At 44.4% G+C, this 144,179-nt stretch overlaps 2 long non-coding RNA genes across 2 annotated transcripts; both read right to left on the reverse strand.

Moving 5' to 3' along the window:
- Positions 1-8,800: 8,800 nt before the first annotated feature.
- On the reverse strand, positions 8,801-59,866 carry LOC146811078 (uncharacterized). Its single transcript, XR_014965775.1, has 3 exons — positions 59,764-59,866; positions 52,723-52,797; positions 8,801-10,545 (listed from the first exon to the last, which is right to left on the reverse strand). It is a non-coding gene; the product is annotated as an uncharacterized LOC146811078 (long non-coding RNA).
- A 782-nt stretch (positions 59,867-60,648) lies between these two features.
- Positions 60,649-85,077, reverse strand: LOC146811079 (uncharacterized). Its single transcript, XR_014965777.1, has 4 exons — positions 84,971-85,077; positions 84,305-84,381; positions 84,115-84,212; positions 60,649-60,758 (listed from the first exon to the last, which is right to left on the reverse strand). It is a non-coding gene; the product is annotated as an uncharacterized LOC146811079 (long non-coding RNA).
- Positions 85,078-144,179: the final 59,102 nt, after the last annotated feature.

The raw sequence follows: 144,179 nt of genomic DNA on the forward strand, positions 1-144,179 counted from the left end.
CATCCTACTCGACGAACTCAAGTTCCATCTTGACAACCCCAGTGACCTGCATCTGGAGTCTGGAGTGGGATGCGGAGGAGCTGTGGAGTCAATGATCTGTGGCGGTAGACATTGAGGTGCAGGGATCGCCCGTATCTGGTAGTGAACTCTGGCAGGTCGCATGGAGATACGTTCCTGACCTGTGTGAGGAGACCTCCTTGCGCCCCTTGGAGCTGTGAAGGGTAGAGGCGCTCCTGCGCACCAACATAGGGAAGTCTGCATTAAATACTACGATCCACCACTACACTGGAGTGCACGGAGGGGATTACAAATGGTGGGTGGCGCCTCTCTGCATCACAGGCCTTATGATGTTGCGCTGGCTGGATGTTGTGGAGGGTGAGGCTCCTGAGCTGCGTCAAACTTGTGTGGCGGGAACACTCCAACTTCACGCCTAATGGGGCCCTATTGCATCAACTGCATCGGGAGGTTTACCAGTGGACTTGTCGGCGACTGTTGTACCCAGGCTTGTGAAATCCCACCTGGCTGAGGCTCCTGCTGACTGATGCACAGATTTGGAGAGAGTGCAGCGGATTGCGCCATGGTGTCAATGTCGAGGTAAGGAGATGGTGGGACGCTTAGACGATGAGGCCCGGGGGTTGAGTCGCACAGGCCTAGCACCTGTAGATGGCACACCCCCAGTGGCAGCTCATCCGCTATGGTGGAAGAGCATTGCCCCACTGCTTTCAAGCAGTGCAAGAAGAGGAAAGACCTTCACATGATGATAACTTCGGGATGTAATCGTGCTATGTTTCCTTTGCGGGCGGGAGGGTGGGTAGGGCTGCTCCACTCACGGAGCAGGGCAGTAGCGGAGTGGCAGGCCCATTCAAGTGTGCAATGACTGTTTGGTGGCCCCACTCAGGCCACCCAGAGCAGTCATGCGCACTGTCCTGTTCGCAATGCAGGCTGCATTACAGCCTGCATGAAGAACATGCCCATCCCTCCAGGTTTGATGTACCCAGGGTGTGCGTTCCCACGCGACAAGGCCTCATTGGAGTGGCACAGTGAAATCCCTCAGATATCACTGTGATAATTGTAGGGTGGCACTGCAGTGCCACAAGTATAGGCTGGCCCCATGCATTGCTGGAGGTTCGTCATGCTTGTGACACAACTGCAGCAATGCGTGACTTTAGCGCAGACAGATAAATCAGAATTCCAGAAGTATCTGTCATTACTTGCACCATGGACAGAAGGGCGTAGTCAAAAATGTTGCAACGCTGTCTTGTTGCAGCGCTGCAACACTTTTCATGACTGAGGCCCAGGATTGCGCACTATCCCTATTGGTGGTGCGCATTCATGCCTGTAGTGTTGTCGCAGGGCAGTGCTGCAACTTCGCTTGCATCACTGTCCAGCACCAAAACGTGCTGGAAAGAGGCCCCAAGTGTTATCTCAATTTTTAAGACCAGCCATATTCTGGTCTTAAAAAACTGCCTCAAGCTGCGGTTAGAGGCAGTTTTTTTGGTCCTCTAAACTTCAGGAATCCCCTTGTAAATATCGCGAAGTGGGGTTAGCGGCTGTTTTTGCACAGGAACGTCTCCCTTGCATGTCATTATCTCTAACAGAAGTGGCGATCTTCAGAACGGACATTTTCGCCAGAAAACTGCCGCTAACCGAGGTTAGCAGCAGCGTGTACATATGGCAATAAAAATATCGCAGCTAAACTGTCGGAAAAGTACCTCTAAGGCGGCGTTAGCCCCTTGTACATCCGCTCCTCTGTTTTGTAGTCGCCCCCACCAGCCTCCTACCCACTCCACCACTTGCTCCCCCAATATTCCTGTTTGACACTTATTTTTTGCTCCCTTTTTCCAGAAGTGCCATTTACTGCTGGGGTGGGTTGCTTCATTGTTTAGAAAAACTCGTTTTTCCTCCAGTAAAAGTTTTCTTTTTTTCATTTACGCCTCCAAGTGGGGGCATCAGTCATGTTGGAACAGTAAATAAATAAAATAGCACTCTTGTCATCTTTATGCATGCATGTGTGGTGATGCATGTGTGTGCATACTTCATCACAATATGGACGTATAGATAATGACTCAGTCGCCAGCAGCATCATGTTGTGTACACATGCGTGTGTGTTCACGTCATCGTGCTTTTGTTTTTAATACAGATGATGCACTGCATTGGCAAAAGATTTTCTTTTAGCTGAGGCAACGTAGCATCAGCAAACAACAATGAAAAAATCAATAGGTAAAATGTAATGACCAAGTTCAATGAGGCAGAACTATCAGATGCACAGATTCTGGAAGAAATGGGCATCAATACTGGTAAACATTCAACAACTGACTTTAAGAACCAGTCAAAATTCTGCCCATCACTACACCCAGGCAACCGTGTAGACACCTTCCATGATCTAGTAGTGGCAGAACTAGACATGGTGGATAACATCAAACACGTCAACAAAAAGGAAAACCTGTCTACAATGGAACGCAAAGCCTTACAATCATTGAAGGACAACATCATGATTGAGATAAAGCCAGCAGACAAGGGCTGAAACATCGTCATTCTGGACAAACAAAATTACATTGAAGAGGCGATGCGCCAATTGAATAAAACAGAACATTATCAAGTATTAAAAAAGAATACCATCAATGACCTGACAATCGAACTGAGTAACAAAATAAAACACTGGTGTGAAATGGGACTACTCAGTGAGGAAGAAGGGAAGCTTCTCACTGATGACAGCCCATTGATACCAACCATATACTTCCTCCCAAAGGTGCACAAGACCCTAAACAAGCCTTCAGGCCGTCCCATAATATCTAGCTGTGGAGCACTATATGAAAATGTGGCATCATATGTGGACCATTTCATTGCGCCAATCGTGCCAACGTTGAATTCCTACATCAAGGATACAGGGGATTTCCTGCAAATATTGATGGAAACCAACTGGCAGCAAGACTACCTACTCGTGACAATTGATGTAGTCTCCCTGTACACCTCAATCAGTCATGATATTGGAATGAAAGCCGTCACCTAATTCCGCAAACAAAGGCCAATAGGAGAACTACTGCATACCACAATGTTATTAGAAATGATGATGCTTTGCCTGAACAACAACATCTTCTTGTTTAATAAAAAACTGTATTCGCAATGCTGCGGAACTGCTAAGGGCGTTTCCTTCTCTCCAAGTTATGCAAACCTCATGATGGGGTGGTGGGAGACGAACATAGCTTGGAGAGAAGAGAACGACCAACACACAGCTAGAGTCGCACTCTGGCTTTGCTTTTTAGATGATTTGTTCCTTCTATGGAGAGGAACAGAAGCAGAGTTCCTACAATACCTAGCGATTCTCAACAACAATGAAGTGGGTCTAAAATTCACGCACAAAATCAACTCGAAGGAAATAGATTTTTTGGACACAAAAATGTACATTAAAACATACAAAATTCATACAACTGTGTATAGAAAGAGTACTGCTATGAATAGTGTGCTTCATGGCTCAAGCTTCCATCCCCAATCTCTCAAGAAAAGTATACCGCATGGGGAATATATAAGAATGAAGAGAAACTGTTCTGAACCCAAGGAAATGGAAGCCAAATTTGCATAAACGAAACAACGCTTCCTGAACAGAGGATACAAATAGAATGGCATCCAGCGGGGTGAAGAAAAAGCAAGAGGACTAACTAGGGAACAGACACTAATAGACAGAAACAGAAGGAACAACAAGTTGGGAACACAATCACAGAATGGCATGCCATGACTCATACTTACGTACAGCAAGGAGAGCTTTAAGATACAAAAGATCCTAAACAAGTATTGGAATGTCCTGGAGAAAGATGTGGACATCGGGACTAAGATAGGAGAGCGCCCGTTAATATCTTACAGAAAGGCACCCTCCTTTTAAGATACACTTGTCAATAGTCACTTTGAGCAGAAGAAACCAGGAACATGGTTGCAAAGAGGACAAAGAGGCTTGGGGAAGTGTGCTAGCTGTAAGGCTTGTAAGATTGGAAGAAATCTGAAGTCAATCAAGGACCCACGAGGGAAAGTGTTCAATATCAACGAGTCAATCACGTGTGACTCGCTGTATGTGGTATACTTGATTGAATGTTTCTGTGGTAAGAGGTACATAGGGAGTACCATATGGTCACTTAAAAAGCGAATATTGGAGCACATCAGGGCAATACAAAATCATGATCCAACATATGCGATTGCCAAACATTTGGGTACACATAATGGCAAAACCTGGATGGACATAGGTCTGGTTAGTATACCACTACATGAGAGAGGTGGGAATAGAACATTGAAGCTGAGACGTCTTGAATCGAAACTAATAATCAGGTTCAAAATCAAGACCCCACAGGGTCTTAATAGGGATGAAGCGATGTACATCCATCTATGAGAGACTGAATAATAACTTTGTGATCAGGAGGCACGCTTGGTTACGATGAACTGCTCAAATGGGGCACCCATATAGATGTAATAATTCTGTGAATATATTTGAGGCCTGAAATCGGAAAGATCAGTATTGTATCATGGATTCGAATGACTTGAGTAACAGTAGTAATGAAAAAAGGTTTTGGGTGATGGTGGGGTGTGGATAGCCATGATATGCCTGAGAGTAGTACATTGAAGTACAAAGAGGGTATGATGACAAGTGGGTACTTAGCCCAATATAATCAAATAGGACACTAAGTCGAGACTTTCCGCAATTAAACATAGAATAATGTTTTCTAAGCATTCTGCAACACAGCAGAAAACATGGAAGAGCTGTCTGTCTGAATAACGTGAATATAACATGACAGGTGTTAACATACTGAATGTGGACACCCACGTGACAATAGGAAGCTTGAGAAGGATGCGAACAGATAAAATGTACAAAAATGCGACAATTCATAGTCAACTGTCATCAAGAGCCATAATATTGTCTCAATAACTACTGGAGTTATGAATGGGATCACCAAAATCCATCACTTGTATGATTTTCAATGACTGTATAATTGAATTTTATTTGAAAACTACGAGTCCCACAATGCCTCCTAATGGGCAGCGTGGAGATCAAGTATAAATAGTGAAAAGAAACATAGGACTATGTTTACTGCCGTGATCAAGACCACGATGGTCGAAACGCGTAGGGAAAGAGGAGAGAGATGGTATGAATAAAGAACTGAAACATTCAAGGAGAGTGCCACTTATTTTTTCAAATTCATGGGAATATTATTGCAAAAGCCAGTTCTGTTTTCGCCATGTGCACCAGCTGGATTGTGTGCCCCCCGCTGAGGACTGTTTGTTGGTTTATATATATATATATGTATATATATATATATATATATATATATATATATTACCTACTGGCGGTCGCCAGTAGGTAGTTATAGTTAGGACCCTGTTTCCATAGGAAAACCGCAACATTCTATTTTGAATAACTTTGGTGCCGGTCGACGAATCCTCGCGAAATTTTCAAAACTAATGGGGCGCTATGCTCCGCTCCTACCCTGAAAGTCTCGGGGGGATTCGTCAAGTGGGGGCTGAGATAAAAGGGGGGTCCCAAAACACGTTTTTCCCATGCATTTTTCCATAGGACCTTTAGACACAGCTACAGCCCGAACGGCTGAACAGACTTCCTTGAAATTTGGCAGAGAGGTAGTCTACAGGTCAAGGAAGTGCCTTTTGTAGGTTTGGTGTAAATCTGTTCAGTAGATTCTGAGAAAATAGCCTTTAAATCAATATATATATCTGAGCCAGCTTACGGTGCGCTTACGGTAAGCTTACCGTACGCGTACGGTGACGTGCGCGAGCGCGATTCTGATTGGCTGTTAGATCTTAGTAAACATTCGAATCGTTCGAAACCAGGAAGCGGCGGCCGCCATTTTCTCTCTCGCACTCTTAAGCGGAGAGGAAAAACAAAGGCAAAAAACATGTAAAGGGACTGGTTAGACAGCTCCTTAACCCCCAAACTTGATTAATGGGTCCCCACAGTTCCCCCAAGGGCAAAAATTCTCTTTTTTTTTTTTTACGAAAATTTGCCGATTACGCTTACCGTACGCGTACGGTAAAAAAAATAAAAAAATTATCCCCACTCTCTCCACCCCGTGTGCAAATGGTGCCTGCATGGCACCATTTTTGCATGGCACATCATATATGTAGAAAATGTAAAAGCTTACATTTCACAGCGAAGCGCATAATATGTCCTGCATGTGTGCACGGTGCGCGAAGCGCATTGTGCGTACATGGCCCATCCACGGCACTAACTGCGTAAAGTGGGCGCGCGGTGCGTGAAGCGCACCGCGTGCTCACTGTGCGCGAACGGTGCGTGAAGCGCACCGTGCGCGAACGGAACGAACTGCGTTAAGTGGGCGCCACCCCGTGTGCAAATGGTGCCCCGTAGGGCACCAATTGTGCATGGCATATATGATTATTGTAGAAAATGTAAAAGCTTACCTTTCACAGCGAAGCGCATAATATGTCCTCCATGTGCGCACGGTGCGCGAAGCGCATCGTGCGTACATGGCCCATCCACGGCACTAACTGCGTAAAGTGGGCGCGCGGTGCGCGAAGCGCACCGCGTGACCACTGTGCGCGCACGGTGCGCGAAGCGCACCGTGCGCGCACGGAACGAACTGCGTTAAGTGGGCGCGCACGCCACGAATGGCGTAAAGTAACTTAGCATTTAAAAAACCGTACAAATTCACTGAAAAAACCATAGGTTTCACACACGTTATAGTTAGGAATTAGCATTTAAAAAACCTTGCAAATTCACTGAAAAAACCATAGGTTTCACACATGTTATAGTTAGCTGGACATTTCACTCGTAAAAAACCAATGAAATTCCCCCGTTATAGTTAGTGCAGGCAACTATAACTCACGCAACCGCAATCCTCTGCTGATGACATATGTGTCTTTATGAAAAAAAAATATTTGTAATATATGTATAGCTAAAATTTAATGGAAGAAGACATGGGCAAATAAGTGTCTAAATACAGTATTAGCATCAGCAGAGGATTGCGGTTGCGTGAGTTATAGTTGCCTGCACTAACTATAACGGGGGAATTTCATTGGTTTTTTACGAGTGAAATGTCCAGCTAACTATAACATGTGTGAAACCTATGGTTTTTTCAGTGAATTTGCAAGGTTTTTTAAATGCTAATTCCTAACTATAACGTGTGTGAAACCTATGGTTTTTTCAGTGATATATATATATATATATATATATATATATCATATGAGGGGTCAACCCGTCCCCCCTCTCCATTTAGGATCTTTAAACCTTCGTTGAGGTGAATGCATCGTTGATGTATTGGGGCGCAATCTGAAGTCACTCTGACAAGTGGATTCTTTCTTGGCCTCTCCTGGTCCATGGTACTGGGTTTAATTACAACGAGTGTGCAATGCAAAATCACCTGGAGGCAGCTCCATTTGGCCCTGTCCACCTTAGCGGTATGCAAAGGTCTTCCCGCCTTTTGCGGTATGATGGACAGCATTCCAGAAGGCCCCACAGCGCTTCTTCTCACAGATTTCAATGACACATCCCTGATGTTGAAGAATATGAGGACATCTCCACCAAACAAAGAAGCGCTTACTTCATATAGTTAAGAGGAAGGACCTTTTTTGGTGGAGATTTACCTCTTTGTAGTTTCGCTGTATTCTCTATAGGAGAATTCATGTTATCACAGATTTCTGAAAGAAGATGTAGAGGCACAATTACATTGCCAAACACATAAGGTCACTGGAGACATTTCCTCGTGGCCCTTTACGGAGCTGTAATGTAGAATCTGCACTAGACATTTACCCAATGAGGTAGCACTTACTAATTAACTAGTAGAAAGTAATCCAATTGGGTAGACATTTTGTGCAAAACTGTTGACTCTTGATGGATAAAGCAGCAGGCGAGGTTCTGTTCTGGCCCAGTCACACACACAGATACTGACACACCCACATAGACACTCACACCTACTCACACACCCATTCAGCCACTCTCAAATCCATTCACAGAGCCACACAGTCACTCACACCCCCATTCAGTCATTCACACACCCACAAAACCACTCACACACCTACTCACAGACTCATACAGCCATTCAACGCCCACTCACTGACCCATACAGCCACTCACACCCACAAAACTACTCACACTGCCACTCACATACCTATACAGCCACTCAAACACCCACTTATAGATCCATACAGACACTCACACACCAATACAGCCCATCACACACCCACTCAAAAGACCCATACAGCCACTCACAAACCCACACAAACCCTCACACAGCTATTCATGCACCCACTCACAGACCCATAAATCTACTTACATATACCAACTCATAAATCCACTCACACACCCACTCATACATCCTCAAAATTACTCACACATCCACTCATACACCCATACAGGCACACACACACCCACTCAAAGACTCATACACCGCCCACACACCCAGTCACCACCCCATACAGCTACTCACACACTCACTCACAGATCCACAAAACCACTTGCACACCCACTCACACGTTCATACAGCCACTTACACACTCACAAAGCCACTCACACACCAACCCACAGACCCATACAGCCACTCACACACTGACTCACTAAGCTATATAGCTACTCACACACACACTCTCAAAGGTTACAGTTAGGAAATAAAACAAAAAAAAGTTCTAAATGCACTAAAAAAGGTTAAAGGGACGTTATAGTTAGAAAAACCATTAAAAAGCCATAGAAATTCATTGAAAAAAGGAACATTAACAGGGACGTTATAGTTAGGTACTAGAATTAAAAAACCCTTGAAATTCAATGGGAAAAACCAAAGGCTACTGGGATGTTATAGATAGGCTCAGATTTTATATACACAAAATAACAGAAATTCAGCAGTTATAGATACCGGAGCTGACCGTGACATATGCCCACACAATGCACTACTTATGACCTCACAAATAACATAATTCATGATATGGTCAGTGACATCACTCATGACATCTCAAATGATTTAAAACAAATAAATAAAAGCAACATGTCTTTGAGTTCTTTCGACATATCAGGAATTGATAATGTAGCCTGGTCATATTGATGGCCCATGAGGAGTTGGTGGAATTCAAGGACTCCGCACTACAAATGTAATGCGGAGTTCCAGCAAAATTCTGCCATCTGGCATGTGGTGGATTATTTTTCTGTTGGCGTATGCAAGACCTGCTTTGGTGCAAGCTGGCGAGCGTGACAAGATTTGCTAGTAAACAAACACAAGACTTGCTGGCCACTAATGTAGCTCCTGGTCGCCACTGAGTCTTCCGGCATCATTTTCATGACCCTGGCAAGTGTGATCAGCTGTGGCTACATCTTGATCAGATTCTCTACTCGAGAAGCAGCTAAATCTACTTGAAAAGATGTTTTTGAGTTAATATTCTACTCCTGGTTCTTTTTTAGTGTGAGAAGCATTTCTTTTGTACTTTTTATTTCAGCAAGAAGGAAGTGTCCTAGGGACTCCAACTTCCTCTACCTGTCCAGCAGGCTCCTCCCAGAGCTTTTTCCATCTCCTGGTCACTTTTCATTTGAATTTCATGGAGGAAGGATCACTCTCCTTGTCTGCTGCATATATACCATTGGATGTAAAGACAATGTTTTTGTGACATGAAAAGTTGAAAAACGTTTTTTATAAGGATGTTATTTGAACTTAGAGCCTCATTGATGAGGTTTTGCCAAAGGGCAGCATTGCAGAACTTCCTGCAGCGCTGCCCTGCAGCAAAAGAAAAAGTCTGGAATGCACTATATCTATCAGATACCACGTCATCCTGTCCTTTCCCCTGCGCCCGCTCAAAATGGGCTGTCGTGTGCCAATGCAGGCACCTGTGCACCATGGTCAAGGGTGCCTGCTTTGCAGGGATGATTATTTTTGTGCAAGAATGGAATCCTTCCTGCACAAAAACAATCACAAGAGACTTTTTCTTCTTTCTATGTGTGCTGCAGAGTGCAGCACACTAGAAAAAAGAAAAGCAAGGAGAAATAAAGAGATTTCTCCTCGTTGTGCCTCCCTTATGCCTCCCCAGGGGAGGCGTAAGATTTTGGCACTGCCTCAGACTTATAATTTCTCATAAATCTGGGGCAGTGTCAAAAACCCATGGATGTTGTTGGGAATGCCCCCAGCAACACCCATTGCACAAATGTGTAATGCAGAAAGGGAACAATACTTACAAGACAGCATTAAGCCCAAAAAAGTGGCTTAGTGCATCCTTGTAAATATGGAGCAGGCCCCTGCGCCATGGAACGTCACAAAAAGTGACATTCTGGCGGTGCAAGGGTTACTCCCTTGATGCTGATGTTGGGTTCTCAACTGTCCATGAAGCTGGGGATAGGCCACTGCAAGTATGTGGGCCATTAGGGTGGTCAGGGTGCAGCACACATGCTTCCCATATTGGGAGGACTGCCTGAGCTGGACTTCAGATTACTTTTTTGGTCCAACATCTTAGGTCCTCAAATCTGTTCCAGCAATGGATGCTGCACCTTTTGTAGAACCCCAGGGTCTGCACCTCCTTGGCGATGGCCTTCCAGATTGCTTTCTTCTGATTGACGTTGACCTGTACGTATACAGAAAAAGAAAGAAAAAATCATTTTGTGACTTTTTGTTTGTTTTGTATTGATGTAACAGAATGTTGAGGGATCACTCCCAAGCATTAGCATAAAGTTCCAACTGCATTTTTAAGAGTTATTTTTCATATTAATGAAACAGTATTGTAGGTACCTGTGGAGTACCCTTATACCTTACCTTGTCATTATCGCACCAATCCAGGTCACTGACATCATCTAGGTTAGGGGGCTACAACATTTTCTGTAGTAAGACCAACTTCTGATCAGTGAAAATCATAGAGAACTACTGAAGGCTAAACAACTTGTGCATTGTTACCAGTCACCTCCATGCCCAGCTTTATTTACTGTGAGGCTAATGCCCATAGAGCCATATACTACGGCTTGAACAACATACTTTGAGTAAGGGCACTATGAAAGGGCTAAGCGCTTAGTAAGAGCGCTGTCTTTGGGGGATGTATGAACATGTGTTTGTATGAATAGGACATATTTGTACAGGTGATTGAGAGCCTGTGTCATATGTTCTTGCAGCACAGGATATACCTTTAGCTATATGTGGCACCATTACATGAATAACACAAACATACAATTTTACTTTGTTAAATGTGAGAAATTGAAGGTGCAGAAAATATTCTGTCAAAAAGTTCATAACATGGAAAAGATTTCTGCACTTTAAATGTATCTCTTTTTACCAAACGTCTGCATTTTTCCTGTCATCCTTCTTGAAAATTGTCTACTGGCCACTGGGAGCAAGGGGCCTGCAGTTTGTAAATGCAACACTTAGAATTGGGAGAAACTTGAAATGAATTGGTAACTTATTTATAAAGGCAACTTTCCATTTCTAATTTATCCCATTTCAAAGCATTCAGAAGCATCATTTTGTTTACAGATCCAATATTGAGTTGACCAGGACTTTTGTTTCAGAGTAACATACCACAGTGCTTCAGTTGTTCACCTCTGTGGCCCAGCCCCAGGCTGCGGCATGATTCTGACTGTTCATTGCCGATTATCAGGCCCTGCTATCTGCAGCCTGATGAAAATAATGTAAAATGAACTCAGCCTTCACTTAAATGTTAAAGGTAAATATGAACTTATGTTATTTTAAAAATTAACTTCACGGCTGTGAGTGATTTGTGGGATAATACAAATATTAATGTTATTTGTATTAAAAAAAAAATACATATATATATGTATGTTAAACTGAATTGAAAATATAATGTGTTTTCTAAATTAAAATGTTAATTTTGTAGATTTTACATGAAATAATCAAATTTACACACACACACACACATATATATATTGACGAATCTTCGCGAAATTCTCAAAAATAATGACCAGCTCAGGGCAGCTCCTGTCTTGAAAGTTTCGGGGTGATTCGTCAAGCGGGGGCCGAGAAAAAAGGGATGTCCCAAAACGTGTTTTCCTCATGTTAATTTCCATAGGAATTTTGGAACAGGCTGCAGCCCGAACTGCTGAATGGAATTACACCAAATTGGCAAAAAGGTAGCTCTTGGTTCAGAAAACACTCTTTTTTTAAATGGTGTAAATCCGTTCAGTAGTTAAAGAGAAATTAAAAAAATAAAAATATCGATATCTGAGCACCGAGTAGTATTCGCAAATCCTCCTGAGCACAAGCTTAATTCTGATTGGCTGACAACACTCCAAATCAGAATGTGTTGGCAGCCATCTTGTGACTAAGCCTGGGCAAAGCACTACGCTACGCTCGCGTAGTTTGCGAAGTTCGTGCTACTTCGCACTACGCGAATTGCACGTAGCACAGTGCGAACACGCGTAGCGTAGTGTTGCGTAGTGCTGCAGTCATTTTTTGCTTGCTCGCGGTCCTCAACGTCAAGTTGGCGACTGCGAGCAAGCAGAATGACATCCCGGCGAGACTTTTTCCTTGTTCGCGATCAGCAACATCAAGTTGGCGATCGCGAGCATGGAAAATAAACCTCCCGGCGAGATTCCCAACGCGAGGAGGTCAGGTTTCTCATTGCGAGTGGTCGCGTATGCTCGCGATGAGAAACTACCAGTTCGCTTTGAGAAAGCTGCTGCTCGAGTAAAAATCTACTCGAGCAGCAGAAAACTACAGCTCGCACTGTACAAGATGCCATTTTCTATGATTGCACAGTGCCGGTTGCTTGTCCGCACTGTGCAATCATTGAAAACGACTTCTGGCACAGTGCGAACAAGGTACTACGCAGTTCGCAAAGTGCTACACGTAGCTCGCGTAGTGCGAACTGCATTTTGCGTAGCTTTGCGAAGTAGCACTTCGCGAACTACGCCCAGGGTTACTTGTGACTCGGTAACCGACTCACAAGAAAACTGTAGAAAAAGGGGCAGGGTAGATACACCCTGACCCCCTAGGCCTGCTCAGGTGGTCCCACAAGGACCCCAGGGCCAAAAAAAGCATTTATAAAAAATAATTTCAGCCGAATTTGCGCTGGGTGCGTGAATCAGGCCAAAATTATTTTTAAAAAACGAAGCGCAGGAGACCGTTTCAAGCCCCCGGGTGGGCCAGGTCCTAGGGGAAATTCTTAATTATGATGTAGGGGCCCCCACTGCCCCGGGGACCACCACCTCACTGGGGCTTTGTTTATCATAAACGGGGGGCACGTGGCCCCCCTGCAGCCTCTGGGACCACCACCTCCCCGGGGCTTTTTGTTAAAAAATGCATGGGGAAATCCTGCCACCCCACACTTCCCCGGGGTCTGCCATCTCCTCGGGGCTTAAATTAATCTACATAAGTGTGGGGGGGCTCCTGCCCCTCCCCACACTGCCCCGGGGACCACCACCTCCCCGGGGCAATTTTAAATACAGGGCGGGGGTTCTCAGGACTAAAGTAGACTTCATCCCCTCAGCAGCAGTGCGCCAGGATGCGCATTTGCAGAGTGGTGCATACAGGGGGCGTGGCCTCTGACCACTCTCAGCAATTCAGCTGTGTGGGGCTTACTGGAGATTCCTGGTGGGCTAGTTGGCCCGCAGGGACCCTCAAGATTCAAGGGGACTTAATCCCCAACCCAGAACGCACCAGGAGGTGCATTTGCAGAGTTGTGGAGAAAGGGGGTGTGGCCTACTACCACCTCTCAGCAATCCCACTGTATGGGGCTTACTGGAGGTAACAGGTAGGCTAGTTGGCCCCTAAGGACCCCCAGCAGCAAAGGGGACTTTAATCCCCATCCAAGAGCGCGCCAGGGAGCGCGTTTGCAGAGTGGTGGGAAAAGGGGGCGTGGCCTGCTATGAGAACTTAGCAGTGCTGCTGTGTGGGACTTACTGCAGTGCAGGTAATAGGAGGGGTAGTTGGCCCCCAAGGCTGTCCGTGGGGGCCACCTACCCCTCCTTTTACCGCCACTAAGTCCAACACAGTTGGATTGCTAAGAGGTCTTCGGAGGCCACACCTCCCCTTTCTCCACCACTCTGTAAATGTGCCTTCTGGCACAGTACTGGGGATGAAGTCCACTTTACTACTTAGGGACTTTGGGGGCCAAGAAGCCCTCCTGGTACCTCCGGTAAGTCCTACACAGCGGAATTCCTGAGTGCTGGTTGGAGGCCCAGCCTCCTTTCTCCGCCACTCTGCAAACATGACTACCAGTGAAAGAAGTATTTGTAATTTAATAGGTCTCTCCTTGGCAAGAGTTAGAGCTATTGCCGTTGGAAATGTAAACGTTTTTTACTAATGTTTTTTGGAGTGGAGTGGATGTACGTTGTGTGTAGCGGAATTATGTGGTATGTTGAGCAGTGAAATTATGTGGATAGAGAGTATGTGGTATTTGGTGCTTATGAATTATGTAGAGTGGGATTATGTGTTATGGAGAGCAATTATGTGGTATGGTAGTCTGTGTTGTGGAGTGATACCTCAGGTTTAGTATTCCACATTTCCATAGAAGCTAAACTATGAACTCACTGAGAAAAAAAGAAGGAATCACGGAGGAGCACTTTTGGACCTAGTCAGAGGTATAAGCTGGGCCACTGGAATTATGCGACTGTTTGGCTGCACCAACTTTCGCACAATTATACATTTTTCGCATTAGCCACATAATCCATCATGTGCTGCCTAATCTGCAGATTTGAACAGAAAAAGCATTGTTTCTAGCTCAAACGGCTTAAAACGCTACTAAAAATGCAGCGACAAGTGTTACAGCGTGGTGGAAGGTCCTTTGTAAACCTAGACTGTCCACCTGTTACTTATTGCTAAATGTGGGTGTTAAATTGGTACTAATGGTGTGTAGGCTACTCTTGCTTCTTTCTGTGCCTCTGTTGCCCCTTTCTGCATGTCTGTTGCTTCTTTCTGCACCTCTTTTGCCTCTTTCTGCACCTCTGTTGCCTCTTTCTGCACCTCACTTGTTTCTTTGTGCATCCCTCATGCCTCTTTCTGCAACTCTCTTGCCTCTTTCTGCACCCCTCCAGCCTCTTTCTGCACCTCTGTTCCTTCTTTTTGCTCTTCTTTTGTTTCATTCTGCACTTCTCTTGTCTCTTTCTCCACCCATCTTCCCTCTTTCTGCACCTCTGTTGCTTCTTTGTGCACCTCTCTTGCTTCTTTGTGCATCCCTCGTGCCTCTTTCTGCACCCCTCTTCCCTCTTTCTGTACCTCTCTTGCTTCTTTCTGCACCTCTGTTGCTTCTTTCTGCTTTTATTTTGTTTATTTCTGCGCTTCTCTTGCTTCTTTCTGTGCTCTTCTCGCCACTTTCTCCACACCTGTTCCCCCTTTTTGCATCTCTGTTGCTTCTTTCTACACTTCTGTAGCCTCTTCTTGCACCCCTCATCTATCTTTCTAGACCTCTGTTGCTTCTTGCTGCACTTATTTTGTTTAATTTTGCAACTGCAGAACCCAGGGTCAGTCAGAGTCAGTTACCACCGGTACCAGTCAGGAAAAAGTTGGGAGCGCCCAAGGCACAGGATGACTTTGCAACAATGCCTCTTTCTGTACCTCTGTTGCTTCTTTCAGCAATTCCTTTGCCTCTTTCTGCACTTCTTTTCCTTCATTCTGCACCCTCCTGCCTCTTTCTGTACCTCTCTTGCATCTTTTTTGCCCCCTGTTGGTTCTTTCTGCATCTCACTTGCGTTTTTCGGGACTTCTCTTCTTTGTATCCCTCTGTTGCTTCTTTTAGGAAGTCTCTTGCCTCTTTCTGCACGTCTCTTCCTTCTTTCTGCACCACTCTTGCCTCTTTCTAAACCTCTCTTGCCTCTTTGTGCACCTCTCCTACGTTTTTTTGCACTCCTCTTGCCTGTTTTTGCACCCTGTTGGTTCATTTTGCACTAATCTTGCTTCTTTCTGTACCCCCTTGCCTCTTTCTGTACCCCTCTTTTCTCTTTCTGTACCTCTCTTACTTCTTTCTGCACCCATGTTTCTTCTTTCTGTACCATTCCTGCCTGTTTCTGCACCTCTCTTGCCTCTTTCTGTACCTATGTTGGTCCTTTCTGCACTTCTCTTGCTCTTTCTGCACCCTTTGTGCTTCTTTCAGCACCTCTGTTGCTTCTTTCTGTACTTCTCTTCCTTCTTCCTGCACCCCTCCTGCCTCTTTCTGTACCCCTCTTGCCTCTTTGTGCACCTCTTCTATCTTTTTCTGTACCGCTCTTGCTTCTTTTTGCACCTCTGTTGGTTCTTTCTGCATTGCTCTTGCTTCTTTCTGCACCTCATTTGCCTCTTTCCGCACTTCTCGTGCTTCTTTCTATTCTTCTGTTGCTTCTTTCAGCAATTATTTTGCCTCTTTCTGCACTTCTCTTCCTTCTTTCTGTACCCCTCCTGCCTCTTTCTGTTCATCTCTTGCCTCTTTGTGCAGTTCTCCTACCTTTTTCTGCACTCCTCTATTCTCTTTCAGCACCTCTGTTGCTTCTTTCTGCCCTTCTCTTCCTTCTTTCTGTACCCCTCATGCCTCTTTTTGTACCTCTCTTGCCTCTTTGTGCACCTCTTCTACCTATTTCTGTACCACTCTTGTTTCTTTTTGCACCTCTGTTGGTATTTTCTGCACTGCTCTTGCTTCTTTCTGCACCTCACTTGCCTCTTTCTGCACTGCTCTTGCTTCTTTCTAAACCTCGGTTGCTTCTTTTAGCAATTCCCTTGCCTATTTCTGCATGTCTCTTCCTTCTTCCTGCAGCACTCTTGCCTCTTTTGATACCTCTCTTGCCTCTTTGTGCACTTCTCCTAAGTCTTTCTGCACTCCTCTTGCCTGTTTTTGCACCCTGTTGGTTCATTCTGCACTGCTCTTGCTATTTCTGTAGCCCATTGCCTCTTTCTGCACCCATTGTTTCTCTTTCTGCAACTCTCTTGCCTCTTTCTGTACCCCTGTTCCCTCTTTCTGTACCATTCCTGCCTGTTTCTACACCTCTCTTGCCTCTTTCTGTACCTCTGTCGGTCTCTTCTGCACTTCTCTTCCTTCTTTCTGCACCCCTGCTGCCTCTTTCTGAACTTCTCTTGTCTCTTTCTTCACCTTTGTTGCTTCTTTCTGCACTTCTCTTGCTTCTTTCTTCACCCCTCTGCCCTCTTTCTGCACCTCTGTTGCTTCTCTCTGTACTTCTCTTGCTTCTTTCTGCAGCTCTCTTGCTTCTTTCTGCACCTCTCTTGCCTCTTTCTGCACACACAGGGCTACTTTTAAACTAACATCAGGCTCAGCAGTGCACATATGCAAGTGCAGAAAAGGGCTGCTGGCCTCTAAACTGCCATGTCCTATTATATGCTAGGGACTTAGAGGTAGTTTTAATCCCCTTGCCCTATTATGTACTAGAATCTTACAGGGGAGGTCATGCCAATCACAGTGGTTCCCCAACCCATAGTGTACCCTAGTGTATGTAGGTGTTGTCACTCTTTCTAAGTGTCTTTCAGCATAGCACTGGCTCCGGACCTAGTTAGGCATAGCCCAGGGCCAGTCAGAGTCACTTACCACGAGTACCAGTCAGCAAAATGTTGGAGGGTGCCCAAGGCACAGGATGACTTTGCAACAAGCCCTCTTTCTGTACCTCTGTTGCTTCTTTTAACAATTTGTTTGCCTCTTTTTGCACTTCGTTTCCTTCATTTTGTACCCCTCTTGCCTCTTTCTGTACCTCTCTTGCCTCTTTGTGCACCTATCTAACCTTCTGCACCCCTCTTGTCTTTTTTTGCACGTTTGTCGGTTTGTTCTGCACTGCTCTTGCTTCATTTTGTACCTTACTTGCCTTTTTCTGCAATTCTCTTGCTTGTTTCTACACCTCTGTTGCTTCTTTTAGCAATTCTCTTGCCTCTTTCTGCATGTCTCTTCCTTCTTTCTGCACCACTCCTGCCTCTTTCTGTACCTCTCTTGCCTCTTTGTGCACCTCTCCTTCCTCTTTCTGTAATCCTCTTGCCTGTTTTTACACCCTGTTGGTTAATTCTGCACTGCTCTTGCTTCTTAATATACCCCCTTGCTTCTTTCTGCATCCCTCTTTTCTCTTTCTGTACCCCTCTTGCCTCTTTCCGTACCTCTGTTCCCTCTTTCTGTACCATTCCTGCCGGTTTCTGTACCTCTCATGCCTCTTTCTGTACCTCTGTTGGTCCTTTCTGCACTTCTCTTGCTCTTTCTGCACCCTTTGTGCCTCTTTCAGCACCTCTGTTGCTTCTTTCTGCACTTCTCTTCCTTCTTTCTGCACCCCTCCTGCCTCTTTCTGTACCTCTCTTCCCTCTTTTTGCACCTCTTCTATCTTTCTCTGTACCGCTCTTGCTTCTTTTTGCACCTCTGTTGGTTCTTTCTGCACTTCTCTTGCTTCTTTCTACACCTCTGGTGCTTCTTTCTGCACTTCTCTTCCTTCTTTCTGCACCCCTTCTGTCTCTTTCTGTACCTCTCTTGCCTCTTTGTGCACCTCTTCTATCTTTTTCTGCACTTCTCTTGCTTATTTCTTCACCTCTGTTGCTTCTTTCAGCAATTCTTTTGCCTCTTTCTGCACATCTCTTCCTTCTTTCTGCACCCCTGCTGCCTCTTTCTCAACTTCTCTTGTCTCTTTCTTCACCTTTGTTGCTTCTTTCTGCACTTCTCTTGCTTCTTTCTGCACCCCTCTGCCCTCTTTCTGCACCTCCGTTGCTTCTCTCTGTATTTCTCTTGCTTCTTTCTGCAGCTCTCTTGCTTCTTTCTGCACCTCTCTTGCCTCTTTCTGCACACCCAGGGCTACTTTTAAACTAACATCAGACTCAGCAGTGCACATATGCAAGTGCAGAAAAGGGCTGCTGCCCTCTAAACTGCCATGTCCTATTATATGCTAGGGACTTAGAGGTAGTCTTAATCCCCTTGCCCTATTATGTACTAAAATTGTACAGGGGAGGTCATGCCAATCACAGTAGTCCCCCAACCCATAGTGTACCCTAGTGTATGTAGGTGTTGTCACTGTTTCTAAGTGTCTTTCAGCATAGCACTAGCTCCGGGCCTGGTTAGGCATAGCCCAGGGCCAGTCAGAGTCAGTTACCACGAGTACCAGTCAGCAAAATGTTGGAGGGTGCCCAAGGCACAGCATGACTTTGCAACATGCCCTCTTTCTGTACCTCTGTTGCTTCTTTTATCAGTTTTTCTGCCTCTTTTTGCACTTTTATTCCTTCATTCTGTACCCCTCTTGCCTCTTTCTGTACCTCTCTTGCCTCTTTGTGCACCTATCCATCCTTCTTCTGCACCCCTCTTGCCTTTTTTGCACCTCTGTTGGTTCTTTCTGCACTGCTCTTGCTTCATTTTGTACCTTACTTGCCTTTTTCTGCAATTCTCTTGCTTCTTTCTATACCTCTGTTGCTTCTTTTAGCAATTCTCTTGCCTCTTTCAGCATGTCTCTTCCTTCTTTCTGCACCACTCCTGCCTCTTTCTGTACCTCCCTTGCCACTTTGTGCACCTCTCCTTCCTCTTTCTCCAATCCGTTTGCCTGTTTTTACACCCTGTTGGTTCATTCTGCACTGCTCTTGCTTCTTATTATACCCCCTTGCTTCTTTCTGCATCCCTCTTTTCTCTTTCTGTACCTCTCTTGCCTCTTTCTGTACCTCTGTTCCCTCTTTCTGTACCATTCCTGCCTGTTTCTGCACCTCTCTTGCCTCTTTCTGTACCTCTGTTGGTCCTTTCTGCACTTCTCTTGCTCTTTCTGCACCCTTTGTGCCTCTCTCAGCACCTCTGTTGCTTCTTTCAGAACTTCTCTTCCTTCTTTCTGCACCCCTCCTGCCTCTTTCTGTACCTCTCTTCCCTGTTTCTGTACCACTTGTGGGACACCCCCGCGCCGCACGGCCACCAGCTGCTGTGTGTGCCCCCTCGCCTTGCCCTCTGCCTCGCTGCCTGCCTCGCTGCCGGCTGACGCCGCTGGCGTCTGTTTTTGCTTGTTTTGTCTAGCATTTGTGCTTGTTTGAACTGCATTTTCCTCCCGTGTTAGCAGCCTTTGTCTGACTTTTGTGCCTGTTTTTTTTCTAGTCAGTTTCTGCATTTTCCTCCCGTGTTAGCAGCTTTTGTCTGACTTTTGTGCTTGTTTTGTCTAGCATTTGTGCTTGTTTGAACTGCATTTTCCTCCCGTGTTAGCAGCTTTTGTCTGACTTTTGTGCCTGTATTTTTTTTCTAGTCAGTTTCAGCCCTTTGCGTTCTCCTGCCTGTCTGCCCGCCTACCTCGCCGCCCTCCGCCTTCCCTCCCCGCTCCCCGCTTCCCGCCACCACCGCTGACCACGCCCCTTTTTCCTTTCTGTTCCCTCCCCGCTCCCGCCTCCCAGCTGCCCCGCCCACCCGCGCACTTCGCCTTATATGGCGACCGTGCGAACGCGCAGCGGTCACGCGCAGCGGGCGCGCCGATTGTGCGCCGAAGGCGCGCCAAAGGTAAGCCCGTCTGCGCCCGTCCGCGACCGGACCGCGCCCAGCGCCAGGACCCCTGGCCAACGAAGATCCCGACCGACCCACCTGACGTACTCCGCCGCCACCCTCACCGCACTCAACACCGGCCGACTCCCAGAATGCCATCAAGCCACTCCACGACGTACCCACGGACCTTTCAGCTGCCACGCCTGCAAGTTCACCTGCATCCGGACCAGCCTCGCACCAGCACCCACCAAGTCGAACACCAGCAGCACCCACCTCAAGTGCATCCTGCTCAACACCCGCTCCGTCCACAGACACGCCATCGAACTCTGGAACCTTCTAGACGCCACAGCCCCTGACGTCGCCTTCCTCACGGAGACCTGGATGAACGCCTCTTCAGCTCCCGACATCGCCATCGCTATCCCAGAGGGCTACAAGGTCGTCCGGAGGGACCGAAACGCCAACCAGATGGGAGGAGGCATCGCCATCATCCACAGGAACACCATCCGTCTCACGACCAGCACCGACAACACCCTGACCAGCGCCGAACACCTGCATTTCCAGATCCACACCAACCCGAACACCACCCTCAGAGGCACCCTGATCTACCGACCCCCTGGACCACGCACACAATTCAGCGAGGACATCGCCGACTTCGTCAGCCCGCATGCCCTCCCCTCCGCCGACTACATCCTCCTGGGAGACCTCAACTTCCATCTGGAGAACAACAACGACCGCAACACCAGCACCCTGCTCGACAACCTCGTCAACCTGGGACTCAAGCAACTGGTGTCCACCCCCACCCACCTCGCCGGACACACACTCGACGCAGTCTTCTCATCCAGCACAGACACAGACTTCAGCCACGCCACAGAGCTTCAATGGACGGACCACAGCTGCGTCCACTTCACCTTCAAGAGAACGACGACCCACCAACACCAGCAACAGGCAGCCCGCAGAAGCTGGAACAAGATCACAGCAGACCAGCTCGACACCTCCCTGAACCAGCACCCTCCTGCCAGCTCAGCGAACCCCAGCCAAGCCGCCGACAACCTCACGAAGTGGATCAGCAACTGCGCGGATGAACTCGCCCCACTGAGGACCCCGCCTAGCAGACCCGGCAGCAAGAAGGCCCCATGGTTCACCGACGAACTCAAGAGCTCCAAGAAGAACTGCCGAGCCCTCGAGAAAGTCTGGAGAAGGGAACCGACACCAGACAACAGGACCTCCTTCAAACTTGCCACCCGGAAACACCACCAGCTGATCCGCGCCGCCAAGAAAACAGCATTCAAAGACCGGTTGGACAACAACGCACACAACTGCAAGGAACTCTTCAACATCGTGAAAGAGCTTTCCAACCCCAGCGCAGGAAACAACGACATCACCCCATCGCAAGACCTCTGCAACTCCCTCGCTTCATACTTCCACAACAAGATCGCGGACATACATAACAGCTTCAACAACCAACCAACGCACACCATGACCGAACAACCACCCCCCACCACCACCCTCCACGCCTGGACCCCGATCAGCACCGAAGACACCATCCGCACGATGAACTCCATCCACTCCGGATCACCGACCGACCCCTGCCCTCACCACGTCTTCAACAAGGCCGACGCTGTCATCGCACCCCACCTGCGAGACATCATCAACACTTCCTTCGACACCACCATCTTCCCTGAGAGCTGGAAGCACGCCGAACTCAGCGCCTGTACTGCTCGATTTTCCCGGCCTTCTTGTGTTGTAGAGCGATTAATATGACTTCAGTCTCTTTCCATCCAAGTCTAAGGATTAGAGTAGTGAATAGAGCCTATTTATTAGACACTTTGACACGATCCTGTGCTCCTCCCCATAGATCAGGGCTTACATACATAGCATAGGGGATAGATTCGTTAGTATTAAGGATAACCTGCCCTATAGTGAGGGTATTTCATGGAGCCGTGCTGAATCCAGGCCTGGTAGGCCTTAAACGGGAGAGACTCCATCTTTCTTTCCGCTCCGGCAGCTTGGAAAGTTTCTAGGTCGAGGGTGATGTTTTAGTTATGAGGTGTTGTTCGCTTGGAGAGAACCGGTTCAGGCCGGCCCTTATCGAAGGATTGTATTTTTCTTCATGCCGAAGACACTACATCAGGCCGGCCGGCTGGGAACGTGTCCTTGGTACGGGGAGGTACAAGAATTTGGTGGGCGGCAGGTTACGGGCTGGAATTTTCCATGAGAAAATGCACCTCTATATTAGTGAAAGTCTGAGGCAGATACTGGCACTTGCTTCTAGTCCATAGGCGGCACCTGGCCGTTAGCAGAAAAGCTACTACTTATTTCAGGGAAGACAGATGATGAACTTGAATCTAAAGAGGAGAGAGTAGCCGATGAGGAAGAGGTTCCAGTGACTCGGAGAGGGAGAAGGGAGTAGATCCGCGACTGCGGAGGTGTGACTTCCAGGCAAAGCCGAGGCACAGACGAGAAGGGAACCTAGATGACCATTGAGCACAGGCTACATACGACTAAGGTGATGTCGACCCCTTTTTATTGAAGTGTATAACTTAACCTTTTACTTTCCTTGCAGGTTGTATATATGATGTATTCTGTGAGTGTGCATGTAGCAATTAAATAAAGTATTTAGCTTGTTGTGAGTCAGCATGTGTTGTGTATCCTTGTATAGGAGGATAGCCTATTCTTCTAGTCAGATTCAACTTGACATGAACAGATGTTAATCCTGATCAGGTAAGTGGTAACTGAATGAGGGAGAAAAGAGCCCCTCGAACTAAAGAACAGGTTGTGCTCAACTAATAGTCTTTGTGTGATCTGATACATGGTAACCCTGATTCCCCTGTCGTGTATTACGGTAATAATAGGATGAGCTCGTGCTAAGGCTGCCGTCTGGGTAGGAAGTCCTGGGTCTGTCTGAGACCGCGAGGCTGAGGCTGCCGTCTGGGTAGGAAGTCCTGGGTCTGTTTGAGACCGCGAGGCTGAGGCTGCCGTCTGGGTAGGAAGTCCTGGGTCTGTCTGAGACCGCGAGGCTGAGGCTGCCGTCTGGGTAGGAAGTCCTGGGTCTGTCTGAGACCGCGAGGCTGAGGCTGCCGTCTGGGTAGGAAGTCCTGGGTCTGTCTGAGACCGCGAGGCTGAGGCTGCCGTCTGGGTAGGAAGTCCTGGGTCTGTCTGAGACCGCGAGGCTGAGGCTGCCGTCTGGGTAGGAAGTCCTGGGTCTGTCTGAGACCGCGAGGCTGAGGCTGCCGTCTGGGTAGGAAGTCCTGGGTCTGTCTGAGACCGCGAGGCTGAGGCTGCCGTCTGGGTAGGAAGTCCTGGGTCTGTCTGAGACCGCGAGGCTGAGGCTGCCGTCTGGGTAGGAAGTCCTGGGTCTGTTTGAGATCGCGAGGCTGTGAGGTCTTGATATATATATATATATATATAATAGGAATTCCCTGTCCCTAGGTGGTACATATATATGTGGTTATTTAGGTGTAAAAAGGCCCTAGGGAGGGGGTAACGTTCTGGTTTGGGTTAGAAAGGCTCTGTTGAGCGGGTTCCACCTGATCCGAAAACCCAAGCAGAACATTTGGCGTCACGAACTGTTTACGAAACCTGTGTGCGTTTTGTTTGTCTTATGTTTGCTTTCGGTGTGTGCGTGGTTTTCTTTGCATTCTCTTTTATATATTTGCGTGTATAGTTTTTTTTTCCCTCTCTCTCTTTCTCTCTTCCTTTCTTTTCTCTGCGTTTCTTTTTCTTTCTTTTTTCGCGATGTTTTCTAAGAAATCTAAATCTACTCTTAAATTGTCCGTTGATATTCCCGGATGGGATTCAACGCCTTATGGAGCTTTAGCCCGTGAGTGGGCTGACTCTACTGGTCTGAGTGAAAATTGGAACTCTTCTTTGGAGTCGGCGGAACCGGCTGACGTGATTACTTGTTTGCAGACGGCACCTGTATTGAAGGGTGAGGAGGTTCCCGCTTTGGGGCGCAGAGGTTGGGTTATTCTGTCTGCGTATCGGATTCTGCATGAGAGATTGTTGAAATTACAGATCTCTCTTAAGGATGTGGAGGCACACTTTGTTGAGATTCAGAATTCTAATACTCTACTGCGATGTCAAAATAAGTTGCTTTCTGACAAACTTGACACTTACCAAACGGTTGCCGAAAGGGCGGCTGTGCGGATTGCTCGTTATAAGTACAAGAACAGGCGTGGTCGAGTTTCGACGCGTAAGGTGCGTCTGGTCGTGGCGAAAGCTGGACTAGATTGGAATCCTGATGAATGGGATGGTAATATCTGGGACTCGAGTACCTCTTGTTCCTCGGGTGAGGAGTCTGTTGCGCACGAGTTTTCTCGTTCCCGTCATGAATGTAAGTCTGCTTCTCGCACCTCTGATGGTGCACCCCGTGATTATGCTCGTTCTTCGGGCGGGATCGATGCTTCTTACACTGATTGTCCCTCTACTAGTACTGCTCGGGCTCCTTGTGATGCTCGTCCCGTGGTCTCTGCGCATCCGGTTTTTCGTCGGAAGTTGCAGCAATCTCCTAATGCTCCGCAGGGTGTTTCTTTGGACTGTTTAGAAGATTTTACTCAACAAGAAATTAGTGATATTTTGCAGCGCTTTCGGCAGCGGACTGGTGAGGCCTTGCTCACATGGATGGTGCGCCTTTATGAACTGGGCGCTGCCGGTATTATGCTGGATACTGGCGACTGTTTGAAATTTTGTTCTTTGAGTTTGGATTCTACTGTGCAAGATCATTTTCGTAACTATAATGGTGGTGGTCAAATTTCTTTGCTCCAATTGGCAACTGAGGGTTGTAATTTGAAGTATCCTACTGAATCTGACTGGCCTGTCAATGACAAGCCGTGGTATACCTTGCGTGATGCTGCGCAACGTCTTAAGGAGGAAGTGATGAAAACGGCTATTTTTCTGGGCACTGCTGACAGGTTGCTTGATGGGATGTTGACTTCTTCTGTGCGGAATCGTATAATTCGCTCTTCTCCTGTCGCCTACAAGCAGGTCATGATGACTTTGTTGATTAACCAGACTGGTAATGTGCTATCTACGGTGTTGGAATCGGTGCGCCAACTCGGTGAGTTGGGTGAGTGGTTTAAACCTGAACGTCAGTCCCGGTCTGACACTCGTACTCCTGGTGAATATAAATTTACTAGACGTGATATCTTTACTGGTCTTTTGGCTGATGGTGTACGTCGGGAGGACATTGATGGTGAGACTACTGCTCATTTGTGGGAGTTGTTTCGCAAACGGGGCTTGGATCGGAAGGAGGGTGCCCGGCGTGTTCGAACGACTGAGTGTGATCGTGGTTGTTCTGATGGTAGCGGTGATGATGATCGCCGTGGGCGCTCTGCTCGTCGTGATGATCGGTATCCTGTACGTGATCTGTCCCCCCGTCGAGAGCGGGACAGGGAGAGAGAGGGGGAAAAGGAAAGGGGGAGAAATGATCATGCTTACAGCAGGCGTAGAGATGATAGGGATCAATCTCCTGAGTTGAGGAGGAGAGAGAATCGTCACAGCTTGGTTGATCGTAACCCACGGTATAATACTGAAGACTTGAATCCGTTCCGTACGGGGAATGGATATGAACAGGAGGTACCGATACCTAAGAAACGTGAGAGTCTTTATCCTGATTTGTCCTGGTACACAGAATGCAGTAAGAATGACTAGGAAATAGGTCAAGCTCCGGTACACAGATGGGCTCATAGAGATAATAGACCCTATGTAGATATTGATATTTATTGGAGACATCGTAATATCCAAAGGGCCCGAGCATTAGTTGATACAGGAGCGGAGGCCACTCTTATTCATGGAAAATCAAAGAAGTTTACAGGGCAGCCTTTTACTATTACCGGATTAGGAGGAAAAGAAACCCCTGCAGTTCAAACTTTGCTTGAAATGAGAATAGGTAGAATCCCTAGAAAGGAATATTCTGTATTAGTGGTGCCACTCTTAGAATTCATAATTGGAATTGATATTTTGAAGGGAATGACGTTGCATCTTGATGATGGGTGTTACCAATTTGGAACGACGCATTATATCTCGTCCAGACCTATACGGGTTGGTCGTTTAAGGATGCCCCCCATACAAGTTCCCCAGGCGACCAAAGTGGTTTGTCAGAAGCAGTATCGTATTCCGGGTGGTCATGAAGAGATTAGTACCACCATTCAGGAGTTGGTTGATGCAGGTGTTATAACTCCAGTTACTTCTGCTTGGAATAATCCTGTTTGGCCGGTGCGTAAGAGTGATAATTCTTGGTGCATGACTGTTGATTATCGAGAATTGAACAAACACACGCCCTCTTTGACTGTTGCAGTACCGGATGTTATTACCCTGATTGAAAGAATCCAAACACATCCAGGTACATGGTATGCGTCCATCGATATTGCTAATGCTTTCTTTTCTATTCCAATTGCCCCTGAGTGTCAGGAACAGTTCAGTTTTACGTGGAACGGGCGTCAGATGACGTTTAGAAGTCTTCCTCAGGGCTATGTGCATAGTCCTACGATTTGTCACCGGCTGGTGGCAGAACATTTGGCTGAGGTACCAGTTCATCCCAAAATTCAGATATGTCATTATATTGATGATGTTTTGATCCAAGGCGAAACACAAGAGGATGTTCAGACACAATTAGATAGAGTCATTGAGTGTCTGCGTGAGAAAGGTTGGGAGATCAATCCGGATAAATTACAAGGTCCGTCCCAAGCTGTAAAATTTTTAGGTATTAATTGGCATGAGGGACTCCGCGAGGTGATCCCTCAAGTTAAACAGAAGATTCTTGATTTTTCGGTTCCGAGGAATAGGAAGGAAGCCCAGAGCTTCATTGGCTTATTTGGTTTTTGGCGCCAGCATATTCCTCATTTGAGTCAAATATTGGCCCCTTTGTACCGAATTACACGTAAAAAGAATGCATTTGAATGGGATAAGCAACAGCAAGATGCATTTAGTCTGGCGAAAGAGGCAATTCAACATGCTATGGATCTATGGCCTGTACGTGATGGTGATGTGGATTTGAATGTGTCTGTGCAAGGCCCTTATGCCAATTGGAGTTTGTGGCAGAAACAAGGCAGGAGTAAGGTACCGTTAGGTTTTTGGACCAAAAAGCTACCTGATGCTGGTGAGCGTTATACACCCTTTGAGAAACAGCTACTTGCTTGTTATTGGGCTTTGGTGGATACCGAGCAATTGACTTTGGGACATGATATATTCTTGCGTCCTGAAATTCCTATTATGCAGTGGGTTCTGAGTTCACCGAAAACTCATCGAATTGGGCATGCTCAAGAGGCGAGCGTGATTAAATGGAAATGGTACATACAAGACAGGGCACGTGTGGGCCCGAAAGGAGTTGCGTCTTTACATGAGCAAGTGGCGCAAGCACCGTCGACTGAGACTGAGAGTGAGTGTTCCGTACCTTTAGAACAGGAGTCTCCTGTTAAGTGGGGTAGACCTTTTGATGATTTGTCCGCTGAGGACAGAAACCATGTTTGGTTCACAGATGGGTCGGCGAAGTTTATTGGGACGACACGGCACTGGAAGGCGGTGTCTTATAATCCGGTCACACAGAAACTGTTGAGCACAACTGGTGAAGGGAAGAGTAGCCAATTTGCCGAGCTTTACGCTGTTTACCAAGTTTTGAAACAAGAATTACCTGGTACATGTCATATTTTTACCGATTCTTGGTCAACTGCCAATGGACTGGCTGTTTGGTTGCCAACTTGGCATTCCCATAATTGGAAGTTACATTCCAAAGAATTGTGGGGAAAAGAGTTATGGCAAGAGATTTGGGAGATGCTCCCACAGAGTACTGTTACAATCTTCCATGTGGATGCTCACACTCCAATAGACTCCCTTGACAAATTTTTTCATAACATTGCAGATGAAAAATCTAAAATTGCTGAGGCAGTGGTGGACAGACAAGATCCTGATATTGCGGGATTGGCGAAATGGGCACACCAGAAGGCAGGACACTTTGGAGAGAAGGCCACTAGCAGGTGGGCTGCTGATAGAGGAATTTATATTCCCCTGGATCTAATCAAAAATGTTATTTTACATTGTCCCGTCTGTCAACATATCAGACAGCGTAAGGTACCCCAAATTGTTAGAGGCCATTTACATCGCGGGAAATTGCCCGCTCAAATTTGGCAGATTGATTACATCGGACCCCTTCCCATGAGTAGGAATTGTCAATATGTTTGCACAATTGTCGATACATATAGTGGCTTGCTGGTAGCTCTTCCATGTAAGCAAGCTACCCAATTGAATACCATAAAAACATTAGAATTAATTATGATGTATTATGGTGTGCCATTCCAAATTCAATCTGATAATGCATCCCATTTTCGTGGAAGATTGGTACAAGAATTCTGTGTGGAAAATAATATTGAATGGATATTTCATATACCCTACTACCCGCAGGCCTCGGGCCTGGTGGAGAGATTGAATGGCCTGTTAAAAGACCAATTACGAAAGTTAACAGATGACAAGTATAAAAACTGGCGAGACTTTTTACCACAAGCACTATTGATTCTGAATAATCGTCCTTTTTTAAATGCTGAATCTCCACTTATGCGTTTGTTTCCCCCAAATGTTGAGACTATGCCTAATGTAATCAGTGAAACTGTGATGTATTGGGAAATTACTCCCGGAGCTCTGACTCCATGCAGAGCTACCCCAGGGTCGGCAGGTTTAGACTTGCACGCCATGGATGACACCGTTCTGGAGAGTAAGAATCGGGTCATCATTGCTACTGGTGTTGGTATTCATATACCACCTGGGAATTTTGGATTGATCGCCCCTAGATCGGGGCTGGCTGTAAAAGGCATCCAGGTACTTGGAGGTGTCATCGACAGTGACTATCAGGGAGAGATTAAGGTACTTCTGCTAAATAGCAGTGAGATTGACTTACTGATACACCGCACTGACCGAGTGGCTCAATTACTCATTATGCCTGTTTTCAGTGGCGAGATATTGAAAGGCACTGCCCCAACTTTGCTAACTGTACGTGGCCAGAAAGGCTTTGGCTCTACGGATAACCCTGGGGCCAGGGTTTGGGTGCAATCGCCTAAGAATCCCCCTGAACAAGCAGAGGTTATTGCCACCGGTCAGGACAATACCATTTTGGTTATGAGGCCAGGGAAAGATAGCTGGGAAGCTGTCCCAGCTGATAAATGTTATTTACGAGAATGATTAATGCCTGTATTTGGTTCTTTTTCAGATCATTCTTTGGATTGTTGCTGCAGGATGTGTCGGAACTGGACTCCTTTTGGATTGGTTCGGCGAGAGAGAAGGGATCCCGTCAACCCGGGATGAACTGAGAACCCGAGTGTTGCGTTCCTTCAATGCGTGGGATTCGTCATCGAACTTTTGGACATTACTGGCCGAGAGAGTGACTGATGCCCCTCACTTCTGCTTGACACCGATGAGATCTGTGCATGACATTCTAGCGACTTGTCTAGTTGCTGTCCCCGCCTCACTGGAGACTTTAATTAGTATCTTTAACGTTTCGAAGGCTCGTCCGAATATTATTCTGGGTGATTTTGCTACCCATGTATATTGTCCTTTGTGCACTGAACTGCCGAATGAGCAACTCCCCATCCAGTCCCAAATAATTACGTATAATATCACACGAGGTGACCTATGCTTCTTTCTTACATGTAATCCTAATGCAATTTCTGAATGCCTACGCCTCAAGTTAAGAGGCGCCACTTCATTCACAACTCACGAACGGACTTTGTGTTTTCAGAGGACACCGACCACATGTGTCTCAGTCCAGAACAATATGACTTGCAATAGTTTGGTAGTTACTCCCAGTCACTATCGTGCGATGTTGCTACCTGCCGGATGGCTTTTCTCATGTGGTAACACTTCCTGGCCATATGTCCCTGCAAACATTTCCGGAGGCCCGTGTGCCATTACCAGACTGAGTTTGCTGATGTTCTCATCACATCCAAATGCCAACTCTCGTGTGCTTCGAGATACTATGATGTTACAGGAGGATTGTGACTCATCTTTGCATTTATATTCCAAGTCTGAATATCTTAGCCTAGCTGTTTCAATTATTGGTGTTCCTGCTTTGGCGATTTATAATGCCAAATCTATTGGGAAAATGGCTTGCTGGATGGTGAAATCTATTAATCATACTTCTACAGTCTTGTCTGACTTGCTATTGGACGCCCAGGGTGAACGTAGGGCCATTTTGCAAAATAGAGCAGCCATTGATTATCTTTTGCTTAAACATGGAAATGGTTGCTCGGACTTTGAAGGCCTCTGCTGTTTTAACCCCTTCGGTGCTCATGACGGAATGGTTCCGTCATGACCCACGGTTGAGCTGTGCTCATGACGGAACCATTCCGTCATGACCACACCCGCGCAAGATTCCGCCAGCACACTGGCGGAATCTGAGCAGCATCGAAGGGGTTAACTTATCTGATCATACACAATCCATTTGTGCACACCTAGATAAGTTGCATGACTTAACGGATGAAGTTAGAAAACACATTGATCAGGGCTGGTTTGACTGGCTCTTTAATTGGTTACCGGACGTGCATATGTTACGCCACACATTAGGTGGCATTTTGATTGCTATCGCTGTTTTGATTTCTATCTGTTGCTTTATTCAGTGTATCCCTTCACTGCTTCACTTCTGTACACTCGGTACTAGACATAGATCAGTTAGTTTTGTTTCATATTATTCTTCCACCGATGTTAGTTCTGTTTAATGGATGTATAATAGACTGAAGTCAAGGGTGAAATGTACTGCTCGATTTTCCCGGCCTTCTTGTGTTGTAGAGCGATTAATATGACTTCAGTCTCTTTCCATCCAAGTCTAAGGATTAGAGTAGTGAATAGAGCCTATTTATTAGACACTTTGACACGATCCTGTGCTCCTCCCCATAGATCAGGGCTTACATACATAGCCTAGGGGATAGATTCGTTAGTATTAAGGATAACCTGCCCTATAGTGAGGGTATTTCATGGAGCCGTGCTGAATCCAGGCCTGGTAGGCCTTAAACGGGAGAGACTCCATCTTTCTTTCCGCTCCGGCAGCTTGGAAAGTTTCTAGGTCGAGGGTGATGTTTTAGTTATGAGGTGTTGTTCGCTTGGAGAGAACCGGTTCAGGCCGGCCCTTATCGAAGGATTGTATTTTTCTTCATGCCGAAGACACTACATCAGGCCGGCCGGCTGGGAACGTGTCCTTGGTACGGGGAGGTACAAGAATTTGGTGGGCGGCAGGTTACGGGCTGGAATTTTCCATGAGAAAATGCACCTCTATATTAGTGAAAGTCTGAGGCAGATACTGGCACTTGCTTCTAGTCCATAGGCGGCACCTGGCCGTTAGCAGAAAAGCTACTACTTATTTCAGGGAAGACAGATGATGAACTTGAATCTAAAGAGGAGAGAGTAGCCGATGAGGAAGAGGTTCCAGTGACTCGGAGAGGGAGAAGGGAGTAGATCCGCGACTGCGGAGGTGTGACTTCCAGGCAAAGCCGAGGCACAGACGAGAAGGGAACCTAGATGACCATTGAGCACAGGCTACATACGACTAAGGTGATGTCGACCCCTTTTTATTGAAGTGTACAACTTAACCTTTTACTTTCCTTGCAGGTTGTATATATGATGTATTCTGTGAGTGTGCATGTAGCAATTAAATAAAGTATTTAGCTTGTTGTGAGTCAGCATGTGTTGTGTATCCTTGTATAGGAGGATAGCCTATTCTTCTAGTCAGATTCAACTTGACATGAACAGATGTTAATCCTGATCAGGTAAGTGGTAACTGAATGAGGGAGAAAAGAGCCCCTCGAACTAAAGAACAGGTTGTGCTCAACTAATAGTCTTTGTGTGATCTGATACATGGTAACCCTGATTCCCCTGTCGTGTATTACGGTAATAATAGGATGAGCTCGTGCTAAGGCTGCCGTCTGGGTAGGAAGTCCTGGGTCTGTCTGAGACCGCGAGGCTGAGGCTGCCGTCTGGGTAGGAAGTCCTGGGTCTGTTTGAGACCGCGAGGCTGAGGCTGCCGTCTGGGTAGGAAGTCCTGGGTCTGTCTGAGACCGCGAGGCTGAGGCTGCCGTCTGGGTAGGAAGTCCTGGGTCTGTCTGAGACCGCGAGGCTGAGGCTGCCGTCTGGGTAGGAAGTCCTGGGTCTGTCTGAGACCGCGAGGCTGAGGCTGCCGTCTGGGTAGGAAGTCCTGGGTCTGTCTGAGACCGCGAGGCTGAGGCTGCCGTCTGGGTAGGAAGTCCTGGGTCTGTCTGAGACCGCGAGGCTGAGGCTGCCGTCTGGGTAGGAAGTCCTGGGTCTGTCTGAGACCGCGAGGCTGAGGCTGCCGTCTGGGTAGGAAGTCCTGGGTCTGTCTGAGACCGCGAGGCTGAGGCTGCCGTCTGGGTAGGAAGTCCTGGGTCTGTTTGAGATCGCGAGGCTGTGAGGTCTTGATATATATATATATATATATAATAGGAATTCCCTGTCCCTAGGTGGTACATATATATGTGGTTATTTAGGTGTAAAAAGGCCCTAGGGAGGGGGTAACGTTCTGGTTTGGGTTAGAAAGGCTCTGTTGAGCGGGTTCCACCTGATCCGAAAACCCAAGCAGAACAGCGCCCTACTAAAGAAACCTACAGCGGACCCCACCGACCTCAAGAATTACCGCCCCATCTCGCTCCTCCCGTTTCCAGCCAAAGTCATCGAGAAGACCGTCAACAAGCAGATGGCCGCCTTCCTCGAGACAAACGGATCCCTCGACCCCTCACAGTCCGGCTTCCGAGCCAATCACAGCACCGAGACCGCCCTCATCGCCGCCACCGATGACATCCGAGCCCTGATGGACAATGGAGAAACAGCGGCCCTCATCCTCCTAGACCTCTCTGCGGCATTCGACACGGTCTGCCACCGCACCCTAGTACGGCGCCTCAGCAACATCGGAATCCAGGACAAGGCGCTGGACTGGATCATCTCCTTCCTCGACGGAAGAACACAGAGAGTCCGCCTACCACCGTACAAGTCAGAGGCCTCCGAAGTCACCTGCGGCGTCCCTCAAGGATCATCTCTGAGCCCCACCCTCTTCAACGTCTACATGAGCCCCCTCGCGGCCATCGTACGCAAACACAACCTCAGCATAATCTCCTACGCCGACGACACCCAACTGATCCTCTCCCTGACCAACGACCCCGCCACCGCCAGATCCAACCTGCACGAAGGGATGAAAGAGGTAGCCGAGTGGATGACGACCAGCCGCCTGAAACTGAACTCGGACAAGACGGAGGTCCTCATCCTGGGCTCCTCACCCGCCGCCTGGGACGACTCCTGGTGGCCTCCCGCCCTGGGCACCGCACCCAAACCGACAGACCATGCACGCAACCTGGGCTTCCTCCTGGACTCCTCCCTCTCCATGACCAGGCAAGTCAACAACGTCTCCTCGGCGTGCTTCAACATCCTACGCATGCTACGGAAGATCTTCTGGTGGATCCCCACCGAGACCAGGAAGACCGTCACCCAGGCCCTCGTCACCAGCCGACTGGACTACGGCAACGCCCTCTACGCCGGTACCACCGCCAAGCTCCAGAAGAGACTCCAGCGGATCCAGAACGCCTCAGCCAGACTCATCCTCGACATCCCACGAACCAGCCACATCTCCGGACATCTGAGAGACCTTCACTGGCTCCCCGTCAACAAAAGAATCACCTTCCGCCTCCTCACCCACGCACACAAAGCCCTACACGACCAAGGCCCGAGCTACCTCAACAGCCGAGTCAACTTCCACGCTCCCAAACGCCACCTCCGATCAGCCAACCACGCCCTCGCCGCCGTCCCCCGCATCCGAAGAGCGACTACAGGAGGAAGATCCTTCTCCTACCTGGCCGCCAAGACCTGGAACTCCCTCCCGACCGACCTGCGCCTGACCCAAGACCACCTCTCCTTCAGGAAGAAGCTGAAGACCTGGCTGTTCGAGCAGTAGCGGCACCCCCCCCTCCCCCCCCCAGCGCCTTGAGACCCTACGGGTATGTAGCGCGCTTTACAAGTGTCACTGATTGATTGATTGATTGATTGATTGTTTGTGCACCTCTTCTATCTTTTTCTGTACCGCTCTTGCTTCTTTTTGCACCTCTGTTGGTTATTTCTGCACTTCTCTTGCTTCTTTCTACACCTCTGGTGCTTCTTTCAGCAATTCTCATGCTTCTTTCTGTACTTCTAGTACCTCTTTTTGCACCTCTATTGCTTCTTTCTATACCTTACTTGCTTCTTTCTGCACCCCTCTTGCCTCTTTTTGCATCACTCTCCCCTCTTTCTGCACTTCTCTTGCCTCTTTTTGTACCGCTGTTCCCTCTTTATGCACATTTCCTGCCTGTTTCTGTACCTCTCTTGCCTCTTTCTGTACCTCTGTTAGTTCTTTCTGCACCACTGCTCTTGCTTCTTTCTGTACCTCACTTGCCTGTTTCTGTATTTCTATTGCTTCTTTTTACACCTCTGCTGCCTCTTGCAGCAATTATCTTGTGTCTTTCTGCACTTCTCTCCCTTCTTCCTGCACCCCTCCTGCCTTTCTCTTTACCTCTCTTGCCTCTTTGTGCACCTCTCCTACCTCTTTCTGCACTCCTCTTGCCTCTTTTTGTACCTCTGTTGGTTTATTCTGCACTGCTCTTGCTTGTTTTTGCACCCCTCTTGCCTCTTTCTGCACCCCTCTTTTCTCTTTTGGCACCTCTCTTGCCTCTTTCTGTACCCCTGTTCCCTCTTTCTGCACCTTCCCTGCCTGTTTCTGCACCTCTCTTGCGTCTTTCTGGATCTCTATTGGTTATGTCTGCACTTCTCTTGCTCTTTCTGCAAACTCTGCGCCTCTTTCAGCACCTCTATTGCTTCTTTTTGCACTTCTCTTCCTTCTTTCTGCACCCCTCCTGCCTCTTTCTGTACTTCTCTTGCCTCTTTGTGCACCACACCCATCTTTTTCTGCACCCCTCTTGCCTCTTTTTACACCTCTGTTTGTTCTTTCTGCACTGCTGTTGCTTCTTTCTGCAACTCACCAGCCTTTTTCTGCACTCCTCTTGGTTCTTTTCACACCTATGTTGCTTCTTTCAGCAATTCTATTGCCTCTTTCTGCACTTCTCTTCCTTCTTTCTGCACCTCTCCTGCCTCTTTCTGTACCTCTCTTGCCTCTTTGTACCCCTCGCCTACCTCTTTCTTTACTCCTCTTGCCTCTTTTTGCACTGCTGTTGGGTCATTCTGCACTGCTCTTGCTTCTTTCTGCACCCTCCTGCTTTCTACACATCTCTTGCCTCTTTTTGTACCCCTGTTCCCTCTTTCTGCACCTTTCCTGCCTGTTTCTACACCTCTCTTGCCTCTTTCTTTACCTGTTTTGGTTCTTTCTGCACTTCACCTGCTCTTTCCGCATCCTTTGTGCATCTTTCAGCACATCTGTTGCTTTTTTCTGTACTTCTCTTCCTTCTTCCTGCACCTTCCTGCCTCTTTCTGCTCTCTTGCCTCTGTGTGCACCTCTTCTACCTTTTTCTGTATTGCTCGTGCTTCTTTTTGCACCTCTGTTGGTTCTTTCTGCACTGCTCATGCTTCTTTCTGCACCTCACTTGCCTCTTTCTGTACTTCTCTTGCTTCTTTCTATACCTCTGTTGCTTCTTTCAGCAATTCTCTTGCCTCTTTCTGCACTTCTTGTGCCTCTTTCTGTACCCCTCTGCCTCTTTCCACAGCCCTCTCCCCTCTTTCTGCACCTCTCTTGTCTCTTTCTACACCCCTGTCCCTCTTTTTGTAACTTTCCTGCCTGTTTCTGCACCTCTCTTGCCTCTTTCTGTACCTCTGTTGTTTTTTTCTGCAATTCTCCTGCTCTTTCTGCACCCTTTGTGCCTCTTTCTGTACCTCTGTTGCTTCTTTCTGCACTTCTCTTCCTTCTTTCTGCACCCCTCCTGCCTCTTTCTGTACCTCTCTTGCTGCCTCTTTGTGCACCTCTCCTACCTTTTTCTGCACCTCTCTCATCTCTTTGTGCACCTCTGTTGGTTCTTTCTGCACTTCTCTTGCTTCTTTCTGTACCTCACTTGCCTCTTTCTGCACTTCTCTTGGTTTTTTCTACACCTCTGTTGCTTCTGTCATCAATTCTCTTGCCTCTTTCTGTACCTCACTTACTTCCTCTGCACCCTTTGCGCATCTTTCACCACCTCTGTTGCTTCTTTCTGCAATTCTCTCCCTTTTTTCTGCACCCTCCTGCCTCTTCATGTACTTCTCTTGCCTCTTTCACCACCTCTCCTACCTCTTTCTGTACCCCTCTTACCTCTTTTTGCATATCTGTTGTTTCTTTCCTCACTGCTCTTGCTGCTTTCTACATCTCACTTGCCTCTTTCTGCACTTCTATTGGTTCTTTCTGCACCTCTGTTGCTTCTGTTAGCAAGTCTCTTGCCTCTTTCTGCACCTCACTTACTTCTTTCTGCACCCCTCCCGCCTCTTTCTGCACTTCTCTTGCTTCATTCAAATTCTCTCTTGCCTCTTTTTGCTCCTCTCTTGCCTATTTGTGCATTTCTCTTGCCTATTTCTGCACCTCCTTTGCCTCTTTCTGAACCTCTCTTGTCTCTTTCTGCACCCCTCTTGCATCTTTCTGTTGTTCTCTTGCCATTTCTGCACCTCTCTTGCCTCTTTCTGCACTTCTCTTGCTTCTTTCCACTCATCTGTTGCTTCTTTCAGCAATTCTCTTGCCTCTTTCTGCACTTCTTTTCCTTGTTTCTGCACTTTTCTTGCATCTTTATGCACCTCTGCTGCCTCTTTCTACACCCCACTTGCTTCTTTCTGTATCCCTCTTCCCTCTTTCTTTATCCCTCCTTTCTCTTTCTGTACCTCTCTTGCCTCTGTCTGCACCCTTGTTCCCTCTTTCTACACCTTTGCTGCCTGTTTCCGCACCTCTTTTGCCTCTTTCTGTAGCACTGTTGGTTATTTTTGCACTTCTCTTGCTCTTTCTGCACCCTTCATGCCTCTTTCAGCACCTCTGTTGCTTCTTTCTGTACTTCTCCTTCTTGTGACTGCACCCCTCCTGCCTCTTTCTCTACCTCTCTTCCCTCTTAGTGCACCTCTCCTACCTTTTTCTGCACCGCTCTTGCCTCTTTTTGTACCTCTTTTGGATCTTTCTGCACTGCTTTTGCTTCTGTCTGCACCTCACTTGCCTCTTTTTGCACTTCTCTTGCTTCTTCCTACAAATATGTTGCCTCTTTGTGCACCTCTCTTGCCTCTTTCTGCACTTCACTTGCTTCTTTCTGTACCTCCCTTGCCTGTTTTGGCACCTCTGTTGCTTCTTTCTGCACTCCTCTTGCCTCTTTCTGCACCTCTGAATTAGAGGTAGTTTTAATCCCCCTGCCCTATTATGTACTAGGGCCTTACAGAGGAGGTCATGCCAATCACAGGGGTACCCCAACCCATAGTGTACCCTAGTGTATGTAGGTGTTTTCACTGTATTCTAAGTATCTTTCAGCATTTCACTGGCTCCGGGCCTGGTTAGTCAGAGTCAGTTACCACCGGCACCAGTCAGAAAAAAGTTGGGGGCACATGATGAATTTTCAACAAGGCCTCTTTATGCACCTCTGTTGGTTCTTTCTGCATATTGCTTGCTTATTTCTGCACCTTTCTTAATCTTTCTGGACTTCTGTTGCCTCTTTCTGCATTTCTCTTGCTTCTTTCTGTACCTCCCTTGCCTGTTTTGGCACCTCTGTTGCTTCTTTCTGCACTTCTCTTGCCTCTTTCTGCACCTCTGAATTAGAGGTAGTTTTAATCCCCCTGCCCTATTATGTACTAGGGCCTTACAGAGGAGGTCATGCCAATCACAGGGGTACCCCAACCCATAGTGTACCCTAGTGTATGTAGGTGTTTTCACTGTATTCTAAGTATCTTTCAGCATAGCACTGGCTCCGGGCCTGGTTAGTCAGAGTCAGTTACCACCGGCACCAGTCAGAAAAAAGTTGGGGGCACATGATGAATTTGCAACAAGGCCTCTTTCTGCACCTCTGTTGGTTCTTTCTGCATATTGCTTGCTTATTTCTGCACCTTTCTTAATCCTTCTGGACTTCTGTTGCCTCTTTCTGCATTTCTCTTGCTTCTTACTACGTCTTTCTTCCTCTTTCTGAACATGTCCTACCTCTGTAGGCATAGTTAGAAATTAGCATTTAAAAAACCTTAGAAATATACTGAAAAACCATAGGTTTCAGGGACATTAATAGTTAGAAATTAGCATTTAAAAAACCTTGGAAATTCACTGAAAAAACACAGGTTTCAGGGACATTATAGTTAATTGTACATTTCATTCACACAAAACCAGAGAAATGTGTCCGTTATAGTTAGTTGAGCTAACTATTACTCGCGCCTTTGCAAAGCACTGCTGATGACGTCACATACTTCATCATTCATGACATGGTCAATGACATCACTGATGACATCTCAAATGACATCATACACGTGATAATCTGATGCAGCTCCTCACACCCTAATATAATCTATGATACACCCTCTCTAAAATATAGGCCACCATTTTGGAAACCATAGACACACCAATACCAGTCACTGCATACCCACTCATTGATTCCTAGGTATACACACACATGCACTCATTCACCCATACAGTCACTCATACATGCAGTCACTCATCAATACAGCACCTTCATTTGCACTCATACACCTATACAGATACTCACACACTGCCACTCATCGATAGAGTTACGCACACACCTAGTCAGTTATGCAAAGAATCAATCACACTCCCATTTACTCACCTATACAGTTATACACACACCACCTCACTTATTCATACCGATACTAACACATACTTACTCTCTTATACAATCACTGATACAAGCACACACTTATCCATACAGCCACTCTCACAATCACTCACTCTCATATATAGTCATTTATATACTCAAACACTCATATATACTGCCTTTCACATATGTAGTTACTCGGTACCCATACAGATACTCAGACGACCAATCAATAACCCATATAGACACTCATTTATCTACTCACAACCCATGCAGCTGCTTACACACCAACTGACAGACTGATACAGGCATTCACACAGTTTGTATTCCAACCGTCGCAGTCACGCCAGAAGAGTAATGGCGGTCGAAAGCAACCACACAACAAGGCTATCAAGTGTGGCTAGGAATTTGGTACAGCCTCAATGACATATCCCCATGGTAAGTAAAAAATACAAATCCCAGGTCAACCCACACAACACACCTGACATTAATACTCCATTTGACCCACCCAGATAGCTGAATATAACACCAGTCCCTTCTTTGACCAGAATCTTTTGCACAAGTACACAAACCCACAGCACAAAGGAGAGGTAAATCAGCACACATTACACAATTCACAACCACCTACACACCACACACATCACCACCACCACCTTTACACCTGCACTTTTCCCACATTTGCACATCACACACCTTGTCACAGAAGAAGATGCCCAAATTCACTGACAATGAGTTGTCAGTGATGGTAGATGAGGTAATCACAGTAGAACCACATTTGTTTGGAAGCATGGCCCAACAGACACCAGTAGCCACAAAAAATCAAATGTGGGCAAGGATAGTCAACAAAGTCAATGCAGTAGGGACCACCCGCACACACTGCATGACATCAGCAAGAGGTGGCATGACCTTAAGACCAGGGTGAAAGAGCGTGTCAACAAGAACCATGAGCTGGCTCAGAGGACTGGTGGTGGTCCTCCCATTGTACCACTAACATTCACTGAATGGGAGGAGAAGGTGCTTGCCATACTGCATCCAGAGAGTCTAACATGAATACCCGGGGGTGTGCCTCGGAGCTAACAGACTTCCACGGACGCTACGCTGCACTAGGGGGAAGGCTGCTGCCTTGATCAGCTCTGGGACTGCGAGGACCAAGGGGCCCAGCGCCAATCAGATCCGCCTCACCTGGTTGCTCTTCCCGGAGCCGCCTCCCAGCATCAATCAACGCCTCGCGGCCCCCGCTTCGCGGGAGCTGCTCGCCGGCTCTATCAGCATAAAACCCTGGACGAGTTTCCATTCTTGCTGTGTGCCTCGGAGCTAACAGACTTCCACGGACGCTACGCTGCACTAGGGGGAAGGCTGCTGCCTTGATCAGCTCTGGGACTGCGAGGACCAAGGGGCCCAGCGCCAATCAGATCCGCCTCACCTGGTTGCTCTTCCCGGAGCCGCCTCCCAGCATCAATCAACACCTCGCGGCCCCCGCTTCGCGGGAGCCGCTCGCCGGCTCTATCAGCATAAAACCCTGGACGAGTTTCCATTCTTGCTGTGTGCCTCGGAGCTAACAGACTTCCACGGACGCTACGCTGCACTAGGGGGAAGGCTGCTGCCTTGATCAGCTCTGGGACTGCGAGGACCAAGGGGCCCAGCGCCAATCAGATCCGCCTCACCTGGTTGCTCTTCCCGGAGCCGCCTCCCAGCATCAATCAACGCCTCGCGGCCCCCGCTTCGCGAGGAGCCGCTCGCCGGCTCTATCAGCATAAAACCCTGGACGAGTTTCCATTCTTGCTGTGTGCCTCGGAGCTAACAGACTTCCACGGACGCTACGCTGCACTAGGGGGAAGGCTGCTGCCTTGATCAGCTCTGGGACTGCGAGGACCAAGGGGCCCAGCGCCAATCAGATCCGCCTCACCTGGTTGCTCTTCCCGGAGCCGCCTCCCAGCATCAATCAACGCCTCGCGGCCCCCGCTTCGCGAGGAGCCGCTCGCCGGCTCTATCAGCATAAAACCCTGGACGAGTTTCCATTCTTGCTGTGTGCCTCGGAGCTAACAGACTTCCACGGACGCTACGCTGCACTAGGGGGAAGGCTGCTGCCTTGATCAGCTCTGGGACTGCGAGGACCAAGGGGCCCAGCGCCAATCAGATCCGCCTCACCTGGTTGCTCTTCCCGGTGCCGCCTCCTTGTTAACGGCCCTCGTTATTAACATCTCAACCTTGTAACGCGCCAGCGGAATGCGCGCGGGCCGCCGACCGGGGCGAAGACCGGGCAAAGAGCGGGCCGTTTGTGGCCGTTCGTGGTCGGTTGTGGTCGGGGCGGGCCACCCCCCTGAAAAAGGGTCGCCCTCAACGAGTTACAAACATTGCTGTTATTGCGAGTACACGTGTCACTGCTGACTGGTGAACTGCCTTACTCAGTATTTGTTGCCCATATTTAGCACTCCAACATTTTAGTGTGATTTAGACATATTTAGTCAATTTTATCTTATTTTAATTTCAGAGGTTTATCTTTTATTCTCCTTGGTTACCCCCCCCATTGTTTGTCTGCTCTCTTCCTAAATCATGACCTCTTTAAGGTCCGGTAGGAAGGTGGCTCGGGGTAGCTTAGGGGGTCAAGTAACAGGGACCCTTGATAACTTTATCACTAGAGCTGCTCGTGTTCTCGAACATGAGATTTTATTAACGGAAATAAGATTGTCCCTTGAATTGTCTGCTAAAAGATCATCTCTTGGCAACATTATGACAGCCGTCTCGCCCGACCACAGCCAGCCCCAACCACTCTCCAGCATGTCATGTAATACCCCAAATGTACCGCCGGACACACCTGTTCATTGTCCATTGGTTGACTTGCATGAGATAATTAGTACCCCCGAGTCCAGTGGTGAACCAACTATTGTTAGCACCAGCCTCCCACAGTCTACCTCTGACCAACTATCTACTGTAGCATTGACCCAGGTCCACAAGCCTAGGCGTATTCCGAGTAAAAGAAAATGTACGGGAGCCCCTCCCAAGGGGAAACGTGCTAAAACCTCCAAAGTGTCCAACTCACATAAATCTGCAAATATTTGTGACGCTTCCAATTCTATCATGTTTGATAGCTCCCACTTGGCAACTGGTAGTTCGAGGTCCCCGCACCCTCCTACCCTCCAATCCAACGCAGACTCCACTACCTCTGATTTTCTCAAGCCTGTAGAGAAGTTATTTAAATCACTTCTCCTTCCTTTATTAGAGAGAGTTACTCGACTCTCCACCTCGCTTGAGAAGATAGAGGGTATGGTGTTTGCCAATACGTCTCTGTTGGAAAAGATTGCAGTGTCTTCTATTGGTCCCAAAACTTCCTCTAACTTAGACAAAGTTGACAAAACTAGGCCTGCTTCCACTGCTAATGCACTCATGGATAGAGCACCACCCAATATCCCTGCTCTTAACGATCAGGCCGTTGAAGCACCCCGCCTTCATGTCAATATCGATGTTCCGATAGAATCAGGTTGTAATATTAACACTGCCACCAATACGAACAATATCTCTATCAGTAAGCCCAACCTAGAGGATGTTGACCCTCTCCAAAATCTCCCATGTATTAATCTTCCACCCGAGTCCCAACCCTATACAATTATAATGGCCGGTGTTCCTCGGCTCCTACAGGCAAAGCCCGAGTCTCATAGTGAGCTGAAGAACAAAGTTACACACTGGTTAAATAATAATAGGCCTTTACCTGCTGGACTACGGGCTGAAATATTGACTGTACGTAGGGTATGTTGGTTGGGCAATGCCCTCAATAATAGTAGCCATGAACAGCTTATAAAGATCTTAAACGCTAAAAAGAAATTAATCCGCACAGAACTACATGCGGAATTCCTAATTGAATATTTAAAAGCTGGTGTCATCCCAATAGGTTTGCAAGTTAGAAATGAACCTGGGTTGTTTGTGGAAAATCCCAAATTTTTAGAGACGTGGACACATATAGCCAATCGTTGTAGCAGAGACTGGCTTATTCTCATTATCGAAACAGCTCAAGAACTATTGGATATTGAGAAAAAAGAAATCAACGAACTAGAAGCCCATCTAAAACAGAATACCGCCTTAGAGGAGGCTAAAAGTAAATTGGAAGAACTTGAGTTGGAAGCAAAAGGATATATGGAATATCTTACCAACAAAAAAATGAAGAAATTAAGAAAAGACGTTGATAAATATAATATTGAGATAGTTTATCCGTATTTAAGCAAAGACTACTATAACAATAGAAACGACTATAGAGGGGATAGACCGCAAAACGTAAGACCACTGTACTCACGAGGGGGTACCAAACATGTTACCTTCTCGGAAACATCAGGTTCTAGCAGTGAAGAAGAACATGATGGAGAAAGAAATGGTAGAGGAGCACCCACGTTTGAGCGCGAGTCTTTTTTAGGCAGGCGCCAGAATCGGGGCCACAGAGGACACAGGGGTTACAACCGACAAGAACCTCCGAGGAACCATCAACCTCAGATGGGACAAGAATATGTAGCAACTCGGAGCAGACAATATTGGAGGTAGAGGAACTACCAATTATTAATCTATCGAACAGGATTCTAACCGTAAATGAAATTGAAATTTTAAAAAAGGGTTTTAGTTTCGCACCGAGTGCTCCCCATAACTCATATGAATTAGAAAGTGATTTAAAAAACTTTTTTAGAAAGATTAGGCTTAATAAATTTTTTGAAGACAAAGCTTATGTTCCAGCACCAAATGTATCTGGTTTTAAACCTAAGTCTACATTCACTCCTAGCTTGGGTCAAGTGGACAAAAATGTTGAGTTATTTGAGAAAGTGGTAGAAATGGAAATAAAAAACATGAAACAAGTTGTTTCCAAATACCAAAATAATAATCTCCCCGAGAATCAGAAACAAGCATTGAAGAATTTACAAAATTGTAATTCAATCACCATAAAACCAGCCGATAAAGGCGGAGGTGTAGTTGTATTTGATACAACGGATTATGATAAAAGAATGAGGGACCTCTTAAATGTGAGAGAACATTATAAACCTATCCGTCTCACAGCAATTGAAGCTCTTAAAAAAGAGGTGGCATCACTCCTAAATCTAGGAAGAGAACAAGGGTGGATATGTGAAAATGAGTATAGATTCCTTTTGAATACACATCCAATGACTCCGGCCATTTATGGGCTACCGAAAATTCATAAAAACATCTCAGACCCACCTATGAGACCTATTGTCAGCAGTGTGGGATCCATCTTAGAGCCCCTCAGCAAATATGTGGACCACTTCTTAAAACCAATTGTACAAAAACAAAGATCGTATCTTAAAGATACAGCCCATGCCATCTCTGTGTTTGAGGGTCATAGCTTTAACAAGGCTACCCAGATTTTGGTGACCCTCGACATAGAGGCTTTATATACGAACATCCCCCAGAACGATACTATAAGGGTCATCTCTAACATTTTAGACTCTGAAAACCTGGAGGGAGCAAACAAAGAATTTATAATGGCATGCATTGAAAAAGTACTGAAAAATAACATCTTTTTATTTAAAGATGAGGCCTACATCCAGATCAAAGGCACCAGCATGGGGGCTGCCTGTGCTCCCAGCCTGGCATGCCTCTATGTTGGTGACTTTGAAGTTAAACATATCTACAATGAGATGGCACCATTTTTTGAAAATGTAATTTGCTGGCACCGTTACATAGACGATATCATCTTTGTCTGGAACGGTGCCAAGCAAGATCTAGAACATTTTCTGGAATGGATCAATCTTGGTGATCCCAACTTAAGATTCACGGCCCATTTTAGTCATTCAGAGGTCGCGTTTCTTGACATAAAAATCAAAAATGTGGGAAACGTCCTTAATGTAGAACTTTACTCTAAACCAACGGATAAAAACACACTTCTGTTATATGGCAGCAACCATCCGCGTTCCCAAAAGGATAATATTCCCTTCGGGGAATTTCTAAGATTAAAGCGCAATTGCACAGCTCTTTCAAATTTTTATTACCATTCAGATTTAATGAAGAAAAAATTAGCTGCAAGAGGCTACCCCAAGAAATTAATCAAACATTCCTTCAAAAGGGCGAGATTTTATAATCGCGACCATTTGTTAGAACAAAATAAGAATAAAAACAATGATAAGGTAACAGGACGTGTAGTCTTCGTTTCCCAATTCTCTAATCTCAGCAATCGGATCAAAAACATAGTTAATAAAAACTGGAAGATACTGAACTATGGATCAGAGAATCTACTGGAGAAACCGTTGTTCTCATTCAGACGTAACAAAACCTTACGCAATGCGTTGGTAAAAACATATGATAATAAACAAGATTCCCAAATCACCTTGAAGGGTGAAAAAGCTATCGGCAACTATAGATGTGGAACTTGTTCCATTTGCCCCCAATGTCTTGAGGCGAAAAACCTTAGCCACAATAACAAAACAATTTGGGCTAGTAGCCTCAACAACTGTAGAAGTAGAAATGTAGTTTACTTCTTAATCTGTCCCTGCGGTTTGGCGTACGTGGGAGAAACTAGTAGGGAACTACGGATTCGCCTATTGGAGCATAAATCCGCGATTAGAACTAATAAGATCAATGCCCCTCTGACAGAGCACTTCCTTGAAGCGAACCACAGTTGGGATTCAATCCGGTGGTTTATTCTGGAGAAAGTGACGGTCAACAGAAGAGGAGGTGACGTGGACAGTAAGAGAAAAAAGAGGGAACAATGGTTTATATGTTTTTTCAATACCGTGGAGAGAGGTCTGAATACTAAAGAGGACTGGATGAGTATCATCAGTTCGCAATAGAATTGGTAGACCCAATGAACAGTAAAATCTTTCTCTGTAATGACCCAATATATTATGAGATTATAGCTGAGATTATATATGTTCTGGTGGTATTCCTACAAAGAGACTATTATAACCCTTACTGTAATATTATCTAAAGTTTCCTTATTTTGGAGTATCTTATGGTGGGCATTAATGGGATTAGATTAATACAAATAATCTCATACCAAAAGGAATACTTACACCATCTCAGCTTTATCTCTAAATGATGCTTGAGGGTATTGTATTTATATGAATCTTTACTATCATTGTAACATGGTGAAGATGACCAGATAAAACATATCATGTAAAATAAGATCTATATGTAAGGGTTGATTGATATCAATGCTTCTATATTCAAGTGATTATGTCGATCTGTGAATAACTAAAATGTATATTCGACAGGGGTGTGTAAATGCACGAAGACAAAATGTACATGAAATGTTTGTATAGAATACGAAGACAAGGATGTGATGTCATTTGGCGATATTTGTAACAAATTATCGATGCATAAGTATGTAAAACATGAATGCACAAGGCTGTCTCACTGTACGTTAATGTTATGTTTCAGGGTAAGGTAATAATCTACTCGTTTTTGTTAAATAAGGACATAATTTAAATAGTCTAATACACACTACAGTATACCATAAGCAGATTGAGTAATAAATATATAATACAGTTAGACTCTGAATCAACCGATGGATAAAGTTTCCCTTGTTTTTTGTAAAAAAAACTCCGTGGAAAACACCAACATAACATGTGATACGGACCATGTGGCTATTTTAACCAATCAGGATCGGGGTCTGAACGCACAAATAAATAGAGACCTTTGACAAGAATCAGGGAAGCAAATTGAGAATCACTTCCGCGTACGAAGCCGACGGTTTGAGGCCCCAAGGTGACGAAGAATATAGGAGGAGTAACTTGGACCTCCGTCACCTGGGTTGAAATTGACGACTCCACTAAAAGGTGAGAAGTATTGAAGGTGATATGCCATGTACCCACGGCTTCGAAAATAAGTACCAGTGTCAGGACAAATAAAGATACTCAGTCAGTCCCTGTAAAATAGAGGAGGACCCAAAGCCTATTACATGTCTTGATAAAGATGGAATCATAACAATAACCATCGAAACGCGTCGACGCATCAAAAATAACGCAATCCAAGGGAGAACTGTGGTTGACTGCGAGTAGATATAACGGTGTATATATATCACCAACCACAGCGGTTACATGACCCGTTAGGATGCGTAATTAATGACAAAGTGTATTGTCTTCATAATCTTTTTCTGTTATGCGGGCTCATAACAGTTCTGTGGATCATATGACAATTTGTATTTGTTATGCTTTGTGTTTTTAAGCTTATGTAATGGTATCATTGATTTTATGAATTGCATGTATACTTTTTTAAATAAATGCCATGAACATTTAATGTCTTTTTATATTAATGAGTGTTAGAGTCTTAAGTGTGGTACCATTGTGTCAGAGTATAGGGATTGTGCTTTTTCCGGTTGGGCAATAGAGCCAAACAAGTGGAGGGTGATTGTGTGATTATAAATTTTCGTGACCCTAGGGTGGTGAGCCACATTCGCTCTTTTCCCAACACCTCGAGAGCGACTGGCATATCCACTGTGGATTTGTCATACTTCTATCCTCACAACCCCCTTGCATCAACACGTGATACGCCCATTGCTTGGGAAAGGGTTAATAGGAATTCCCACCGACAGACAAGACCGGATTTCTATCTCCCATTGTCAAACTTTTATGCCCCCTTGAACTCTCTAGATGGGGTTGATTGACAGTCACCAAACATGGTAAACTCGAGTAACATGCGGGAGGTCTGTTTTGGTCCAGATAACACGGGGCAAACAGGGAGAGGTGGTTTATGGGGGGCACAAGTTGGTCTGGATACTATGTCTCCCAGCACCCTGCCTTTTCCACTAATCAGCCCACCCTCTACCCCTATCGATCCTCGCCCCCCCCGAAAGCGAGAGTAAGGGCCCCAATAACATTGCAACCAATCCAGCCATTATGGGCCCCGCCCCTGCTTCCCCGTGTATTATTCCATCTAGTTCTCTCCCCCTGACCCTGGTCTCGTGGAATGTTGCGGGCCTCAGTAGTAGGGTAACCTCGGAAGATTGGTCAGGTTGGGTAAACACCCATGATATCCTGGTTTTTCAGGAAACCTGGGCTGTGGACCCGATCTATTTTTCCGGGTATGTAAATTTTTCCAAGGGGGCTACTCGTGGTATCAGGGGCCGTCCGTCCGGCGGGCTCTGTATATGGGTTAAGCAATCCCTTGGGTATTCCCTTAAAGAATTGTTCATCGACAGCCCTGATCTATTGATTATTTCTTTGCAACACCGCAATGAACCTGAAGTTTTAATTATAAATGTCTATAATAGAGGCCTCCCAGGTGGACGTGGTACTAATACCTTTTTACAATTAGATGGATTTCTGGACACTATTAATATATACACTAATGTTTTCATTGTGGGTGACTTAAATTGCTGTTTTGAACCCCTGCTCTCTGCTCTCGACTCACTTACTTGGGAGGTGGACGCGATCCTAAATATCCCTCCTCTCGATCTCCCTCCTATTAAGAGGTGGACAGAGTCTGCCACTCAGTGGATGGGATTATGTATGGAGCGGGGTTTCAGGGCCGCCAATGGGTGGACCGCCTCTGATAAGGGTGGAAAGATGACTTTTTCAGATGGCCGACATTGTAACAGCAGAATTGACTATGCCCTTGTTAAAGTGGAGTTCTGGTCCACATTATGTGATATGGCGGTTTTCGACCGCCCCGAGAGTGACCATAACCCACTGGTTTTAAGTCTCTCACTCTGTCCAGCATATAGAACCAAACCCTCTGAAACAGTGACTGCGGAAGCCGTTTTAACCAATGACCAACGGCGTGTACGCTGGGACAAGGTTGCTATTGATGGTGCACTATTATCCGAGATCAGCTCCAAGGTATCCTGTGCTCTGGATGATTTACAGTCTCTTCAGAGCACTGAGGATGTTGTTGGCAAAGCTACATGCGTACATGACCACCTCTTCTCTGGCCTTAAATCTCTTTTCTCAAAACCTTGTAAGGCTAAGAAATCTGTTATTTTAAAACCATCTACTTGGTACAATAAAGCTTGTCGAGATTCATATAGAAATTTAAAACTCGCTATTGCCAACAAAGATCCAGATAATATCAGATTGGCTAGAAAAGTTTATAATAAGGCTAAAGCCAAGGCCAAACAAGAGTGGGACAACGATCACTGGAACGACCTTCTGGCTGCCAGTAAACACCGGAACCTAACCCTGTTCTGGCACATTGTTAAGTGGGGCAATTCACAGAATAGCCAGGTCCCCATCAACCACGTTCCTCCGGACGCCTGGGTGACGCATTTTGAATCCCAGTTTTCGGATTCCTCACAGGTTGAGGGGCCTGCCCCAGCAATAAACAGGGACCTGTCCATCTCCCCGACCTTAATTTTCGACTGTGTTGAGGTTGAAAAGGCTTTAAGTAAGGTTCCAAGTGGTAAGGCGTCGGGTATGGATTGTGTTCCCACGGATCTCTTTAAATCTGACCCTGGGAATTGGGTGCCTTATATTGCACATTTTGCTAACGCCGTAGCCAGAGGGGCCGACATTCCTGATTCTTGGGGGGGGGGCTGAGATTCTTCCTATCTTCAAAAAAGGTGACCGCTCCTGCCCGGGGAACTACCGCCCAATTAGTCTTATTGACTCTGTCCAGAAAATCATCGCTAGAATGATCCTGGCACGAATCCAGGCCTGGATTGAGCAGGAGGACATCATCTCTCCCCTGCAAGCCGGTTTCAGACCGTGTACTAGTACCATCGACCAGGCTTTCAAATTTCAATTGATTGTCTGGAAAACGGTCTATCTGTGTGGCGGTACTTTATATGCTGCATTTGTAGACCTTCGGTCAGCATTTGACTTAGTCAATAGGACGAAACTTTGGAGTGTATTGGCCGAGCTAGGGATCCCAGTTGATCTCCTGAATATCATCATTAGGCTCCATGATAACAACTTTGCACAAGTTCGCTGGGGGAAACAGGGCCAGGTTACAGATAGATTTAGGGTCAATAGGGGTGTCAGGCAGGGGTGCGTCCTTGCTCCCACTCTGTTTTTACTGTTTATCAACAGAGTTGTCCAGTACTATTCCAACACCTCCACGGACGCCCCAACGCTGGGTGGCACCAAAATTCCACTCCTTATGTTCGCCGATGACACCCTACTCCTTTCCCAGACCTTGTCTGGACTACAGGTGGCTCTGAATGTTTTCACGAACTTTTGCTCTGATTTTGATTTGTCTGTTAATGTGTCCAAAACCAAATATATGGTTTTTAACAAAGGGAGAGGTGTGAAGGGTCATGTTTCCATGGACAATGTCCTGCTTGAACGAACTAATGTCATGACCTATCTGGGGGTAGTTTTTGAAAACAAGTTGGATTGGAGGCCGCAAATTGATGTTCTAACTCTAAAATTTGCACAGCTTTCTGGTTGCCTAGTTAAAGAACAAAAGCAATCCCAGTCGAGAATGATAGGCCCCCCCATTAGAATCTTTAATGTTAGGATCAATTCGGCGATCCTCTATGGCGCTGAACTTTGGGGTTTTGCTGATCTTTCTCCCCTGGTTAAGGCACAACATAAATTTCTCAGAATGCTCACGGGCTTTCCTTGTTCTACCCCTGTTAAACCGCTCCTGTTGGATCTTGGCTGTCACTCGTTTGATGACATTGCTAGGTTCAAGCCATTGGCCTTTTGGAGGCGATTATGGACAGTCCCCGAGTTGGACCTCTATGCCAAGGCTTTTCTTGATGTGCGATCCTTCTTGGGGGCTGGCAACATCCCCTGGTTCAGACAGACTAAACAACTCCTGGATTCTATGGGGTTGGGTAATCTATAGACCGACCCGGCCAATAACCCCTTTCCCTCCAAGAAAGATTTTAAGGGCCTTTATTGGTTAATGGTGCAGCAAAAACATCTAAATTCAGCTTCTGCAGAGTCTCTGACAGGAAGGTTCCTAGTCCAAAAAAAAATCCCTCTCCTTGAAGCCTACTGGGATACCATCACCAGACCTTGTGACAGGAAACTCTACCACCAATTTAGGGTAGGCACCCTTCCGACTAACTCTTTTACTAAAAAATGGAAGGGTGTTTCCTGTGATTCCTGCAAAAGGTGTATTGACTGCATAGATTCTGTTGGTCATATCTTTTTTGTATGTCCCGCTTATGCTGCACCCCGAGCTAAATGGCTCAAACCAATATGTCGTACCCTGGGAACAAGACAAGGGTCAGAAGCACTTGAAATATTGCGATTTGACCCTAGTGAATACGTTGCTATTGCTGTTGCTAAATTTTTGGCTTGGGTTTGGTTTATTAGAATCAAGAGGTATTAGGTTACTGAAATATGCTAATATGATTAATTTTTTAAATGTGACTATCTGGTTTTGTTATTATTATGTATTTTGTTTGTATTTTTTTTTTTTTTTATGTATTGTAACTGCCTTTTATGATGAAATACATCGACAATAAAGACTAATGAATGGAATGGAATACCCGGGGGAGTGGAGGCTAGTAAGTTACAAAAATGTCTCCCATTGCACTGCTATGTACTGTCTTGCACAACTATAAAGCTACAAAGCTACACTTCCTAGGCCCAAATGCACCTATGTGCAACACACTCTTCCCTACACATTTCTCACAGATCTAACATTTACTGCCTCTAAATCACCCCAAAGGTAGCTCGCAACATTCCCAAGGGGGCATGTGTACAGGCAGCCAGCACTACAACTCCCATCAGGCTTTCTTGTCCCACAGCTCAGCAGTATGGAACACTATCCCCACCCACAACCATGTGGCAGCCATTGCATTGCTCTCTTCAAACTTACAGGTAGTTAGCCATCTTAACAGGGAGGGGTGTTTGTGTGTGGGAAGCCAGCACTACAACTCCCACCAGGCCCTCTTGTCCCACAGTAGAGCAGGCTGGAACACCCCCCAACCATGTGGCAGCCATTGCATTGCTCACCTTCACCTAACAGGTAGGTAGCTATCTTAACAGGGAGGGGTGTTTGTGTGTGGGAAGACTGCACTATAACTCCCACCAGGCCCTTTTGTCCCACAGCAGAGCAGGATGGAACACTTCCCCACCCAAAACCATGTTGCAGCCATTGCATTACTGTCAGGAAGCAGAATCCAGAAGACCGTGCAATTGGTCTAACTGCAGGAGTCACCACAATTGCAGGAAAAACAAGGAGTTTTATTCCAGTTTCCTACCTGAACAAGAGGATAAACCAATCTTGGACCGCATTTGTGCACACACAGTTTTCCAAGATGGCAGATGACTCAGAGTCAGCGTTCTAGTTGTTTTTGAAGAGCACGAGGAGCTGGGTGAAGCTCGAGCGCGCCCTTCACTCTACGCACTTCACTGAAGTAAGCACCGTGCATGGTTGCTTCAGCCTGTTCGTCAAGTGTTTTTTCTAGTTAGGGTAGTTTAGGAGCGTTTCTTTAGTGTTTCTCTGACGGTAGTTAGGGATTTCTATCTACGCACCGGTCCCTGCCTAAATATTGTGGAGTTCCAGTATTCCTTCGTGAGACTTACAAGGAGAACGACTTATCAGAAGGCTCTGCTGAAGCGGTTCACGCAAGTACCAAAAGAAACAAACAGACTTTCAGTTTATTTCTTATGCTTGTAGAAAACCATTGGAGGAGTCTGAAGCAACAGTTCTTGCGTGTATATATATATATGTAAATTGATATTGCTGAAGGGATACAAGAGAATACTTACCAGCTTATGAAGTTAATAGAATTCGATATTTCATACCTCATACCATACAGTTTGTCATAGAATAAATATATTTAAAACAAAGTACAATAGAGTAGAAAGTTAAGGCTTCTTACCAAATGTCTTCCAGGTGTTTAATCAGACTTCCATTGAGAAACTCTACCAAATAGAATTGAGAGACCAGTAAACACCTGAAAAAGAAGAGAGGCAAAGGTCTAGTCAGAAGAGGGTATGTAAGAAACAGGAGAGTGAAGATAAAATTAGTAGCTCTAATAGGGGCTAGGGCTAAAGTACTTGTTGTTTTATTTTGCAGTGCACACTACCATCAACTGTGAAGGAAGTAGTGAGAGCAGCAGTTCCTAAGCAGGCACCCAGTAGACAAGACTGTCTCTTCTCTGTCCCATTCCCCTTTCCCCTCCAGAGGTTCCTCCATACCCTCATAGAATTATCTTAGGGGCTTGGTGGGGCTTTTGGAGTGGCATTGGGAAAAGGCTTCGTTCTGCTCCTGTGAAGAATCCGGAACACTTCAAGTAAGACTCTGACAGACCTGACAGAGTGAAGTGCCCATGATTTCTTGCTCACCTGAGCAGAATGATAGAGGGTCTCGACATAAAGAACTTGGGTGGGGTCTTAGAGTCCAATCAAAAGGAATTGTTGGCCGTTAGGGAGGAGAATAGAAGTTTAAGGCAAGACTTAATGGCTTCAAGGAGAGAAACAACAGACCTAGCGAGTAAGATGGATTGTTATTTCTCAGGCACCAGTTTTGCAGGCTCATCTCTGGACTCACAGATTCCTACCCCCTCATCTGTTTCTCACCCTAAAATTACCACGCAGGTAGTGCATTCCTTGTCCCCAGTTATTCCACTTGCCCCCCCCCAGAACGGTTCAGTGGAGATCCCCAAAAGGCCCACATTTTTCTTACTCAATGTTCACTCTATTTCATGTGCCGGCCCACCATTTTCCCTGATGCACAGTCCCAGGTGGCCTTCATCCTATCCTATTTAAGCGGTGATGCAGCAGCTTGGTCTTTACCATTAGTTTCAAAGGACGCAACAATCCTGTATGATTTTGAAGAGTTCAAAAAGGAGTTCTTAAGAATTTTTGATCGGAGAAAAGTGGCTCAAGTGACAGACAATGAGCTGTTAGAGCTGAAACAAGGAAACAAGGAGCTGGTGGCCTATCTGGCCCAATTCAATAAACTCATTGTGGAAACAGACTGGCCAGAAAAAAGGAGAGCAGCGCTGTTTTACCGAGGTTGGAGGCCGAATTAAAAGACGCTCTTTCTCAAATACCCAATAGACCTACAGAGGCATCCGCCTTAATTAATCTGGTCCTGGAATTGGATTATAGACAAGCTGAGAGGAGTGGTGAAAAAAGAAGAGTATTTCGTTCATATGTGCCCAGATTCGATCGTATGAAATTCGAAGTCTCCAAAACAGCAGAAAAAAATCAAACAGTGGAACCCATGCAAATTGGAGCAGTTCGCGAACCTCTCTCAAAAGAAGAAAAAGAGAAGAGGAGGTTAAATGTTATGTTATGTTATGTTAGAACTATATTTCTTGAGCGCACGGCTACCCAGAACGGGTGTCCCGGCGCTTTGGCAGAGAGTCCTGAACACAACCAAGAAAAACCCAGCGGCAGAAACACTGTAGGCCCACTGGTTAGGCGGAGAAGAGGAGCGTCTTGAGCTCCTTTCTAAAGGCCAGAAGATTGTTAGCCTTGCGGAGTGACAGAGGGAGCTCATTCCACAAACTGGCCGCCATAAACTGGAAAGACCGGCCTCCGATCCGCACGCGTTTGATCACTGGTACCTCCACTTTAGCCAGGTCAGCAGATCTCAAACTCCTCCGGGGAACGTAGAGAGCAATCCGCTTCCTGAGGTAAGCTGGGCCAATGCAGTGGAGGGCTTTAAACGCCAACGTGAGGACCTTGAAACTAATTCTGCTAGGGATAGACAGCCAATGCAGCCTACCGCGCAGTAGAGAGGCACTGGCTCTCCGTGGAAGGCCAAAGATGGCTCTGGCCGCCGAGTTTTGGACAACTTGCAATCTGGATACCAGATATTTAGGTAGACCAGAGAAAAGTGCGTTAGCGTAGTCTAAACGCGAGCCCACAAGTGCTTGCACGATGTTCTTGCGATATTGAAGGGAAAGCAGTGGGAGAAATTTCCTCACCATCTTCAAGATACCGAAACATTACCCCGCCAGGCCCATGATGTGGGGACGAAAAGAAAGACTGTCGTCAAATACCACACCCAGATTTTTTACTTGGGCAGATGGTTTCTCAGGGGGGAACATGTCGGAAGGCCACCACGATTTCCAGCCAGGGTCCTCAGCGCAGCCAAAAAAGAGCAACTCGGACTTATCCGAGTTACATTTCAGGTTCTGGTGCTGAAACCATGCAAAAACAGCACTCAGGCAGTCTCTGATTCTGTCGCCATTAAAAACCTCTCCCTTCCTGCAGGTAAACAGGAGCTGGGTGTCATCAGCGTATGAGATGACCCGGGCTCCAAATGCCTCAGCGACCTTCGCCAAAGCGGCCACATAAATGTTAAATATGGTGGGGCTCAGGATGGATCCTTGAGGCACCCCCACCTCTAGCGAAGGCATTTCCGCGGAGAACGGAGGAGCCCAGATCACCTGCCGACGGTCGGTTAAGAAGGATTGAAACCAGTCCAACACCGTCCCCCGCAGACCTACCTCCCTGAGTCTTAGGAGGAGGCCGGCGTGTGGGACGGTGTCGAATGCCGCCGACAGGTCCAGCAAGACCAACATAGCCTTTCCCCCAAGATCAAGCGTTTCCCTGATGGCGTCGGTCACCTCCACAAGAGCTGTCTCCGTACTGTAATTGGCACGGAAACCAGATTGGGAGTCATGCAGCAGTTTGTTATTCTCTATAAAGGTGGTAAGAGTATGCTGAACATGTTTCTCCGCCACCTTCGCCAGAGCAGGGAGGAGGGAGATTGGTCTATAGTTGGCCCACTGTAAAGGGTCGAGCAGAAGTTTCTTAATGAGCGGGAGAATAAGAGCATGCTTCCATTCTTTAGGGACCACTCCAGAACTCAGAGACATGTTGAGCAAGGGGTTCAGCAAGTTGTTAATAGCTGGTGCCACCGAGCTCAGGCATTTAGCCGGACACGCATCCAAGGGGGATCCAGATTTCAACCGGGAAAGCAGCTCCAGAGAGGACTCGCAGGATAGCGGGGGGAACGTCGAAAGAGTGGGCGCCAGCTCGGCTGCAGCGGATGGAAGGACCTTCAGATCACTTTCCACAGCTGCAGCCACTTCCAGGGACCCCACCCGATCGAAAGAGTCCTGAATCCTACGGATCTTGTCCACAAAGAAGTCAGCAAGCTGCTTGATCCACTCCTCAGTATGGGAGTGAACCCTAGCGGCCGCCACCGGCTCTACGAATTCCTTCACAATTCGGAATAGTTCCCGGCTCGTGTTATCAGCCTGGTCTATTCTATGCTCGAAGTAGATCTTTTTAGCTTCGGCAATCTGTCTGTGATAGGATTTTATCGCACCCCTGTACTTCAGTTTCTCCTCAGGCGCATATCTGCGCCGCCAGAGCCTTTCAGATCTTTTGCAGTCCTGGCGCGCTTTTCGCAGAGTAGCGGTGAACCAAGGAGCGGAATCCTGGCAGGGGGCTGTCCTGACCGGTTTCCGAGGGGCAAGCTCCTCGAATCTTGTCCGAAGCCAGTCCTGGACTAGCGGCAGGTCGACTTCTAAGTTCCCAGTCGTAATGCAAGGATGTGCATAGAGTGCGTCAGCGAACATATCAGCTGACACCAGGTGAAAGGCTCTAGCTTGACGAGACCCGTCCTTATGAGCTCTTTGACTCGTCTGGTGCTCAGCTAACAGCACGAAATTAATTAAATAATGGTCGGACCATAGAACCGGCAAAGGGGAGGACACCTTAATTGGCACAGTGGAAAAGATTAAATCCAACGTATGCCCTTTCACGTGCGTTGGACTATCGATGAAAGAGGTCAGTCCGAGCATCTCGGTAATGTCCCGTAATTTAGATGCATCGGCGTCAGTTGTCGAGTCCATGTGCAGATTTAAGTCGCCCAGCAGTACCCTAAATAACCTTTGCATGTACTGTGGGGCCAGTGGTAATTTTGTCAAAATCTGTCTGAAGAAACCAAAGTCTTCGTTGAAGGAAAACTTGCGGCACCACCAGTAGGAGGGGTTGGACTGGTGGATGCGAGAGAAGACTCAACCCCCGATACTCATCAGTTAGCCAACACCCTGCAATCCTCAGCCCTGCATGCTGTCATATGTTATTCGGTGTTAAAACAGTTTCAAGCAACATTACATCATGTGAAATGTTATGGACATTGATACCTGTAATCTAATGTTCAATAAAATACAATCAAACAAAAAAGACAACAAAAGAATTGATAAGTATATATGTATGTTTCCAAGAGATGCAAAACTAATTAGAAACAGCTAACTAAAAATCCAAAACAAGATTTAGGTTTATTCACACTTTCAAAAGTGTAACTTTCCAGCCTCCTCTCCACCAGGGATTCCAGTCAAGCCTTCAGGATGTAGGATCTGCAAGACTTTCTGCTCCCAGGGAAAAAGTTGTAATGGGGGCGGGAGAACCACCATTGACCATGTGACGCTTGGAGGCCAGGGAATGCACTCTCCCCTGCCGGTCATTTCACCTCTTCCTAATTTACTCCTGTGTGCGCTAGCTGTTTGCTACAGCATTCACTCTGTCAACTATTCTGGTCCACATTTGCTTTTTCAGAGATATGGTTGTATTTTGCATTTGGGCTCCAAACAATTGTTGGTCCATTTTAATAATTTCATCCACCATGACTTACGATTCTCTCTCTGTAAAACAGGGATTACTCCTCCCTGACATTATCAAACAAGCAATAATGAAATACATTTTACTACCCACAAAAAATAAATGAGAGAAGAAATAAGGGACAAGAAACAGAGAAAGCCCCCCAAAATTGCTGTTTTAACTGGCAAGAGTTCTGCTTGAAATGTTGTGGTGTAGTGGAATGGTAAAGGATCATGGTATGAAATGGAGTGTGTTTATAGTGTGGTATGCAGGTGAACACAATTTGTCAAAACACATCAGGTGTGTGATGCTAGCATCCATCTTAGAGCCAAAGGAATAGTCCAATGTTGACCTCGTCCCACGATGGAATCTCTCCATCGGCAATCTGCTGCTAGGACACTGCCAGCACAACTGTAATATATAAATAGGCTTGGCGCAATCCTGCCACCCTGACAGCGATGGAGTAATGTTAGCCAGCAAAGAAGTCCTCTGCGTCAACAGTGGTGAACTGTTTATATGACGGAAAAACACTCTGTTGACACGGACGGCAATTCAGCCAGCACACATCTAAACATGGCTAGGGGATTCCCTCAGCTTGGCGTAGTACTTGTAAACTCCACTGCGGAGAGATGACTGGAGTTCCATCAAGATCTAAATCAGGCCCTAATTTGTTTTTTTGAAAAGGATTTCCTAGTAAAAACGCAAAACAGACACTTTGGTCCTGATTACAACTTTTGACGGAGTGGTGGAGTGGCAAACCGCTGAAGGTTGCTGCAGTCTGCCCGCCAGATTATGACTTTTAAGTAGTCTGACAGGTGGGCAGTATAGCGGTCCCAGGGCGATACCTCTTTTGAAGGCTGCGGTGCCTTCAAAAAAGGCACAACAACAGGCACGCCTCACAAGATTCCTGCATGGCATTGACTCAAAAGTCCATGCCGTGCAGGAACTATTGTGCATGTACACAGGGGGGCACATGTTATGCCCCCCTGTGTGCATGCACAAGGGGAGGAGGCACACCTTTGTTTCCTTCCTCTATGGTTTACATGGCAGAGGAACCGCCATGTAAACCCTGGAGGAGAGGAAACTTGTAATATGCTTGGAGGGACCACAGTGGTCCCATCAAGCATAAAGCGGCCTATGCCCACCATGCCACCTCCAGGGAATGGCAGTTTCCTGGCGGAATTGGTGGTCCCAGGGCAGTCCAACTGCCCAACTCCTAATGGGGTGGTCAGCCCGCCGATGCGGGGTGGCTGGATCCTCCACCGCTGTCTGCGGTCCTCGGACTGCAGACTCGTAATCAGGCCCTTTGTGTGTAAAAAAAAGAAGAAATGCCACTCATTAATGAGTAAGTCATTATGTACTATGCAGCACTATTCATAGTATTCTTGTTGAGCTAAATTAATAGAAGTATGCTAGTGTGCCGGGTACTTTGCTACTCTTTGCAGGCTGCCGCCGCGGCAGCAGTAATGGAAAATGCATTATCTTACTTTAATCCCAATGATCCTGCTCTTCTTCTACTCCTTTTCAATTCTACCCTGACTCCAAAGATGAATAATAATATATGACTCACTTCATGTATAAAACGTGGATATCCTGTCTGCCATAAGTAGACAGTGGGAAAAACGATGCACTCTAGTACAGAAAAATAAATGGAATATAGATTGTATTTGGCACGTTGGTCACAGAGTATTCCATCTGCCAAACTCTAAATAAGGCACTTAGCTCCACTTTACTCTCTGGGCTTGCCCTCTACCTCAAATTATCTTCAACAAACACCTTTGCATGGCAATAGGGAAACTTACTATACTGCAGGGTAAGTTAGAGGGATTAGGGTACGTAGAGGTTTTGCTATAGACTAGTGGGGTGTCACTTCTCATCATGTGCTAAGCTTTAGCTTAGTCAATCACACTAGCTGACAAACAATGGATGGGAAAAATTTGAACAGGTGCACGTTCACTATGAAAGCCGTGAAACATATATATACATAAATCACTTGACCAGAAAAATGTGGCACATGCCAATAATGGATTTTTCAATGTTTTGGTAGGCTGGGACAGAACATAGGAAAGAATAAATGAGTGAAGTACTTGTAGGAGGTGAAAGAGTGGGCTCTGGGAAACACACCTTGTTTTCGGTTTGTAATGTATTGAAAACTTCATATATGCTTCACTAACTGAGGCAGCTGCACATTGCACAACCAACACTGCAGTGCTGAATATAACCCTGGTGCAGCTAGGTCATGGTTGGCCAAATTCCATGGGCAGGGAGGTAATGAGTGATGAAATGTAGGAAATCTGGCTTGCTTAAGAAATACAGTATACTTAATTTGTCAAAAAGCAAGCAATTCAACTTACCACCAAATGTCTCAACCATGGCTGGGACCCTCTCCAACCACCTCCTCGGCCGCCTCAGGCGCATTGGTGCTACCGCTGACCCCAGCACTTGTGGTCTCTGGGACTAGAAAATAAATTACACATTTTTGATGCCAGATATGCCTCCTAAGCAATTTCTTTAAAAAATATATATATATATCACTGCTATACTTCACTACAGTTCGGTTTGCAGTATCTTCTATCAAAGCTAAAACTTTGGTAGGTTTGTTGGTTGACAATGTTAGAAAAGCCAGGTATTCATGCCAACCAAAATCTTTTCGTAATGGATGGGCAGAGATATGATGACTCTGAGTCATTAAAGCACAATGAAGGCATGGAATAATGGTCAATGAAGGACATATGGTCTTAGTTGGCAAATGCAATGGGGCCTCATACTTTCCTGTCATGCTGCACTGCCATGGAACTGCTAGTATATTGTATAAATGAATGATAACACAACACTGTGGGGAGGGGGTCCCACCATAGCCATGGTAACTTTCTGAGCAAGAAAATGAAAGTCTTCTCACCAAACATTCATGGTGAATATTAGCTTAGTTGGACATGCAATCTTCACAGTAGAGTACCAAAGCTCTGTTCTCTTAGTCTTACAGTACCATAAGTTAAATAAAGGGAGAGAGAAAGCTTTCTTACAAAGCAGAAGAAAGCTACAGACTAGTACAAACATAAGGAAGTCAGCTACAGAAACATGAAATATAGAAAAAAGAATAATGCAGGGATAACAAGAATTTAACATTCAATAGAGGAGTTAACAAAAAGGAGACAGATTGAAAAAATAAACAAGGCAACATTATTCTTATAGCAGAGAGAGGTATAAATTAGGGAAACAATAACAATAACAGGACTTACTGAGGCTAGGAGAACCATAGGCCGTGGCGCTGGTGGTGGCGCTTCCACCCCAGCGGCACTGGTGATGGCAGCACCTTCACCGACCTTAGATGCCCTCTTGCCCTTGGGTGCTGATGTAAGAAATAAAGAAGATAAAAAAAGTAGATTAGTGGTACACTTAATCTCCCTAAAAATATTTTGACAGGCAAATGCAGTAGCATTGTACTTTTCTAAATGACATTGCCTACAGTACTAGTATTCATTTGACCTATACCTAATTTCCTAAGCCCTATTCCTAATTTTCTAAACTGCATTTCGAACTACTAGTGCATTGCAACAAATGATAATTGCTTCTCATCTCAACCCCCATCGATGGGCCAACTCAGTCTCCCTTTTCAATGCATTAAAGCATACTACACATCACTGGAATATTTAGACTGTATGAGCTACATAAAGAAAGGCACAGAGAATGCTAACTCACTGATATTACTACCACTATCTTAGTGACAGGACAGAGAAGTCTGCATGACTTCTTAAATAATCAGCCCAAGCGACCGCCGATGAGTACGATTATGTAGTGCCGAGCACCTGGCTAGCTCAAACTGGATCACATCATTTTCATAATGTAAACTTAACTAAGCTCTGAGTGTGAGCAGTATGCTAATTGAAAAAATATATATTAGCATTTTTTAAACCAAAAAATAAATAATTACTTGTTAGCCCTGCAACCTTGATCCCCAACAGGTCGAGCATGGCCTGTTCCCTGTGCAGCAGGTCAGGCCAGCGATCCATCAGCTGCTGTAGCGTATGCTAAACCCCAGTGCTCCGGCGCATGCACCGGCCCTTCCCCCCCACAGCAGCCAACGCTCCAGCAGGGTGTACACTCTGCCAGGCCTGCTGCCAGTATGGAGGGGAGGTGATGCTGCACATAAAAAGAAGTACGACCACCCCTGCCTCTGAAAAAACGAGGCAGGGCTGCACATCTTGGCGGCACTGGCGACCGTAAGATGTGTGGCATGTTGTATCTGCACTAGCTTGCTGCCTGTTGCTCCTCCAACCTAGCGCTGGGGTGGATAAAAGTAAGAAAAAAAGCAGAAAGGAAGAATTAGGGGAGTAGAAAGGGAAAACAGAAATCAATATTTGGTCTTCGGTATTAGTGTATCATCATATTCTGGGGGTCGATATTCAGTAGTACAACTAAGGAGCACTGACAACATTTGGTGGTGCTGGTGGTGGTAAGACTTTCCCAATCTCTGCACTGCTGTTGAACATTCTCTGAGCAGCCTTCAGTGCGCCTGAAACTGTTGCACAGTGCCTAAATTCCAGGCAATGTAGTTTCCCTCGTATGGGTAAATGTAGAGGTAGTTCTGTACCATCACTGACACAGCTGTAAGGAGGGGCCAGTGGAGAGGCAGCTCTGCATCCATGCTAAAAAAAGCTGTAAGGATACACTGAGGCAGAGGTTGTGCTTCTTTGAAGCCGCCTGAAGTGCTTGAGGCGGAGGAAAGGAGGTACTCCCAACTCCATGCACCCATTTCTAGCCAAAAGGCTGATTACAAGGATCCTCAAGGGAAGGCACATCAGTTTGCTGCGCCATAAAGTTACATAATTTAAAACAGTGTTGCACAGAAATGAACAATGATCACTCTGGACAGATGTCAGAGTGACTATAGTTAAAGCCTGATCATTATTATTTTTTTGTGCAACATATTTTAAATAATACAACCTTTTCCAAGTTTTCAGCAGGCATATGTGTTTTTTTAGATAGTTAGTAAAGGGCAAGACTACAGGTCTCGTCAGCAGTCGCGGCTGGCATAACTCGCTGGTGAGGGGGCGGGCAGTCGCGGAGGGAGAGGGTTGCGTGGGGGGAGGTTTCTTTTAAAATAAAAATTTAAATAAAAAAACGTAACTTACCTTCACCGGCTCACTCCCGCGTCGTCTCTGCTCCTCTCCTTCTTACCTGCCTGTGCAGGAACAGGAAGCAGGTAGCCGCCTTTCCCTCTCCTAAGCCAATCACAGTGCTGCAATGGCAGAGTTGTGACTGGTCGGGACGCCAAACAGCCAGGCGCTATGGGGAGGCCATTTTCTCCATGTAGGCTGCATGCAGCCTACATGGAGAAAAGGCAGAGTGCGCATGACTGGTTTGGTCGGCCCAAACCAAACAGTCAGTGCCCTCAGCAGTGGTCACAGCACTCCTCCCCTGCCCTAGAGGGCCACCCACCCACCCCCAACCAAACCCTTCGGCTTTCTCGCAGTGCGAGAAGCAGAAACATAAAATGGTAGTTATTACCATTTTATGTTTCTGCTTCTCACACTGCGAGAAAGCAGTGGGGCGACGCTCTTCTGTCCTAATGGAGGAGCAGCCCCTGCTCCTCAGGTAACTGTTTCAATGTCTGATTTATTCTACTGGTGCTGAGCAGGGGCTGGAACTGCTCTACTTAAAGCCTTGAGATCACATGTGCCTGTAAACCACCATACAGTCACAGTACTGATGTCACTGGGTAACAGCAGAGGCCCACTAGCATGTGCGAGACTTAGCCCCAACAGAGTCATGTGATTTGTGCCATAGAGCCATGTGCCGGTAAAACTTCCAATGGGTGTCCTGTGCAGGTTCAGGAAAAACTGGATCCATGGCAGATTTTCAAAATATACCAAATGCAAGTGAAAGTGTGAATCTGAGGGTAACTCATCTACTTATTTATTTTAGAGTTATATATTACGTTGCATGTCACCCTTTGGTTAGTGGGCAATGGTTTTACTGAAAATCTGAATTGGACTGGGTTTTTCTGGACCTAGATGAGACGTGCCTAATCTAGACAAAACCTGCTCTCCAGATTCTTCAAAGATGCTAAAGTTCGAAAAACAGCCGTATTTCACAGTGGAATGACCTCTTTGGTGGAATAACCCACCTCCTAACATAACCACTGACACAGATAACAAAAATCTGTAACACATCTATTATGATTTCCATGTATACCTTGTGCTCCAACAAATAAGCTTTTTGTTCCTAAGGGAGCTGTGCCATTTGTGGTCTTTTTTCTTTTACATTTTAAGCAAACTATTGACAGTACATAAACTAAAGAAGCAATATTTGGCAAATGAATCCCTTAAGCACGAGTTGTCCGTACTGATAAGAAACAGCAGTACAAACAAACTACAGACTAAAATCAGTCTACATCCTTAAGAGAATTTAATGGAATTGACCTACAGAGGGTTCAGCATGTCCATTGTCCCTCATAGGTACATCATTTGACCCATCCTAGGTTGACTCATCCCTGGTAGTCCCTCCACTTTAAATATTATAAATGTCCCTCTTCTCTTTAAATTATCTTCTAAAAGTAAGAGGAGCAATATTATTCCACTCTCCGGCGAAGAACAAGCAATGAACAATCTGTCAATACTTACATCAGAAAAATGAATCAATGAGGAATTTAGTGTTCATGTCAAGCATAATGATATATTCTGATGGTTCAAAGTTGTGTGAGACAATCTAAGACGCTTTGGCAGAACAAAACAGGTTAGTAAACTATGTTATATATGTGATCGGCAAAAACTCATTAACATTTAGGGCATAAATATTGCCCCACATCCTGCTCTCTTCCACTCTGCAGTTTAGCTGCTGCAATGACACAATCATGCACATTTCTATAATGCTGATGTCTATATTTAGTGATGTGAGCAATGTCATAAGTAGTCTAAGTTGACTAATAAAAAGAGTTTAGGATTTTGGGATGGTGAACTATTGTCTCAATTTTTCTTCCCATTTATGTAGGTCTGAGGGCACAATGCCAACCAAACATAAACATATGTAACATCTATCGCTTTGCTATTTCATAAGAATTCTACTATACCCAGTAAGAAAGGATCCCATGCTTGCCTAAATTCCATAAACAAATGTACAAAATAAAGTTAATGAAAAAAACTTGCTGTTTATATGGCATTGCTCAGGTAGATTGAAAACACACAAATTGTTACAGCTGTGAATCAATTTGAATTGGTGTTTCCTTTCATAATCTCCCATCATCCTCTTGTGCACATATATAGTGGAGAGCATTGTTTTCCCAAAACACTCATCCACAATGCTAATTTGGTGGTTTCTAATTTCTAAATGTACCCTGCTACGTTTGCAAAGTTTCTCAGTTGTGTTGTCTAGTTTCTTGCGTGGGTACATTGGTGGTGTGTAGCACATATATGAAACAGGTAAAATGGCAGATGGGATGAGAAGAAGATTCTGTACCATACTTTTCTGGTAACATTTCATCTCAAAGTCTTCGAAACATTATGGCCTAATAACACCTAATTATAAAATCAAATTTTTGTTTGAGCACACATACCTTGTATAACTAGGAAATTTAGATCTCACATGACTTGGGCTCTGCTGTCACAAGACGTGAAAATGTCTGAATTAGGACATGTAATTAATGTGGCAAGAATTTATAATGGTAGAGCTCTAAAATGTTATAATTTGTTTGGAATGATAGCCATTTTAATGAGACTGATGTCATAAATATTTTAACACATTTAAAAACAGAGGTCTATTTTAAAGAAATTATTTAAATAATACCTTTTGAGAGAGGTATACACATATTGTGCTTTATGGGTAATCCAGAAATCTCTTTAATGTGAAAATCCACAAAGTTGTATCTGACATTTTGGAGTATTTAACTTATAACCACCTAACGCCTCAAAAGTATTTGCGATGCCCTCTATAGCTGATGTGTCCGATGCTGGATCTACAACATGTGTTAGAGGTTCTTCAGATACTTCCAAGGGTATTTGTTTTAAAGCCTATTACTTTCATGGGGTGTATATGATGGTTCTTCAGGAATAGCCAGATGAAAGCTTCCAGATAGAATCTGAATAGGACTGAGGAAAGTGGACACCCTTTCTGTGAATCATGTAAGATGTTATATGACTCAGAGAAAGCTCCATTAATGCAAATGCCAACAAGAGGGGGTTGACATAAACTTGAATCAAGTTTGTATATTGTGGAGAAATCAGCGTTCTTCTCAAGACCTCCATTAAGGATGACCACTTAACCAGGTCAACTGCCTTTTAGACATCTTGTCTGGGTAGAAACACATGGTATTTTAGTGATAGCAGTAAACAAATTACAGTATTCAGGTTAGCTGTTAAGATCGCAGCAAAAATTCTGGCATACGTATTCAGAGGAAATAAGGTGATGTGATATTGGCTGGTGAGACTATTGTTAAAATATTAAGAAAACATAATTTTAGGTCTTTCCCCTAATGGATGCAAAAGGGCTGCTTGGCAAATATGAAGGATCAAATGAACATCCTAGCAGAAACAAAATACTCTCAAATGCTCTCAATAGTTTGGTATGTTTCCACTGGCAAAGCATCTGCAACCATAGCATTTAGCTTAGTTTAGTATTGTTACCAATAATAGTTTGATCCTCATTTAACATCAATGGTACAATTAAACCAGCTACTCATGCCATTAAGCATGAAACATTAACATTTATCACACAATCTTGAACTTCATTCAGCTTCATTTGTGCCCAGGAAAATTGCCTAATACTTCCAAACTTGCCACTGACAATAAATAGACTGAAGTATCTTTAACATAATCTTCTTGTAGAACTAGAAAAGCAAATGTTAATATTTTCCTATTTTTAAAGATCCAGAATTGACATATAGTAGTAATATTTTGCATTGTATGCCCCCAAAAAGGTTAAAGTTTTCAATTTTTGCTTATTCGCTTTAAGATTATTTTATGTAAAGTATTGAGAAAAGCCAGATCTGTTTCATTGGAGTTCTATTAAAAAACATTGCAAAACCATCACATGATAACATCTGAATATCTGTTAAGGGGGGAAAGCTCAAGCTAAAGACACATAATCTGACAAATCACTGATAAATAACATATAGAGAAAATAACCAAAGATGCATCCCTGTGATATGCCTTTGTAGGTCATGATTTAATTTATCATGGTTCATAACCCAGGCAGGCAAATCCTAAGCTAGGCTTCTGAGTAGGCCAATATTATTGCAAGAAGCCCCATTGGAATTGCCATTCAACAGTATATTTTATTGAAAAGATGAAATATTTTAGTAAAATTGCCAAATATTGGGCAGAAAATTAAGGTTTGACAACATAGCCCTTTATTTATTTACAAGTATACAGAGGGTAAAACAAACTGCAAAGTGTTGACTCTTTGAGGACTCTGTTTGTCGCATTGACATTATAATCTTGTCTGGAGCCCATTTTTGAAGATGATGGAATGTGTGTTAGTTAGCAATCTTTCTTGTTGACTGTAATGATTTAATTATTCCACAGTTTGCCAACTTGTCCCTTGGGCTATTTAATGAAAATCCGCAATACTTGCCTTTGAGAAATGTGTGGTTCTCTACATCTTGTGTGAATTGGTTTGAGGTCGGACTTAGTCCACATATCTTGATTTTGTTTGAGAAGCATATTAGGAATTCCTTCTGCAAAGTTCTTGTGGCATATTTGGGGGTAGATTAGGTGGGTATATTTTTGATGATCTAGTTGGATAGAAATCAGATCTAATCAAAGGATTTAGAAGAGCATACATTGCACTTGAAGTTGGTATTGCAGAGGGCAAAGGAGATCAGTTACTTTGCCTAAAATGACAAATGCCATCAGATACACAGCAGGTAGAATTTTGGCAGTGATTTGCCATGGAAAGGTAGTTAAACCAAGCAAGCAAGAGGCTATCCACAGTCTACTAGGCTTTGGTGATTTCAATCTGCGTTTTCTCTGGGTGCACCTGAAGTAATGGCATTTTGGACTTGAAAATCCTTTCTTTTCAAAACCAACGTTGTTAAAATATCTGTTGTGAAACAAATTCTTTAAAAATAGCACTGAAAATGTACTGTGTTAAGAAAGAGAGATCATATGTATCTAGAGCCGTTTTTTTCTGAACAAAATATATACTGCTAAACATTTTTTATAAAAGTACCTTTGGCAGTAAAACAAGTTTCCAGCCACAAGAAATAATATTTTGCAAGAAACTGAAGTTTAATTTGATGGTGCTATTAGTTATAGACATATAATTTGGTTAAAGGTAAGGAAATTCGTGAATCGAAGGTATGTGAGGAAATTCGATTTTCAATCACAATCGTATTGAGCCTCCATTTTGTGTTCCGCCGCCATTTTGTATTGCCCTCACTCAGGCAGCACGACGAACGAAGTCTTTTCTGCTTTTCCTGCAATATTGTGTCAAAATAGCCTTGTGCCTCTGTTTACAAAACTGGTGTTAGAGACTGGCCGAGTACACTAATCCCTGTCTGGTTTTCCTAATCCCTGTCTTAACTATCGGTTGGTTCACACTATTCTCTTCTGACTTTATCTCATCTTCTGGCCTTCGCTGTCCTCCGCTTGTATTCTCTCGTTTCACAACTGTCCTCCAAAACACACGAACGTATCTCGCCACCTGCAAGTCAGTTACAGACATGTTAATACCTTAACCTGTGGGAGGGGTGGCAAACACAGTTGGAGGAGAGGCTTCTTCGAGTTACTCGATATCTTTGTTTTTCAACCTTTTCTATTGGACATGTTCTGTTTTTGAACTTTCCTTATTGGTTCTCTATGTATGTTTTCAATCAATCAATCAGTGACACTTGTAAAGCGCGCTACATACCCGTAGGGTCTCAAGGCGCTGGGGGGGGGGGGAGGGGGGGGGGGCGCTACTGCTCGAACAGCCAGGTCTTCAGCTTCTTCCTGAAGGAGAGGTGGTCTTGGGTCAGGCGCAGGTCGGTAGGGAGGGAGTTCCAGGTCTTAGCGGCCAGGTAGGAGAAGGACCTTCCTCCTGTAGTCGCTCTTCGGATGCGGGGGACGGCGGCGAGGGCGTGGTTGGCTGATCGGAGGTGGCGTTTGGGAGCGTGGAAGTTGACTCGGCTGTTGAGGTAGCTCGGGCCTTGGTCGTGTAGGGCTTTGTGTGCGTGGGTGAGGAGGCGGAAGGTGATTCTTTTGTTGACGGGGAGCCAGTGAAGGTCTCTCAGATGTCCGGAGATGTGGCTGGTTCGTGGGATGTCGAGGATGAGTCTGGCTGAGGCGTTCTGGATCCGCTGGAGTCTCTTCTGGAGCTTGGCGGTGGTACCGGCGTAGAGGGCGTTGCCGTAGTCCAGTCGGCTGGTGACGAGGGCCTGGGTGACGGTCTTCCTGGTCTCGGTGGGGATCCACCAGAAGATCTTCCGTAGCATGCGTAGGATGTTGAAGCACGCCGAGGAGACGTTGTTGACTTGCCTGGTCATGGAGAGGGAGGAGTCCAGGAGGAAGCCCAGGTTGCGTGCATGGTCTGTCGGTTTGGGTGCGGTGCCCAGGGCGGGAGGCCACCAGGAGTCGTCCCAGGCGGAGGGTGAGGAGCCCAGGATGAGGACCTCCGTCTTGTCCGAGTTCAGTTTCAGGCGGCTGGTCGTCATCCACTCGGCTACCTCTTTCATCCCTTCGTGCAGGTTGGATCTGGCGGCGGCGGGGTCGTTGGTCAGGGAGAGGATCAGTTGGGTGTCGTCGGCGTAGGAGATTATGCTGAGGTTGTGTTTGCGTACGATGGCCGCGAGGGGGCTCATGTAGACGTTGAAGAGGGTGGGGCTCAGAGATGATCCTTGAGGGACGCCGCAGGTGACTTCGGAGGCCTCTGACTTGTACGGTGGTAGGCGGACTCTCTGTGTTCTTCCGTCGAGGAAGGAGATGATCCAGTCCAGCGCCTTGTCCTGGATTCCGATGTTGCTGAGGGGCCGTACTAGGGTGCGGTGGCAGACCGTGTCGAATGCCGCAGAGAGGTCTAGGAGGATGAGGGCCGCTGTTTCTCCATTGTCCATCAGGGCTCGGATGTCATCGGTGGCGGCGATGAGGGCGGTCTCGGTGCTGTGATTGGCTCGGAAGCCGGACTGTGAGGGGTCGAGGGATCCGTTTGTCTCGAGGAAGGCGGCCATCTGCTTGTTGACGGTCTTCTCGATGACTTTGGCTGGAAACGGGAGGAGCGAGATGGGGCGGTAATTCTTGAGGTCGGTGGGGTCCGCTGTAGGTTTCTTTAGTAGGGCGCTGAGTTCGGCGTGCTTCCAGCTCTCAGGGAAGATGGTGGTGTCGAAGGAAGTGTTGATGATGTCTCGCAGGTGGGGTGCGATGACAGCGTCGGCCTTGTTGAAGACGTGGTGAGGGCAGGGGTCGGTCGGTGATCCGGAGTGGATGGAGTTCATCGTGCGGATGGTGTCTTCGGTGCTGATCGGGGTCCAGGCGTGGAGGGTGGTGGTGGGGGGTGGTTGTTCGGTCGTGGTGTGCGTTGGTTGGTTGTTGAAGCTGTTATGTATGTCCGCGATCTTGTTGTGGAAGTATGAAGCGAGGGAGTTGCAGAGGTCTTGCGATGGGGTGATGTCGTTGTTTCCTGCGCTGGGGTTGGAAAGCTCTTTCACGATGTTGAAGAGTTCCTTGCAGTTGTGTGCGTTGTTGTCCAACCGGTCTTTGAATGCTGTTTTCTTGGCGGCGCGGATCAGCTGGTGGTGTTTCCGGGTGGCAAGTTTGAAGGAGGTCCTGTTGTCTGGTGTCGGTTCCCTTCTCCAGACTTTCTCGAGGGCTCGGCAGTTCTTCTTGGAGCTCTTGAGTTCGTCGGTGAACCATGGGGCCTTCTTGCTGCCGGGTCTGCTAGGCGGGGTCCTCAGTGGGGCGAGTTCGTCCGCGCAGTTGCTGATCCACTTCGTGAGGTTGTCGGCGGCTTTAGGTGTGTTCTTTGTTAATGTATATGTTACCTATGTACTATAAAAGATTGTGCGCTACGGAGTGAAGTGGCAGTCTCCTGAGAACATACCGTGTGTACTTCTAGGACAACTGTACTAGCTGCAGCTAATAAAATCTGATCTTTTACGCCGACAGAGTGTCCCTGTGTCTCTGTTAGCTGAAGCAGGAGAACCCAAGAGATTAAGGCGTACCCTGCACCGCCAGGCCCAAAAGGTTCTGGTTCTTCAACTGGCGCCCAACGTTGGGCGGCTTCAGAGGTAGTGGTTCTGCCTGAAGGTCGTGAGGAACCCCGCAAGAAAATTCTGGAGGAATCGCGAGCCACGTCAAGCGACCCCTGTATGTCGAAAGTGGTCCGAAGGTCTTTTGCAGCATGGTTACTCCTTCCTGACGGCTACTGACGACTGCTGCCCTGACTGCCGCCCTGCCTTGGCCCTCTTTTTGGTGATGTATGGTAAAGCGAGACGATAGACGGGCCTCTGTTGGTGTAAGAAGACATCTTAGTTAAGTATTGGTGGGTCGCTCCCACATTTGGTTCTTTGGTTCTTTGGTCCTTTGGTTCTTTGGTTCGTAGGTTCTTTGGGTCTTTGATTCGGGTATTGCAATAACCGAAGCCAAGGGGTAAGTACATTTGTGCTGTGTTAATTGATTTAACCCCCTTGATGTTTGTGAACAGTCCAGTGAAATAACGATGCCTGGTCTGACTAAGTTTGAGAAACTTTGTTGTTTTGGTTGTAATAGGGACTCCCGGCTGGAGGACTCTTGTCCGATTCCTTTGGTTGGAACTCCCACTTAGGAGCTCTATTCTAAACATGGTATTGGCCCCATTGCCTTTAACGAGGCATGAATCCGATACACAAAGAATGATGGTGTTTTAAAATGGCCAGAAAATGGTAGCTTTGAGCCCGACATACTAGATAATTTGGAAACTATTTTATTTAAAAGAAAAGCCCGGCCGGCAATGTTTGACTCTTTCCGCCTTTGGCGTAAGGAAGCAAAACAGAGAAAAATTAAGCAAGAAAAACGAGATAAGAAAGCACAGGGTATGACAATTATACAGGCTGCTCAGCAATTTAAAGATGATGAAGTTGATAATGCGATGGAAATTTCAGAGAGACAGCATCGTATGGCAATAGATAAATGCTATCCGATGTTGCCAGCTTCCCCTTCTGATAAAAGAAAGGATTTAGAGGAAGATCCCTTGATGTCTCACCTACTGAGATTGCCTCCGCCCTATGTACAAGGTGCTAATGCACCCCCGTTGTTACAGCCTGCTCAGCCGCCAGTTGCGCCTCCGCTTGCTCCGGCTTTTCCACATTTGCCCACTCAAGTATTGCCTCCTCTGCCAGCTTTGCCTTTGACTCCTTTTCCTTCATCTTCTTTGCCTTCTGCTCCCCCGGTATTTACTGATTTCTCTTCAGTTAGTTGGCCTAATACCTTGTCCCCTATCCTTATGTCAAATTCTCCGTCTATGCGTAAACGACTCACAGAAACGGTCTCTGGTCTTTTATCTCCTTTCTTTGAGGCGTTAAATGTGTCTCCGGCATTTTCTCGAAGACAGTCTCGTAGTCAGTTCCCAGCTTCTGAAGAACGAGAAAGGTTGGACTCTCTCGCTCGCAAATGGATTGAGAAGGGTCCTTGGTATGGTGTACCTGACATTATGCCTACCTTCTCACAGTGGAATGCGCCTACGCAGAGATATGTTTTCAATGTTATGTGTGATACTCTTGTTAAAAGTTGGGAGGATATGGATTTGGGTTTGGTGCCTCAGGGTCTGTTGGATATTCAGGCTAATTTTGATAAGGGTCTCATTGTGGGTTCTAAGGTTGAGGATGCTGTAAAGACACTTGTTACCTTTAGAACTTTATTGACCTCACAGACTTTTCTTGGCTCCGATCCCTCAGTTTGGTTGACACTGAAAAATTATCCAATGAGAGAGGTTCCTCCGGTATGGAGGGAAGAGGTTCCAGCAGCAGGTGCTAATCTAGATATTCCTGCTCACTTCCAGCGAATATGGGTACATGTCCCCTGGAAAAGATCTGAAGTTTTGGCCCTTAAACAGTCTCTACCGGATCCTCGTAAGAACCCTGCAGGTTAATATAAAGAATTGTCACAAACTGTTGATGCCTGCATCATGAATTTAGCAGATATTGATATGTTGATGGGGAATTTAGTTCCACAAGCATTATGGGCTAGGATTCGTAAAGAGAATCATGCCCAAGAATTAGGTGGAGGCTGGGATGCTATAATTGCCGCAGATAGAGACCAAGTGGGTGGTGCGAAGCCTGACGCTTTGATTTCAGAACTCCCTGGTAGGATTATTACATTAATGAAAACGATGATGCCTGCCTTGAGAGTGAACTGGGATAAACGAGCTGCGGGTAAACAGAAGAAAGATGAGAGTGTCTCCGATTTCTTCACTCGTTTCGAGGAGACATTCATTGATCACAGTGGTCAGGACATGACTACAGAGGGTGGACAGCGATTATTTGTAGATAAGTTCGTATTTAATTTGCTATCTGAGCTATCGCATAAGTTGAAAGACTCCGAAAGTTCATGGGCCGTCTCCTCTTCAGCCCAGATATTGGCAACTGCTCAATATTATGAAAATAAAGATAAAGAAGAAAGAGATAAGCAAGAGAAAAAGACTAAAGAATTGAAAACTAAGGTTCTCTTGCAACAGGCTGATCCACCTCGTTATGCTCAGCCCCAGTTTCAACAACCTCCACAGTTTCAGAAAGTGTATCAAAAGCCTGAGCCATATATTCCGAGACCTTTGTTAGGTCCTAATCAATGTGCCTATTGTAGAGAGGAAGGTCATTTTAAGAATAATTGTCCGGTTTTATTGCAGCGCAATGGGACACTATCTGCTCCACGAGGTCGTGGTGGCCTCCAGTCAGCAAACAGAGGTAGAGGTCGAGGTATGTTGACCCAAGAACAGCGTTCCCTTCCTCCTTCTAATTCCGTGAACTACTTTGATCAGCAAAATGTTCGGTCTACACAGTATTACAATGAGGATTGTTATGTTGAAGGCGAGAATGAAAGTCTTCATGTTAACTAGGACAGCCATGGACAAAGTGAGGGAGTTGTGTCGATTCCAGTAGATCAGAATGGACCTTATGTTAATGTCACTACAATGGGTGTTTCAGAGCCATTTCTTTTAGATATTGGTGCGATGAGAAGTTCTATCATTCATCTAAAACTCTCTGGGGCACCTTTGTCTGGCTTAACAAATGTATCTGTAGGTTTTTCTGGCGCCCCAGTTCGTAATCCGGTTTCTTGCCCTTTGCCTATTTCAATTGGCCCTTATGATTTAGAAGTTCCGCTTCTCTTAACGAATGGTTGCGGCGAGATTCTATTGGGCTTGGATCTATTAAAAAGATTGCATGCCACAATATCTTGTTCTCCTTCTGGTGTATATCTTACTTTAGAACAGAAACTGACTTCTCCAATGTATTTGTCAAAAGATCAATTCCCACCTGAATTGCTCTCTCTTCCTACAACGCTTTGGGCTACGGGTCCAAATGATGTTGGTTGTCTTGAAATTCCACCTTATGTTGTTACTCTCAAACCTAATGCTGAATTGCCATGTGTTCCTCAATATAGAATTTCCACTGAAGGTGAAAGAGCGCTTTTGGAAATCATTCATGATTTGATTCAGAAGGATGTGGTAGAGGAAACGAGAGGTAACATATGTAATAGCCCTATTCTTCCTGTTCTTAAACGCACTGATCCTTCTCAGCCTCCTGTTTATCGCTTTGTAATTGATCTTCGGGAGGTAAACAAAATTGCTGTACCACAGTTTCCTGTTGTCCCAGATATCACTGCGTTGTTGACGATGATACCTTCTACAGCAGTTTGGTTTTCTGTTATCGATCTGAAAAATGCTTTCTTTTGTATTCCCATCGCCGAAGAAAGTAGGGATATTTTTGGCTTCTCTCTTGGAGGCCGAAGCTTCCGGTTCAAGCGCGCACCTCAAGGCTATTGTGAAAGTCCCTCTATTTATAGTCAAGCTTTGAAATGTCATCTTGATGCTTTTTCCTTGCCGTCTGGTGCTGCTCTCATTCAGTACATGGACAACTTGTTAATCGCTGCTGATTCAGAGGATATATGTAAGAATGTGACGGTTGCATTGTTGCAACACTTATCCAATCTTAATCACAAGGTTTCACCTTCTAAGCTACAATATGTTCGTCGAGAGGTTACCTACTTGGGTCATCTTTTATCAAAGGAGGGAAGACGATTAACCCCAGAACATATCCAAGCAATTGTGCAAATGTCTGTGCCATCCACACAAAGAGAGGTACGTACCTTTCTGGGCATTACTTCCTATTGTAGGCAGTGGATCCCTAACTTCTCTCTGTTGGCCAAACCTTTGTTGGCACTCACTTTGAAAGATACGCCTCAGCCCCTTCCATGGACTGACGAGTGTCAGAGGAGTTTTACTGACTTACGTGCTGCTGTGTGTTCCGCTCCTGTACTAGGTACTCCTGATTACAGTAAGCCTTTTACGCTCTATGTTCATGAAAGAGAAGGTTGTGCGTTGTCAGTCTTAACACAATGATTTGCAGATAAACAGCAGCCATGTGCCTATTTTTCGGCTACGTTAGATCCAGTAGCTAAAGCATTGCCCAGTTGTCTTAAAGCGACAGCAGCAGCAGCAATTTCTATTCGACAGTCTGCTGGAATGGTGCTAGATAACACTCTCATTGTTATGGTGCCACATGCAGTGGATACTTTGCTAAACAGAACAAAAACACAGCATCTTACGAGTGCTCGTTTGTCTGGATATGAGCTGACGCTTTTGGCTAGTCACGTGCATATCAAACGATGTAATACTTTAAATCCAGCTACTTTGTTGCCTCTTCCAGAAGAGAAAGGTGTTCAGGAACAACATGATTGTTTCTTCCGTACTGAGGAAGAGACAAAGGGTAGAATTGACTTAACAGATACGCCATTAGTGAATCCGGATGGAACGCTATGGGTAGATGGTACTTGTTTTAAGCTTCCTAATGGAGAGACAACTTCAGCCTATGCTGTTACTACCTTGCATACAGTCGTGGAAACAGCACGCATCAGACATAACTCAGCTCAGGCAGCTGAACTGATAGCCTTAACCAGAGCGTGTGTGTTATCCAAAGGAAAAAGAGTGAACGTGTATACCGACAGCCAGTACGCTTTTGGTGTAACGTTCAATTTTGGACGTTTGTGGAAAGAAAGGGGATTCCTTACTTCCCACGGCACTAAGATACAACATGGTCAGTTGGTGACTGACCTTCTTGAGTCACTTGCTTTGCCTACCCAGATAGCAATTGTGAAGTGTAGCGCACATAAGAAGATTGTTGACGATGTTGGTCGCGGGAATGCATTTGAGGACGAGGTAGCGAAAAAGACAGCCAGAGATGCTACAAGTCGCATATATGTTGCGGGCCCTGCAAATTGGGTCAGAGAAAGAGGAATGTATGAGGATACAGTAGAAAGTGTGAAATCAATTCAAGAAGAGGCTACAGAGAAAGAATTAAGTAGGTGGAAAGAAAGTACAGGAATGTTAGATGAGATGGGATGTTGGGTAGAATTGTCCGAGCACCAACGTTGGCTGTTACCAGCTGCCTATGTACTACCTGTAGTTACTATGGCGCATGGTCCAGCCCACCTAAGTGCGAAAGGAATATGCAAACTTCTGGCTCCAGTGTGGCAAAATGAAGGAATCCCAAAGTGTGCAGAAAATGTAGTAAAACATTGCATTATTTGCTTAATGTACAACCCGGGAAAAGGAACCCCAACTCCAGCAGGCCACTTTCCTCCTCCAACCTATCCATTTGAAGTGTTGCAAATCGATTACATTCACATGGAACGATGCAATAATCTCAAATATGTTCTAGTGGTGGTATGTGCCTTTTCCAGATGGATAGAGGCTTACCCCCTGAAAGACAATACTGCTTTATCTACAGCCAAAGTACTTCTAAAAGAGTTTTTCCCTAGATTTGGTTTGCCGCGCATTGTCTGGAGTGACAATGGGAGTGAATTTGTAGGCCAAGTCATGCAAAAAGTTTTTGCAGGTCTTGGTATAAAACAGAAGTTCCATGCGGCAAACCATCCACAGTCAGCGGGTCTAGTGGAGTGCTATAATGGCACTCTAAAACTCAAACTTGCTAAAATACAGGCCAGTACAGGCCTTAGTTGGCCCGATGCACTGCCTTTGGCTCTTCTATCCACTAGAACGGCTGTGCATTCTCGTTTGGGACTTAGCCCTTACGAGGTAGTTTTCGGATGCCCTGCTAATATATGGGGAGTCCCTCGCCCTAAAAAGTATTCAGACTTGCCATATTCAATGTTGATTGATTATTTGCACGACCTCACAACTAAATTGCGTGTTCTCCATCAACAGGTTCAAAGCGCTTTGCCAGAGGCCTCCACAGACTCAGGTCATTCCATCCGACCAGGTGACTGGGTTTGTGTGAAGAATTTCCAAAGGACGAAGAATTTGGAGCCTCGCTGGAGAGAACCCCGTCAGGTTCTCCTAACTACTCGTACAGCAGTGAAGGTTGAAGGAAAGAAGAACTGGATCCACGGCATGCACTGCAAGAAGGTTCCTTTGCCTTTGCCCTTTGATCAGTGGGTCCGTAAGGGTATAAGTGATTCTGAGAGCGAGAAGGTTCCCTGATTCATACCTTTTAGTGATGCACGCTTGAATGGAACACTGTCAGAAAAAGAAAACGACAACATTCTCCAAGAAGCTGTACCACCACATTTTCGTCTGAATACCACAAATCCAGGAACATTGTTTAAGGATCAGACTGTACCTGATAAGGCTCATTACGATTTAAGATCCAGTCTGAAGAAGAAAACTTGAAATTCTCTCTTCTGTGTAGTTTCTATCCCGGTTGCAGAGTCATGGTAGGAGTCTTGGTTGTGACCTGAGTAGTGGCAATAGGCCTGCAGGACTTGCTGTGTCATAGGACAGCAGACAATCGTGACCAAGTGATTAAAGAAGATTGCCGTGAGCATCCATTTAGAAGATGGAAACTACATTAGGCGAAAGAGAGAGAAAGAACAAAATGAAAGACAATTACTATAAAATAATATACAGTCGTTGTGGTATAAATTTATGTGTTTTTATATTATTGTGTATTTTGTCGGCGTGTATAGGTTGGATTGTTCATGCTATGCAGCAAAAAGTTGTCCCTTCTTCTATTACTGTGCCTTCTTATTCTACTATCTCTCCGCATCTATTTCATACACTTCCTCAACATGAACTCGTTGGAAGAATAGAATATTACAATAATTTGTTTATTCAGTTATTACACCAACACCAATTAGTAATTAATACAACCAATTGTTGGGTATGTGGACTAATGCCTCATACCACAGAAAAAGGAATGCCATATTTAGTCCTTCCGTTCTCTTATGAAGGTTCTGCTTGGGCTTATTTTGTTATTTTCTCTAACGCTTATCAAAGCCGATTTAAACGACCTGTCAGTTCCTATATTGGTGGACCAGATTTCAGTCATAGTTCATTGATAAAGGGAATGGTAGCTATGGCCAAAATCATGGAAAACAGTAACATTTCTGTTGATGAGAGAAAAGCCTATACTAATTGGAACATCACTCATTATGTCATTAGCCTTAGTGATAGGGTTAAACAGGGAAAATCTCCACCAATTTGGACTGTACCTCATCGAGGCAATTTTTGTTTGCAAATAAATGGCCAGACTACTGACACCGAACAGAGAAAAAGCTTTTGTTCCCATACATACATCCACTCCTCTCAGAATTCGCCGCCATTAGTGCCATCTCAGGGCACGTATTTCATCTGTCACGATAGAGCCTATACGTGGTTGCCGATTGGTTTTTCTGGAACTTGCTATATAGCTTTTCTTCTTCCCCCTATAGACACTGCTTCTTCAAATTTCCATAAAAACAGATATGGCAGAGGAATTATTGATTCCAAAGACACAGCAGGTCAAGAGGGAGGAGACTTCCTAAAAGGATTTCTTCCTTTTTTGGGTCCTATGGCAAACAGCAGGAATATGAGACAACTGGTTCGTGTTGTAGAGACTACCATAGACATCACTGTAGGAGCTTTGAGTAATATTACAGCAGAACTACAGGCGGATCGTCTTATGACTTTACAGAACCGAGTTGCCTTAGATGTTATTCTTGCAGATCGTGGTGGAGTCTGTAAATTGATCAAATCGAGTTGCTGTATTTATATACCTGATGACGCTCCGACAGTATACCAGGCCATCTCTAAATTACATATAATCTCTGAGTCTATTCATCAGGACGAAGGAGATTGGTCGTTATTGTGATGGTTTTGGGGACTACTGTCCAAATGGGGTTGGAAAGTGCTAACATTCCTTGGTATGGTTTTAGCCATCATTTTCTCTTGTTGTCTTTGTATGCACTGTGGTCCCGCCATCTGCGACTTTTGTACTACTATGAGCATCCCAAAACCTAAGACACAAAGAACAGAGAATATTAGAATGATGTTACAGCAACAGCTTGATGACCTCATGGCCATCGACATCGACTCAGATTAACATGAGTCTGTGTATCTTGCCTGAGTTCTGGCAAAAGGAGGGTCTGAGGAAATTCGATTTTCAATCACGATCGTATTGAGCCTCCATTTTGTGTTCCGCAGCCATTTTGTATTGCCCTCACTCAGGCAGCACGACAAACGAAGTCTTTTCTGCTTTTCCTGCAATATTGTGCCAAAATAGCCTTGTGCCTCTGTTTACAAAGCTGGTGTTAGAGACTGGCCGAGTACACTAAACCCTGTCTGGTTTTCCTAATCCCTGTCTTAACTATCGGTTGGTTCACACTATTCTCTTCTGACTTTATCTCATCTTCTGTCCTTCGCTGTCCTCCGCTCGTATTCTCTTGTTTCACAACTGTCCTCCAAAACACACGAACGTATCTCGCCACCTGCAAGTCAGTTACAGACATGTTAATACCTTAACCTGTGGGAGGGGTGGCAAACACAGATGGAGGAGAGGTTTATTCGAGTTACTCGAAATATTTGTTTTTCAACCTTTTCTATTGGACATGTTCTGTTTTTGAACTTTCCTTACTGGTTCTCTATGTATGTTTTAGGTGTGTTCTTTGTTAATGTATATGTTACCTATGTACTATAAAAGATTGTGCGCCATGGAGTGAAGTGGCAGTCTCCTGAGAACATACCGTGTGTACTTCTAGGACAACTGTACTAGCTGCAGCTAATAAAATCTGATCTTTTACGCCGACAGAGTGTCCCCGTGTCTCTGTTAGCTGAAGCAGGGGAACCCAGGAGATTATGGCGTACCCTGCGCCGCCAGGCCCAAAAGGTTCTGGTTCTTCATATGCTTGGATGACTTTAAACATACCTAGGTATAATATTTCATCCTTTAAACTATGGTTGAATGTAGTTAAATGCTTCACCCACCTATCAGGGAAATTCGAGAAAGTTTATCTTTTGTGAGCAAGGCAAACTCTGAATAGGTTTGCTCTGCTCGGCCCATACAGTTCAGCCAAATATTCTGCCCTGCTAAGACGGGACTGTGGGGAGTTGTGTTTCTCTGAGGTCACTCAGGGTTGACATAGCCTTGAGTAGCAGTAGTGTCACAAAATAGCCACCCACCAGCTACTCTCCCATATTTTTTTCTGTTGGGAGAATTCCTGACTAGGCCCATCTAACAGCAGCACATGATATGAATCAGCTCTGATAAGCAGTAAATGGCTGCTGAGCATGCATTCCCAACGAGGCCCAGACAGTGGAGCCGCTGGAGTACTTTGGACGTCTCGCTTTGCAAAGTTGGCAATGTTTAAAAAGGAATTTGCACAGGTATTATTAACTCGGACACCTCTCTATTAAACTACAGAAACAGAAAGACCAGTAAGTTCATATCTAACTCCACCCACCTGTTGAATGCTCATACCATAGGGAGAGGTATGTAATAGATCTGGCAAATACCTCCTATTCCAAGGCTTAACTCTGAAATGGGGCATGCACTCTAGAATCCACTGTCTACCAGATCAAATGATACATGTCTCCATACTTAATGGGCATTTTCCACCTGTAGATTTCTGTCTGATCTGCTGAAAATGACCTGAGTAAATTTGCAGGGATGAGGAAAATTACTGTGGGCCTAATTACGATGAGACTTTGAAAGCCTAGGACTGCAAGTCGGATGCTTTCCGAGTCTTATCGCAGGTTTCAGTTTCGATCGCCGCATAACGATGCAGGCGGTCGAAAGTGAAACTGGCTGGTCATTCCGGCTGGATTCAGACAGGCTCAAGGAGCCCATCAGACAGTTGAAGGCCTGCCTGTAACCCTATGGACATTAAAGATAATCGGGCAACCCAGTAAACCTCAGAACCTGGGTAATTACAATAAACGAAACAAGCATTGAAAATGCAATAGGTCTCGCCTTTTATTAAGTTAAAGCCATTTGCTTTGCTATACAATACCATTAGCAAAGCAAAAGGCGAGACCTATTGCATTTTCAATGCTTGTACTGAGGTCTGCACCCACCGCAAACCAGAAACAACATCACCTGCGCCAAAGACATTTCACAACAGTGCTCACTAAAGCTCGCTGGCCTCCGACACCAACACACATCACAGCTCAGGGTCCATGTGGGAGTCTTGTAACGCCTACTAGCAATGCCCGATGGTTCTAAGCGCTGGCACGCAGGCCCCTTGTGTTTCGCGGAGTTAGCCATTAAAAAGACAAGAGCCAGGTTTAGAATTATTTAAAACAACGTGAATGAATGAATAGGACAATGCCTGAGCAGGAGGACAGACCGCAGCTTAATACACAAAACATGTCACTGTAACTCTCAGCGTCCAGTCAGTGTTGGAAACGAAGTCTAGGCGAAATGTAAATGACAATGCGTAATGCGCCTACTTTCGGGAATTTTGAGTCACTCTGCTTAAACGAAATTATGCCGTTATGCCACTTTGCTCAATTATTCTTAATATGTGGTGAAAAGTTTGGGTGAATGACGCAGTTCGCTGTAAAAATGTACTTTGTGCGCACAGGAACCCAAGCAGCTGCTCTCATTTAAATGCTCCCACGCACCAAAAATTGACGCGAGGATGCATTTCCTGCTGAAATATAGCACAAAACGACTGAGGATTTTATGGTAATTTTGCATCATTATACAAAAGAGAGCTATGCGGATTTCACAAACTCCTAAGGAGACCTCAGAATCATGGGAGAAGGCCACCCACAGAGTGCTACAAGGCTATACCAGTGGATTCTTGAGCACTATGCAAACACCACTAACATAACATTAAATGTTATGAGGCAGGACGAGGCAAGTGAGACACGCACCCATGTGCCCAGAGAAACCTAAGTAACATACTCCAAAACTCTAGACACTTAACCGCCCTTGTGTATGCTATTCTTTTTGCATTTGTCGCCCTAAGTAGGAATCATGCGTCCCATGCTCGCTACGCCACCAAATTCCTGAAACAGGTCCCAGGTTGCTTGTTTCCAGTCCAGGGAACACCTGGCTTGGCAGTTCGGGCTGGACTGTTCCCATAAGGAACAGGGTCAAGACTGATTTGCATATTGCTGGGTCTAACTGAAGTGGCATGGCGTGCAAAAAAAAGATGGATTTAACCAAGATCTGTGACTGGGGTAAATGTTTGATTTATTCAGCATTCCGTCCATCAGCTGCTCTTTTTGCATTGGTCGCCCTAAGTGGGAAGGGTATGTCCAGAAGTGGGTCCCGTGCTCGCTGCGCCACAAGATTCAAACTAGCCTGTCTAGTAAGGGGTGATACGCTGAAACCAGTCCCAGGATGCTTGTTTCTCATCCAGGGTGAATGATTTGATTTGTTCAGCATTCCTTCCCTCCATCCATCCATCTGTTCTTTTTGAACAATGGAAGGGCAGTTCAGACTTTCATGCTCTTAATTGTGATAAAATGAGATCCTTTGCCTTATTTATAAGAACTAATAGTAGTCACAAGTGAGTTTGTGACAGGCGCCATATGGGACCCTGCCTGACCAGACATGAGATCTCGTATGACCACTGCAAGTATACGTGACATCAACTACATGGCCATTTATATAACCATAGGCGGGCATATAGCATGTCAGATTGCATAAGTCATTTTATCAAAGAATGTCCACAAAAAGGGGGAGGATTACAAGAAATGGCCGCCTTGGCAAGGGAGCACCCAAAGGGTAAAATACAAACTGGCCTGTTGCTCAAAAGACCCATGCACCGGCTCTACAGCGGACAATGGACAGACTGGCGCCCAGCTAACCTTTGATGCAATATGTCTGCACATTTGAAACCCATAGTGCAAATGGAAAGCGCTCAGAAGACATGGACCGGGCTCGGCTGTGGTGCACTGTTTTGGTGTAGCCAATAGGAGACTTAAGGGGGAAGGCCCTGTACCCAATGAGTGTAAATGTTATTTACGCCATGAAGGTTCGGATAACCAGATGGTCGTTAGGTTATGGCTATTTGTAGAGCGCACATAACACCTGAAAGGGTTTCCAGGTGCTAAATAAGAAGGAAATTGCACTGACCTAGTCTCAGGACTAATTCAAAGAGCCAGGCTTTAAGTTAATTTCTTGTGGGATTCAAAGACTCAGTGGGTGGCTCTGATGCGAAGTATGGAGGTCGTTCCATGCCTTGGGTGCGGGGTGCGAGATGGGACCATTGAATGCGGGCCTCAATGAGTAGTAGTTACTTAAAAGATGCAACAAAAGGTGGAAAAAGGGTCAAGGAAAAGTTTATTTACAAGCTACAAAATAAGTATAGGTGAAGAGTGGTGTCCACACTTCAGTGAGACACTGCTAGGACCGGATCAATTCTGATTATTCATGTTACCGGACTGATCGGAGTTATGACTTTGTCTTTGGCTGATTATTTCACAATTGGGGAATACTCGGTGCCGTAGTACAATGTACCCCATATACATTGCGACAGATCAAACCTACAAGTATTTATCGGAGGAATAATGCCCGTATATACCGGAGCTCCAACATCAAAGGCACCATGGAAAACGAGATTGTGAAGCAAACAAAAACAAGCGGCCGTGCGGCCGCAAAAGTGAAAGTAATGCAGTCAAGCGTGGCGCGCGCGCCCGCGCACATGCACTGTAGGTCTAGGCTGGCCTGGTAGCACTTTTTGGAGCCCTCTCAATAAGTCTCGCCAGACCAGCGCATGCGCTGGGTCAGGCGAGACCTAAAAAGGGGTTCTGTCAGGTAGCTCAACTGATTTGCACTAGGTATTAGATACAGTGAAGAAAATATGTCTCAGTCATATATCCCAGTAACCCACCATGGAAAACAAATTATTTAAGACAAGGAATTGAATTTCTTTACTTTATATTCATATATAAACAAATCATAGTCATAGATGGCTGTTTGTGACATGAAACACATGTGGCGAAAAAACAAATAATGGCGGTGCACAATTAGTGACTGATAGTGAAACGTGACATAGTGTTGTGGAAAGGTGACATAAATAACACGTATAAAGCGTAAAAAAGTTTAAATTGCAAGTCCAAGATTCAAAGCATAAATCCCAACGGGAGTTATAATTTCCTTTTCAAGTCAGGGAAATTGCGTGGACTAATTGAGACAATAACGTCGACGTTTCGACCCTAAACTGTTGTGCAGCTGATTAGGCATCAGAGGCGGGTCTTTATCAGGACGGGGGGGAAGGAACTTGACAGCCTGTTGAATAACGAACATTAAAGATCATTAGGGGTGTGAGTACCTGGTGTGACAAAAGCAGGAGGTACAGTAGCAACAACATGCTTACCAACAATTTTGGTTCCTAATACGAATATCCATCCATTAGTGAACAATGTTCTGAGAGGTGTTAGCCGACACCTACGACTCACATCAGTGGATTGTGGCCTGCAAACAATATGGAGCATTAATCAATAGTGGTAGAGAGTCCTGTGTTCCACAATGCAGATACGTGATGGTTTATTTAATTGCCTACATACCCGGTTGAAAGCTAGATACTTGTCTTCACCATCCGGTGGAAGTAATTTGGTTAGAAGCTGTCACAGCGATCAGTATGCTGTGGGGGCAAGAAAAGGGGGGGGGGGGGGATCAGTACACTATCTGGACGACTAACGGAAGGTGATACTGTATCGATACAAGTCATCGTGCCTAAACCTGCGCGGAACCTTAGATGATGCACTATAAGCGAAAGCCCAAGTTAAGTAGGCACCTTTTAGAAAGTGATGCGCTAATTGTTATATTTAAACCAAGCTTGTGATCCTTGCGTTTGTTGTCATGGAATGCCTCGTAGAAACAACATTACAAGCGAATGGAAGAGTCATTGTGAGTACCCGAAAAGATCGGATACAACTATGCACTTTACATGTGTTACATTCAAATGGAAGGGCCGTGTGAAAGAGAGAAAGGAATTTCCACCGCTTATTGCATATATGCAGAATGTTACAAACGTGTATACTGATGAACGGATGCAGCTAAGACCCTTACGCTGTTGTAGGCAGGCCCAGATATGCGTACAGCGGTTTGTAAAATTTCCCCTTTGATTAAAAGCGAAAAGGGAGAGCCTAAGAATGTGGCTTTCACATTCCTAATTGCAAAGCTAACGCTGCGGGTAAAGCGAAAAAATCTAGAAAGGTATGGCAACTTACTTTGCAAAAGATTTAGTCGGGACGTCCTCCTCCGTCTGTAGTCAGCTCAGTTATGCGCTGGCGGTCTGTGAGGCTGGCAGTATTTGACAGTTTCACATGTGACCGCGTATGTGCCTGAGTGAGCATGCTAGCAGGTGCAGCAGCGACAGTGTGTTGTTTTACGGAAAGCTGCAAAACCTGACTAGGAATTCAAGGAATGGATAGTTCTTCTACTAGCGAGAGTACTGCATTTACCCTTCGAACATGAATCAGTTTACAGACACAGGAATACATTCTTACAGGCAGCCTTTGTCTCATATCAGTGTATCCCTATATATGTTCAGTTAATATGTCTGGTACAGATACATTGTATGATGACATCATCGTTCTGTTATATAGATGCAGTAAATCATTATTGTTGGAATTAGTGAACATTGCCCAATACTCCCAGATGGTTGGGAAATATATACGGCATTTCAGGAATACAGGTGTAGACATGCATAATGGTCATATACTATGTGTACAGACATTGGAATACCTTTGTCTCATTTCAGTGTATCTTTATACATAGTATGCCTGGTACAGATACCTTGTATGATAACATAATCGTCCTATTATATACATGCAGTAAACCATCATTGTTGGAATTATTGAACATTGCCAAATGATTCCAGAGGATTAGGACATATGTACGACATTTCAGGAATACAGGTGCAGACATACATATTGGTCATATACTTGATCATAAAGACTTTTGTAAGAGTCTAGTAAGGAAAAGTTAAGTGCATGGGCTGGTAGATGGCATTATATTAATGCTGGATACAGGATTAGGTTATAGACTGCCCATCTGTTTACATGATTCCTCATGTTTGTTGAGGCCTCGGTTCACTGCATCTAGGATGTGGATCCAACGGCACTCTTTGTAATTCAAAGAGGTGGAAATGACGCCACCCCTAGGGTGTATGGTGATTTCTTCCAGGACCCACCATTCTAGATTGTCAGCAGTATGTCCTGCACTCAAATGTTTTTCGACCAATGGGACTCCCTGGACTTTGCATTTGATTCTGCTGACATGTTGCAAAATCCTGTTTTTAACTTTTTGTGTGGTCTGTCCAATGTAGATTTTTTTGGCAGTGGCATTTGATTGCATACATGACATTCTGACTATTGCAGTTTGTGAATTGTGTGTGGTTGTATGTTTTTCCATGTTGGAAAAATGAGGATCCAGTTGTGAGTTTGCACGCTTGGCAATGGCTGCATTTATGGTGGCCAATTACTGGAAGTTAAGCACAATTGCTGCCTGATATCTGGTGCAAGTGGCGTTTCTAGATACGATGAGACCACATAGTCCTTGACATTTTTGGCACGTTTAAAGGAAAACATTGGTTCTTCAGTCATGTTGATTTCGGTTCCCACGAGATTCCAGTATTTTTTAATTACTTTTTTGATATCATGACTTCTGGTATTGAAGGTGGTTACGCATATTAGTTTGTCCATTTTTTCATCTTGTGTTTGTACTTCTAGGAGGGATTCTTGGGGTCTGTACCATGCCCCTTTCCTTGCCCTGTTGAGCAGTCCCTTCGGATATCCTCTTTCTCTCATTTTGGTGCTTAAAATATCAGTTTCCTTAAAGAAATCACCATGTCTAGAGCAATTACGGCGCAATCGTAAAAATTGCCCGTAGGGCAAATTGTCTCTAAGATTTCTTGGGTGATGTGAGTCATATTTAAGGAGGGTGTTGCGGTCCGATAGTTTTTTATACAGGTTCATCACAATTTTGTCTTCTTTGATTTCAAGTGTAAGGTTCAAGAAGGGTATTGAGTCCTTATTATAGGACATTGTGAATTGGATATCTTGTGAGCGTGCATTCAGCCATGTTACAAAATCAGGGAGGTGATTTTCAGTGCCTGTCCATATCATCAGGATATTGTCTATATAGCACTTCCATATAGTGATATTGTTAAGGAAGGCATTCAAGTCGGTATAGATGTTACGGTCTTCAAAGCTATCCATAAACAGATTCGCCAGACTCGGGGCGAACCCAGCTCCCATTGTAACCCCTTTGCATTGTTAAAAGAACGTGTTTCTGAAAATGAAATAGTTTTTGGTCATGGCAATCTGAAGAAGTTGTAATAGAAAGTCAGTCGGGATCCAACATGGTGATGGGCGCTTCTCGAGGATGTTCTTGATGACCTCAATTGCTTCATCTTGTGGTATGCTGGTGTAAAGAGAGCATACGTTGAGTGTCACAAGGACCTGTGATGATTTGTCAAAGGGCTGATTCTCAATCAATTGGATAGTGTGCATAGTGTTACGAAGGAAGGACCTTGTTTCTACAACAAATGGCTGTAGGAAGCTATCTATATATTGATTAAGGGGCTCCAAGATGGATCCACATCCCGAGACGATCGGTCTCCCAGGGGGCTTTTGTACGTTTTTGTGTACCTTTGGGATGGTATATATAGTTGGGATCCTAGGATTGGTTTTGTTGAGGAACTTGAATTCGGGTTCTGAGAGGAAGCCTTCCATGAGTCCTTTGCTTGTAAGGTTGTGTATGAGTTTTGATATTTCTTTCGTGGGGTCTTTGTTGATGCGATTGTAACTTGCCTCACAATTCAGTTGTTGATCGATTTCCTTTATGTAGCCTTCAGTGTTTTTGACAACAACCGCACCCCCTTTGTCCACAGTCCTTATTACGATGTTTCTGTTGTTACTTAAGGATTGTAAGGCTTGTCTTTCTTCCTTGTGTTTAATGTATTTTGTGTTTCCCAACAGGTCCATGACTTCAGTCATCACTATTTTCTCGTAGGCTAGAATGTTTTCACTCATCAAGTATGAAGCTGGAGTGAAGGTGGATGCAGGGCGGAAATCTGTCGCTGCAGATTTTCTGGAGTACTGGTCATTTTTCACGAAAAAGTATTTAAGCCTGATCTTTCGGAAGAACTGTTGCAGCTCCAACTTGATATTAAAAGCATTTGGTGGAGTAGTAGGGATACATGACAAATCCTTGGCCAAGATATCATGTTCTGCTTTGCTGAGGGTGTGATTTGAAATATTAATGATGGGATCTTTTTGTGTTGCATCCATGGTCACGGGTGGGGGTATAGCCACTGTAAGGTCTGGTGGCATGTCAGGTAAGTGTACTGATTCTATGGCAGTAGGGATCTCAACTTCCTCTTGTCCAGTAGGTTGTTCCTCGCCTACAGTCGCCTCTGTGGTCCCTCTCGTCCTTGTATCCATATTTGTGGATGGAGGTATCACCGGAGATACATCTGGCACCGTGTTCGGATCTCTCAATGATTCTGTTGTGGTTGGAATCGCACCCTTGTGTTGCCTCATTGGTTGTTCTTTGCCTGGTTCCATCTCGGAGGTCTCCCCCATCCTGGGTCTCTGTTGTTCCACGTGGGCTTGCCTAAAAAAGGAGATGAAGCGGAAGGCCCATAGGTTTCCTGATATTGGGTCCTGATTGGTATGAGGATCCTTGTTGGTATGTAGGTCCTTGTTGGTATGGACGTTGATATGTACTCGTGCTTGGTCTTTCGGAGTCGCTTTCTGATCCACTTCCGAAGGAAGAATTCGAGAACGTGGCAAACCTCTGTGAACCTTGTCTATTGCGGTTGATGTAAAAACCTTGTGAATCTTGAATGTAGTAATCTTCGCTGAGATATGGGTACGTGGTCTTTTTGTCGTATGCCTTAATGTCTTTAGCTAGTTTCTCCAATTTTTTATTTAATGTCGTGGTATTAAACTCAGTGGTCGCCCTTTCGGCACGTTCTAGAGCCTCTTTAGCGTTTCTGAGAGCTCTAGACTCTAGAATCTCTTTTTTGAGGTCAGCAATCTCCTGTGTCAGTTTCTTCACGTATTCAAGCGTTGTCTCTACTCCCAACACCACCCAGTGTTGGAAGCAATTGTTCGCAACAAAGCTAAACCCCTCACGGAATTTTGGAAGATCACTGAAGATGGCCGGCTCGTTCCTAACCTGTAAGCACTTTTGGATAATATTAGCTTGAAGGTACTTTGTTAGAAGGTGGCCATGTAGAAGTGTGCGGATGAGTTTTTTCTCAAGTCTCTCTAGTCGAGATAGTTTGTCGTTTAAAGCAGTATCAATGGGAATCAATCCTGTGCCTAAGTAATCAAACTCAGCTTGTTCTTGAATCAAGTTGTTTATGTATTCCTCACTGTATGACAGTGTTTCTTTATCTGACATGGTATTCTATTTTATAGATACAACAATTGAAACATAGACCCTCGCAGGTAGGTACCTACGCTAAGTAGCCATTAAAGATAATGGGGCAACCCAGTAAACCTCAGAACCTGGGTAATTACAATAAACGAAAAAAGTGGTTCTGTCAGGTAGCTCAACTGATTTGTACTAGGTATTAGATACAGTGAAGACAATATGTCTCAGCCATATATCCAAGTAACACACCAGGGAAAACAAATTCTTTAAGATAAGGAATAGAATTTCTTTACTTCATATTCATATATAAACAAATCATAGTCATAGATGGCTGTCTGTGACATGAAACACATGTGGCGAAAAAACAAATAACGGCGGTGTACAATTAGTGACTGATAGTGATACGTGACATAGTGTTGTGCAAAGGTGACATAAATACCATGTATAAAGCGTAAAAAGGTTTAAATTGCACGCTTTGCAATGGCTGCATTTATGGTGGCCAATCACTGGAGGTAAGCACAATTGCTGTCTGATATCTGGTGCAAGTGGCGTTTCTAGATACGATGAGACCACATAGTCCTTGACATTTTTGGCGCGTTTAAAGGAAAGCATTGGTTCTTCAGTCATGTTGATTTCGGTTCCCACGAGATTCCAGTATTCTTTTTTACTTTTTTGATATCATGACTTCTAGTATTGAAGGTGGTCACTCATATTAGTTTGTCCATTTTTTCATCTAGTGTTTGTACTTCCAGGAGGGAGTCTCGGGGTCTGTGCCATGCCCTTTTCCTTTCCCTGTTGAGAAGTCCCTTCGGATATCCATTTTCTCTCATTTTGGTGATTAAAATGTCAGTTTCCTTAAAGAAATCACCACATCTAGAGCAATTATGGCAATCGTAAAAATTGCCCGTAGGGAAAATTGTCTCTAAGATTTCTTAATTAATGCTCCATATTGTTTGCAGACCACAATCCACTGATGTGAGTCGTAGGTGTCGGCTAACACCTCTCAGAACATTGTTCACTAATGGATGGATATTCGTATTAGGAACCAAAATTGTTTGTAAGCATGTTGTTGCTACTGCACCTCCTGCTTTTGTCACACCAGGTACACACACCCCTCCTGATCTTTAATGTTCGTTATTCAACAGGCTGTCAAGTTCCTTCCCCCCTGTCCTGATGAAGACCCGCCTCTGGTGCCTAATCAGCTGCACAACAGTTTAGGGTCGAAACGTCGATTTTATTGTCTCAATTAGTCCACGCAATTTGCCTGACTTAAAAAGGAAATTATATCTACCGCTGGGATTTATCCTTTGAATCTTGGACTTGCAATTTAAACTTGTTTACGCTTTATACATGTTATTTATGTCACCTTTGCACAACACTATGTCACGTATCACTATCAGTCACTAATTGTACACCGCCGTTATTTGTTTTTTCGCCACATGTGTTTCATGTCACAGACAGCCATCTATGACTATGATTTGTTTATATATTAATATAAAGTAAAGAAATTCAATTCCTTACCATAAAAAAAATAGTTTTCCCTGGTGTGTTACTTGGATATATGACTGAGACATATTTTCTTCACTGTATCTAATACCTAGTGCAAATCAGTTGAGCTACCCAACAGAACCACTTTTTTCGTAACCCTATGGACGGCGTTTCCACCGTAGGGATTACGATGTTGGTTTCTGACAGATTTCCATGTCGGGCTTTCCGACATGGAAAGCCTTTCGAAAAGCGGCATTGGGGGCCCTTAGCAGGGCCCCCTTCACCCTGTGGCTTCTGGTTTGTGGCCGAGGGGCACCTATGGTGCCTCCCTGTTAATCCCTGAACCGTGTGGCAGGCACTCTGAGGTGCACTGTCACAAGGTGCAGGGATGAACAGATCCTCCCATTTCTCTATGGGAGCTTGTGCTACGTCCGGTTTACAGCCAAAACACAAGCTCCCTTAGACAAATAGGAGTATGAAACAGCACCATGTGTGGTTGCATTGTAATGCTGCGGTCAGGACTGTTTCTGCAATGGTATCAGGCAGATGTGAGTCCGCTCGACATTTTAATTAGGTCTTGTGTGTTAACCTGCTCAGTACTTAGACTATCAATACCTGTAGAAAAAAGAGAATTGCACAGGGATGTGTATTTCACAGCCCACTAGTGATTGAGGCCTCTATACTTGTGTTTCTTCAGTGCAAGACACTGACAATCTGGTCAGCAGTTTCCCCACAATCACTAAAATAATACAAAATAATCATTATAATAAAAGATAGAGTCTCAGCCATAGCTCTATTATAGCACTTTGTTTTTATGATGAGTAGTTAGACATCCACGGAATATCTATTTAATGATCATCATTTGTGTATTATTTTAATAAAGTACCGTTTGTAAAAATAAATAATTCAATATCAAACGTATTTCTGTTCTATAATGAGCATTAGTTAGCTATTCTCCATTATGCATATCTCTGGTACTGCAAGACATATTTTTCACATTTCACATGTATTGTATTCCTTTTTAGGTCTCGCTGAGCCAAAGGCTCGAAGAGACATTTTGTATGTGGGATTTTCAAAGTGCTACCCACAGTCTTTTGGCTGGCCTAAACCTTTAGTGCACGATCACATGCACGTGCACAGCTGCTCCCACTCCCCCCTCCCTTCTCTATAGCTTTCTTTCACTTTAGCCGTTTTGACCCTTGCATTCCCCCCTCCCTTCTCACCCAGCCCTTTGATGCTCTGCTCGATTACTTTCACTTTCGACACTTTGATGTTTGATTTTTATTGCCTTTGTTTATTTGACGGAGATCCATTGCATTTGGCAGAACATTTCTGGGGCCGTATTGCATGAAATACACCAGGTGGCGCTAACGTGTTTTACAGAGCACCATACAGCATTTTGTTCTGCGTTAAAAAAAAGACGCTTTAGGAGCGGAAAGGAGCTATCCCTTTTACTTGTATAAAAATGTATTTTTAAAGGTGTCTCAAAGGATCCTGAACATAGTTTATACTAGCATGCTCCAATACTGTCCGTATTTCACTCCTGATTGCACTGGCCTTCCAGGTCCTAAGACTCAGACTCATGATTCTACTGTTATTTCAAAACCAATCTAACATTTGTTTTGTTTTAGGTATTACCTTAGTAAAGCATACCTATGTGATCTTACTCTCCTTGGTCAGTGTTTTATTATGGATGACAAGATTTTTTCTCATTAGGACTCGCACCATAAGCCTCTTTCATTCCAAACATCTGGAAACGCATTCGTCTCTGTAACTATATATTAATGGCTTTCAGTTACAGCTGGCGGAAATTATGCTACACACCTATTTATTGCCTTCACCAAACGATTCTGCTTTCACTGGTGTGACCATAACTTGCCAAAATATTTTACTGATGCTTTCGGCAGTGTCTCCACTTCTGTCTGATCCTCAAATGACACCTTCCTTAATCCCACCCACAAGCAAGGTAAGCCACTCAATTTTATGCTAATTTCAAACACTTTATCCAAATCTAAACCCATCATCGCTCCATCTGACATCACACATTTCACATGCAAATCAGTTCGCCTCCTTGTAGATCGCTCTCTCATGTACCCATCTGCTGTAGAAAACAGGACCCCACTGCTCTCACTGCTTTCCACGTGATCTTCATAAAGACCTCACTTCAGTCTTGCACTACAGCTCATACAACTGCTTCATTATCCACCTTGTACCAAAGATAGGCCTCAGCCATGAATTACACTTGAAATAAGAGCGCATAACAGTAAATGAGGGCAGCAGTACATGAATGGCGAAAGCACATATTCACTGCTAACTTCTTGGTTAATAAGCAAGCCCTTATACACTGCATAATGATCTAGGAGGTGTCAAATCTATCTATTTCCAGGACCTCATTACCTCACCATCCACAAGCGCTCTGTGCAAACCTTCAGCTCTTTACTCTCTCCATCATCTTCAATTATCAGTATTCTATTGTTCATCCTTACCTGCTCATGACTTCACCCTGCTACATCTGCTCCAAGATTAACACTATAATTAGTCCACAGTGCTCAAGTCCTCACTCGCCTCAACCCTGCGCAGTTACATTATTACGATTTAACACAACATCCTCGTAACAAACGTTTCCTCTTATGAAAGTAGCTAATCCACCCTGTGCCCCCCCCCGTAACCATTTCGTCCTCCCTTCATCAAATCTTTGCTTCTTTCATCCAACAGTTTCCCCTGCGTTTCCCTTTGCACTGACTGCCTGTCCTGTAACCGACTACTCAACCCTCTCCTGTGTTCGGGACCCTTCATTCCACTATCCTATCCTCTCCTCTGTTCTTGTCTATGCTCATACTCTTAGATCATTCTGCCTCTCCTTTGATATTGCTGGTCACCCCACACTTTTCTCAATGAGCTCACGGGGCATTAGCTGGGTACCAGCCCTTATGCTCCTCAATAAGCAGCAGCAATCGTTGCAGTTTCACCAAGGTGAGTTTAGTAAAAGTTTATTTTACTACTTTCGATAACTGGTGCCTTTCGCAAACAGAAAAAGTAATGACAATGTATGGCACATTACAAGATGGCATGTTTTAATACTAGGGCTTCTGATTATATGCATAACGTTTGATCTAGCAGACATGATTGAACATATGGTGAGACCCTTAAATGAAGGCTTAGGGCTCAAATCAAAAAGGGACTAATATGCAATAAAGTTACGTGTCTCTTCACTCATGGCAGAATCTCCGCACTGCACTCACTGCAGTGCGCTGGACAGAGAGGCTGCCCAGAGTGCAGAGACTCCACACTTGTACCTTTACTACACGTAAGTCCCTTTGCAAATCAGACCCTTAACCTCTACTTCTTTGTGATTTTTAAAATAAAGAGAGGGAAGCATTTATAGTAAAAATGGAAAACTCGTGTCTCTATTTACAATGCAGTTATTGGTTGTTTTTAACTTTCAAGAAAATAACACATTTGTTCTTAAACGACATCCATATCTTAAATCACACATTTTATGATTTTGACATTTGGAATTTCATGTCATACCCTTCACTTGTGCCCATTCCCGACTTCTTATACCCTTGTTATCTAGCAGTGCTTTCAACACCACAGGCCATCAAATTCTGGACGGAACGGCCCTAAACGGTTTCGCCCATACCTCTATAATCACACTCAAATGCTAACAAGCATTGGCATAGCCAATAGGTCTCGCCTTTGGGACCGTTTAAGTGTTTAGTTATCCAGCACAATATCCTTGGTGCAGTAACATTAACTGTTGCATGGCTAAACACTTATAAGGTCCCAAAGGCGAGACCTATTGGCTATGCCAATGCTTGTTTAAATTGTGGTGGGTTATGGGTTATGGCCCCCCTAGAGATGAGTAACAAAAGAAAATGTCACTTTCTTGACAAGACTATGCAGGTTGACATTATCAGTTACAGACTGGGTGATTGTATTTCTGATTCAAACAAGAAAAGCTGCAAGAAATCATTTGATCATCAACATTTGGCTTTCTTAAGCATCCCTTCAAATCCAGAAGGGAGAAACATGCATTTTAGTTTTCAATTTCTAATCAATATTCTTTGGTCTGGCTTCCCCCAGTAACCAGCATCAAGCTTCAGGGCTGGAGTAAAACCCCTTCTACACGTTCATTTATTTCAGCAAAGTATAGAGAACAGTTCAATATTAAAAAACTGTTTGCACTGGCTTCTGCCTGTAAGTGCAGGTCCTAAACATGCTCTGGCTATGCCATCAGGTCTGAATTTAACTTTCTTTTGCAGGCAAACATCATTTGTTCATGTCTTTGTTTGTATCAGCATATTAAAACTTGATTTATTAACGTTGCCACTGCTTGCTTATTTCACATTGTATTTATTTTTTGTCCCAGAGCAAAAAGGAGAACTTAGCAACACTTTTGTGAAAGATCAGTAAATGGTACATCAGATCAGTGATTACACGGTGTACACTGTATCTGTGGTACAGGGACAGAATTACGATGGGAGACAAAGTAACGAGACCTGGAAAGTGATAAGGTTTATGTAGTCAGTGGTGATAATATTCAAATCAGCAAGGGGTCAGCGGAGGCGCATTTGAACACAATATAATATGTTTCTTCTTCAAACTTGGCAATCTGAAATCAAAATGGGTGCCAAGTCACCAGTCTGACACATAAGTTTGTACCACATCAAATAGAAATAATTTATACAGCACATGTAGGCAAAAGCGATTGACATAGACCATATTCATAAAAAGAAGCAATTATTTTTTGAATTATGAAAATTATAATACTAATAGGAAATGAAATGAATGCACAGTATTGCACATTAATGAATTGTATTGGATTATTTGTATGAGCCAGGCCTGGTAGCTTGGCTGTAGAAATTCACTTTGTTTCTGAAATCTTGATGAGGTAGGCAGGCATCTGTTGGCTAAGTTTGCAATTCTTAAAAAGTACGTATTTTAATATAGTCAGTAAAGGCTGTCTGTGGACAATACCCATAGACTACAGTTATGAATGGTCTTTGCGTGATTCCACATCTGTGCCTCTGACATCAATGAGGGTTGAAACATCAGCTACAGCATAGTCCTCTATTCTTTTGGAAATTACATATTCTCTAAACTTAAACCACTAGGGGGTATATTCACAACGGAATGGCTGAGCGCAGTGTTACACCACAATTGGTAATGCCGTGCTCTGACATTCTGAAAATGCAGGGAGGCACTGTATATGCAATAATACAGCGCACCTCTGCGTTTCCCCTAGCGCTGGTGCTAAATTTAGCTTTCTCGCGCCAACGCAGACTCCCTTTGCGCCATAGTACAAATGGTGCCAACATTGCAGGGAATGATTGTTAATGTGCAGGAGGTGTACCTTCCTCCACATAAACAATTAAAAATGGGGGTTTGTAACTTCAAATATAGAAGTTGCAACTCGTCATTATCTAATGATTGTTTTTGTGCAGAAAGGGACACCTACCTGCACATGAACAATTACTAATGGCAACTTGCTCTTTCTATGTGTGCTGCAAAATGCAGTACACATAGAAACAGCTAAATCGAGGAGAAATTAATAATTTCTTTCATTGCGCCAGTTTAAGACCAGGCTTTCCCGGGTCTTCTTTTTTGACGTTGCCACATATTTACGCCAGCCTTGTAAATCGGGGCAGTGTCAAAAAGCAATGGGTTGTGTAGCGGAACACCCACTGCAACACTTATTGCCCGCCCCTTTCACGCTAAGTGCTGCGAGAATAGGGGCATAATTTACAAGGCGGCATTCAGCCATGTTAAGTGGCTTAATGCTACCTTGTAAATATGGCAAAGGGGTTATCGACACCAGAACGTCAAAAAAAGTGACGTTCTGGTGGTGATAATGCCTTGTAAACATGCCTCTGTGTTTTTCCCTTATATATTACCAATTAGTGTTGCAGAATCCTGTTTTCTGGTGCTGCAAGGTCAAGAACTAGGATCCTCTTCCCAGCCCATTTTACTGTTGTAGCAAATTCATTTTAAGTGTTTCATCATGGTGGAATGCTGGCCACAGAGGTATAGACCCTATTGAGTAAATTCATTCATTGAGCAGCACTGCTCTCATTGGCCAAAAGGAAGACCCTAGTCTAATAAAAGAACCTGGCCAGAAGTAGTGGTTCAAATCACTATTTCTAGGAAGCTTAATTCACGCTCTTTGCTGAAGTCTCTATGATTTTGATATTTTTCTCGTGCAGTCTTCTGGTTTTTCTCTATTGAGAAATTGTTCCCAGATTTGCTCCTTATTTGGTCTCTGACCCTGTTTCTCCCTGTTTGCTGAGCTCTAGGGCTTTGATCTCTACCTGAGATTTGGACAATGGGTCAGGTGACTCCGGCACTTACCATAACTGAATCCTCAGGCCTACATTTATTTTTTTAAAGTTCAGAAATACGTTTATTAAGGAAAATACAAATCACGATACAAAGAACAAATTAATAGTACATAGTCACATAAATCACTTTTTAAATACAAGGAGAAGATAAATGTAAATACAATTAAAAAACTGGTCTACCTGGAAGGAAAGGATTAATAACAGATCACAGAATGCAGAAACTATAATGTAAGAGAGGAAAAACAAAATGTGCAAGTAAACATTACAATAAAAGAAAGTCATGGAGGTTTGGAAACTTCTTATACAGGAGTTGGAGAAGAGGAACGTCTAGCACTAGCTTCGATCAATGTTGTAACAGGTAGTCATGAATAGAGACGTTGACGTTTCGTGGCCATGGTAATAGGGGACACAAAAGCTGTATCTAATCTATGATTATAACAAATAGCACACCGCCAAGCTTGATAAGATAATTTGGTCTTTCCAATTTTTTGTAATCTGTTGGAAGGCGACCGCCAGTAAAAGCTCCACAATATTTGTATTAGAAGTGTAATCAGACCATATCGGGGATTAACTTCCCAAAAATACATTGGAAACAGAAAAAGGAAAGTTGGAATGAAAAATTGAATTGATTTGGACCCACACCTTTTTCCAAAATTCATGGACAAGTGGGCATGTAAAAAGCAAATGTTGAAGATCCTTATGAGGGAAAGAGCATGACCAGCAGTCATCCAAAACACCAGCATTTCTTCTATGAAGAACAACTGGGGAAAATAAAAGCCTATTGTAAATAAAAAAGAGTGTCTGTGTGGTGCTGGCAGCTCTCGAAGATTTTCTGATTTTACTCCATATCCTATTCCAGAAAGTAGTGGACCAGTTAACAGACACCCAAATCTTGCTCCCAGGAGAGTTCTATCTTAGATTTGTCTCGTGAAGTGCATGCAAGTTGTAAATAATTATAAATGGCAGAAGCTTTGGGGTTAGCTTGTAATAGAGAGTGCAATTTGTCTATTGGAGAAGTGACAGGGGTACTAAAGGAATTTGGAGGTATACATCGGGCGTACGCATCCAAAATAGCTTGTTTTAAAAGCATATATTTAGAATGAAAGGATGATGGTAAATCAAACCCTCTTTTAATCTGCACAAAAGACATGAACTGGTCTTGTATATATAATTGATGTACCCATATTAGACCTTTTTGCCTCCAGGACTTCCAGTAAAAAGGTTTGTCACGAATCAATATCATGTTATTATGCCAAATCGTGGAATTAGAGAGGAGAGTCCCACTTATAGAATCTGTATGTAGGTTTCAGAATCTTAGATGTATATTTAACTATGGGGGTCGAAAGGTGGTGTGGCTTTCGCGAAAATGAAAGATACTCTTGAAGGGAAAAAGGGGAGAGAAAGGAGAGCTCAAGTTTAGCCCATTAAGGGCGACTGTCAGAGGAATGTGAGAGCCATCTTGATGATTGCCGAAGCAAAAAAGATTTTTGGTAGATAGGAAAATTAGGAAAATTAACACCACCTTCCGACTTTGAACGAGTCAAATTTGATAAGGACATACTAGATTTTTATTGTTCCATAGAAAAGAAGATAACAAGGTGTTTATTATTTTAAAGAATTTTAAAGGAATGGATAATGGGATATTGGAGATCGTATACAGGACTATGGGGGTCAACATCATTTTTATGGTATCGAGACGACCCTACCAGGAAAGATAAAGAGGGTGCCATTTAGCAGTCAAAGACGATATTCTCTGTATACAATACATCTTGAAATAGTGTTTGAGATGGAGGGAGTGAAATGGCGACCCAGATATTTCAGATATTGAGGACACCATGCAAAGGTGGAGAGAGCAAAATCATCTTTAAAGGTATACTTCGTTAGAGTCAACTTCATGTAAAAATGCAGGAATAGAAGATTGAGGTTGAGAGATGAATAACAATATATAATCTGCAGTATGCTGCCAGTTTAATGCGAGAATCATTAAAGTTAAAACCATGAATGTCCTTGTTTTGACGAATTTTCAAGAGAAATGGCTCTAAGGCTAGGTTAAAAAGAAACGGGGACAAAGGACAACCTTGGTGTACACCCCTTCCCAAATTAAAAAAAGAGGATGTAGCGCCATTGGCGCACACTGCTGCTCTTGGGTTAGGGTATAAAAGTGAGATTTAAGAGATTATCCTAGGTCCAAATCCAAACCACTTGAGAGTTTGGAAAAGGTATGTCCATTCCACTCCATCGAACGCTTTTTCAGCGTCCAATGCTATGGCGGCCAGAGGATGTGTAACATGTGAGGATTTAGATAAAATATTAAAGAACAGATGGGTATTGTCGGTGATAAAACGCCTTTTAGCAAAACCTGATTGTTCCAGACCCAACAAGTCAGGCAAGTGGGAGTCCAATCGGAAGGCCAAAGATTTTTAAAAGATTTTGTAATCGACATTGACCAAAGATATGGGCCGAAAGTTTTTACAATATCTCAAGTCTTTACCCTACTTGGGGATAAGGCAAATAAGAGCTTCAGAGAAAGAACCAGTGGATTTACTGAGGACAAGAAGAAATTTATTAAAATGTGTAATTTGGGGATTAATAGAGAGGAAAAATGTGTAAATAATTCAACTGTAAAACCGTCCGGACCAGGGGCTTTATCTTTTTTAAGTGCCAAGAGTGCAGCGTGGAGTTCCCTTTGTGAAAGGTCAGATTCTAAATTGGAAAGGTCTGGTTGGACAGGAGAAGGTCTGTGGATGTCAGAGAAAAATTGAGATATATGCTGCTCTGCAGGAAAGGCTTCTGATGTGTAAAGCATTTGATAGAAATGAAAAAAATCATTTAAGATTTCATCATCTTTATACTTCAATACCTGCTGCTCATTCATGATAGATTCTATATTAAGCTTATTATGCTTGACTTTTAAATAATTGGCTAGAACCTTGCTGGCCTTATTCTGCCCACCATAAAACATCGCGCTGGATCTTAGTAGGTAGGTAGAAGCATTATTCGTAGACTCCTTATTAAATTGAAATTTAACGTTAATGAGCTCTGACAAACACTCTTTTGATCTAGAAGAGTAAAAATAATGCTCCTGTTTCTTTATCTTGGCTAGGAGAGACGTGACAAGCTCTTTTGATTTCTTACGTTTTTTGGAGACATAGCCAATAATAAAATCCCTAGCACGTGCTTTGAAAGCATCCCAAATCACATGGAAAGGTAGGTCATCGGTCTGATTTAACAAAAAAAATGAATTAAAAAAAGATGTAAATAAGGAATTGAAAGTCGGGTTCAAGAGGAGAGTATTATTGAAGCGCCACTTATGTAGGGTACAAGGTTTCTGTAAAATGTCTAACTGCATAGTAATAGGAGCATGATCAGAAATTAAAATGGATCCAATCTCTGCTGCCATTAATGATTGTGATATGTTTTGGGAGATGAAAAAGTAGTCCAATCTTGATTGAGTATGGTGAACTGGAGAATAATAAGTATATTCTTTGGTGGTGGGATTGCAATGTCTCCAGGCATCAATGAGCTTATATTCTTTAATAGTCTGTACAAATAATTTGTGGGCCTTATGAGGAGCAAAGGAGACCATTGAGTTACGATCCAAAAATGGATAATAAACTTGATTGCAATCACCTGTAAGTATAAAATTGTCATCAATACATTCTGCAATTTGCTGGGCTAAGGACAACCAGAAGGAGGGGTCGCCAACAGTGGGCGCGTATACATTTAACAGAGAAACTGGAACTCTACCAATCAGAAGCTTAGTAAGCAACCAACGACCAATTTCGTCAGAGCATTTTGACAACAATTTAACAGAAAGTGATTTACGACAAAGAGTAAGAACCCCATTTTGCTTGCCATCTCCTGGTGAGTAGAAGACCTCTCCAACCCAACCTCTCCTCAATTTTATGGATTCCTCTGCGGATAAATGAGATTCCTGTAAACATGCTATATCTACACTCTTTGCCGTTTAATGGGAGAGTGAAGACCTCTCACAGAAACAATGTTTAAAGACATACGTAAATTAAGAGCATGAGTATGAAACAACAAATCATATGAAAAAAAAATGAGAGAAAGTATACCAGGAGACAGACCAATTACAGCATGAACCAATTTAGCAAAGAAGAAATAGGGGCAGTAATGAAAAAATAAATTCACATGTGACAAATGCAAAGTGCAATAACGGAGAACATTAATATATGCAAGATTGAGAAAAACAGTACGAGGAGAATAAGTTAAAGGAATAAAGGTGAGAGGAAAGAACAAGAATGAGGGAATGAAATAGGAAAAAGGAGATGATGTACAGAGACAAATTAGAAACAAGATACAATGATAGAGTGACAAAGAAAGAAGGTACTGTTAAATATAGGAAAAGTAAAAAACATAAAGAGGGTGGGGAGGGTAGAGGCCACATGGATTGGTGACACGTCCGGACTCCACGGGGTGAGACGGGGGAAAACTTCGGGAAGAGCGACCACTAGACATGAGGAAGAAACAATATGGAGAGGAACCTGTGAGGAGAAAAGAAGTTGGTTAAAACAGTAGCATCAGTATAAGGATGTGGGCAACTAATACAACCTTATAATTATAAACCTAAAAATGCAAACATTAAATTACAATAGGTAGATCAAAACAGTATATAAGCTGTTGAAAAGTCTATGAACTGCACAGGTATCCCAACAGAGTATATAGATGGGATTGTAGCTAAGGTTACTGTGAAGAGAAAAAACTTCAAGCAAGAGATTTAGAAATTTCCATCTTTTCCGGCCAATGGGAGTTCAAAAAACTTTTGAGCTTGATCGGATCCTCGTAAGTAATAGTGTTGTTGTTGAAAGTTACTTTAAACAAGCATGGGTGAAATAAGGTAAATTGTGCACCAATAGACTGTAATGCAGGTCTCATGGTCAGAAATTCCTTTCTTCTGTGTGCTGTGGGCTTTGCATAATCCTGCGAGAAACAAAGTTGATTTCCTGTGGATGAAATCCGCTTTAAAGACCGGACTGCAGCTAATTTTTAGCCCACCGGGCTCTCGAGATTGTATTTACTGGCGCTCCCAAGCCCACTGGGCTGCTGAAATTCTATCTAGGGAATTTGAAATACAGAATTCCCCTCCAATCACTCATTGTTCTTACTTTATGTGTACTAATATGATTTGATGCTCGATGTTGTTGTTGAATGTGTTAGTATGACTGTGTTGTCTTGAGGGAGCTGTGTGGGACGGTTACCTGTTTTATACTTGAATTTTGCTATGTTTCCTATGCTCAATCGTGTTGTTGTGTGTCATTAATTAATACACCTAAAGAATTTTTTTATGTATATCTATGTATAATTCAAAAAAATAAAAAATGATTTAATAAATTCAGTGACATCTTTTCTGAGTTGCCCTTTGCCCTGGTTTGCCTATTGGTTTTGAGTACTAAGTGTTTGGACCCTGTGTCGGGCCTTGTTTTATTACTAAGTTGTTGGCAGGTTATTTTTTTCTGTTTAGGCGGACTGCAGCTAATACCTTGAGAAGATCTGTATACTCTAAAAAATAGAGTGTAACACCTTGTGGTCTACGTTGAGCAGATGGCGAAGAATGTAGAAGACCTAGCCTATGAGCACATTGAATGTTTAAGACAGTGGTTTCCGGCAACTTGAGCACCGTCGGCAAGAATGATTTGAAAAAAGCTATAGGGTCAGATCCTTCTGGGCCCTTTGGCAAACCATAAATGCGTAGGTTATTCCTCCTATTTCAGTTTTTAAGATTTTCGATCTGCTTCTGGCAGGATGCAACCTGTGATTGAAAAACTGCAACCTGAGCACAGGTCAAGTCCAAGGTGTCCACACAGTGTTCTACTGCAGTAATTCTCTCTTCCATTTTGCCCAACTATCCGTCAAAAGTTGTATCTTCGAATCAATCTCCTCTACAAATGGGCGGAGCGCACGTATTTCTTCTAGAAGTAGGTCCAATGAGACTTACGAAGGTTGTTTTGGTGGAGACGGTGTGTCTTTTTTCAACCGCTTGGTGACTGCAGATGAAGAAGCAGAGGTACTCTTTGCAGAAGAGGACAGAGATTCCTCCATTTTGATGCGTTGAGTGTAAAAGTGCACACGAGAAATAGATGAGCGGTTTGCAGGAGCCACCAGCGATTTAACTGTTTTCAGTCTACCCATAAAAATGATGACTAAAGATAGTATTACCTGAAATATTAAGAGAGCAAACGTAGAGTCTATCGCTTGTACAGATAGGCAGGAGCTTAAGACTACAACGACCTTAGTAGTAAAGTAAAGCGCCGTCAAGATCTAAATGATTTGTCATGCCCTCAAAAACATGAAGAGTTTGCAATACAGTAAGAACATATGCAGGATTAAGGAACTGCTCCATACATATAAAAGATACCATGAAACCCACTTGTGTAAGGAAGAAACCTTAATTAACATGGAAAGAGCAGGATAACAAATATATACTGGCATACATATTAATATAGCAAAATACAGTTGCAAGAGAGTGAGCCGTACATTAACACCTACTTAAATACCATTACGTCAAAATGGAGCTAGAAATAAGGTGCCAGGGTTAGTCAGTGTAAGCAGGTGACATGTGGAGATGAGTAGAGTGTGCTGATTTCCATGAAGAGTCTGGCATGAAGGGGCTCAGTAGAAACAAAATGGCCTTTGGTGACCCAAACATAGGAGGAAAAATCACAAGCTTGAAAAAAGAAGCAAAACGCTTTTATATAAAACGCATAGTAAAGTTTAAATGTTTACAAGCAGTTTGCAGCTCAGTACGTGGAGAGTATGAGAGCGAGAGGGCACAATTAGGTGGCTGCGGAAAAGAAGAAAGTCTCCTCAAGATGCGGATGACAACAAAATGGTGGGCGCCATGGAGCGCCGGGAGAATAAAGATAAATTCAAACTGAAGGACGTTCCCTCCCGCGAAGATAATCACTCCGCCGGGTGCCTCATGGGTTCTGATAGTTTCGCTGATCCTCTTCACTGGTGGAACATAGCACTCCCCTCGTTTACTCCACCGGCACCGGGAGCTCTACAGAGAGGCCGCCATCTTCCGTGGGCGCTAGCCACGCCCCCCATCATCAGGCATACATTTAAAAGCAAGATAATGGAGAAATACATTCTCCATCGGAAATTGGTACGTTTAAACATTATAATGAAAAGGGAAATGTTTTTTTATTGATATCATATTTTGGAAATTATTTTTTATTAAGGTCCAAGCTTCCAGCAATTAAGTTGCAGTTTCGACATTTGAAGCATCAGAATAAATGTACAGAAATTCAATTTTCGCACCGATATTTTTCTTAAATGTAAATGCCATAATATCCTGCACATAACTATGTATAAATATTATCCTCAATTTGTTGTTTGGAAACTGCCCCTTTTTTTTGTTTTAAAGAACCAGGCACACATAGCTACCGTACGGGTTTATTCTCCAAAGTATCCATTTAGTGTTAAATAAACACACTACACCCCATTCAAGCACACTTTCAAACAGACATGACGTTCTGGATAATTTTATCAAGAAGATCTTTCAGTTCGTTGTCCGCCTAAATGTGTTTCAAGTTCCTGGATGTGTAAGGTCAAAATAAGTTTGTTATGTTAAATGGTTTTTAACATGGCCTCTGCTTCAAAAGTCTACACACCTGCAAATCTATGAATAATTGTAGGAAGTCGGATTTATGCTAGCAAAGTTTGTCTCCTTGCTAAAGAATAGAAAAAATAAGTGTGCATAATTTTCTATTTTAATGTATTTGTTTAAGATGTTTCATGCGCAGGATTCTATGCCTGAGATTTGAATTCGATTTGTATATTATCAAAGGTTAACATGCGCAAAAGCCCAAATATTAAGGGCCTGATTACAAGTGCAGTGGTGCAGGAGTGGCGGTCCACTGTTTTGTCGATTCCGACTTTGAAAATCGGCGGTGAACTGCCGGCTGCGCCAGGAAACAGTCTTTCCCTGGTGGTGGGCCTGGAGCGTCACAACTCATTATGCTGAGCAGAGACTGGCTCAGTCCTGCATAGCATATTTTGAGTTCCTGGTCCGCCAGCCTTTTCATGGCGGAGCCCCGCTATGAATACTCAGGCGGTGAAGGAACAAAGGGGGCCCTACAATGCCCCCATGTCTCCCCGCCATGGAGATACATTCAGGGTGGCACAACACGTGCTCCCCTGTCTGTATTTCCCACAGTTCCAGCATGCATGGATGTCGGTGTCCATGCCTGTTGGAACTTTTTCATCAATTCCCATTGTGGTGCCTGTTTTCAAGGCTCCGCCTTGGGAAAGGCCAAAGAACTGCCGACCGTATTACGAGTTGTACTCTATAAGTCATATTATGGCTGGCAGTCAATGCACGGGTTTGGCGCAGCAGAGACAGTGCTGCTGAACCAAACTCGTAATCAGGCCCAAAGTGAGGAAATTGTTTGGAATATTTTCAATATTATTATATGGATACAAAATTTTGGGTGCCTTGAGAAAAATGCTTACTGGAGGATTTCCATACCAATCAAAATAAATACATTATTTATATTTGTTTTCATTTTAGGTGTCTAGAGAAAAAAGTTTAATGGAGGTTTGATATTATGTAAAGAATGCATACATACATACATACATACATACATCCATAAAGTGCATAATTCCAAAAAATTTTATGTAGTTATTGCAATTTAGAAAGAATTGAATATGTATGCACTATTTTTTATAGAGATAAATGTCAAGTTGATGATATTGTTTTTGTTTGATGATGAATTAGTGGGTAGTTTAAGGTATTGGGTGGATCTAGTAGTTTAATTCTTTGACACTGTGCCCAGTGCAAACTTGAAGTTTTGTTGAATAACCAACAATTTATGTTGATTACGTGTGTTGTCTGTACTTTGCAAATATATTCAGGATCAGAAATTGAGCCAGTGAAACTATCAGTGCAGATAAGCCACTTGATTTCCCCTAAATCACAGCTGTAGTGTCCCTGAAAGGAATAGGCGAGGCTTGTTTCACATTAGAAGCAAATAATCCTGAAAATGAATAAAAAAAACAGGAAGGGGTAGCTTTCCAAAATATATTTTCAGTGCCAGCTGACTTTTAAGGCGATTGTACCTTCCTGATATGCTGATCACCTGGGAGTAGTGTACCTGAATAAAGGAACATTGGAATCTGTCGTAAGCCCCCACAGGTTACCCTAACCTCATCACATAACAAGCATTTGCAATGCAATAGGTCTCACATTTACGCGAGTTTAGCTATTGGCATTGCATATGACAATGCCTTTTATTTATGTTTTAAAATCCAAAGCATAAATAAAAGGCATTGTCATTTACAATGCCAATAGCTCAACTCGCATAAATGCGAGACCTATTGCACTGCAAATGCTTGTTCTTTTCCTTTAATAGGAAGGGGTCTTTAAGTATGAGGATGCCAAGTGCTGTGTGAATACTGGACAAATGATCCAAGTTCATGAGTGACACGTTAACTCAGCTAGCTTGTGTTTTTAAGATTAAACACAAAACGGCAAAACGTGAAATTACAAATCCTTATGGGTAAACGTTCTAGACACGTGTTATCAAAATTATAGTTTCTTGGTGGTTCCGAGGTACCAGGGCACAATGTTAATCTCCTGGGTTTTACTTACAAAAATCATTGCTTTTCTGGTGTTTTTGTTTCACTGGAGTGAGTGACATAAACCGGAACTACAAGTACCAAAATACAATATATTGTTATGTAAACACCCAGAAGCGGAACACCGCGTCCTTGGTAGCATACAGGCAGCTAATAACCTTCGTCAAAAATAAAACATTTTTTGTTCTTTTTCGATTATTTAGAAGACCCAGCTTACCACTATTGCGAATTGTTTGTATGATGTACTTGGTTTTAACAAGTTAATGTCTGAGAAATCCCAGACCCTAGTTCTTCAGAACTGCCTCCTAAACAACCAGGAGCACAGTTAAGGTACTTTCATCTGCCACAAGCTGTAAGGACTGTATAATGCATAGGCCCGCAGCAGCAACTAGCATATGTAGCACTTGCAGCAAATCCACTACCCATCCCCAACACATTAAATATGCAACCTTTACATTAAACACCCCCTCGTGCTCTGCACACTCACCGCGGCACTGATCACTATCATCCTTGTGCCATGTGATCGATAAGGTTTCTTCAGCTTCACGCCTGTTTACCTCCCCATTTACACTTCTGACCCAGCTCAAACATTAATTAAGATAGAACAACTGACAGCTGAATTCCGGGGCACTTTCAGGGTATTCAGTTAATATTTCAAAAACAGAAGTAATGTGTTGGAACATGGTAGGGTGGGGTGGCAGAGTCTGTTCAGAGATGAAATATCTGGGGATGATAATTGCGGATAAAATTGATGAGATTCCCTCCCGTAATCTGAAGAGAGTGATGAAGGAGGCAGATAGACAACTAGCTAGGTGGAAGAACTTACCCTTCTCAATATATGGGAGGGTCAATTTGATAAAAATGTCAGTTCTCCCAAAGTTAACATACCTTTTTAACTGCATACCACTCAGCTTTCCTAAGGATGAAATTAACAAAATACAAGGGAAAATATCTAGTTTTTCTGGGCATCCCGGGGGGCATGTCTGTCTTGGAAAAAACTAAGAAGTAGCCTTAAGAAGGCGGGTTAGCATTACCAGGTCTCAGACTTTATTGCATGGCCTTTCAATTTAAAAACTTTCGTATGTTGGCTGGGGAGTCCATGAACACTACCTGGGGCTTAATATTGGGAGAAATGACTAAAGGTTTGGGAGGAGCCTTCTTATATAAATTTGGAGCACAATTTTTTTTTAAAGTAAGGTTAAAGGTTTTAAGATCACCTTTCAAGTCTTTGGCCGGAAGTGAGACAGACTTTAAACATTGGCTACTTCTAAGAATTTGCCCCAATTTGGGAATCCCTGGGCATGCCGGAATGTCTGGAAGATGCCCTAAGCTTGCCCTTAAAACAGGTGGAGATAACGAAATGGGGAGACTTGATAACAACAGGAGGATTGGTCCCTTGGGAGGTTGTGAACATTAGGACAGGCAATAGGCTTTCTAGGTTCAAGTACTTGCAGCTTACCTCATGGGCTCTGACTACAGTGGATGAAGTCGCAATAACTGGGATTTTGAGGCCTCGCTCCAGGATACCAGTCAGAAAGCTAAGGAAGTGGCAAAATGGTACGGACAATTTTTGGAGGCAGAAGAAGAAAAAATGAAGGACCTCTCGGAGGTATGGACAGATATATTGCAGGACGGCAGCATATAATCTCTGTGGATAGACTATGTGAAATTACTTTATGCCACAGTAACACCAGCTAACTTTAAGCAGCATCATTTTTTTGTCATCCATAGGTTGTATTGGACACCACAAAGACTAGCCAAGTTTCTGTTACAGCCTGTTCCTAGTTAAAAAAGATGCAACCACCCAAGGGTCAATGATGTGCATGTCTTTTATACATGCCCAGAATTAAAAGAATTTTGGAAGACTTTAGAAGCCACCATAAGGGCAATCTTAGCAGAAAATATAATACTTAACCGAAACATTGGTGCTCCTCGGAGTGGATTATGTCTTCCAACAGGCTCTAAATAGTAAGGAACGGGGTTTACTATTTTATTTGTTACTCCTGGCCAGGCGAGAGATTTGTAAACATTGGTTGGATCCCCACCCCCCCGAATGCAATCTCCTGGTTAAGTGTGGTTAAAAGAACATGTAACTTAGATACCAAGGAGATCCCACGAAGTTGAAAAAATTAAAATACAGAGCGCGGTGTCCCTGAAGCGGGTGCTGCGCTCAACATCAAAGTTTCTTTCTAAACAAATGTAAATTGAGCGCGGTGTCTCTAAAGCAGGTGCCGCGGTTAGCATACAATTTAGAGCAGTATATGAATAAGAAAATCGCCGCAATTGTCCCAAATACTGTCAAAATAAAAAATAGTGCTCACTCACTTAAAATGCAGACCGTGTAACAAACTGAGTAAAAGGTCCAGTCGTGATGGGCGGTAACAAATGCAGACAAGGCGGTACCAAGGATGAACTAGCAAGCCTATTTACGAATCAGAAGAAAGCATTTAAGAAGTACAATAACACAAGCCAATGCCAAATATGGGCAGAGAGTGGGGGGGTTCCACTGCATACCCTAATAAGGCATGCCTCGCAGAGCAAGCAGTGCATGCGCGCTGCCACTAGGCTGGACCTAAAAAGGGTGGATATCCATTTTATTCAGTTTACTGGAGGGGACATAGTAATTCTGTGCACAGGAACATCTGTATTAGTTTGTTTAAAACAATAGTCATAACAATGACCATGCAACCTGCACTCAGAGAAAAGAGAGAAAGGAGACACACCAAATGTGAATGGAGAAGGGCAAGACATGTACAGAGACATCATAGATGAAAAGGGCAACAGAATACACTAAAAGAATTCAGAGATGTGCGAGGTGAGAAAGAAGAAAATCAGCAGAGAGGATGGAGAGAGACAGGGAGGGACAGTGTTAGGTGACAGTTGTGTGCGAGCAGAATTGTTATTGAGTGTGAAGTGTCATTACTTTATGTTCCACAAACTGTTGCAATATTTTCATTGAATTCAGCTGTGTAATGTTTTGGTGAGAGAAGCAGGTTTTGAGTCACAGTTGTCACTCATGATGGACAAGCACATGTTTCACAGTATAGCTTGTATTTTTTTACACGTTGACACACTTAATGCTTACCAACTATCCGTCAAAAGTTGTATCTTCGACTCAATCTCCTCTACAAATTGGCGTAGCGCACGTATTTCTTCTAGAAGTAGGTCCAATGAGACTTACGAAGGTTGTTTTGGTGGAGACGGTGTGTCTTTTTTCAACCGCTTGGTGACTGCAGATGAAGAAGCAGAGGCACTCTTTGGAGAAGAGGACAGAGATTCCTCCATTTTGATGCGTTGAGTGTAAAAGTGCACACAAGAAATAGATGAGCGGTTTGCAGGAGCCACCAGCGATTTAACTGTTTTCAGTCTACTCATAAAAATTATGACTAAAGATAGTATTACCTGAAAAATTAAGAGAGCAAACGTAGAGTCTATCGCTTGTACAGATAGGCAGGAGCTTTAGACTACAACGACCTTAGTAGTAAAGTAAAGCGCCTCAAGATCTAAAGGATTTGTCATGCCCTCAAAAACATGAAGAGCTTGCAATACAGTAAGAACATATGCAGGATTAAGGAACTGCTCCATACATATAAAAGATACCATGAAACCCACTTGTGTAAGGAAGAAACCTTAATTAACATGGAAAGAGCAGGATAACAAATATATACTGGCATACATATTAATATAGCAAAATACAGTTGCAAGAGAGTGAGTCGTACATTAACACCTACTTAAATACCATTACGTCAAAATAGAGCTAGAAATAAGGTGCCAGGGTTAGTCAGTGTAAGCAGGTGACATGTGGAGATGAGTAGAGTGCGCTGATTTCCATGAAGAGTCTGGCATGAAGGGGCCCAGTAGAAACAAAATGGCCTTTGGTGACCCAAACAGAGGAGGAAAAATCACAAGCTTGAAAAAAGAAGCAAAACGCTTTTATATAAAACGCATAGTAAAGTTTAAATGTTTACAAGCAGTTTGCAGCTCAGTACGTCGAGAGTATGAGAGCGAGAGGGCACATTTAGGTGGCTGCGGAAAAGAAGAAAGTCTCCTCAAGATGCGGATGACAACAAAATGGCGGGCGCCATGGAGCGCCGGGAGAATAAAGATAAATTCAAACTGAAGGACGTTCCCTCCCGCGAAGATAATCACTCCGCCGGGTGCCTCATGGGTTCTGATAGTTTCGCCGATCCTCTTCACTGGTGGAACATAGCACTCCCCTCGTTTACTCCACCGGCACCGGGAGCTCTACGGAGACGCCGCCATCTTCCGTAGGCGCTAGCCACGCCCCCCATCATCAGGCATACATTTAAAGGCAAGATAATGGGGAAATACATTCTCCATCGGAAATTGGTACGTTTAAACATTATAATGAAAAGGGAAATGTTTTTTTATTGATATCATATTTTGGAAATTATTTTTTATTAAGGTCCAAGCTTCCAGCCATTAAGTTGCAGTTTCGACATGTGAAGCATCAGAATAAATGTACAGAAATTCAATTTTCGCACCGATATTTTTCTTAAATGTAAATGCCGTAATATCCTGCACATAACTATGTATAAATATTATCCTCAATTTGTTGTTTGGAAACTGCCCCTTTTTTTTGTTTTAAAGAACCAGGCACACATAGCTACCTTACGGGTTTATTCTCCAGAGTATCCATTTAGTGTTAAATAAACAAAATACACCCTATTCAAGCACACTTTCAAACAGACATGACATTCAGGATAATTTTACCAAGAAGATCTTTCAGTTCGTTGTCCGCCTAAATGTGTTTCAAGTTCCAGGATGTGTAAGGTCAAAATAAGTTTGTTATGTGAAATGGTTTTTAACATGGCCTCTGCTTCAAAAGTCTACACACCTGCAAATCTATGAATAATTGTAGGAAGTCGGATTTATGCTAGCAAAGTTTGTCTCCTTGCTAAAGAATAGTAAAAAATAAGTGTGCATAATTTTCTAGTTTAATGTATTTGTTTAAGATGTTTCATGCGCAGGATTCTATGCCTGAGATTAGAATTCGATTTGTATATTATCAAAGGTTAACATGCGCAAAAGCCCAAATATTAAGGGCCTGATTACAAGTGCAGTGGTGCAGGAGTGGCGGTCCACTGTTTTGTCGATTCCGACTTTGAAAATCGGCGGTGAACTCCCGGCTGCGCCAGGAAACAGTCATTCCCTGGTGGTGGGCCAGGAGCATCACAACTCATTATGCTGAGCAGGGACTGGCTCAGTCCTGCATAGCATATTTTGAGTTCCTGGTCCGCCAGCCTTTTCATGGCGGAGCCCCGCTATGAATACTCAGGCGGTGAAGGAACAAAGGGGGCCCTACAATGCCCCCATGTCTCCCCGCCATGGAGATACATTCAGGGTGGCACAACACTTGCTCCCCTGTCTGTATTTCCCACAGTTCCAGCATGCATGGATGTCGGTGTCCATGCCTGTTGGAACTTTTTCATCAATTCCCATTGTGGTGCCTGTTTTCAAGGCACCGCCTTGGGAAAGGCCAAAGAACTGCCGACCGTATTACGAGTTGTACTCTATAAGTCATATTATGGCTGGCAGTCAATGCACGGGTTTGGCGCAGCAGAGGCGGCGTTGAAACAGTGCCGCTGAACCAAACTCGTAATCAGGCCCAAAGTGAGGAAATTGTTTGGAATATTTTCAATATTATTATATGGATACAAAATTTTGGGTGCCTTGAGAAAAATGCTTACTGGAGGATTTCCATACCAATCAAAATAAATACATTATTTATATTTGTTTTCATTTTAGGTGTCTAGAGAAAAAAGTTTAATGGAGGTTTGATATTATGTAAAGAATGCATACATACATACATACATACATACATACATACATACATACATACATAAAGTGCATAATTCCAAATTATTTTATGTAGTTATTGTAATTTAGAAAGAATTGAATATGTATGCACTATTTTTTATAGAGATAAATGTCAAGTTGATGATATTGTTTTTGTTTGATGATGAATTAGTGGGTAGTTTAAGGTATTGGGTGGATCTATTAGTTTAATTCTTTGACACTGTGCCCAGGGCAAACTTGAAGTTTTGTTGAAGAACCAACAATTTATGTTGATTACGTGTGTTGTCTGTACTTTGCAAATATATTCAGGATCAGAAATTGAGCCAGTGAAACTATCAGTGCAGATAAGCCACTTGATTTACCCTAAATCACCGCTGTAGTGTCCCTGAAAGGAATAGGCGAGGCTTGTTTCACATTAGAAGCAAATAATCCTGAAAATGAATAAAAAACAGGAAGGGGTAGCTTTCCAAAATATATTTTCAGTGCCAGCTGACTTTTAAGGCGATTGTACCTTCCTGATATGCTGATCACCTGGGAGTAGTATACCTGAATAAAGGAACATTGGAATCTGTCGTAAGCCCCCAAAGGTTACCCTAACCTCATCACATAACAAGCATTTGCAATGCAATAGATCTCACATTTACGCGAGTTTAGCTATTGGCATTGCATATGACAATGCCTTTTATTTATGTTTTAAAATCCAAAGCATAAATAAAAGGCATTGTCATTTACAATGCCAATAGCTCAACTCGCATAAATGCGAGACCTATTGCACTGCAAATGTTGTTCTTTTCCTTTAATAGGAAGGGGTCTTTAAGTATGAGGATGCCAAGTGCTGTGTGAATACTGGACAAATGATCCAAGTTCATGAGTGACACGTTAACTCAGCTAGCTTGTGTTTTTAAGATTAAACACAAAACGTGAAATTACAAATCCTTATGGGTAAACGTTCTAGACACGTGTTATCAAAATTATAGTTTCTTGGTGGTTCCGAGGTACCAGGGCACAATGTTAATCTCCTGGGTTTTACTTACAAAAATCATTGCTTTTCTGGTGTTTTTGTTTCACTGGAGTGAGTGACATAAACCGGAACTACAAGTACCAAAATACAATAAATTGTTATGTAAACACCCAGAAGCGGAACACCGCGTCCTTGGTAGCATACAGGCAGCTAATAACCTTCGTCAAAAATAAAACATTTTTTGTTCTTTTTCGATTATTTAGAAGACCCAGTTTACCACTATTGCGAATTGTTTGTATGATGTACTTGGTTTTAACAAGTTAATGTCTGAGAAATCCCAGACCCTGGTTCTTCAGAACTGCCTCCTAAACAATCAGGAGCACAGTTAAGGTACTTTCATCTGCCACAAGCTGTAAGGACTGTATAATGCATAGGCCCGCAGCAGCAACTAGCATATGTAGCACTTGCAGCAAATCCACTACCCATCCCCCACACATAAAATATGCAACCTTTACATTAATCACCCCCTCGTGCTCTGCACACTCACCGCGGCACTGATCACTATCATCCTTGTGCCATGTGATCGATAAGGTTTCTTCAGCTTCACGCCTGTTTATCTCCCCATTTACACTTCTGACCCAGCTAAAACATTAATTAAGATAGAACAACTGACAGCTGAATTCGGGGCACTTTCAGGGTATTCAGTCAATATTTCAAAAACAGAAGTAATGTGTTGGAACATGGTAGGGTGGGGTGTCAGAGTCTGTTCAGAGATGAAATATCTGGGGATGATAATTGCGGATAAAATTGATGAGATTCCCTCTCGTAATCTGAAGAGAGTGATGAAGGAGGCAGATAGACAACTAGCTAGGTGGAAGAACTTACCCTTGTCAATATATGGGAGGGTCAATTTGATAAAAATTTCAGTTCTCCCAAAGTTAACATACCTTTTTAACTGCATACCACTCAGCTTCCCTAAGGATGAAATTAACAAAATACAAAGGAAAATATCTAGTTTTTCTGGGCATCCCAGGGGGCATGTCTCTCTTAGAAAAAACTAAGAAGTAGCCTTAAGAAGGGAGGTTAGCATTACCAGGTCTCAGACTTTATTGCATGGCCTTTCAATTTAAAAACTTTCGTATGTTGGCTGGGGAGTCCATGAACACTACCTGGGGCTTAATATTGGGAGAAATGACTAAAGGTTTGGGAGGAGCCTTCTTATATAAATTTGGAGCACAATTTTTTTTTACAGTAAGGTTAAAGGTTTTAACGCAGCGTCATCGCGCAGCGGGATCGCCGGACTTCCGCCGGAGTTACGCCTGAGTTCAGCCCGTCTGCGCCCGTCCACACTGAGGACGTGCTGCAGGGCGGGCTGGACACGGCTGGCACCCCCCCTCCACTCTATGAGGTGCCTAGGCAATTCTCTATGTCGGAACTCATGGCTTTTAGACCATCAGTGCAGCGATGCTCCCACCGCTTTTCTCCTGAAGGCTTCTTACATTTCCAGCGATGCATGACATGTAAGGTTTCCTTTCGCTGCCCCGCTCCCAGTACTATTAGATCCCATTCGCGCTTGGGATGCCTTTCTGTTTCGCTGCCTAAAACCGGTTTCCTAATTAATGCGCGATTGCTGATCAAGCACAATGTTGCCTTCCATGAATTTGTGGAAGAAAGACAGCCGGACTGGGTCTTTATCACGGAGACCTGGGCTTCGGATTCCTCCGGTCACGATCTACTCTTGGCCATTCCTGATGGCTATTCTCTCCATAGGCAGGATAGACCACTGCGTAGAGGTGGAGGAATTGCCGTTCTTTTTAAATCTTCTTTTTCTTGCACTGTTAAATCTCTATCAGTGCCTGGAGATCGCTTTGAGGCACTCTATTTTTGCATTTTGTGTGCTCCATCTGTCTCTTTCACTGGGATACTCATATACAGGCCACCCGGCCCTAGGGCTAGTTTTCCTTCAGATCTCCTCAGAATCCTAGAACCTTATTTTGGAAAATCCTATCTTTCCATCTTGGGTGATTTCAATTTCCATCTTGATGAAATCAACTCAAAGGATACCCTGACATTAATTGAGTCACTCGGAGCTTGTGACCTCGTTCAGTTGGTGAGCAGCCCAACACACAAGGCTGGCCATATTCTTGATGGGGTATTTTCTAGTGATTCTACTGGCCCGCCTCTGCCGTTGGTCTGGACAGATCATTTTGCAGTACCGCTTGAACTTGCTCTTCCTGCCCTGCCCTTAGCTAATCATGTCGCTACTTCATTTACTCTTAGGAGAAACTTTAGAAATATTACCGATGACACTATTGCTTCTCACATTCGGATCTCGGAATCTTTCTCCTTGAAGGATGCGGATGAGGCAGCTCAAGAACTTATGGACTCTATTACCAATGCAGTGGAAAAGCTTGCCCCCGCCTCCCTTCGATATGTAGCTCGGCAGAAACCCACTGCACCCTGGTTCTCTGAACATCTGAGACTCCTAAGGCAGGGGTGTAGGAGCAGCGAGAGAAGCTGGAGGAAATCCTGGGATCCGAAAGATCGAGAGGTTCATAAGTCCGCTTTATGGGACTACAAACAGAGAGTTGTAGTGGAAAAGCAGGAGTACTTTTCCAATCTTACAGGTTCCCTAACCTCATCCAGGGAACTTTTTAAAATTGCTGATTCACTATGCTCTCTCCAACTCCCTGATCCTGTAGTTAGCTCTCAGGATCTTTGTAATAACATCTCTGACTTCTTTCACAGCAAAATCTCGGACATTCACATCGCCTTAGAAGCCCAAAGCCACTCCTTGGATAAGGATATTCCTTCTGCTATAGCCAGTCTGGACACTTTGGGTGAAGGCCCTTCCAAACTATTCAGGCAATTTCCCTTACTGTCTTTGGAAGGACTGAACCTCCTACTCGATAGGATAAATCTTCCTCCCCAATGGATCCTTTACCGCTAAAAATACTGAAGGAGTGCAGAAACAGCATTCTTCCGCCCATGTTGGAAGTCATGAATAAGGCTATTGTCCAGGGTTCCTTTCCACCAGTGTGGAAGAAGGCTAGTGTAAAGCCTCTCCTTAAGAAACCGTCTTTGGATCCTGGCCTTCTTAAAAACTTCAGGCCAATCTCTCTGCTCCCGGCCCCTGCAAAAATATTGGAGGCACACCTCAACTCCCACCTCTCTACTTTTCTTGAGACCAGTGAGTATCTTGATAACACACAGCACGGATTCAGAAAGTACCACAGTACCGAATCCGCACTCACTGTTGTAGTTGACAACATCCGACGTAAAGTGGATAGTGGCCAAACTACAATACTGGTCCTATTAGATCTCACAGCCGCGTTCGATACCCTGTCTCCCGCCATTTTAACATCTCGGCTTAGGGAGGCAGGGGTTACTGGGCCGGCCTTGAATCTTCTTAACTCCTTTCTCCTTGGTAGAGAACAGAGAGTAAAGCTTGGAAATTCCCTCTCCCCTGCCAAGTCATTGCAATGTGGGGTGCCACAGGGGTCGGCCCTTAGTCCGACCCTGTTTAACATCTATTTGGCCCCCCTTGCTAGACTAGTAAGATCGCAGGAGATGGAGGTGGTGTCCTACGCCGACGACACCCAGATCATGGTGTCACTGGCTCATTCCTCTGTCCATACATCCGCCATTAGCTTTAGGTCACGCATGCAGCATGTGGCAGATTGGATGATCATCAATTCCCTAAAGCTAAACGGCGACAAGACAGAGGTCTTGGTCTTTGGGAAAGACCAAGATGTTTGGTCGAGCGAGTGGTGGCCTTCATCTCTTGGCACCTGCCCCACTCCCTCCCAATCAGCCAGAAATCTCGGCGTGGTCTTTGACACCTCACTCTCTATGATGCTCCAAGTAAATAGGACCGTGGCCACATGCTGGGGTGTTATCAGGATTCTAAATAGGATCCGTAACTATCTTTCTCTCCAGGCTCGTAAGCAGATTGCAGTCGCTCTTGTTGGCTCCAGGCTCGATTATTGCAACTCCCTGTATATGGAGTCCAACAAGGGCCTTATCCATCGACTGCAAATCGTGCAGAATGCTGCAGCACGTTTTGTTCTGGCCCTTCCCTTGGCATCTTCAGCCACGACTGCTAGGAGAGATCTTCATTGGCTCCCTGTTCAGCATAGAGTCTTTTTTAAGATTCTATGTCTTACATACAGAGCTCTTGCGGCTGGCACGGACGATGCACTTGGGTCTCTGCTTACCCGCTATATCCCAACCAGATCTCTTCGATCTGCTGGGTTATTTCAACTGGTAGTGCCCCGCACAAGGCTCGCCAGATGGGGAGCGAGAGCTTTTTCTGTTGCCGCTCCTAAGCTCTGGAACTCTCTTCCAATTGAGGTCAAAACCCTTCCCTCAATTGATCTGTTCAAAAAGGCCCTTAAGACGTGGTACTTTACCAAAGCCTACCAATGAGAGAATGCTGGTTTGATTTGCGAGCTGTATTATTTGAATTAGGCGCCTTGACGCCCATTGGGCAAAGTTTGCGCATGACAAAACTCATTTCATTCATTCATTCATTCAAGATCAGCTTTAAAGTCTTTGGCCGGAAGTGAGACAGACTTTAAAGATTGGCTACTTCTAAGAATTTGCCCCAATTTGGGAATCCCCGGGCATGCCGGAATGTCTGGAAGATGCCCTAAGCTTGCCCTTAAAACAGGTGGGGATAACGAAATGGCGAGACTTGAAAACAACAGGAGGATTGGTCCATTGGGAGGTTGTGAACATTAGGACAGGCAATAGGCTTTCTAGGTTCAAGTACTTGCAGCTCACCTCATGGGCTCTGACTACAGTGGATGAAGTCGCAATAACTGGGATTTTGAGGCCTCGCTCCAGGATACCAGTCAGAAAGCTAAGGAAGTGGCAAAATGGTACGGACAATTTTTGGAGGCAGAAGAAGAAAAAATGAAGGACCTCTCGGAGGTATGGACAGATATATTGCAGGACGGCAGCATACAATCTCTGTGGATAGACTATGTGAAATTACTTTATGCCACAGTAACACCAGCTAACTTTAAGCGGCATAATTTTTTTGTCATCCATAGGTTGTATTGGACACCACAAAGACTAGCCAAGTTTGTGCTACAGCCTGTTCCTAGTTGAAAAAGATGCAACCACCCAAGGGCCAATGATGTCCATGTCTTTTATACATGCCCAGAATTAAAAGAATTTTGGAAGACTGTAGAAGCCACCATAAGGGCCATCTTAGCAGAAAATATAATACTTAACCGAAACATTAGTGCTCCTTGGAGTGGATTATGTCTTCCAACAGGCTCTAAATAGTAAGCAACGGGGTTTACTATTTTATTTGTTACTCCTGGCCAGGCGAGAGATTTGTAAACATTGGATGGATCCCCACCCCCGAATGCAATTGCCTGGTTAAGTGTGGTTAAATAAACATGTAACTTAGATACCAAGGAGATCCCACAAAGTTACAAAAAATTAAAATACAGAGCGCGGTGTCCCTGAAGCGGGCGCTGCGCTCAACATCAAAGTTTCTTTCTAAAAAAATGTAAACTGAGCGCGGTGTCTCTAAAGCAGGTGCCGCGCTTAGCATACAATTTAGAGCAGTAGAAGAATAAGAAAATCGCCGCAATTGTCCCAAATACTGTCAATACAAAAAATAGTGCTCACTCACTTAAAATGCAGACCGTGTAACAAACTGAGTAAAAGGTCCAGTCGTGATGGGCGGTAACAAATGCAGACAAGACGGTACCAAGGATGAATAAGCAAGCCTATTTACGAATCAGAAGACAGTATTTAAGAAGTACAATAACACAAGCCAATGACAAATATGGACAGAGAGTGGGGGGGGTTCCACTGCATACCCTAATAAGGCATGCCTCGCAGAGCAAGCAGCGCATGCGGGCTGCCACTAGGCTCGACCTAAAAAGGGTGGATATCCATTTTATTCAGTTTACTGGAGGGGACATAGTAATTCTGTGCATAGGAACATCTGTATTATTTTCTTTAAAACAATAGTCAGAACAATAACCATTCAACCTGCACTCAGAGACAAGAGAGAAAGGAGACACACGAAATGTGAATGGAGAAGGGCAAGACATGTAAAGAGACATCATAGATGAAAAGGCAACAGAATACACTAAAAGGATTCAGATATGTGCGAGGTGAGAAAGAAGAAAATCAGCAGAGAGGGTGGAAAGAGGGACAGTGTTAGGTGACAGTTGTGTGGGAGCAGAATTCTTATTGAGTGTGAAGTGTCATTACTTTATGTTCCACAAACTGTTGCAATATTTTCATTGAATTCAGCTGTGTAATGTTTTGGTGTGAGAAGCAGGTTTTGAGTCACAGTTGTCACTCATGATGGACAAGCACATGTTTCACAGTATAGCTTGTATTTTTTTACACGTTGACACACTTAATGCTTACCAGCAGAGGGATTTGCAATCCATACTTCACAATGAATTGTAAAGTGCAATGATCTGCAAAAATACCAGACATTGGCAATTCTAATCTACATTCAGGTTGTATCATTAAGCGTCACGTTTAGTTTTGTTTAACTCGGTGCTTCTCACCTGTCCTGCAGATAAACCAGCTTGTGATGAAGCCTGTGACTCCCTTGTAAGCATGATTGCCATGGGGCACCCTTCAATGTTGTCCCCACGCAGCTTACAACTACATGACTTTGGGTTCGAAAGACCCAAACCCTAACTGACACAAATGGATGGTACCATCTCTGCTGTGAAGATACAAATGGACAAAAACGTGTCCATGGCTGAAACAGCATGACACCAGGCATCTTGGAATGCACCCTTTGCCAATTCTTTCCCTAGGAACAGTGAATATGTTATAGAATTTTAAAGAAACAGTTTAAAAAGCCCCGCTAAAATGAAATATGGAAACTTTCTTTACAGAAGAGGCTAACTAGAATGTTAATACTTCAAAAAGATACCTGTTTTGTTGTGATGAAGTCTGCTGAAAGTAGGTTGACTGCATTTTCAAAATAAAAGCTTTTCGGAAGCATAAAGGTAACAATACAAATTGAAAGTGACCATTGACACAGAAAAAGAACTTCAATGACTACTGTGTCATGTGGCAAGAGCCCACTGAACACGGCCATGCATAGACGACTCTCTGGTCATAGAGATTGGGTGCAGTACATTTTCACGTGGCGTGTCCTGCAACCAAAGCCTGCTGCACATGGCTGATGGTAGTTCATAGAAGAAAACATAAAATTAAGCAGCACACAGGACTGTAAAAAATAAGTGCCAGAACCCTCATCAGGAGACCATTGTAGCTTGCACCACCCAAGCCCCTGCCAGCGCTGCCAACGACAGTAACCACAAAACCACTAACATTACACTCCCAGAAGTGTGACAATTCACACTATTTTAGCCCCACAAAGCTATACGAATGGCTTAGGAGGCAGGTTTTAATGAATGTTGAATTAATAAACTGTTGTTCTGCTCATCTCTAAATTACATAAACATTACGTCAATGTGGCAGCCTTGAATGAGTGCCAGTGTTGACAATTTAGTCCCTGTGTGGAACACCAGAAACCACCAGCTCAAATTAAGCACTGATCCAGGAATATAGAAACAAGTAAAATCAATATTTGGTGATTGCAAAACCTCAGCAGATGTGGCATTGGCATTATATCATTTGGCTTCAATTTCCTAGGTGTTGTAACATTTCAGCCATATTATTTTAAGAACCAAAATGAAATTTTGATAGTCTCGGGAAATCCCTTAGATGTTCCATGACCATTTTCTCACATAAATATATTTTTCAATAGGAACGCAATGATCCCATCAATTATTGGTAATGCGATTTTCTGTGGTGCAGAGAGCTGCTTTTTGGTATTTTAGAACTACCAACATGTCAGAACGCCACCGCATTCTTCGATAAGAAGAGGATCAGGGAACTTCAGAAAAAAAGTGGAGGAAGTCTATGTTGTCATGACTGTAGATAAAAAGAGTATTATCCAACTCCAAATAGACTTGCATTAAATATAGGTCATTACCTCAGAAAAAGAACAACGAGTTTGTGCAATTGAAACTTAAGCCTGCAAAAACCTGACTTACAGTCAAGCATACACAAACACAAACACACACACACACACGCACACACGCACACACACACATATATATTATCTACTGGCCGTCTGCAGTAGGTAGTTATAGTTAGGACCTAGTTTCCATAGGAAAAGTGTTTATTCTTTTGCCAATATCTTTGGGGCTGGTTGACGAATATTTGCGAAATTTTCCAAACTAATGGCCTGCTCTGGTCAGCTCCTGTCTTGAAAGTTTGGGGGTGATTCGTCAAGCGAGGGCTGAGAAAAAAGGGGGGACCCAAAATGCATTTTCCCCAAGTTAATTTCAGTAGGAAATTTTGGAACAGGCTACAGCCCGAACTGCTGAATGGAATTACACCAAATTTAGCAAAAGGTATCTCTTGGTTCAGAAAGAGACCTTTTTTTTAAATGGTGTAAATCTGTTCAGTAGTTGTGGAGAAATTCAAGAAATAAAAAACTCGGTATCTGAGCACCGGGACCCTGCCGGGCACGAGCTTCACTCTGATTGGCTGTCAACACTCCAAACCAGGAAGTGTTGGCAGCCATCTTGTGACTCGGTAACCAAGTCACAAGAAAAAGGGTGAAAAAAGATGAAAAACAGGAAAAGAGGGCAGGGTAGAAACACCCTGACCCCTAGGCCTGCTCAGGGGGTCCCACAGGGACCCCCAGGGCCAAATAAACCTTTTTTAAAAAAAACATATTGTCAGATTTCGCGCTGGGTGTGCGATTCTTGCCGAGAAAATAAAAAAAAATGAAGGGCGGGCCTGAGGACCTCATGACCCAAGTGTACTTCATACCCCGAGCTGCAGTGCACCAAGAGGTGCATTTGCAGAGTGGTGTAAAAGGGGGTGTGGCCTCAGGCCACCTCTCTGCAATCCAGCTGTGTGATGCTTACTAGAGGTACCTGGTGCGCTAGTTGGCCCCCAGGAACCCTCAGTATTCAAGAGGACTTAATCCCCCAACTTAGAAAGCGCCAGGAGGCATGTTTGCAGAGTGGTGGAGAAAGGGGGCATGGCCTGTGTCCACCTCTCAGCAATCTCACTGTGTGGGGCTTAGTGGAGGTAAGAGGTAGGCTGGTTGGCCCCTAAATGACCCCCAGCAGCAAATGGGACTACAATCCCCATCCAAGAGCGTGCCAGGGAGCGCGTATGCAGAATGTTGGGCAAAGGGGTCGTGGCCTCTTGTGAGAACTTAGAAATCCTGATGTGGGTTACTTACTGGAGGTTATAGGAGGGGTAGTTAGCTCCCAAGGGTGTCCTTGAGGGCCATGTAGCCCGCTTGTTACTTCCAGGAGGTCCCACATAGTGGGATTGCTAAGAAATCTTCAGAGGCTATGTCCCCCTTTCTCCACCACTCTTCAAACGCACCTCCTGGCAGACTATGGGATGGGGATAAAGTTCACTTTGCTCCTGAACGACTTTAGGGGCCAAGAAACCCTTCTGGTACCTCCTGTAAGTCCAATGCAGCGGAATTCTTGAGCACTGGTCGGAGGCCCAGCACCCTTTTTCTACCACTCTGCAAACGTGACTAGTACTTAAAGAAGCATCTTTCTGCACCTCTGACTTAGAGGTAGTTTTAATCCCCAAGCCCTATTATGTACTAGGGCCTTACAGAGGAGGTCATGCCAATCATAGGGGTACCACAACGCATAGTGTTCCCTGGGGTATGTAGGTGTTTTCACTGTATTCTAAGTGTTTTTTAGCATAGCACTGGCTCTAGGCCTGGTTAGGCAGAGTCAGTTACCACCAGTACCAGTCAGTAAAAAGTTGGGGCACAGGATGACTTTGAAACAAGGCCTCTTTCTGCACCTCTGTTGGTTCTTACTGGATATCTCTTACTTCTTTCTGCACTTTTCTTTGTCTTTCTGGACTTCTGTTACCTCTTTCTGCATTTCTCTTGCTTCTTTCTGCTCGTTTCTTCCTCTTTCTTCAGATGTCCTACCTCTGTAGGCATATTTAGAAATTAGCATTTAAAAAACCTTTGAAATTCACTGAAAACACATGGTTTCAGGGACGTTATAGTTAGAAATTAGCATTTAAAAAACATAGAAATTCACTGAAAAAACCACACGTTTCAGGGACATTATAGTTAGTTGGACATTTAACTCGTACAAAACCAGAGAACTTCAGCCATTATAGTTAGTTGAGCTAACTATAACTTACGCCCCCGCAATCCACTGCTGATGATGTCACATATTACATCATTCATGACATGGTCAGTGACATCACTGATGACATCTCAATTGACATCGCTGATGATATCATCCATGTGATAATCTGATTCACCTCCTCACACCCTAATATAACATTTGATACACCCACTCTAATATACAGACTACCATTTTTGAAACCATAGACATACCAATACCAGTTACTACATACCCACCCACTGATTCCTAGGTCTACACACACATACACTCATTCACACATACAGTCACTCTTACATGAAGTCACATATCAATGCAGTACTATCATTTGCCCTCATACTCCTATACAGACACTCAGACATCACCACTCATCCATAGAGTTACTCACACACCTAGTCAATCATGCAAAGAATCCTTCACACTCCCCTATACAGTTATACACACACCACCTCACTTATTCATACAGATACTAACACATACTTACTCTCTTATTCAATCACTGATACAAGCACACACTCATCCATACAGCCACTCTCACAATCACTCACGTTTACCTATAGTGATTTATATACTCCAACACTCACATATACTGCCTTTCACATATGTAGTTACTCACACATGTACCACTGAGATATCCATTCACTCACCAACATACCCATACACAAACTCGCCCACCCATACAGCCCTTCGCAGATGCACTCTTGAACCCTTAAACCTAGTGAATTATCCACTCACACATCTATGCACAGTCACACCCCCACCCATCCACACAGACACTCAGGCACCCATACAGATACTCAGACAACCAATCAATAACCTATATAGACACTCATGTGGCTACTCACCAACCCATGCAGCCACTTACACACCAAATGACAGACTGATACAGACATTTACACAGTTTACTCACTAACCCATGCACACGTTTAATCACTCACTTATACAGTCAGTCACACACCTACTAAATCATGCATTCAGACACTCATACACCCACTCATACTTCAATACACCTTGGCATAGATATATAAAACATATTTAAACTTTACAGAAACACACAGTCACTGGATGATGTCATCAGTGATGTAATTTGAGATATCATCCGTGATGTCATCAGTGAAGTCACTGATCATGTCATGAATGATGTAATATGTGATGTCATCAGCAGTGCATTGTGGGGGCGTGAGTCATAGTTAGCTCTACTAACTATAACGGCCAAATTTCTCCGGTTTTGTATGAGTGAAATGTCCAACTAACTATAATGTCTCTGAAACCTATGTTTTTTTCAGTGAATTTCTATGGCTTTTTAAATGCTAATTTCTAACTATAACGTCCATGGAACCTATGGTTTTTTTCAGAGAATTTCAAAGGTTTTTTAAATGATAATTTCTAACTATAACGTCCCTGAAACCTATGGTATTTTTAGTGAAACATAAATCAACTGTGCAGGCTTTTTCCAAAAATACAAATGATAATCCTTTTAAGGGTTTGGCCATTGCATGAAGACGAAACACCATGTCAATGGATCACAATAGGAACATACATTATTAAGTCCCGTCCAGTGTGGGTGCAGCAGGCAACACCAAATTACACACAACCTCACAGATAACACCTTTTCAACAGTACACAGAAACAAAATGAAAGAGCAAGAAAGGAAACAAGAAGAAAGGAAGTAATTGAGAAACGAAGAATGAATAAGATAGAAAGATTTTTTGAGAAGGAGGGTAGGTTGCATGATCCTGCACTGTCATCTTCACACCTCAAATAACTGAACCCACAAACTTTAAAGTGTTGCCCTTACAGATAGGCAGCTGTAAATTATCAAACCTACAGCAATTATGTGCAGGCTACTCAGAAGCAGCCTCTGATCTACTGGAAGCTTGCGATCGATCTGTTGGAGATCTCTGGTGTAAATACTCCTCCCTGAATCCTTGCACGACTTTTTCCTCTTGTGAGTGCGAGCATTGTAAATCGTTTAAAGTAATTTTGGGGTCCAATATAAATTGAAAATGGGCTAATTGAAGTCTCTCTTCTGTTTCTATCCTCGATAATCGGAGGAGAAAGTCTCCCGGAGACACTTTTTCTACGTTCCGGTAGCGCAATGTACCCTGGCATATTTACAAGGCCAATTTACATGGCTTTTGCCCTTTTTACGCAAAATTACTGCGTGAAAGGGGCGTTCCATGGGTGTTGCGTGAATCGGAAGCATTCCCAGTTTTACGAGAAATCGTAACCATGGGAATGCCTAAGTATCTAACACCAACCCAGAGATGGCGTTACGGAGGAGCAATGAGGAGAAATGTTTTTTCCTTTTTTCTATATGTGCTGCATTCTGTACCACACACAGAAAGAGGAAATTGCCTCTATTGATTGATTTTGTGCAGGAAGATGTCTCTTCCTGCACAAAATCAATCAGCCCGCAATGCAGGCACTTTTGCACCACGGTGCAAGAGTGCCTGCATTGGGTCATGGCAGCCCATTGCGCACCAGCGCAAGGGGAAAGGACAGGTATGCACTGTATCATATAGATAAAGCACATTCCTGCCCTTTTGTTTTGACGTAGGACAGCACAACAGGATTCCTTGCGGTGCTGTCCTACGTCAAAACCTCATAAATGAGGCCCTGGGTATTTTTGCGCTTTTTGGGGTGAGCAAGGCATGGAAGCGGGGATTAGAGTTCTCATGCTGCATGCTCCTGGCATTTGTGGTCTTCAATAATTGAGTGGCCCATGAAATATCCGGACTAAGAATTAAAAATCCAGTAGGGGCATACTGCACTTTAGCGTTTATAGCGTATTGTGGCCCAATGGTTCAGGCTCTACACTCATGCGGACTCTTGAGGGCACAATTTCTTTTGACCATTGGGTCAGGTGCTAGGCCTGGGCTAAAATTCCATTCCGCTCGTGGAAATTGTGATAATTTGACATTTTCGCGTTCCGCGGAGAGCGCGAAAATGTCAAAATTTCCGCAATCCGCATTTTACAGGAAATCTTTTGCTTGCTAGCACTGTAAAATAATACATTCTCGCGTGCACGGGATCGCCTTACCTGAATCTCCGCGTTTGCTGTCAAGTTTTCCCGATCCGGTCGCGTTCTCCACGAGATGTTGGATTGTTGGTAGCCATTTGCACTGTCTCGCGACATTTCGCGCCCGCAGTAACGTAATTCGTCGCGCGATCACGTCTTTCTTCTCGCGAACAAGACGGCCGCGCCCGCGAGCAACCACATGGGTAAGTTGGCGAGCCGCGACCACGCAGAAAATACCGCGAGGAAAAAAACGGGAAAAAAACTTCCGCATCTTCGCAATATTTCCGCGTGTTTGCAGAGATTTTTTAACATTTTCGCGATAATTTGCGAAAGTGAATTTCGCAAATTCCGCCCACCCCTATCAGGTGCACAGACCTGGATGAGGTCAGTTAGGAGATCTCTGTAAATAGCATGCCGTTCAGGGCTACATGGACACTGAATTGCTTGTACCATTGTCACAGCAAGCTGCAAAAGCAGGAGAAAGAAAGGTGCTTTCCAGTATAACGTCTAGGGCCTTAACACTCTGACACTGGTCCTCGCCTGCCTTGCACTCATAATCATAAGAGGGCCTGAGGTGGGGGGATCTATAGAGCAGAAGGCAAATAGCAGTTATTGCCCTTCTGCTAATGATTGTTCGAAATAGCCTATGTTATTTACTCCTTCAATCATGGCAGTTACAGGCGTTTTCTCATGACCCTCACATTGCAAGGTGGACAAGTGGGAACTTTTCATGTGGTTTACGCCCATCATGATGCTCAACATGGAACCCAGATTTCAGTGTCTAGTGGGGGTAGTGGTTGTGTTCACCAGAGGTAAGCCCCATCTAATGCAGCATGATAATAGCTCCAAGCCCTGCATAAGGAGGAGTCTAATTCTGCCATTTACTGACTTTTCATCTGCCATTACAAGAGTAGATTGGTGAGCCTGAGAGCATGCTGTGCAGGTGCAGCTAGAGAAGCCTCCTGGACCACTAGCTTGGTTGCCAAGGTTGCCAAGAAATGGCTTCAAGGATACCCCAATTATTGACTCAGTAGAACAGAATGGCTGCCACAGGTTCGTTAGTACTTCTTAATTCATAAAGAAACAGGCCCTACCGAAGTGGTGACCTAAAAGATTTGAAGATCACCCCCAACAATCCAGGGATAGGGAAGTGAAGCCAATATTCGGCTGAAAGACACATGCAGTTTGGCGGGGTGCCTTTGACAGGCCTGCAGTTATATCTGGATGCCAAGGCACAAAATGAATGTTGAGTTGCAGCAGTGATAATCAGCACATATATCTAGTCGATGGGGTCTGGAGTCTGTGGGAAATTTGTGGGAAATTGAAACTATCTGTGTAAAAAGGGGTAGACTTGGGGGTTAGGGACATAATCCCAATATGAAGATTCGGCCCATAGCTAAAATCTCAGGCCCCTGATGTTTAGCCTGGCAAGAAATTAGAGGGTAGTGAATGCATATGGCACAGGTCTAATAATAAGGTTATAGATCCTGTGCTCACCTAATAGCAGGTAGTTTTGCCAGGTAAGCAAGGGTGGTGGTCCTCCAGGTGGGCTGCCAGAGGATGTGGTGCACTTCAAAGAACCATGCTAACGCAGGGTGGCAGTCGCTCACACTGAGAGACGTTCTTCATAAGTAAGCGGCCCTGTCTCCGAAAAGCATTGCAGATCAGGTTTTGACACACCTGGTGCAATAATCAGACTGTTAGTAGTGCTGGCCACATCACTTCCTTGTTCGGATGCATCCTCTTTATGGGGCCAAAGCAAACCAGATGCGGTGGCAAAGGGGATGTCAGAGTAGGCAAATGAGTACGATTCGACTGGATGTTGCTCACTGTTCAGGTGAAAACATTTTCGAGAAACAAGGACCATTAAAGTCTTAAAGGGCCAGTTTAGTGGGGGCAAGCTGGGTTGTTTGCCTGTGGTTTGTGATCTCACAGCGAGCAAGTCTGATTGGGTGCCGCACATGCATTATTCGCAACATAGCAGGAGAGGTGAGGCTGCTATCTTTCTTTATTTTTGACCCTATCTCGTAGGCTTATCTGAGGACAACATGCCATCTTAGCATACTCATATCTTACTAGTACCGCATGCAACAGACAATCGCCCAGTTGGGCGGGGTGCTTAGTACCTTTACCGGGTGCCACTCAGGAGAATCCTATGTCCATCAATGCAGTTTTGGTTGAACCGCTATGCCCTTGAGGAGGCATGAGCCTCTGTATATAGGTGCCCAAATATGAAGCCACTCAACTGGCTTGTTAGTGTTCCATAGGGAGTGGTAGGCTAAATCACAGTCAACTCATACTGTGTTTTCTCCTCATTTTCTGGAATCCCATGTTGAATAAATATAGTGAAGTTTCTGGCAACAACCAAGGTGGGACAGTGCATATTATATACCCAATAATGGGAACAACTGGGTGACAGGTTCCATATAGGGCCTTATTACAAGTTTTGCAGTGCAGGAGCGGGACCACCTGCCGCCGCACCACCAAACCTGTGTGTGCACCATCTGCCACACTATAACTTTTTCAGTCACTGACTGGCAGTTTTTTGGCGTTCCCTCGGTGATGCCTATGAAATAAGCACAGCAATGGGAACCTCAAATACAGTACCTGCACAGCATGGACTGATGAAGTCCATGCCATGCAGGTACTGGGGTGCATGCTCACAGGGGGGAACAGCATGTGCTACCCTGCATGCACCCCAGGGCCAACAAGCAACAGGTGGCCCTGTAGGGCCCCCTTTATTTCTTCTCGCCACAGTTTTTATGGAGGAGAAACTGCCATGAAAACAGTGGCCGAGAGGAAACTCATAATATGCTGGCTGGACCGCTGCTGTCTCACCAAGCATATTGCAGCCTCAAGACTGCCGCACCACTGCCAAGGATCTCTGATCCCTGTCTGTTGTGGCAGTGCAATGGTGGTCCAGTTGTAATAGGGGACCTAGTTGTAATAGGGCAGTAAGAAGACCGCCACTACCATGCCGCGCAAGTCTGGCAGTCGTTGGACCCCCAGACTCGTAATCAGGCCCATAGTCTTGCTGACTATGTGTGTTTCAATAGCCTGTGGGCCCACCCAATGAGTGTTGCCCTCCTTAGTGCAAAGAGCAATTGTTAGGAAACACTGTAAATCGGGTGGCTTAGGAATATAGATAGGAAGAGTCTTTTAGTTTGACCATATGTGGTCTCACCAGTTTCACATGAGTGACTAACGAGGTCAAAGAACTTACTAGGAATTCAGGAGTGCATCATAACATGGAGGTTCACTTTATCGGTTAGGGTCTGACATGATAAAAGCAGTCCCTCTTCAGCTGATCATTACTCTGGTAAGAGTCGACTAAAACTTTGCACGTGGTAGGAGAGACATTTATTACGAGGTGATGGAAATGGCCTTCAGAATGGCTCAAGTCATCAGATCAAAGGCAAACACAGCACTGCAGTCTAATGCACCACTATTCTGAAGTTTGGTAGGCAGAATTATCATGTGAGTGCAAGCACTGAGGAAAGTGGATCCAATTAGCCTCACGGTACATGCATTGGGGAGTCGCTATATTGTAGGCAATGCCAGAAAGTCATGGCGGTAACATATGGGATATGTTAAGCAGTTGAGTAGAAGGCCAGTCTGGTTTTTGCCCCTTGGAAGATTGCATAGGGCAGTCTCAACTGGAATTTCAAAGTAGTAGGTCACATACTTTGGAATATGCCAACATCAGAGGTTGGTTCCCCTTTCTTGAGCCCTAGTCCGCTACTGGAATGCATTCAATATAATTATGTGTTAGGGAAGGCCAGTGCTAAGGCTTTGCTGGCTGTGGTAGCTTCTTCGGGACTGTTGGTATGGTCCCTCAGCGCAGTGGGGACCATGATGTAGTGCTTCACAATCAAATGTGTCCATGGGCCTATGGGGACATTAAGGACCGTGGGGGTAGTGTTGAGTATTAAAGTGTGCCTACTGTCATTAATGGGGAAGCAGTCAGGCCACTTTTTATGGTCCATGCAGTGAACTGCGCCCCATGGTTGAACATGTCTGGCCACCAGTGGGGACAATAAAGACCTGGGTTGGCTTGTGGGGAACTGGATGGAGTGTGCCCACTCCGGTTAGTTGGAAGGCAGTGAGAACTCTTCAACGGCCCACTCAGGTAGAACATAGTGACCTGGAGCAAACACGCCCAGTGGCCTGTGGGCTCAATATGGTCTGGGGAGAAAGTGAGGAGAATTGTATAGAGGGTACCTGCTGCGGAGAGGTTGGTGACAGTGGGGGTTCCTTATGCGCCATGCAGCATTCATGGGGACTTTATTTGGACATGCTGAGTGACCATAAACTAGGTAATTTAGCGGTGGGGGGGCCAGTTCACCAGTGACCTCGTCACTCTTTGGCAGAATTTGTAGGCAACAGGGATACACAAAAAGAAGACTGGACTGCTGATTCTATCTCCATGTTGGGATGTTTGATCTCTTGAGATACGGGGCTGGTAGGAGGGGAGACTGACTTGCTTGTGGTCCTGGAACTTTCTGCCCTACCCTGAGTTGCATGTATTTGATGATTGAAAGGGACTACGCTTGGAACCAGGTGCCCCAGCAAGGACAGAGCTTTATGCTGTTCTCCGGTACTGTGCATTTTACTGCATGTTTTTCACATTCTTCTGGTGCGCTGCTGCAAGTCAGAGGAGAAGTTTGCATTCAATGAATGTTAATATTATGTGCTCTCCAGTACCCTTTGAGGCAATGTATATTGTTGTGGCACTTCATGCTTGCCTCTGTGGGGATGAATATATTTTGAGAATTTAGCTCAGACTTATGCTGGGGGGAAATCCGTCTGATACAATATATAACGCAGGAGTCAACTGTCATACAGCCGGAAGGCTGCATTGCCTTATCTTCTTCCTGGATGATTCTATGGTCAAATAACTCCCCGGGGCTTTCTTCTTTAATTAGGGGGACCTCACGGCTCCCCCCAAGCCCTGGGGACCACCACCTCCTGGGCTTTTTAATTAATGAGGGGCCTCGCTGCACCACTTTGCAAACGTGCCTCCTGGAGTGTTTTGGGTTGGGGGATCAAGTCCCGTAGCATCTTATGGGTCCTTAGAGGCCAACTAGCCCACCAGGTACCTCCAGTAAGCCCCACACAGTGGGATTGCTGAGAGGTGGTCAGAGGGTATGCCCCTTTTTACACCACTCTGCAAACACGCCTCTTGGTGCATTGCTGGTGGGGGATGAGGTCCTCTTGTGTCCTGGGGACCTCAGGACTAAAGTGGACATCTTCCCTCAAGCAGCAGGGTGCCAGGAGTCATGTTTGCAGAGTGGTGTAAAAACAGGGCGTGGCCTTTGGGCACTCTCAGCAATCCAGCTGTATAGGGCTTACTGGGGGCAACAGGAGCTCTATTTGGCCCCCAGGGACCCTCGGGAGGCAAGGGGACTGCACCCCCAACCAAGAGCCATCCAGGAGGCACGTTTGCAGAGTGGTGAACAAAGGGGGCATGGCCTGTGTCCTCCTCTCAGCAATCCCACTGTGTGGGGCTTACTGGAGGTAACAGGTAGGCTAGTTGGCCCCTTAGGAGCCCCAGGCAGCGATGTGGACTTTAATCCCCATGCAAGAGCACGCCAGGGAGCGCATTTGCAGAGTGGTGGGGAAAGGGGGCGTAGCCTGCTATGAGAACTTAGCAATGCTGCTGTGTGGGACTTACTGGAGGTAATAGGAGGGGTAGTTGGCCCCCAAGGTTGTCCTTGGGGGCCAACTACCTCTCCTGTTACCTCCACTAAGTCCCACACAGTGGGATTGCTAACAGTTCTTCGGAGGCCATGCCCCCCCTTTCTCTTTTCTCCACCACTCTGCAAATGCGCCTCCTGGCACAGTACTGGTTGGGGGATGAAGTCCTCTTTACTCCTGAGGGACTTTGGGGGCCAAGAAGCCCTCCTGGTACCTCCTGTCAGTCCTACGCAGTGGAATTCCTGAGCACTGGTTGAAGGCTCAGCCCCCCTTTCTCCACCACTCTGCAAACGTGACTACCAGTTAAATAAGCATTTGTACTGTAATAGGTCTTGCATTTGCAAGAGTTAGAGCTATTGTTGCTGTAAATCTAAACGCTTTTTACTAATGTTTTTTGGAATGCAGTGGATGTACTTTGTGTGTAGTGGAATTATGTGGTATGTTGTGCAGTGAAATTATGTGGATAGAAAGTATGTGGTATTTAGTGTATAGGAATTATGTAGAGTGGGAATATGTGTTATTGAAAGTAAGTATGCGGTATATTAGTCTGTGTTGTGGAGTGGTAACCTCAGGTTTAGTCTACCTCGTTTCCATAGAAGTTAAATTATGTGCTTTATGAGACAAAAAACAGAAGGAATCACTGAGGAGCACTTCTGGACCTAGTCTGAGGTATGAGCAGGGCCACTGGAATTATGCCACTGTTTGGCTGCACTGACCTTTGCACCATTATACCTTTTCCACATTAGCCATATAATCCATCATCTGCTGCCTAATCTGCAGATTTGAATAAAAAAAGCCTTGTTTCTAGCTCAAACGGCTCAAACATTACCAAAAATGCAGTGACAAGTGTTACAGGGTGGTGGAAGGTCCTTTGCAAACCTAGAATGGTCACCTGTTACTTATTGCTGAATGTGGGCGTTAAATTGGTACTAATGGTGTCCAAACCACTCTTGCTTCTTTCTGCGCCTCTCTTGCCACTTTCTGCATTTCTGTTGCTTCTTTCTGCAACTTTCTTTTTTCTGCATTTCTTTTGCCTCTTTCTGCTCATCTCTTCCACTTTCTGCACCTCTCTTATCTCTTTCTGCACCTCTCTTGCCTCTTTCTCTACCTCACTTGCTTCTTCCTGTACCCCTCTTGCCTCTTTCTGCACCCCTGTTCCCTCTGTTGGTACCTCTCCTGTCTGTTTCTGCACCACTCTTGCCTCTTTCTATACTTCCCTTGCCTCTTTCTGCACCTCTGTTGTTTTTTTTGCACTTCTCTTGCCTCTTTCTGCACTCCCTTACCTCTTTCTGCACCTCTGTTGCTTCTTTTTGCACTTCTCTTGCTTCTTTCTGCACCTCTGTTGCCTCTTTCTGCACCCCTCTTACCTCTTTCTGCATCTCTGTTGGTTCTTTCTGCACCTCTTTTGCTTCGTTCTGCAATTCACTGGCCTCTTTCTGTACCCCTCTTGCCTCTTTCTGCACCTCTGTGGTTCTTTCTGCACTGCTCTTGCTTCTTTCTGCACCTCTGTTCCAAATGTCTGCATCCCTCTTGCCTTTTTCTGCACCCCTCTTTTCCATCTTTATGCACCCCTTTTGCCTGTTTCTGCAACTCTCTTGCATCTTTCAGCAGTTCTCTTGCCTCCTTCTGCACCTCACTTGCCTCTTTTTGCACCTCTGTTGGTTCTTTTGCATTGCTCTTGCTTTTTTCTGCACCTCTCTTGCAAATTTCTGCACCTCTCTTGCTCTTTCTGTACCCCTCTTACCTGTTTCTTGGCCTCTCTTGCCTCTGTCTGCACCCCTGCTCCCTCTTTCTGGAATGTGTTTGCCTGGTTCTGCAACTCTCTTGCTTCTTTCTGCCATTCGCTTGCCTCCTTCTGTACCTCTGTTGCTTCTTTCTGCCCTTCTCTTGCCTCTTTTTGCACCCCTGTTGCTTCATTCTGCACTTCCCATGCTTCTTTCTGCACCTAACTTGCTTCTTTCTGCACCCCTGTTGTCTCTTTCTGCTCTCATCTTCCCTCTTTCCACACTTCGCTTGCCTCTTTCTGCATCTCACTTGCCTCTTTCTGCACTTATCTTGCCTCTTTCTGCACATCAGTTGGTTCTTACTGTACTTCTCTTGCTTTTTTCCACACCTCTCTTGCTTCTTTCTGCATCCCACTTGCCTCTTTCTGCACCCTTCTTCTCTCTTTCTGCACCTCTCTTGCCTCTTTCTGCACCTCTCTTGCCTCTTTCTGCATCCCTCTAGCCCATCTCCTTTGCTTGTTTCTGCTCTTCTTTTGTATCTTTCTGTGCACCTCCGTTGTTTCTTACTGCTCTGCTCTTGCTTGTTTCTGCACCCCTTGTGCCTCTTTCTGCTCACTTATTCCCTTTTCCTGCATGCCTCTTGCCTCTTTCTGTACCCCTTTGCCTCTTTCTGCACCTCATTTGCTTGTTTCTGCACTTCTCTTGCCTCTTTCTGCACCTCAGTTGGTTCTTTTTGTACTGCTCTTGCTTCTTTCTGCACCTCTGTTTTCTCTCTGCACTTCTCTTGCTTCTTTCTACACCTCTCTTGCTTCTTTCTACACCCCACTTGCCTCTTTCTGCACCCTTCTTCCCTCTTTGTGCACCTCTCTTCCCTCTTTGTGCACCTCTCTTGCCTCTTTCTGAACCCCGCTTGCCTGCTTCTGCACCTCTGTTGTTTCTTACTGCACCGCTCTTGCCTCTTTCTGTACTCCTCTTGCCTCTTTCTGCACCTCTGTTGGTTCTTTCTGTACTTCTCTTGCTTCTTTTTACACTTCTCTTGTTTCTTTCTGCACCCAATTTGCCTCTTTTTACACCCTTCTCTCTGTGTACTTCTCTTGCCTTTTTTAGCATCTCCCGCGCCTCTTTCTGTACCCCTCTAGCCTCTTTCTGCATCTCTTTAGCTTGTTTCTGCTCTCCTTTTGTATCTTTCTGTACCCCTCTTGCCTCCTTCTGCACCTCTGTTGTTTCTTACTGCATTGCTCTTGCTTGTTTCTGCACCTCTCTTTCGAATTTATGTACCCTCTTGCCTCTTTCGGCACCCCTCTTCTCTCTTTCTCTACCCCTGTTCCCTCTTTCTGCACCTCCTCTGTCTGTTTCTGCACCTCTGCTGCCTCTTTCTGAACTTCTCTTGCCTCTTTCTTCACCTCTGTTACTTCTTGCTGCACTTCTCTTGCATCTTTCTGCACCCTCTTTCCTCTTTCTGCACCTCTGTTGCTTCTTTCTGTACTTCTTTTGCGTCTTACTGCTCCTTCTTCCCTCTTTCTGCACCTCTCTTGCCTCTTTCTGCACATACAGGGCTGCTTTTATCTGACCTCAGACTCAGTAGTGCACACATGCAAGTGCAGAAAAGGGCTGCTGGCCTCTAAACTGCCATGTCCTATTATATGCTAGGGACTTAGAGGTAGTTTTAATCCCCCTGCCTTATTATGTACTAGGGCCTTACAGGGGAGGTCATGCCAATCACAGGGGTACCCCAACCCATAGTGTACCCTAGTGTCTGTAGGTGTTTTTACTGTATTCTAAGTGTCTTTCAGCAAAGCAATGGATCTGGGCCTGGTTAGGCAGAGCCCAGGGTCAGTCAGAGTCAGTTACCACCAGTACCAGTCAGCAAAAAGTTGGGGGGTGCCCAGGGCACAGGATGACTTTGCAACAAGGCCTCTTTCTGCACCTCCGTTGGTTCTTCTGCATATCTCTTGCTTCTTTCTGCACCTTTCTTCCTCTTTCTGGACTTCTGTTGCCTCTTTCTGCATTTCTCTTGCTTCTATCTGTGCCTTTCTTCCTCTCTCTGCACATGTCCTACCTCTGTAGGCATAGTTAGAAATTAGCATATAAAAAACCTTAGAAATTCACTGAAAAAGCCACAGGTTTCAGAGACGTTATAGTTAGAAATTAGCATTTAAAAAACCTTTGAAATCCACCGCAAAAAAAACATAGGTTTTAGGGACGTTATAGATAGAAATTAGCATTGAAAAAACCTTAGTAGTTCACAGAAGAAACCACAGGTTTCAGGGACATTATAGTTAGTTGGACATTTCACTGGTACAAAACCAAACAAATGCGGCCATTATATTTAGTTTAGCTAACTATAACTCGCAGTGCCCTACTGATGATGTCACATATTACATCATTCATGACATGGTAATATGTGTCATCATCAGCAGTGCATTGCGGGGGCGCGAGTTATAGTTAGCTCAACTAACTATAACGGCCAAATTTCTCTGGTTTTGCACGAGTGAAATGTCCAACTTACTATAAAGTCTCTGAAACCTGTAGTTTTTTCAGTGAATTTTTAAAGTTTTTTAAATGTTAATTTCTAACTATAATGTCCCTGAAACCTATGTTTTTTTCATTGAATATATATATATATATCTGCTACAGATGATCGAACTATGTCTCGTGGAGAACATCTTTATATTCAATGGAATTCTCTACAAACAAATACAGGGAACTTCGATGGGCACCTGCTTCGCTCCCAGCTATGCCAATCTTTTGGTGGGCTGGTGGGAGAAGCAGGTGCTCTGGAGTGAAACCCTAGAACATTGGACTCATAAGGTTAACATCTGGCTCAGATATATAGACAATGTCTTTTTTATCTGGGAAGGTACTGAGAAAGATCTCCTTAACTTCTCTAAAGAACTGAATAACAACTCAGTAAATCTCAAATTCTCTATACAATATAGTCAAGAGAGTGTAGAATTCCTCGATATTAGAGTCACAGCGCAGATGGACAAACTTGTAACTGAGGTATTCAGGAAAAACACAGCTGGCAACTCAGTGTTACACGCTGCAAGTTGCCATCCACCTAATTTTAGGTGGAGTATTCCCTTTGGTGAATTTCTCCTTGCTATGAGAAATTGTAGCTCGGAAGCAGCTTATAAGAAAAACAAAACCGAAATGAGCAAACGATTTCACGCCAGAGGATATCCTAATAACATGCTAAGGATAGGAGTGAAGAAAGCGGATGCAATAAAGAGGGAGGAAGCACTCTATAAAGCACCTAAAACTAACATAACCAAATCTGATTCTGTAATCAGACTGATCACCGCCTACAACTCACAATCCAATCTGTTCAGCCAAATAATCAGGAAAAGATGGGATATATTACTCCAAGATAAAATACTTAAAGAAAAACTAGGTCCCCATCCAGCAATAACATATAGAAAAGGTAAATCTATAAAAGATCAAATAGTGAGAAGTCATATGGAAAATAAGCAACTGACCTGGCTGGCAAAGAAGGGAGGATTCCACAAGTGTGGAAAATGTAAAGCTTAAAGTTACAGTGACAATATAAGGGAGGTGACACTACAAAGAACCAACAGGAAATGGTGCATACGAAAAAACATACAATGCAATACAGAATTTGTGGTCTATGTTATCACTTGTCCATGTGACAAGTGGTACATAGGCTCAACTACCTTCCCTGTAAAGAAGAGGATACTCGAACATTGGTGAGCCATTACTAACAAAGACTTTACTTACAGTACTGCAAGACATTTTAATCAACATCATGAAAGAGACTGGACAAAGGCCATAATACTTTGAATTGGATACTATTCCAAAAAACCCTAGAGGGGGCAATAGAGCTTTGGCCTTATGCAGATCAGAATCCAAGTTCATTCTTCAAGCCGGCAGTATCGCCCCTATAGGGTTGAACATTGATGAAGAAATGCATGTGCATCTCTAACCTGTCTATATGGAAACCTCCTGACACCCTAGAAGAATTCTTGTTCTGTAATGTTTTACATTTTCACTTTTCCATTTGGACTTGCTCAGGTTTTTGTAGTTTTCTTTATTTCTCTAGATATAAATGTACTATGCGATAATCATAATATGGGAGAAAATGTGTACGATAATTTTGTCTATGTTATGGGTCTATAGATTACTAGGTGTGAACCTTTTACTAATCATATTTCCCTTTTCTGTTTGCCTCCATATAGATTGGACCTGATGGAGTGAGTTAAAGCTACGTGCACGGAGATCAGGTGTTTGTATTTACAAACACATTCTCCTCTAATAGATAACTTTTTGAGGCACCAGACAGTAGGATTTTGCAGCCACTTAGTGTTTAATACAGAACCTAATATGTGTATATATTTCTTTTAAGGTACTAGACCTGAGATAACAGTCTTCTAACTATATACATAATTAGGTCCTAAGATTTGTTTTGACGTTTGAGTAAATATTTGGTGCACCCTTTTGTTCCCAGTATATATTGTTTTATCAACACTATACACTGCATTATAGATTAAGGTACTATACCCAATTCAGTATTTACAATGATATGGAGATATACTGCATATATCTTCTGTAAGGGGTAGTTTTACACATCTGGCACGTGCACATTCAAATCGAAGGGCAAGCAGGTACATTAAAAGACTGCAAAATGTATGCAGGTTTACTAAAAATAATTTCCCACTTTTCGCATACTCTATTAGACAGTCTCAGATGTAATCAAGGGAATGCCAAACCAGCTGGCAAAGCAATTCCAATGCCCTCAGTGAACCCGCTTTCTAAAATGCATCAGTCCTCTTTATGCATGGTCTAGCTTTACGGGCAGCCGGTGAGCAGGAGGGCAGACATGCCTCACAGCATTGTCATAAACTGGTTGAAAAGATGTGCAGTCAAGCATTCAGTAAAGTCTTTTGTAGGCTCTGGGTGCCAGGACAGGCATTACACATATGGGTCACTGTCTCTTTTATGGAGATCTTCATCCTTTCAGTTTCTTTAGGAAACAGAACATTTTAGCATCCATAAAACAGAGCATTGCTGTTGAATAAGATCGTTCTGGCTAGCGAGGCTTTGGAGCTCAGCATTCAGCACGACCAGCATTGTGGAAGTATTTTATTTGATGTGTCAATATTATGCAATCTGCATTTTCCTACATGAAATAAGCTCTAAATATTTACCAACCAACAGCTATCATGTGAAGTTATAATTTGGCTGGAACTAATCCTCAGTCTGTGTGGACATTCCTTCGGTGATCTGCATAGGACAAATCTCCCTATTATCTCAATTATAAATGGGCTATATTGTGTGCCAAACACCAAACAAGGTGAAATTTGACCTTTTGTAAGTCTGCCTGCAAAAGTAATTTGTTTTGGAAAAATGTCAAAAGCGGTTCTGTAGGCAAACTAGAGAAAATGAGGCATTCGATATGTGAAAACAGAAAATAGATTGTGCTTCGATTGGCCCTGCCACACTGGACTCGAAAACACAGAATAGGAAGGGACGGGCTACCCAATGCTTTTTAAAACAGTTTTATATAGGGCTGGTGCAAACTCGACCCGAAGGTATTGGAGCACTTTACATTAGCACCAGCTATATTACACACAGATGCATTCATTTTTTTAAGACAATTCTTCACAAAAGTACGATAAGATTTACAAAAAGAGTGGGTTTTGGGCCACTACTTTTTTGCCAATTTCTTTTATAGTTTTTCATAATTTGTTATTGCTTAGATGGACTATCCTTTAAGGCCATGGCATTTTTCAATAGTTACATTGTGCTGTTTGTGTACCCATCAGATTTTGTTGATGGGGCATCAAGTAGTTGAAATCCAAATCTTAGTAAAAACAGCATTAGGAAGAATATCATACCTAAACTGGAGGTAGAAACTATGAGATCGGGTTGGTCTAATGTAGTCCAACAACTCTTCATCTTTTGGTACATCTTTATACATTAAAAAACGATTTGTCAGTGTGCCCCTGCTACTATCCAGTTCTGGCCGTAAACTGGCCATTTCCCAATATTTTTTCTTAACCAATGCAGCAGCATTTATGGAAATTGACCCTTGATCTTTCCAGGATCCTACTAATCCTTTCTTTATCCAGGCCTCTCTAAGATTGTTTAGCCACTGGATCTTACAACTAGCTTTCTTACACGACATAAAATCACTGAGGCTGGACCCATAGTGGTAACATTCTCTTGTGGTCCATACAAAACCCAAAATAAAAGTGGTCTTAGGCCTGCACGTTCAGCAGCTCGGTAAATTCCCAGGTCCAGTGTGAGGGGCAACAAAGTAGTCCCCTTTCCCAAGCCTGTAATAGCTTTAAAAAAGCTGTTCTCCTTAATGCTCAAAGTGTTCAGGTTACAGAAACCCCAAAATTCTTCCCCATGCATCGTTGCTACCCTTACCTGCATTTTGTAAACACCAACAGCTGGATTTACTGGGGACCACTGGGCCTTTTTTGCCATTCTAATAATGGCCCCTGCTTACAATATGGGAGCTCTTGATTATCTGGGGAGACCAGGATCCAGAATCTGCCAGTCTGACACCCAAATAATCAATCTCAGATACTCTTTCCAGTACCTCGTTGTTCAAGACAACCACACCTTGGAGCCTCTTCTTTTTGGTATATATCATCAGCTTGGTCTTAGTAGCCTTAAGGTCCAGGCCAAAGTCCTTGCAAAAAAGGCTAAAACCATTCACCAGATTTTGAAAAGCCATCCTGGTCTTATCCAGCAAAGTGTATAATCAGCATAGTATAGACCAGGTATTTTCTGGCCAGCTAGTAAAGGAGAATCATTGATACAGTCATTTAGATATCCTTTAAAGTTATTAATATGAAGGAGAAAAATTGTAGGTGCAGGAAGTAACTCTGTCAAACCCCCTTGTTGACTATTACTGGGTCCATTAATTCTCCCTTTGTACCAATGCGGATCCTGGCATAATTTCCCTCATGCAATTGTACAAAGATATCAAGTAGATCTTTTGGGAACCCCATCTTCCCTAAAGTGGCCCACAGTTTCCCTCTTGGAACGAGATCGAAGGCCGCACAGAGATCTACAAATACCACAAATAGATCTCTGCCTCCTAAAGCACCAATTTTCCATTTGATTTGCCGAAATCTTGAAACCAGATCAATAGAACTAGTTAGGGGTCTGAATCCTGCTTGAACATCATTTTATACAACAAATTTGGATTAGTAGTGGTCTCTACTGGGAAAATTACCGCACCTCAAAAGACTCCTTCGTGTTCCATCCAATTGCGTGTGACAAAAAATATTTTTTAAAACCAATTGCTGAAGTGTGGAGGTGCTACAGGGACCTGTGTCAAGAACTAAAACGCCGAAACTCGGCGAGGAAGCTTAGCAGAGACTCCCTCATCAACGTGTATTTATGCTCAAATTACCTGGGTGTGAAATGTTTGACGTCATGGATATGGATACTTATAGAGGTTAACGACTAGTCAACAGAATTTAGAACTTCCTTGAAAAAGTCTATAATATACGAAACACTTGCTGGCTGATCTGTGGCTGATCTGTGCTGGAAATTTCAATGAATAAACCAACAGTGGAACTGATTTGAAAAAACAAATGGATTCTTGTAATATCTTCACTTCCTAGCAAAGATGCTCAAGGACTGCCGACATTTTGTGCTGTAATGAGTTTTGGCTTAACTGTATTTATGATTCCAATATATTCATGACTGAATGAATATGTTTACTAATTAAGGAGGGTGCTGATCAAGGATCTATTATATATGTATTGAACATCATTTTAATTGCTGGTTTATGGCTTTGTTTTGCTTAGGAAGTGCATGCTGTTTGACTTAGTCCAAGATAGATTCCTATTCACTAATTGAGCTGATAGGTATATTTGATTCATTTTGCTGTTACAATAACGTGTTCCAGGATTACCAACTTTTTATGTTCAAAAAGTAAATAAGTTCATAAGCAAAAGCTTTTGTAAGATACAATAAAAAGAAATTGCCCCATTGTTAAAAATAGCAGGGCCAATCGGGCTGCTGTCAGAACCATAAGAACAGGTTAGTATTATACCAACCAGTAACTACTGGCATTAGCACTTAGCACATATCACATTAGGCATAGACACATTATGTATCACCATAGGGCCTTGTGCCCTACCAGCACCGCAGGTACTCCTAGGCCAACTGGCCTTCCTCAGGGGCCCATCTGGGACTTCCCTGCAAATGCCCTTTGTCAAAAAAGTCACGGCTCTTAATTATAGGGCCTTCCAACTGGCCCTCCAGCTGCCTTGGCAGCGAAGACAATGTGAGTGATGTACTGGGGCGGGGGTGCATCTCACCCCTTCCTCGATATCAAAATTAACATGCCCCCATCGTTGCAGCTGCCCGCGCTCTTACAGTGCAGCTGGAGAAATTAGCCTAGGTACCGTAGTTCCTCTAAAGCCCCACTCCGGGACTCTAAAACCAAAGTGACCCCTTGTTGCAACTGCCCGCGCTCTTGCGGTGCAACTGTGAAAGATAAAGAACTGGCACCAACCGTGCCTTGAGAGACCCCTTCACCGGGGCTCTTCCAGTGCCTCCCACGGCACCAACAATGCTCCAAAAGCTTCAGCCCCACTCACCGGGGCATCTGGTGTGCAGGTTCCAGCCACCAACAGTGAGCCTGGCAGGCGCCCGCTCACGGGACCGATCCTCATGTTGCTCGGTCTCTTTCTGGGGCCGTCAATCCCTGGGACTTGCCTCTCTCTCCACGAGATGGGGGGAGGTGGAAATGGAGCCCGCACGGCTCCGACTCCTTCTGGCAACACGCGGGGCTCCCACCAGCACACAGAAGCCCCGCCTTCCTCCAAGTATGAACTGCCTGACTTCCAGACCGCGCTGCCTCACCTCCAGCTGCACCCACAACCTGTCAGCTTGCCTCACTGGCCCCACATCGTTCATGGTGGGGCGGCTCCTTGAAGCCCAGGAATGCGGGGTAAGCTCCCGCTTCTCAGTGAGCATAAATGCGGGGCAGGCTCCCGCTCAAAGGGGCCAAGAATGCAGGGTAGGCTCCCTCTTCACTCCGATGCAGTGTTGGGGTATCCCCACACCGGTATTGTATTGGGACAATGTGCAGCTCAGCGCTGCCGGGCTTAAATGCTCCTCTCATCCTTGGAGCAGGAGGGAAGAAGAGGTAGCGCTCACTAGGCGCTAGAATCCAAGAGTTTAGAGAGGCAAAACTGGGCCCAGGCAGGCCAGCTCACAGGGCCCTCTAGCAGAGAGGCAGGCCCTCGTGGTGGTTCCTCCTGGGGCCCAGCAGGTACAAGCGGCACCCAAAACAGCACGCTTTACATGGGGTCCCAGCCCCAATATTAATACTGTGTTTGTCTTTGTTCTGCTGTGGCACAGGGCTTGGGGGAACCAGTCCCGACATGCAATACACATCAGCAGGTAAAGACACATAGCACACAGAAATGCCAACTTCTAAAAGTGACATTTCTAAAATAGTGATCATAAATCTGTGCACACAATTATGCAGCATTTATTATCACTATTCCAAACATACCAAACTTGACCACGCTGCTCCTTTCATATCAGAAATTACCACTGAAACACTTATCAGGGAATCCCCAATGCAATTTCTGAGATACCACTTTAAAAGGGGCTGACAGGTAAATAAATACGCCAAGTAGGTGTAGACCAATCAAACCACGTTTACCAGAGAGAGCACGAACACTTTACACTGGACAGCAGTGCTAAAGTGCTCAGAGTCCTAAAACCATCAACACCAGGTCAGAAAAAAGACTAGGAGGAAAGCAAAAGGTTCAGGGATGACCCTGCAAAAAGGGCCAATTCCAACACAACCGACTTCTAGCCAAAAGCCAGGGTAGACCAATCATTACCTTGATGGGCTTCCCTGCTTTGTGGGATAGAACACGGACTCAGGCCCGCAACTGCAGGGGCACACTCAAGTTCTACGCCAACCTAAAGCCAGGTGGTTCCCTCTTTCAAAGCTCCCAGGACCAACTAAGTTACCCCACTGCTACTACCTAGTTGTCTGCGGCCAGGACCAGGCCCTTGGCCATCCAGATGTCTCTGGTCCTTGCCATCTCACAGAGTGGGGGGGGCAGTAAACTCTGGTACATAGTGTCCATTCTCCACTCTTCCTCTTATCAGTGCAGTTCTAAACTGCCACTGATCCTCCAACCTAGAGTCCTCACCCTCAGGCTGACCAGAGGTCTCGGGCGAGGCTCTC

The sequence above is a fragment of the Triturus cristatus genome, chromosome 7 (genome assembly GCF_964204655.1).
Source record: "Triturus cristatus chromosome 7, aTriCri1.1, whole genome shotgun sequence".
NCBI lineage: Eukaryota > Metazoa > Chordata > Amphibia > Caudata > Salamandridae > Triturus > Triturus cristatus.